Source organism: Marmota flaviventris, chromosome 5 (assembly GCF_047511675.1).
Source record: "Marmota flaviventris isolate mMarFla1 chromosome 5, mMarFla1.hap1, whole genome shotgun sequence".
NCBI lineage: Eukaryota > Metazoa > Chordata > Mammalia > Rodentia > Sciuridae > Marmota > Marmota flaviventris.
Genome location: NC_092502.1, coordinates 8,289,733 through 8,433,203, shown reverse-complemented (window position 1 = coordinate 8,433,203; position 143,471 = coordinate 8,289,733). Strand labels below are relative to the sequence as shown.

At 49.8% G+C, this 143,471-nt stretch overlaps 1 protein-coding gene across 1 annotated transcript in view; it reads left to right on the top strand.

Annotated features, from left to right (window-relative positions):
• Nucleotides 1–2,631, top strand: part of Msx2 (msh homeobox 2) — a 4,754-nt gene extending 2,123 nt beyond the window's left edge. Inside the window, exon 2 of the mRNA XM_027938765.2 lies at nucleotides 2,207–2,631. Coding sequence (XP_027794566.1) covers nucleotides 2,207–2,631 — 425 coding nt within the window. The remainder of the gene's footprint in view (nucleotides 1–2,206) is intronic.
• Nucleotides 2,632–143,471: the final 140,840 nt, after the last annotated feature.

Genomic DNA, 143,471 nt, shown 5'->3' with positions numbered 1-143,471 from the left:
AATTGGAATGCTACTCAGATGTCAGAAATCTCAGCATCCTTGCCCCATGAGGGCTTGGGAGGGCAGTTCCCCACTTGCCCCAAGGCGCTGTTTCCTGGCCCCGACAAGGCGACCTGTAGTCCAGTGAATGACCTTTCCACAGGAAGAGCTGGAGGGTCTCAGAAAAGATTTCAAATTTAAACCTGTGCCTGGTTGGACCAGGGTGGGCCAGGGAGCGCCTGGAGCAGAAGGGAGCCGCCCGCCTGGGCCTGGTTTTGTTATTTGGGGGAAGTAGGATAAATGCTGTTTTGCCTGGTATAATCGTATCTTTCCTCTGGCTGGTTTAAAATGGGGCGGGAGAAGGGGGGAGTGGTGCTTGGAGAGGGAGCCTCAGAACCTTATGGTTTTGATACACATGTGCCATCCCCATTACCGGATTTCACAATTAAATGCAGCCCACACAGCAGCTGGAGTGACCCCTCCCAGGCATTCAGATGGCTCAAAACCCCTGTGTTCAGCAACTGGGTGCACTGAATTTGTCCTCTGAACCACTCAGACACTGGGTCCTCCTGAGAGCCCAGCTAAGTTTGGGTAGGGAATTTTGTCTGTCTCCTGAGAGTCTTGACAGAAGTGTATTTAATGTGTAAATTCAGAAGGCTCCACACCTCATTCTCTGGCTTATTCAGGGATTAGCATATGCAAACGTCTATAGACTTATGAATATTTTATCCTTCTCCTGAATGTCTGTTCTTTGGTTACAGAACTTTCTACGTCCCCCCCCCCCCACCACCACCATCACCAGTAAACTGATGGTTAATCCTGTGACACTAGGAGAGACCCATCTCTTGTTGAAAATGGAGGCCGGGTTGGGACTTGTGCTGTGTCACTCTCAAGTATGAAGTGTCAACTCTTTCATGGGCCACCAAAGTAACTAAACTAGAAATGTGACATTCTCCCTGGAGTACACTGGAGTTGCTACTTTGGCTACATTTAGAAAATTAGCATAGCTCATAAAAGCCAAGTGCAGAAAATTAATTGTTTAGCATTCTGTTCCTTAAGCTGTGTTCTCCTCCCCCTGCCCTTGAGGAAAATAAGCCTCAAGTTAGTAGGTGTCCTAGCATCCTAGGAAGTGCCAGCCTGAGACTTCCTATAATTGAATCCAGTTTAAGAGTCGAGTCTGGATGCTGTTGCCATACCTTTATTTTGCTTGTTATTCTCCACTTTTAAACTCTGGTGACAAACTAATCATTTACACATTTCCCTTAAACCATGGAACGGGTAGGGATGACTAAGATGTCATCATGTGCTCTCAATTCGGAGGCAGTGTGATTTCCCCAGACATGTACATTTATGGGTGAGCTAATTTTCTCCTCTTAGTAAAGTTTATATTACTGAAGCACCCAGCCAAGAAACTTATCCCACTTCCAGATCTGTAAAGTGATGTTCATGTTCGGGTTTTATAATCTGAAGACTGGATGGAATGACAGCCTGTGGTTGCTTATGGCATGAGGCTGCCCCCACATCCACAGATCCTATTAATTGACCACAGACCTTATCTGTGTGATTATCCTCCGGAATATGCTGATGCAGTCCAATGTTCCTGGGTCAGAGGGGACCAGGGAAGGGCTAACCCAGTGTCTGGGGCCCCTTTCAAGTATTTACTATTCATGGGAGTTTAGGATAAACATAAACTCAGCCCCCCCCCAATCCATTTTAAAGACAGAGAAATTAAACTCAGAAAGTTTTATTTCTCAGAAGTCAGATCCCTTGACTTAGGAGAGCGCTCTGTTTCTGTGAGTTCTATTTCCATTAGCCTCAGTGCTATTTGTTTTCCAAACAGGAAGTTCCACAACATCATTCAATTCCCCAACTGATTTTTAAAAATAATGTTAAAGGGGCTGGAGATATAGCTCAATTGGTAGAGTGCTTGCCTCCCATTCACAAGGCCCTGGGTTCAATCCCCAGCACCATAATAATAATAATAATAATAATAATAATAATAATAATGCAACTTATCAACTTGAAATTCTGTCCTTCCCTATCTGTCTCTCCCCTCCCCCCGGAAAAGAAACCCACATGGTTTTGACAGAAGTACCTTTTTAGGATAGCTCAAACAGTGGGTGTGTGGGAGAGACAGTCAGGGCGAGCACAGGGTTTTCTGTTAGGCCTGCTGGCCGACTTGGAGAGAAGACGCATTTGCTAATCCAGTACCCTCTCTGTCCTCTAGGACACATGAGCCCCACCACCTGCACCCTGAGGAAACACAAGACCAATCGGAAGCCTCGCACGCCCTTCACCACGTCCCAGCTCCTTGCGCTGGAGCGCAAGTTCCGCCAGAAACAGTACCTCTCCATCGCCGAGCGCGCGGAGTTCTCTAGCTCTCTGAACCTCACAGAGACCCAGGTCAAAATCTGGTTCCAGAACCGAAGGGCCAAGGCCAAAAGACTGCAGGAGGCAGAACTGGAAAAGCTGAAGATGGCAGCTAAACCTATGCTGCCCTCCGGCTTCAGTCTCCCTTTTCCCATCAACTCGCCCCTGCAAGCAGCGTCCCTGTACGGAGCCTCCTACCCTTTCCATAGACCTGTGCTTCCCATCCCGCCCGTCGGACTCTATGCCACGCCAGTGGGATACGGCATGTACCATCTATCCTAAGGCCTTAAGACCGGATCCAGAGACTCCAGGACGGATATTCGTTTAAAAGGGTTCCCCTCTCTCAAAGAAGGCGACCAACCCAGTCCTCCTGCAGCGGAAATTTCAGGCACCATCTGAAGAAGCCGCTGGGCCCACAGGGCCCCAAGTCATAGTTTGAATTTCTTCTTTAGGTGGGAGGCACCAACGTCCTGTTTACACGGTGTCATATCCTAAATGCCCCCTTCTCCTTTCACGAAAATTGGCTCTGGCAGTTTCTATGTATAAATATATATATATAATAAAATATAAGACATTTTTATACAGCAAAAGTAAAAATTCAAATTATTTTGAAAGGCAAAATTTATATACATATGCATTTTTCTATATATCACCTTAAAGAGACTATAAGTCTATTTGTTGTTTTCTTAAAGGGGGGAGACAGGTTATTTGCAAATTGGCGCAAATTTGGTAGTCTTGATAGGCTGAGTTGACTTCTGCTTATGGAAATCAAATACTAGAATTAGACAGGATGCATATAGGAAGTAGGTAATGGGAAGCTTCTGGCGAATTCAGGAGATAATATAACAGGTTTGCATTTTATGTGCATAAGAAGAAGCTTGTGAGGTGCTACCAGATTGGACTCTGTTTCCCTCCTGCATATTGTTGGCTTTATCATTCTTTTTCCTAAGCTTGAAAAAAGGGGGATGAGAGTAATCCTGAGACCACCCCAGGGCAAGGTAGAAAATAGAAATACTGCCTAACTTCTCTCAGTGCTGTGCTCTTTAACTCCATTTCGGGTCATCAGAGAGCAAAAAAATAAAGCATATCAGAAGAAATTGATTTCTATGGAATAACTAGGTACATCAACTCACACTTTGCAAAGATGATTTTTTTTTTGGGGGGGAGCATAAAAGTGTAGTAATTTTCTGCTTAAAAAAGCAAGTATCCTGTAACCATTACCTATGCTAAATATTCTTGAACAGTTAGTAGAACCAGGAAGGGAAAAGAAAATCATGCTTTCTCTGTGTGTGTACCTATTGTATGTGCTAAACTTATTAGGAAAAATTTACATACTTTTTAACATGTTGGGAGCAGAGGGTAAAGCCACCCTTTAGCTTGCTAAAAATGGTGTTGTCAAACAGCCCAATTAGCGCCCTGGTGTGTCACCTTTGCGTCCATCTCCCTCCCCCAGTACACGTTCATCCCTTTGAAAGGGTACATTGTACAATTTTATATATTTTATTGAAGAGTTATTTCTTATCTCGTATTCTGAATTAAATTAAATGTTTGTTTTATTGCAGTAAAGTTTGTCCTAATTCACAATTATTTAAAAAGGAGCTATTTATTCTTAGCTGGGCTTAGCTCAAAAATGCTACCCATGAGGGAGGGGGGCTGGTACTTTTAATTATTGTTTAATTTGAATCAATCCAGTGTTGTAGCAGCATGAGGGGAGGAGTCAGTTGAAAACCTTGAGATGCTTTGAAATGTTTCCTCTGCAGCTTGTGTTATTCATGGAAAAGGAGGAATTGCTGTTTAGTATGTTTTCAGACTACAGTGAAAATGATCTTAAAAAGAAAGGGTGCAGCAGAGGTCAGAATCTGAGTAGTTTACAGGTGATCCAGGGAAAATCTTGAACTTGAAATCTTGGAGCTACCAAAACAATTGACCACAAAAAGTTGAAAGAAAGAGACCTATAGCTTTTCTCTGGAAAGGAACTAGGTGCATCTTTGGGTTGGAGGGAGGCACCTGGCTACCTTCAGGAGGGTGTCAGGTCGCATTCTATTTGTCCTTTCTATCTTACCCAAGGAGAGGGACCCCCAAACAAATGCTATTTCTCTTTGAAGGGTGAAGGTGGTTCCTTCCTGTTCCAGCATCCGGATCCCTGTGGAAACCGATGCAGCACAGCAGCACCAGTCTTGGGTTTTGAGGGATCCCCATTAAAACTAAATGGTGATAGGTGGGGGGAGACTGGGAAGGATCTTAAACTCAGTTTTCTGTTGCACAAATAAATCAGAAGTGGCTGCTGAAGATACCTCTCCGAGGGCTTCAGAGACCTTGGGGGCAGAGACAGAAGCCCAGCGAGAACTTTGTGTTGCCAGTTGGCACGGTGGGGAGAGGCACCCAGCATCGACTAGGATCCGCACTCTCCTCCCCAATTTCGGTCGTGCTGGACCCCCCTTTCGAAGTGGGCGCCGGAAGCCCCTATATTCGATGGGGCAGGGACTTTTAGGAGTCGGGCCACTAGTCTCAGGGGTTTCTCAGCTGCAGCGCGAAACCTGAGCCCAACCGAGGGGTCTGCTGGAAAATCGAGGCCGATTTCCTCCGGTTGGCTCGCTCCACTTGGAGCTGAGCTGCGGAAGCGCCCCCAACCCACCCAAACTTGTTCCTCTGCCTCCCTCTGGGCCTCTAAGGGCCCACGTCCGAGTCCCAGATCAGAATATAACCATTTTCATTTAAGGGATGCATTTTCCCAAAGCTAAAATCCTTCCCGGTTTCGTCATCAGCCGCCGAGTTGGGTCCCTAATTAGCCTGTCCTCGGAACTTCCTTCCCGGCGCCGGTGGGACCTGCAGCCCGGGGCGATGTTCCCCGGGAGGGGGATCCGGAGAGGCCAGCTCCGGGGAAGGCTCAGCTTGCCCCTTGGAGAGGTCCGTGATCCCCTGTCCTATTCGGAGAATCAGGGCTGCTTTTTGCATGACCAGCGGGGTAGGCGAATCAATCTGGTACATGGGCACCCCGCACCGCGCCCATCGCCTCAGATTAAAAGAAAACTGGGGCTCGGAGATGGGTTGTGGAAACAGGTTACACAAGAAGCACTTCAGCGCTCCTAGGTCGATGGGTTACAGCGTCCAGGACCAGGCCCATGGTCCGCCCATCAGGACCACGCGCCTTGCTCTGCGGCCCCTTTCCACCCTTCTGTCCCGCGTGGAGTTCCGCGTCACCAAGTTTCCCTGGCCTCAGGTTTGGTGCTGGCGTTTTAGAGGCCAGATTGACAACCAGCGCCTCTCGAAAGACCCACACTCAGCCAAGCCCCTTGCAGACCAGCATTGGAAGTGAACGCTGAAGAGGCCAGCGTGAGATCTTTGGACATTCTCAAGTGACTGCCAGGAGCCTGGCACGTAAATGCACCTGCCCTTCCACACTTAAAACGCTTTCTTCCAAAACTTTCCAAAGAAAACACTCTTCTTTTTTTAAAGCGGGAAAGAAAGCAGGGGACATCGCCTTCCAGAGCCCCTGCTAAGTGAGGAACTAGGCATTTTGGCACAGGTACTCTCATGTAATCGGTGCACCCCTTTTGGAGAGGTTTACAGTTGTTATTTTAAAGTCGAGGAAACTGAGGCTCTGGGAGGTGGCTCACTGAGGTCACAAGGCTGGCTGGCGGCAAGGGAATCTAGGCGGAAGGGTGAGCGGAGGAGTGTGGGTACCAGAGTTGGCAAGGCAGGCCTCCCAGAAATGACGCAGGGATCTGGAGAGCCCAGGCTTGGAGTGTCCTCTGGTCCCCATCCCTCATTGCTGTGAGGGGCTTCTGCCAGGGTCCCAGCTTGTCCACCACGTGGGACCTGGGGCTGAGCCCTCCCCCACCCCTCCCGGCAGGCCGCGCCTCGGCGGTGCGGGGGCAGGGCCGCAGGAGGTAGGCGAGGGCCTGGCTGAGAATGGCGCTGGCGGAGCGTCTGCCTGACCCGACTGAAAAGAGGATCCCTGCCTTTGAGCAGAACCTTGTCTGACCGAATGAAAACTCCCACGGCCATTCTTCGCTATAAAAGCCTCTCATTTGCCACGGGTTGGAGAGGCCATTCCCCCACCCCCATCCCCTTTCCACTGCTGGGTTTGAAATAAGCATAAACCTCATTTATAAAAGAACCCACGTCACAAACACACCCCCCTCCCCAAAATCACATGGCCTGGTTGGTGAAGTCAATTGTGCCGTTTGCCCCCTTCCATGTAAGGAAAAAAATGAATAAATGCTGGGATTGGTGATGCCCCAGGCCTCTTAATGAAATAAAGTAGTCACAGCGAGGAGGGAGAGAGCCTCCTGTCAACTCCTCTGTCCCCTCTTCCACCCCTGCCACCGTCTCACCTCCTCCCTCCTAGGAACTAAATAAAAAGCAGTAAAATTACTTTCAAAATAACCCGCTTCAAAGCAGAGCAGAGGACCAGGCTACGGGAATCCTGAATCTTGCCCTGATAAGGTTCCTAATAATCAAATCCAAACTTCATCCACCTCCTCTGACTCTTTCCAACCTCCTCCGGACCTCTCTGCATTTGTGGATGAAAACACTTTGATGTCCCAGTCCTCCAAACAATTATTATTATAATTTTAAACAACCTGGTATTTTCCATTACTAACGGCTCGGGCTTTGAAGTTACACCTCATAATTTCCTAAATTAAATAAATCATTTTAAGTTTGCACTGGGAGGCTTTTAATAGCAGAGAAAGGAATATCATTATCTTATTGAGACCCAATTGTGGTGGCTCCAGTTTGGCTGTAGCTAGGGGCAAAGTAGGCTCAGTCTAACAGACATACTTTATTAACCTCCCATAACTCTTGAAAGAACATTTTTATATTTTCTTTGATTTCCCCCCTCCCTCTCTTGTTTTAAAGCTGTCCCAACCTTTAATTAGTGCCTAATATGAAAAGCATTATTTTTTTAATGCTATGTAATTTACCAGCGGCAACAGGCCAACTTAACAATTGTTTATTAGACTTGGTTTTTCACACAGGGCAAAGAATGCCGCTCCAAACCCAACTTTTCATGGGTGGTTGCACTAATTAATACAGTGTCTGAGGCTCCTAGGGGGTTTTTTAATATTGAAGCCTATGGGGGCGGAAGGGGGTTTTAGAAGTCCAGCTCCTGCCGACCACGTTCTCTCTGATTTCTTTCATGCTGTTTTGATCCTGTCTGTGGAGTCAGCACTGTGTTCCCTGGCTCCAGAGACTCCAAGATCCCGAGGCAACCGCCCGGGAACCCCCAGCACCTCCACTTGTGATTTATGACTTGTGGGGCCCAGACTTGGGGTGCAGGGAGTCGCCCCTCACCCAGCCTGAAGGGGTAGGGAGCTGGTGGTGTTTGGGTTGGCCCCAGCCAGGCTCTCAGGGCAAATGTCTGCTCCCCGGGACACCAGGGGCGCTTGGCTCTGGGCGTTGCGTTTGGGGCTGCCTGAGGCAGGCTGCTTGTGGGTTGGGTGGGGGAGCCACGGAGGGATCCGGCCGGCTTCTTCGCTGCCTTTGCGTTCCTTCTCCGTCCTTCCCCTCCATTTTCCTCATTCTTTGTCGCCCATGTCCCTTTCTCATCTTTGTCCCCCGCCCCTGTGTGCCTCCTTTATTACCCTTTCCCCGCCTTTGGTCGTTTTCCACGCCGCCTGGCTCTCGGCTGCGACCCTCCCCGTGCTCCCATCTCCCTCCGTTCTTCGCCGGTCCCTTCGCTCGTTCTTGGTCCCTTCGCTAGTCCTTGCGCCTCTCGATCTTTTCCCATTTCTAATTTTCTCTCCCTCCACCCTCTGGGTCCCCGCTTCTTGTTTTCTTCCACTCGTCCTTTCCCGGTTGCAGCGATTTCGCCGCGGATCGCTGGCCTGGCCGGAGCAGACCCGGGCGCTCAGCGCGGGCTCGTCGCCGCGACCTCCCCTCCCCGCTGCACCTGGCAAGCGAGCGACGAGAGACCTTGGCGCCTGAAGGGGGCACGTCCCTGGCTTTCCCCCATGGAACCGGTGGGCGTCGCGAGCTGGAAGGACAGCGGCCCTGCGAGCCCCTTCCGCCCCGCCCGCCGCCGGCCGCCCGTTTGATGTCGCGGGCCCTGCAGGAATGCAGCCGGGTTATCAATCACCCAGCTGGACCCCGAAGGTCTCGGCCTAATCACATTTAATTGCTCGTGGAGGCCCACTCTCGCCCCGGGCCGGCCGCCGCGCTCAATTACTCCCCAAATACCTGCCATCAATAAATGCGCGCTGACACCGGCTCGGCCCGCTCCACCAGCCAGCGAGATCGCAGCCGACCAGGCGCCCGCGTCCACCTCCCACCCCCCATCATTAAACTTACACCTCCACGCCCAGAGGAGCAAGCCAAGCAGATAATAACGGCTTTTTAGGGAGCACTTCTCGGATGGCAGATGCTCGTGGGAATCTCACCGAGGCTGGACTTTTGGAGTTAAGGGGACCAGGTTCAGATCATTCATTCGCATGGATGAGGGGGCAGAGACAGGCCGTGACCCAGCTGGGGTGAGAGCTCAAGACCTGGAGGCCACAGTCCATGGGTAGCATGTGACAATGGTGCCTCCCAGAGGCAGGAGATTTACCTGGGGCCTGGGCGCCAAGGTGTGCTGACCAGCACCTTGAGCCAGGTAACTCCTTATTATTCATTTATCCCACTATCCTGGTGGAGTACACACTCAGCCCCATCTCCCCCAGGAGGACAATGAAGGCCCAGGACTCAGAGCTGCCCTCACCCCCTCCACAGCATTCTCCACCCCATTTTCTCTCTTCTCCTCCACAGCAATTCCAGAATTGGGAAGACTGGCTTCTCCCATTTCTGCAGAGGAGAGAAGTAAACTTCTGTCAGCAAACTACACAGAGAGGTGAGACAGCAAAGCTGAAATCACACAGCAGGTGGGTGCACAGTTCAGAAATCCATGCCAGGCCCAGGCCCAGGCCCAGCTACATGCATGACACCACATGTTTCTGCTGCTGGTCTTTAAAAGAAGGCACATAATGTTCACGAGGTTTACCATTAATGGGAGGTAATAATGGTACCACTGAACAAAGATGAAGGAGGTGTCACCCATAGTCAGCCTTTGAATTCTTTCGCTCTATACCCTTTCTTTCTTTTTTAAATTTTATTTATTTATTTATTTGTATGTGGTGCTAAGGATCGAACCCAGTGTCTCAAAGATGCTAGGTGAGTGCTCTACCTGGGAGCCACAACCCCGGCCCCCCTTTCTTAATCCTATCTTTTCTATCTGATTTGTATAAATGTGTGTGTGTATATATATTTTTTTTTTCAAAGTGCCTCCCGAGTGATGATGGATAAGGCAGTTATTGATTTCATATATGCATATATATGAACTATTATAGGAAACATATACACATATATATGAAATCCATTACAGTGCAGATACTCTCATATCAAGACTCTCATTAGGACCAGGTGCTGACGAAAACACCTGTAATCCCAGGTACTTGGGAGACTGAGGCAGGTGAATAGCAAGTTCAACGCCAGCTTCTGCAACTTAGCAAGACCCTGCATCAAAAAAAAAAAAAAAAAAAAAAAATGCTGGGGATGTAGCTCATTGATAGAACGTCCCTGGGTTTAATCCCCAATACAAAAAACAAAAAGAAAAAAAGAGTCTCAGTTAGGCTCTCATGGCAATATGAAGTATTATTATCATCATTTATAGAAAATAAAGAGTGTTCAGAGGGGTGAAGTAGCTTGTCTAAGGTCACACAGCAAGAAGAAGGGTTGAGCGTGGCAGCTGGTTGTGCAGTGTCCTGTCCACTTAGGTGAGGCGCAGTCCCAGCTGGACTTGAGATATGCCCAGCCTTTTGTCTTTAGTTTGTATGGATCCAAGAAAGGGTACAGTTCCCTGAAAGGGGTTTCTGGGTTGCAGGGCCTGACATAAAAAGAACTCTTTTGGAGAAGCTCTGCCTATTTTGATTTCAGTGTGGAGAATGCCTGATGATGGGAAAACTGACTGCAAAGAAATCGTGTATGAGATGTTATCGTGCCTCCCAAGTCCCCCCACAGAAAGTCACCTGAAAGGAGGTGGTGACTGACGAGGCAGTTACTGATGTGAAATTGGCCAATTTAGCGAAAGTCCAAAGACTGTGAAGCTCCCGTCCCTCTCTTCTCCCTTTGGTCCGCATTGTCGGCCTACCCGGCTAGTCTTTCCGGTTGGAGTGCTCTTTGTTTAGCCATGGGGACAGAGAAGAGCCACAGAGACAATGTAGGACATCCCGGGGGTGGGTGTGGGGAACATGATCTTGGGCTTCAGAATTCCAGGGAAGCAAGTGGGTGAAGTCATCGGGAACGCATGCAGAGTGGGGTGGGTCACTGGGCTGCCAGTCAGTGCCGTCCCTCCCTGTGCCCTGGCACAGGGCAGAGCCAGGGTTGCTGCCTTGGGGACTGGACATGCAGATCTAAATTATTCCTAGGCTAGCTAGGGGTATTCTTGCCCCACTAAGCCACAGCCCACTCTGATGAGACGGTATTTCTTGTTTTAGTTTTCCCCTTGCAGCTAGCAGGCAAGTGCCAAGGAAATTAGACCTGAGATGAAGATACAATTATAAGGGAGAGAGATTTCCAGAGCCTGGGGCTGGTGGAGGCTGAGACTGACTTAAATATCTTCTCTAAGGGAGATAATGCCCACTTTTTCCTCCATGCACAAGCCCTGGCCACATCTGGAATTAGAAAGGGAAGCCCGTGTGCTTTTTAGAAGAAGATACATGAAACAAATATGTGACACTCTTTGGGACACAAGAAATGACGCTCCATGGACCCCAAAGAGTGTATATATTTCAAGGAGTACAAAAGGACTACATATGGATTGTACATTTATTTTGTGGTGCTGGGCATTGAACCTTAGCCCCACACATGCTAAGCACTTGTTTTATCACAGAGCTACACCCTGGCCAAAATGGCAATACTCACAAATACAAACTCAGCCTCTGTCTTCTTCAATCATCAACAAGTTAACAGTTCTCTCAACTGGATGTGGTGGTGCACACGTGTAATGCCAGGTACTGAAGAAGCTGAGGATCGCAAGTTCAAGGCCAGCCTGGGCAACTTAGGCCCTGTCTCAAAATAAAATTAAAAGGACTTGGGGTGGGGGGTGTAGCTCAGTGGAAGAGCACTTGTGTGTGAAATACCAAAAAGAAAAAAAAGATCTTTTGCTGGGCCTCATCACATTCTGGGGATCCTGAGCATCTACTCTGGATGCCCCAAGACTCCCCTGAAGTTCTCCAAACACAATGATCAAAACTCAAAACAACTAGGAAAAAAATAATTTGCACTATATTCATTTCTTTGAATAATAACTGAATTAAATGAGAACTTCTTGTGTGTCCAGCCGTAAATAATTTCCTTCAGTGCATACAGCCACACAGTCATGTGTCATCCCCATTTTGTTGAGGGAGAAACTGAGACCCTAAGAGATTGTGGGCTCTGCCTAAGATCTCTGCTAGTGAGCAGCAGAGCAGGGTTTGAGCTGTTGGGCTCTGAAGGGGCACCTTCTCAAACCTGCCCTTGTGGGGCCAGGCGCGGCTAATGTCAGAGTGCTTGTCTAACACGTGGGAGGCCCCGGGGCTTGGTCCCCAGCACCCCAACAAATAAGCAAGCTGAACAAGAACAAAACGGCCTGTAGTAGGAAAACCACTCTTTTGGATTTGTGTCACCTAGGAGAGGAAGCCAGGTTGACATAGATGGTCTTCGGACACAACAGGTTAAGGAATCGATGCCAAGTATGAAGTTGTCACCTAAGGCGAAACAACATTTCAGGTCCATGCCCTGAGTTGGGAGCAGAGCACCACTGAAGGACAGCCCTGTAGAACCTTAAGGTAGCTGGGAATTTTATGACCAAGAGGGTCAGAGTGGGGATGACCTGCCAAAGTCACCTAGCAGCTGTGTAGAAGAGCAGCCTGGCAAAAGCAAAGGGGAAAAGCCACATGTCTAGTTCTGTTCAGCTGATCAAAGTCCAAACACAAGCTTTAGAAATTTGATTTCTGAACGACCTGAGATCCAGGTCTCTTGTACCTTAAATACCAAGAGCTCACCAAGTCAGACAGCAGGATTCCAGCCACCAGAACAGGGCTGAGTCCTCTATAATAAGCCCCCACCCCCACAGCCATGCCACCCTAAAAACACATGTCTCTTATTTGATCTAATCAGATAGTATTTTTCCAAGCTCAGAAAGTGTGCCTAAAAGCATTTTTCAGAAAATGTTGCTATTTTTATTCGCCTTTTAATGTGCTATCATGGTAAACAGAGAATGCTCGCTAAGCAACGAGACAAATCTCCAAGCCTGTCATGCTCTCTTCCAAATAGGTCGCTCTGGCTCTGAGGTTGGTGTTTCCAACAAAGAGCACCAGATGAGATAATTGAGTTACTGAATTCAAGTCCAGACGAGCCACGGATGGTTCTCTTCGGCTCATTTTACCACCTGTGAGCCAAGGCAGCGAGGGGCAGCAGGGTAAGAGCTAGGAAGCCCACCAGGGCAGGGTTTGGGGGACATCTGAGTGCACCCCAGCTTAGAATAGCATATGGCCTGTCAGGGGCTACGTATCCCTGCTGAGAACGATGCCCCCACCCCCACCCCGCCCCATGGAAAGTGCTTAGTGAGCATGGTTTATTGAATGAATGAAGTCAAATATTTTACCAGATGACAGGAAACTGTGGACTCTGACTTTGGCTGGTATGTTTAAGTTTTAGAAAACGTGTAGGTCTGCCACAAGTTCAAACTCTGAAAGATTGGTTCAGTTCACAAGACAGTAAAAAGGACTTGCACTTGGCAAGATGGACCAGGTAGTGCTATCAAGGCCGTTATAGAGAACATTCTTGATTCCGTTCGGTCTCTGATGACTAGTCACAGATGAATATTAAAGAAACGTTCACGACCCTGATGGCGGGTGAGCCAGACTGTGCAGAGCCAGTTCTACACGTCCTTGTGTTTCACAGGCGAAGGAGTCTTTAAAACGCGGCATTAAATGAAACCCTCCTGAGTTATTAAGTTGTCTCTGTGGACACAGAATCCTCCTGTCGGGTTCATTTTACACTGCGGTCCCAGCGGCTAATTAATTATCCCACTGACAGGAATGTAAGTGGGAAGCACTGAATCGGATTTGACCTGGGCAAGAAGGAGAGTCTTTCTTTTCTTTTTTTCTTTCCCTCCCTCCCTCCTTCTCTCCCTTTCTTTCTTCCATCTTTCTGTCTGTCCCCCTCTCTCTTTCTGTGCCCCCATCCTTCCCTCTCTTCCTTCCATCCTTTTTTCCGAGACAGTCTTGTTCTGTTGCCTAGCTGGCCTTGAACTCCGGGCCTTAAGTGACCCTCCTGCCTTCATCTCCCCAGTAGCTGGGGCTACAGCTGCACCCCCACGCCAGGCTCAAAACCATTCCCATTCTCAAGCTTTGATTTTTCTCTTTGGTGACACGGAAGTACCATCTCTGCTTTTGTTCCTTTCAGATGCATGTCCAGAGGCATAAGTAAGGTCTAGTCAACTCTGCCTGTCCCCTTGAGACCAGCCGTAGGGTCTGAAAGTTGGACACTTCCAGAAATTAGGTGTAATTTCAGAATAAAAGGTATCGGTACTACTAGACTGAACTGCACTGGACTCTTGAGTCTCCTTAGGGGTTGACAGGACCTGTCTTTTGGAGACACAATAATGAGGGTCACAGGGTCCAGATTTTGGGGCACAGTAAATCTTTGTGAAATCTGCCTTGACTTTCAAGGTCACAGTAAAGAAATCAGATTTCCATTTCACTTATTTTTAGTTCATACATTGTAAAAAATCTCCCCTGAAGTCTGTCAGTCTCCCTGCACTTATCAGAGACCAGTTTTCAAGACTCCGGGGCAGAACGGGGTCTCCCGTTACTAGGACTTCGACACTTCCAAATGTACAGCAGGCCATTTGCTGGTAGGTTATGAAATATGATCGTAAATTAAAGCAAAATGACTCACGTAAAATAAACGGACAAAGAGCACCTTGTGCTGCTGGGGACTCCAGTTTGGTTGTGTTGGTTCACTTATTTGGGTGTTTAGAGTGCTTCAGAGGGCCCGGGAAGTCTGGAAACGGTGTAGGCATGAGGTACGATGCCGACGGAGTCTTTGCCCAAAGCCCATTTCAGTGAGTTAGAAGTGACAGGCAGCTGCCTCTCCTGGTTTACACTGTGCGGGGGAGGAAGCAGCCACACTCGGGGCAGGGGCCAGAGGGTCTCAGGAGGGTGGACGCTTCTGCTACAAACAGAAAATTCAAGCTCAGGGGCACATGGCTTATTTTGGGAAGGAGTTAGGGGCTAAGAAAGTCACCACAGGTGGGAGAGGTGGGGGAGAGGATATGTGGTAATATCTGTGCAGCCAGGCCCTGACAACCATTTTCCTGCCGTGGGTCTCTGTGACGTCAGCTCTTCTAGGTGTCTCACGTCAGTGACCCTGCAGGCCTGTCCTTTGGCATCTGCTTATTGTGCTTGGTTAGCATCCTGTCTTCAAAGTTTACCCTGCTGCGGTTGGAGAACTTCGTTGCCTGTCTCCCCCATGTTTCATTTCTCCACTTGTCCATTGATGGACATTCATGCTGTGTCCCCGTTTGCTATTGGGATGATGCTGCAATTCAGATACAATGCATATTGAAGAGTAATATTTGTATGATTTCCCACTTTCCAACTCAGTGTTTAACAAGTATGTGTTTACTTGGGATCTTACGCCTGTCTCCTCCTACAGACTGTGCAAGCCCCTTGGGGTCAGACTGAAGAAGTTACCAGCTTGTGGGAGAAAGATCTAGGCGCCTCCCACAGGTGTATGCTGCAGTCAGGAGGCTCTGGGAGTCAGGAGGAAGGAGAAGCCAAGTTGTCCTTGCTGATAAGGGCCTGAATCTCTGACTTTGTCTTGAAGGACTAACATCCCTTCCTGGTAGAGGGAGATGGGGAGGAAGACAAGAGGGCAGCACCGAATGAAGCGACCACTAGATGCCCAGGAGGACCCTCAGGAAGTGCAAACTGGGGTGGTGTCATCCTATATTCAAGGGTCTGGGCTCCATGTCAGTGCTCCTAGGTTCAAATCCTCGCTCAATGGACCTTGACCTTGGATAAGTCACTCGATGTCCCTGGAAGCTGTCTTCTCCATACCCATCATGTGGCTGGTAACAACTCTCATCTTGCACGGTTGCTCTGAGGATAAAATGAGGGGGCGTCTGTCCAATACCACTCATGGTGCAGACTAGGAGAAACCCTCTTTGCACGGGGAGTGTGCACCTCACATCGAGGACTACAGACTTTGTCCTGCGGCCTCGAACAGCCTGCAGTCTCCAAGCAGCGGCAGGGCCTGATAGGATGTTCCTGTGGGAAGGACTGAGGCACCAACCAAGGGCCAACATCGTTTCCTGGATCCCCTTTGGGATAACATGGGAGGTAAAGCTGGATGGCCTGGTGTGGAGACAGACGTGACCCAGCCACATTTCCCGAGAATGTGTGAGCAGTGTGGTAGTTTAAAAAACGTATCTTGGGGCTGGGGATGTGGCTCAAGCGGTAGTGCGCTCACCTGGCATGCGCGGGGTACTAGGTTCGATCCTCAGCACCACATAAAAAAAATAAAATGAAGATGTTCTGTCCACCGAAAACTGAAAAATAAATATTAAAAATTATCTCTCTCTCTCTCTTCTCTTCTTCTTCTTCTTCTTCTTCTTCTTCTTCTTCTTCTTCTTCTTTTCTCTCTCTCTCTCTCTCTCTCTCTCTCTCTCTCTCTCTCTCTCTCTTAAAAGAGTGTATCTAGTGCTGGTCATCCCCGATTACCACCTGCCTCTCCCCAGTGCCCACCGTGGTGTTAGGCACCTATAAGCCCTTCCTCTGCCCGTCTGTGCTGCTATAACAAAATATGATAATCAATAAAAAATACAAAATCATGAGCCTGGGAAGGTCAAGATGGAGGCAGGCTGGGCTTTGGGCAAGGGTGGTTCTTGGGTGAGCTTGTGCCAGGGGGAATCATGGAGACAGAAGGCCTGTCCCAAGAATCCCAGAGCCTGGGGCTTTTAGGACTTCTGAAAGACAAGCCTCAGCCCCCGCCAAAGACTTCCACTCTGTGCCGGGCTTCAGAAGCAGCCTCATGAAAACCATTTCCAACAAGCATTTAAAAGCATCCATCCAAAAGATAACCAACTCATGGCCATTCATTCCTCTCAACGCATCATACTGTGATGAAAACTCTGAGCCCTCACTCTCTGGCCTCTGTCTCTTTTCTTCTTCCTTCCTTTGAGGGCTCAGAATGTTATGATTCATTTCAGCACTGCCAAGGGCCGCAGTGAATTACAGGCCCTGCGTTTTTCCAAACCCAGAGGAGTCCAGGGAGAGATGTCCCCCAGTTCATCCCAGCTCTCGCTCTCCAGCCAACTGTGTTTGTCTCTGCCTCCTTTTGATCATTGCTATGACAGTAGCCAAGCAGAGGAAATGAAGCTTTTGTAGTTAAACTAATCCATGACCCTGGATAATTTGTCAGAGACATCTATGTGGGGTTAGAAATGAGCCTCCGACCGCTTGATGTGGAGACACCAGACACACCACGGCTCCCTTGGCAGGATCCTAGCATTTCAGTATTGAATGGAAGCATTCCAGCCTATCCAGCACCCTTTGGGAACATCTATCTAGACTAGTCTAACTTTTTTGGTTTTAATGAAGAAACTGAGGGCCAGATAGAGGAAGGGACTTGTGCAGACCCGATAGGAAACTCCTAGCTGTGTAGGACTTAGCTGCAGAATCTGACAGCCAGTACTAAGAGGTTGAGAGTGATGCAACTCCGCAGTGCCTGCTACCCCACGCCTACTGGCAGGTGGACGTGCCCTGCCTGTGCTCAGAGTCCATGCTGCAGGCCAGACCTGCACTGCATCAGCAGGAGCCCGGCTCCAGCCAAACCCCGCATGCAGGTTTATTCCCATTGTCCTTTAATGCAGAGGGCAGGAGGCCTGATGCAGGGGTTAAGGGTTTGGGCTCTGAGATCAGAATGTCTGTATTTTTTGTGCCTCGGTGTAACAACAGAATCCACCCCACAGGGCTGGTCAAGCACTGGATGAGTTAACTGTGGTAACATTGGGCTCACAGCAGAGTCTGGCCCTCTAGAAATGTAAACTGTTAACTGCTTCCATCTCCTCCTTCCTCCATCCGCTCCACAGGAAACAGCAAAGAGCAACTTCTCCATGCTTAGAAATGTCCCGTTTCAGCTTCCTTATCAGGGTGGAGTGTTCTGACCAAAAGACAGCCAACAGAGGGCTTCAGAGATGCTGGAACCAGAGTCCCGCCCCTGCGCAGCCCGACCCGCGACTCCAGCAAGCGCATCAGCCTTGCCTCAGAGTTCCCGTCTATAAAACAGAGCAGCAGTCCTGGCTGCAGTGAGAGACGACATCCATTGGAAAAGCATTTGCAGATGGTGTACCATGCAGGAAAACCATTGAATGGAATCAAGAAGCTGTCTGTCTTGGTCTGTGGCTGTCTCTTTAACAGAATGGCACACTCTGGGTAGCTTGTAAGCAATGAGTTTCTTTGGCTCATGGTCCTGGAGTCTGGGAAGCCCAAGAACATGGCACCAGCATCTGGTGAGAGCCATCGTTCGGTCCTGATGTGGCAGGGGGCACATGAGCATATGCAAAGCAGAAACAGGAAACTGGGCCAAAGTCACCTTATGACACCCTCCCCCGTGGCAAGGGACTCCACCCACTCACGAGGACAGAGCAGCTGTGACTGGTCATCTCTCCCACCCCTAACACGACAGCAATGGCAATGGAATTTCAGTATGGGTTTGGGAAGAGGCATTTGAACTCTGGCACAGCCTCCATGGAGCTCAGGTGTTAGCAGAGAAAGGGACAAAAACATCCAAGCACACGCATCAAGACCACGCTCTTTATGCACAGTTAGCTGGAGGTTACATGGGAAATGTGGACATCCCCTTTTTAATGGTCCCTGACTCCCACATGGTGTCCCTTCTCACTGACATGAGTGGCACTGCCTGTCCCCCTTTCCCTTTTAATTTTGGGAAATTTCAAACATACTCAAAGAGAGAGAATCATGCCCAGAACCCCTACTTCCCAGCACATCATTCTGCTGCTTGTCGACCCCTGTCCCTCATTGCTTTGTCTAAACAAGTCCCATCCATTTTTCTCCTTTCCCAGGATTATTTTGAAGCACATCTTTTAGACATGATAATATTTAAGCCATACACATTTCAGCCTGAATCTCTAAAAGACAAATGCTTATTGCAAAATGTGTCAGCACATATAAAATTGAGAAACTATTGCTGACCTTTAGATGGGATGAGGACAAGGAGGAAGATCTATTCTGTCGGCCAGCTGGACCTAGGAGATGGGGGACTAGTGTCTGAAAAAGAGCATTAACTCAGCATAAGTTTAGGGTTCCTTTTATGTTTAGGTAAGGGGGTAAGAAGAGGCCTTTAGGTTAGGAGGCATCTGACCGTGGAGACTTGCTGCCGGGTTAGGGGTGGGAGAGGTGACAGTCCCATCTGTCAGGTGGTCTGGACTGAGGTGTGGTACAACCTGGTGGGTGGTTCTCTGTTGATCTCGATGCCCCTGTCAATCTTGAAAACATCTTGGTTCCTCCTATGTTGCTTTTTTTTTCAGGCTAGAAGGGGAAAGAGAGGGATTAGGGAATTTTCAGGCAACTTTAACCTGGGCTGCTAGTTTGGGACAAATATTCCCTAAATAACCAACAGGTCTACAGGGAAGAGTCGAGCAGAATCAATCTGACCCCAAGGTTTAGGTAGCAAAGGAGACAGGCACAATAGGAAGGCTCCGAGGCCAGGGTTTCCACCCTTCCCAGTACATACCTGCATTCTGAATGCAGTCAGTGTTTTTAACAAAAGCAGCCAAGTCACTGAAAAGTAGCCCAGGTGACCATAATAATCATCGTAGCCCACATATGTGACTGTTACCTCAGCCAAATGGGTAGGAGACTAGTAGTATCCTGCTGAGCTGCATGACCCCCAAATTAATGATTTTTAAAGCTAACTAAAAGCAAGAGAAGCTAGAGTTTTGTTTTTTTTTAAAATGTTCACTTCATTATTGTTTTCCTGTAAAAAGAAACTTTTCTCCACCAACACTTCGGATGTGAAAGACAGGAGAAGTAGTTGATCCTGTCTTTTCAGTGACTGTTTTTGGAAAGAATGAGTGCATTCTATAGCCCTCTCCAGAGATCCTTGGCTCATGGCCTTAAATGTATTTTATGTGTTTGAACCCATCCCAGTCACATTGATGAGCCACTGGTCCCCTCTTTAGCCAACATGAGCTTTTTCAAATTGGTTTTGTTCAGTTTCGAGAGGTTTGCATTCTAGTCAAAGATGGTTGAGACTCATCTTGGACATTCCCTGCTCTGGACTGGGATCAATCATTCCTCTAAGGGCCGCTGGTTCCTTTCATTGGAAATAGAAATCAGAGCTACAATCTGGGCACTGTTAAAATGAATGAACAAGTAGCCAACACAAACCGTATCTGATGATCACTGCCACGTGAGAGGTAGGGATTCCTCATCCCCACCTTACAGAGGAGGAAACCAAGACCTAGAAGGGAATTCTGGTGTTGAAACCCAGAGAGAACCCTGGGACTTGAGCCCCAGATTCTGCTGCCTTGTGCTGGGCTTGTCCAGCAGCATTGAGGCCTCTCTCCCACCTTGCTGAAAGGAAGAGGAGATTTGCCCAGAGATGGAGGCTTCTGCTTCTAGAAGCTGGCAGTGCAGTCCAACAGCTGACCTGCCTTCCAGGGAGCCTGCTGACCTCACTCTGGAGCCTCAGAGGCTGGGATGGCTATCTGGCTCAGTGTGACATTGACCCATGGGCATTGAGGGTACTTCCAAAGTTACTAGTCTAGTAAATTGTTTTCCTTCTTATAGAACACTTTAAAAAGTCAACTTTGCATTCAGAACTCTGTGTTAAGCCCTATCTTTTTAACACTGCAAGAGGGGAAAGGGAAGGGGGCTGTGTGGGTGTCCCCCACAAGCTGTGGCACCCCTATCACCCCCTCCCCCAGCACCATTTTTTTCAATCAAGCAGCCTTTATCAAGAACATAAGTTGCAGTCTACAGGAACCAATTCTTCTGGCTCTTCAAGGACCATCTCCGAAGGGGTTTTTATTAGGCCGCCTTTCTGTGTAAACGATACAACATGCTTACCAGCATGAATCACCCCACCAAGAGTGAAAAAAAAGAAGAAAGAAGAAAGAAGAAAGAAGAAAGAAGAAGGAGAAGGAGAAGGAGAAGGAGAAGGAGAAGGAGAAGAAGAAGAAGAAGAAGAAGAAGAAGAAGAAGAAGAAGAAGAAGAAGCTCACAAACTGAGCACAGCCAAAACATTGGCAGGCCCCAACCACTCGAGCTGGATTTCAGATTTCATCTTTTAAATTAAAAATAATAATACATTTTGGTCTCCGGTGACAATCCCACCTAGGAAGGGTGAAGTATTTTGTCTACGCCCCTCTGCCCCTTCGGAATCACAGACTCCAGGCAATCGCGGACCCGGGCGCCCCTGGGGTCCCCCCGCCAGGCCTCCCCGCTCCCGGGCTGCGTCCCCGCCGCCACCTCGCGGCCGCTGGGCTTTTCTGGGCGACCCACCCGGCCCCCCCGCGCTGAGTGGTTTCGCCGGCGTCCTCAGGGACGGCCCCGGGCTGCGGGCCCGGCTAGGGCGGCTCTCGGGTGCGCGGACCGGCCCGCGCGGTTCCCAGGCGCCGGGCCGGAGCGGGGCGTGTGAACGTTGGTGCGCGGCCGCCGCGGAGCGTGGTCGCCGAGGCCGGCGGCGGCGCACAAAGGCTCCATATATCCTGAATGAAGGCGCATCGCGGCCCCGGCGAGCTTGAAAAGAGCCGCAGAGCGGCTCATTCTCTCCCTTTCAGCGGTGCTCAGACTGTGAAATCCGCACAATCGGCCCTTCCCTCCCCAGCCGCCGCGCTCCTGGGCTGGGCGCAGAGCGCGAGAGTTCACGGCGGGGACAAGGCGCACGGCGCGCCCGGCGCAGCCCCTTCCCCGCGACCGCGCGGCTCCCCGCCGCCCTTCCCGGGCCTTTGTGGGGTTGCTCCCCGCAGGACCGCGCCGCTCATGGTTCTGCGCGCCCTGGATGCCCCGGGCTACGCGGGAACTGGGTGGATTCCCAGGGCAGCGGGCCACGGGTGGAGCTGACTCAGGGTGCGGGCGCCCCCGGGGCCAGACTGTGAGGTTCCCCCAAAGCTTAAACGAAGAAATGCAAAAAACAAATAAAAATATCTTACACTGTACTTAAACTTTGGAGTTGCCACTGTTGGTAGGACTATAAATTTGGACAACTCCTATGGAAATCAATAGAGAGCCTCCTCAAAAGACCAGGGCTAGGCATGGAACCGCGCTGGACCCCTTCTCTGAATTCATCCTGAAGAATTAAAATCAGCATATTCTAGTGAGGCATCCATACCCTGGTTTATGGCAGAACAATGCACAACAGCCAAAACATGGAACCAGCCTAGGTGACTGACTGTCCGTGGATGAATGGCTAAAGAAAATGTGGTATGTGGAGTTTTATTCAGCCGTAAAGAAAAAACGAAATTATGTCATTTGCAGGAAAATGGAGGGAACTTTACAATATTATGTTCAGTAGAATAAACCAAACTCAGAAGGTCAAGTGTCGAATTGTATACTTTCCTGTTTTATGTGGAAGCTAGAGAGAAAGGAGGGAAAGAAAGGTGTGGGGAATCTCATGAAAATCAAAAGGAGGTCAGTAGAATAGAGGAAGGGCGCCAGGGAATGGAGAAGGGGAGGGAGGGGAAGTGCTGGGGAGAGACACTGGACGAACTACATTGTTACACTGTGTACATGTGCGAATATGGAAGGCAAATCCCACCATTATATACAACGTGATGCACCACTAACAAAAAGGTGGGGGGAAACGTTGGTGTTGACAATTTGAAACCTTTTAACACACACACACACACACACACACACACTGGGTGGGTTCCCAACACACACACACACACACACACACACACACAGACCCCCAATGCAGGTGACTCGCAAGATGAAGGATTTAGGAAACATTTCATGATAGGATCCAGGTGTGTGTTCAGCAAACATCCTGAGCTTCAAGCTTGGCGATAAATGGAATGCTTTGTCAGTATCTCTGAAAGTGACTGTGCAGTGGGGACAATATCTCAAGAGTTAAGTGGGTCAAAGAACATGAACTCTGGGACAAATGTCTCCCCCATCCCTGCCTGTTCTTGGTAGCTTGAGTTCTGGCCACATTGAGGCATGGGTATTCTCTACGGCTGCTCCAACTCCTGGCTTTCACACTGTACAGCCTGGCGGGATGGTGGCAGTTACCCGGTTGCCTGCCTAGTGCTGACATTTCCTTGTCCCTTGTTTGCCTTTCTGTTGGCAAAAGTGAAGATAGGATAGGATGACCTGGAGACCCCTTGAAGCAGGGGATCCTTTCCACCTGAAGTGTGTGGAGTGTGTTACTGATAGCTTAACTCTAAGAAGTGAAGGGCACAGCGCACAGAGACCCCCCCACTCCCAAGCTATCCTCTTCCTTGGAAAGAGAAGGAAGCAAGTTTACCAATGTTATGCAGCTCTTCAGCATCTGTGATGGTGGTTGCATTCTCACGGGCCCTGCAGGAGTGGAGCTCTTGGACTGGAGGAAGTGAAGAGCTGGCTAAAACTGTCAACACATATCAGAGTGGGCTTGAACCCAAGTGGGAATGTCTACCAAGGGTCTTCCGGTTGTGTCAGAGCCTCGTCTGGATCCCCGCAAGCACCCAATTTCTGTCACACACTTTATAGCATCTGATTCCCGCAGAATGTTTAGAGGCAGACGGTTTTCTCTGTCCTCCTCTTGCCTTTTAACGTCCAGGGAAGCCAAAGGTCCCAGATGCTAATTACTCAGCATTATTGTATTCAGTAAATAACAGGGCCTGAGTTGGTGTTCTTTGTTCTAGTGTGTGTGTGTGCATGTGCATGCACGTTTGAGTGTGTGTGTGTGTGGGTGGGGGGGAAGTAGGGCCAGATAGGAGGGGCTTACTGGAATCGTGCAAGAAATTCCTTCATATGCAGAAGACTAGCCCTAACTCTAAAAATGCCAATTCTGTAGGTCTGACATGGGGTTGGAGAATCTTTTTGGGGGGGGGGGGAGGCTACTGGGGATCGAACGCAGGGGCATGTAACCACTGAGCCACATCCCCAGACCTTTTATATTTTTTTACTTTTATTTTGAATAGGGTGTTTCTGAGTTGCTTAGGGCCTTGCTAAGTGGCTGAGGCTAACTTTGAACTGTGATCCTCCTGCCTCAGCCTTCCCAGTCACTGGGATTACAGTTGTGTGCCATCTCACCTGGTTTGGGGCCGGGAAATATTTATTCAAACTCCCTAACAAACTTTGCAAACTAAAGTTGTTTTTTTTTCTTTCTTTTTTTTTGTAAAAATGCAAAATTTAGTCTTGTTGCTAATTTTGTCTTTTCCTATAATCAGAGCAGCAGATATGTATTTATTCTGCCACTTCATTGCAATTTATGAAAACTACATTTTTATTACTAAAGTTGTATACAAAAGATCAAAACAATACGCTAGTTCCCTGAGAGTATTATTAGACATGACCTTTTAAAACCACCCAAGTGGGATCTTGATGTACAGACTTTTAGGTTCCCTGTTGTTTTGTTTTCCTCCCAGGAGTCACTGGAGATGTTCCATCTCAAGTCTTGGGGAACTCTAATGTCTGATAAAGGCTGTGCAGATGTGCCTTGATGGATTTGTGTGTCCCCACTGCCTGACATTTAGGCTCTTCCCATAGTTTTATTGTTAAAAGTCATCACAGGGGTAAACATACTTGAATATGTGCCAAAATTGCAAATACCAGGCATCTATAGACTGAGTCCTGAGATTCCCAGGCACTGTGCCAGCTAAGAATAAGAACTACGCTCATAGGTCCACGAGGGTTCCTTCAGGAAGTCCTTCTTTGGAACCCCACTGGAGAGCCCTCTGGAATAAGCACCTATGTGTTCCCAAGGGGCTCCGAGCTATGAGGCTCTGCAACTCCCAACAGCTGAGTCTAAATCCTGATAGCTGTGGGGAAGGTTCTTTCCTTCTTTCTATTTTAATTGAGAAATTCACAAAAGATAGAATGATGTACTCAGTCACTGCCAAATGTGCAATCCAGGGGGCATTAGCGCACTCACAAGTCTATTTAGTTCCAACACATTTTCATGACCCAGAAAGGAAACCCTGTTACAAGGGAGCAGTCACTCCCCATCCCCACCACCACCACACTGGGCCACCACTCATGTTTTCTGTTTTCCGTGGATTTACCTACAGTGGGTATTTCATGAAAATTAAATCCCATAATGGGGGACATTATGATTTGAATATGTCCCCCAGATTTCATGTGGTGGAGACTTTATCCCCAGTGCAATGGTGCTGTGAGCAAGGGTCTCTTACTGTCATTATCCCATGGCTGGGTTTGTTACTGTGTGAGTGGCTTTGGTTATAAAAGCAAGCCCAGCCCTCTCTTGCTCTCTGTCTCTCACCATTTAGCATCCTCCCCCATGATGGTGCAGCAAGAATGCCCTCACCAGATGCAGTCCCTGGACTTTGGCCTTCCCAGAATCCCCAGCATTGAGCCAAGACAATTTCTATGGTCTGTAAATGACCCAGTCCAGGGCGTTCTGTTACAGCCACATAGAGCAGACTGAGACACCAAGCAGAGGTTTTGCATCTGGCTTCCTTCTCTTGGCAGACTGTCTTAGAGGCCATCGCTATCCTTGGGTGTATCAAGACGTTTCCCCTTTGTTTCTGCACTCATCAGTTGATGGATGTTATTCCCAGTTTGGGGCTGTTGTGAGTAGTGGGTGAAGAGCATTCTTGTGCGAGTTTTTGTTCAAGTGCCCTGTTTCCATATCTAGGGGCAGAATTGCTGGTCTCCTCTGTCTCTGTGTTGAGGACTCCAGCTGTTTCCCTTAGTAGGTGTGCTATTGCACCAGGAGCTTGCGGGGATCCCGACTCAACATTCTTACCCAAACTTACTATCCCCCCTTTTACTGGGGCCATCTTAGTGGGTGTCTCATTGTGGCTGAACATCTTTTCAGGGCATATTGGCCATGTGGATGTCTTCTTTGGAAAAAGATCTACTTCAGTAGTTCATATTTATACAAAATTGTCTTTGTCGTCGCTGCTGTTGATTTTGCTGAGCTGTAGAAGTCCTTACGTATTCTGGACCATAAGCTCTTAACCTTATGTGTGATCTAAAGGTGCCTCCTCATTTCTGGGCAGCTTCTTTTTTTGTTTGTTTGTTTGTTTGTTTTCTTTTTTAAAAAGATTTCTATTCCAATTTGTCATGTATGACAGCAGAATGCATTACAATTCGTATTACACATATAGAGCATATTTTTTCATATCTCTGGTTGTACACACAGTCTTCACACCATTCGTGTGCTTAGGGAAATGATGTCCATATCATTCCACCGTCTTTTTACCCCCATGCTCCTCTCCTTTCCCTCCCTTCCCTCTGCCCTGTCTAGAGTTTGTCTAATCCTCCCATCCTCCCCCTCCCCACCCCACTATGAATCAACCTCCTTATATCAGAGAAAACATTTGGCATTTGGTTTTTTTAAATTGGCTAACTTCACTTAGCATGATATTCTCCAACTCCATCCATTTACCTGCGAAGGCCATGATTTTATTCTCTTTTAATGCTGTGTAATATGCCATTGTATTTCACATTTTCTTTATCCATTCATCCGCTGAAGGGCACCTAGGTTGGCTCCACAGTTTAGCTATTGTGAATTGTGCTGCTATAAACATTGATGTGGCTGTGTCCCTGTAGTATGCTGTTTTGAAGTCCGAGGAGTGGGGTAGCTGGGTCAGATGGTGGCTCCATTCCCAGCTTTCCAGGGAATCTCCACACTGCTCTCCATGTTGGCTGCCCCATCTGCAGTCCCCCCCAGCAGTGTGTGTGAGCGCCTTTTCCCCACATCCTCTTCCTGGTGGCTTCTTAACCTTGCTGTGCTTCAGTTTCCTTGTGTAAGAAAAAGCCCTACGGACCTGGCAGGGCAGCCCTGGGGCTTGGAGAGGGGGAAAGTGCAGCCCTCGCGCTGAGCTGGCCATAGCCAGTGCTGGAGTGTGGCTGACCGTGGCTCTGGGTGCACAGGGTGGGGGGGGGGCGGGCGTTGGTACCGACCCTTGAGGTCGTCACGAATTTGAGCTGAGATGTGCGCCCGTCCTTGGCGCAGCCTCGAACTAGGACAACTCAGCAGATAATTGCTGTGCCCATCCGCACCTCGGGTCAGCCCGCAGGCAGCCCTGATGGTGGCCTTGGGGTTCATTGCTCTGCAGGGGTGGGGAGGTCTTCATCCTACTCAGGCCAGCATTCAGGTCGAGGAGCACAAAACTTGCTCTTCCCCCACGGTGGTTCCTGTGATTGTCCCACCGCCGCCTAAACCCACCTTGCCCTTGAGAGTTTTCTCAGCAGTACTTTAAAATCATGGCTTAGAGATTTAGGCTGGATTTAATGACTGTTTTAACTGTCAGGCTATTAGAAAGTCAGCCCCTTCTCCTCTCAAGGCTGGGATTTGTAATGGCTTAGCTTTAAATGGTCTCCATCAGGAATTTATTTTCAGTTTAATGGGCTAACCCAGGTCTGACTTTCCAAACGACTTCCTTGCCAGATCTAGAAGCAGTGTCAAAATGCAACCTGACCGAGCTAAGAGAAGCTGGGGTATGGATGATGGGCCTGGGACCAACGGGCGGGAGGGAGGCAAGCGGCCAGGGACAGCCCTGGTGGCAGGGGTGGTGCACTTGAGTCCCTGTGCACAGAAGGGAAATCTTGGTACCAAACCTTGCGAAAGTGGGTGTGGGACCGGGCTCAAGGCCTGGCTCCTCCTGCCAAGGAAGCATGGCAGAGACCACAACTGGCCTGAAGAACCAGGGCAGCCTCCAGTCCTTCCCTGGTGCCCTCAGCGCGCAAATGGCTCCACTGGGTGTCAGGAGGACAGGCTTGCAAAGTGCCGCCGACTCAGGCTTACAAGTGTTGAGGTATAGAGGACCCTGCTCAGCTGGTTACAGACAAGAAAATGAGCTGGGGGATTTGATTAGTTGAGGCAATTTTGCTTGCAATTGGCAAAAACCCAATTTATCATCATTTAAACAGAAAAGAAAAAGTATTAGAAATGAAGTTTAGTGTCGGACCCTGCCTTCAGGCATGGCTTGATCCAGGTCCTGAAACCGGGACATTATTTCCTCAATTCCCAGCCTCGCTTCTCTTGGCTTTGTTTTCCTTTCAGGCATGTTCTCCCCAGGTTGGAATAAAAATGGCCAGCAATGGTTCTATCATCTGAGCAAATCCAGGACAAAAGTGTAAACAGTAACAAACATTCTCCCAATGCCAACGAGAACCTGTGGGCTTGGCCCTGACTCTTCTCACAGGGGTCTTGTGCCATTGCTGGGCTGTGGCTGGTCCGGGTCCTGTGGGCAAGGAAGTGCTGCCCATTATTGTCTCCTGCCTTCGGGGGATGGCTGGGCCCCCTCAGGGGTTGGCAGCTGCAGTGCAGTAGGTGCTGACTGTCCCTGGGAGCTGCAGAGAGCTGGCTTTTGCTTATGGCAAAGGCTGGTGCAGATGGGCAGCCACGAGAGGTGGGCAGGGACTGCTGAGGAAGGGGAGGTTTTGAGTTTGGAAAGGAAATCACCACGTTGGCAAGTGGCTGCCTGTGCGCGCCTTTCCCCTCAGCATCTTCTCGGTGCCCAGACCTGCCTTATCCCAGGTTGCCTCCCGGAGTGTGTCTCGGTTCTGTTACTGAACCTCGTATGGGGCTGCAGTACGCGTTGCTCGCGTCACCCTGGCGTAGGGATCTTTTAAAAACAGCTACCTGCATATGCGAGTCTGTGAGTGCATAGAGACAGACACCCCGGGCCCTCAGGGCCCCCTATTTTTTGGGGGAAACCGGGTTCCTGGGACACAGGGTGGTTATTGAGTTGTTTGACTGACAGACAGTGATGAAGGACCTGTGTCCTTCCAGAGGCTGAGGAACATGGACGGACAACTCTGGTGGGATGTGTGACAACCTGCCTTTGAATTTCTCCGGAGGGACACAGGGCAGCTTGCTGAGTGTGACCTGAAAAAGCGGAAGTCCCACGCAGATACATTCAGATCTTCATGTTCAAATTCATTTTGGAATGGGACGTGAGCCTCCGTCCGTCCCTTTACTCCTTGTCTCTGGGTCTAAGATTCTTCCTCTGGAAAGGAGCCAGATGATAGCTGTGGCTGCAGGGCTGCTGTGTCACAGACAGGCTGATTAAAACACGGGCCTGGAGTGGTCTGGCAGGAGCTGGAGCCTGTTGCTGTGTACCCCAGGCAGGGACCGGTGGGACTCGCTGGCACTTGCTGGGCGCAGGGCAGTTGATGTCCAGGTGCAGCCGTAGACACCTGTGCAGAGTGCTCGGGGACAGCAGGGGGAAGCACAGTGCAGCCAGGACGGCAGTGTCTGGCTCAGAGGCCCCAGGACAGACGGAGGCACGGCTGCCCAGGACACCGGGCGCGCAGGATGGGCTCTCTGTCCTCTCTGTCCCTGGGATCCCTCATACCTCCTGGCATGTCTCCCAAGTGCCCGGGGAGGAGTAGAGGCTGGTATTTATTTTTGGAAATGACTCCTCTGGAGCTTACTGTGCCACACTCTGTTATCCCACCTCCTGAGCTCAGGGGTGGATCTTGCTCTCCGTCTGGGGTGGCAGAGAGGGAGGCCCCAGCTCCGCGGGGGGGTGGGTGGGGGGAACCAGGAGTTTCTGTTTCTAAACCTCCAATTTGGGTTCAAGGAGATCACTTCAGCCTCAGGGGGCATTGGGCTTGAGTTGGGTCTGGATGCCACCCACTGCGCTCGCCCAGCTCTTGACAAGACCTTCCAACCTTCTGGGTTGAGGTTTCCTCGTCTGCTACAGCGCAGTGGGACCTTGGCCACTGGCAGGAGTGGGCTCCGGTGAAGGAGGCGTGGGCACAGCCTTGCTGTGGTGGCTTGGGACTGGGGCGGGTGCTCTTCTGAGCCAGAGGGGCCGGTGGGAGGCAGGGCTGGCCCGGCTTCTCTGAGACCCTCACAGGCCTTATGGGGAGGGATCAGAGAAAAAGGTGCTGTAGGTGAGACAGACAGACTTGTTCCCAGCCCCCCCCCCCCTTCCTGCTGCCTGGTGACAGGTGCCCCCTGAGGCGCGGTTGTGGGTGGTGCGCAAAGGAGTTTCTCCTCCCCAGCCACCGGACACATCTTGAAGTGATTCCGGGCCTGGAGCGGGTGCCGGCTGTACCCAGCATGTCACTGTTTCTGGATGGTCACGTGGGCTTGCTGGGTTGGCAGTTCTCATAAATCTGAAGTGTCACACTGAGGACTTTGTGCTGCAGAGGATGGCTACTGACGTCACCTCCTGCGGCCTTTGCATTGGAGTCCTGCCCACACCCCCCTGCCCTCGGGACAGAGTGCTTATTTTGGAGTTTTGACAGTGTTTTGTTTTCCTCCATTTCAATTTTATGAAACTCATGCCCTAAGCCTGGATCCCACTGCTGATGGCCGAGTTCAGGGCGAGGGCTTCTAAAAGTTGCTCAAAAGTTGGGAACATGGAGATTCTTCTCGAACTTGATTCTAGCCCAGCAGGTGTTTGTGGAAAACCTCAGGCCAGGCGCCCTGAAAACTCATTAAACAGTCAGAGGCCATCGATCCTGCTTGCATGACATCTTGGGTCTGGAGTAAAGATAGGGCATTAAGTAGATCATTTCAAAAACTGCCCTAAGTGCTCTGGGGATCCACCCACTCATTCCACCCACCTTTCAACCATCAACCCATCCATCCATCCATCCACCCATCCATCCACCCATCCATCCATCAACCCATCCATCCACCCATCCATCTACCCATCCATCCACCCATATATGAACCCATTCATACATTCCTCTCTTTCCCTCCCTCCATCCATCGTCCATCCATCCATCCATCCACACATCCATCCATTCATCTATCCATCCATATATCAACCCATTCATCAACCCATCTATCCATCTATCCATCCTTCCACCCACTCACCCATCCATCCATCTACACTTACACACATACATGTATCCATTCGTCCGTTGATGCACCCACCTCACCCACTCACCCATCCACCCCACCTCACCCACCCATCCATCTGTCCATTCATCCCACAAATGCTTGAGAACCTCCTACACAACTATTGCTGGAGGCAAAATGGTGAGTTCGCAACAGCTGATAGACAATTGGAAAATGTGGTTGGGATGCCTGAAGGTGGTAAATGTTATGGACAGAAATAAAGCAGGTAAGGGGTGGCGAAGAGCAGAGGGGTGGGGAGAGTGTGTGTGCAGGTGTGTTGTGTTTCCCTGGGCACAGACATGATGGTGTGTTTGCGTGTGTGTGTGTGTGTGTGTGTGTGTGAAGCTGTGGTGGAGGGCTGTGCGGGTATGTGCAGGGGAGCACTGTGTGGGTGTGTGCGTGTCAGAGTGTGTGCAGGGGCTGTTTGGGCCTGGGGGTTCTGGGAGGACACTCTGAGAAGGCGACATGGCGCAGAGGCTCAGGAGGACTCTCGGGGGAGAGGCGCATGGGGGTCTGGAGGGAAGCAGTCCAGGTGCAGGAGGAGATTCTCATTTTTTCCAGGACACATTGCAGTAGGAAAAAGCCACTAGGCCCAGGCTGTAAAACAGGGAACTAGAATCTTGTCGCAAACAGTGAAAGATTGGGAAAGAGACTGTGTTGAAAAATGAAAGGGAAAAGTCATAGTGCACTACTTATTTTATCTCAGGTTTAACAAAACACAGTTGGCTTCATGTGTCTATCTGCTATGGCTTTCCTACACGGGGTCCCTCCAGAGTTCATGGCACACTGTAGTGACATGTGACATCCCGAGACAAATCGTCAGGTCAGGAGAGCTGTGCCCTAATCGAGGATCGACCCACTGGGTGCATTCCTGACTTGATGGGCTAGCTGGGTGGCCACTGCAGGCAGTGGGGCATGGTTGGAGGAGGTGGGTCACTGGGGCCAGCCTTTGGGGATTATATATCTGTGTCCTTGGCTCCTTGTACTCTCTCTGCCTCCTGACGGCCAGGAGCTGGGCAGCTTCCCTCTGCCACACCCTCACCATGGTGGGCTGCTCACCCAGGCCCAGAGCAGAGGAGTCGGCCAGCCATGGAATGAAACTCTTAAACCGTGAGCTCCAAATAAACTTCCTCCACTGAGTTGGTCTTGTTGGGTGTTTTGGTCACAGGGCAGTCAAGCTGACCAACACAGCATCTAAATGGAAAAAAAAAAAATCATGTTTATGATGTCAACTGTCAGAACATGTGTGGATTTTTTTCTTCCATCACTCCGTACGCTGCAGTGTGACAACTCTCCACACAGCGGTCTCATCGCACTAGGAACTGCCTGTCACCCAGGGATGGTTTAGCATGTAGGAGACCGTGGGTAGGTTCTATGCAAATACTGCGTTCTTTTGTGAAGGGACTTGACCATTCCCTGATTTGGGCGTCCATGGAGGTCCAGAACCAGTTCCTCAGGGACCTAAAGGAGTAGCTGCACCCGTTATAGATGCCTTTAGGGAGGGTCTTCCCCGGGAGCCGTGCAGGGTTTAGCCCACTCCGTGTGTTAGCTTCCTGTGGCAAAGCACCTTTGGCAGCAGCATGAGCTGTGGGAAGGTTTATCTTGGCTCCTGTCTTCAGAGGATTCAGACCCTTGTCACGTGGCTCTGTGGCTTTGGGCCTGTGGCAAGGCACGGCCTTGTGGTGGGAGCAGCTGGTGAAGCGCAGCTGCCCGCCTCATGGCAGCCAGGAATCCAAGAGAGGGAGGGAGAGAGAGAGAGAGAGAGAGAGAGAGGGAGGGAGAGAGAGGGGGAGGAGGAGCCTGCATCCGGCACCCCCTTGGGGGGCACACTCCAGTGACCCCATTCCTCCCTCCAGGCCCCAGCCCCAGAAGCTCGCCACCTCCCAAGGCAGGTGGCCTTTGGGGCCCCTCCAGAGGCACCACGTCTGCACCTTCAGAGGGCCTAGCTCTGCAGAGCGTCAGGGACTCTGTGAACTATTGAGAGTGTCACTGTTTCCCTGAGCTCGATCCTATATGGCTGTTATTTAAACTCACCCTCTTTTTTGGAAGGGAAGCTATTAGAGAGAGGAAGAGGTCGGTGGGGAGGGGCGGGAGGGTAAGGAAGGTGGCGGAGTGGCCGTGATCTAAGTGTGCGAGCGCATGTGCCAACTCACCACCGGGCAGCCATCGGTCTGTCTGATTCAAATGCCCCAACAAGGCGTGGACGCTCCTCGGAAGTGCTGTCACATATGATGCTCTTTCTGTCAGTCACAGACTGTTGTGCCCACCCCCCCCCCCCCACCCCCTGTCCAGCTGGCTGAGTGGAGCTGCTAGCCACCGTCACTGTCTCTGACTTCAGGGGACCCGTGTCTCAGCTGCACTGGCCTGTCCCATTTTTGGCTTTTGGTTTCTGGTCCTTTGTGGGTGGACACATCCATAAATGAGGTGGCCTTCAGGAGGAGGCTGCCTGGGAAGCTACCTGCAGAGAGCACGGTGGCTATGAGCAGCCTGTGGGGGACCGTCCTTCCAAGTCCCCGTGGAAGTGTTCGAGGAGAAAAAGAGACTGGGCAAGCTGGGGAGTGGGCAGGAGGGGAGTGGGCCAGGGTGTGGGAGAGGCAGCGAGGCCGGGCTCAGGGGCTACGGCAGAGGCTGGGGCAGGAAGGGTGTCTGCTAAGGGCTTGGAATTATTTTATTGCTGTTGTTATTATTATTTTTATTTTGCCACTGTGGGATGGAACCCAGGGCCTTGCACATGCTTGGCAAGTGCTGTCCCACTGAGTCACATCCTGGACCCCAGAGAGGCCCGGCTTCCAGAAGATGTGGCGCGGGCCGAGAGGAAGCCCTCGTCCCCCCAGACTTCAGTGAACACCGGGCCTGTTCTCCAGGGCCCTGGGGGCCCAGTGACAGCTCGCCGGCTCTCAGCACTGGGGCTGATGGGCACGGAGAGGTGGAGGAAGTGCAGGTTCCCGGTCGACCACCCATCTCCTGGTGCCCTCTGGGAGCAGGACGTCTCCCAGGTGGTTCACTGGGCGTGACGTGTAGATGGTGGTGCAGTTCATAAGAGTGTCACGGGACTAATGGTGATAACAACAATAAAAGGAGCCATTAACATCTATTATGCACCTAGTGTGAGCCAGGAGCTGCGCTGGGCATGTCGGGCACATTTATTACACAACGGTTTATGGAGGTGGGCGTGAAATCCCCGCTGTGATTACCAGGTGTATAATTTATTTTTAACTGTCAGAGGAAGGAGGAGAGGAACCAAAAATCAGGGAAGTAAAAGAGTTCTGAGAAATAAAGGTCTGAGCTGCAAAACAGGAGGGATGGAGGTGACGTTGGGGGTCAGCAGGGGGAAAGGGGGCTGGGATAACACAGTGAGCTGGCCATGCTGGCCAATGGCCACAAGCCCACCACCACCCTGAACCCTTGCCCTCTGCCACCATGCCCTTCTGCATTCTTTCTGAATTAACTTTTTATTACTGTAACAAAGCAACCAAAGAAGGCTACTTTATAAAGAAAAGAGGTTTACTTGGCTCACAGTTTTGGAGGCTGACAATCCACACAGCACGGCATAGGCTCTGACCAGGGTCCTCCTTGGCTGCATCAGCCCATGGCAGGAATGTGTGGGCTTCTGTGTTCCCATGGTCGCTCGCTCTCCTTAGAAAGCCAGCCGGAGTCGACCACTGGGGCTCTATCCTAATGACCTGACCTAACCTAATTACTCTCCCAAGTGGCTGGATTCAATACCACAGTTGGATAGGGCTTGCACCTTCCTAATGATATTTATGTAAGACTTTGGGGATCAAGGTCCTGCAGGAGTCGAGGGCTGGGCAAAGCATATTCAGGGCATAGCCCTTTCCGACTGGCCCCTGTGAGGGGCCCATGGAGCATGGCCCAAGTGATGGTGGGATTTGCGAGGCACCATCCTGGAGGGATCTGGAGTAAGCGCCATAGCGCAGGGTCCCCTGGGACAGGGCGTTGGGGACTGAGGCCTCTTAGCCTAGCTGGGAACCCCTCTCCCTGCACGTGCATCATCCAGCCGTCCTGCCTCCTGAGGACCTAGCCCTGTCACCCTCACGAGCATCCCTTCCCCAAGCCACAGCTGCCCAGCCAAGCTGCGTGGAATCCCACCCGCAGAACTGACGGGAGGTTCTAACAGACCAGACCGTGAAGTCCCCGAGCTTTGTGTAATGTGTTGTGTAACAGATAATTACGGGTTAGCCCCCAGGAGTCACAGGACCACCGTAGCCTGCTCCCTGGTTTCTCTGGTGCTCAGGGTGGGTCCCCGGGGAAGGAAGTTTTCTTTAAGGATCATGATTCCCACCGCCCTTGAAGCCCGGGTGCCTCTGCATGCTGGGCCTGACGGTGACTGGGTGCTTGGCTGGGTCGGCGGCAGGCACAAGTGCAGGGCCAGGTGACGCCGGGAACAGCAACGCTCGGGGATCCGAGGGAGAACTTCTGTGGCCTCCTTGGTGGTGCACGAGTTAGGAGCAGAACCAGAACCAGACCCAGTCTCCTCTGGATTGGGGGGGGCTGGGCAGCGCGCAGGGCGGAGCCGCCCTGGCTGTGGGGTTGGGGCCCGTGGAGGGCAGCGGTGGGGTCCTGGAGGCAGAGAGCACCTGGAGGTGGGGAGGACTGAGGCCCTCCTGGGTGGTGGCAGGAGAAAGGGGGCAAGAAGCCTGGAATCTGGGCTCAGAGGAGCCCAGTGGCCCGACTCTGAGCTTGCTGTGCTGGGCGGGAAAGTGGCCCAAGGGGAGTCCCCTGGATGCCATGTCCCTCTTCGACATGGGACTCCCTCTTCTGAGCTGGGTACTGCTGCAGCCTGAGCGCAGTGTGAGCATGTTCCCAGAGGCCCTCTTTGGAAGCTTGGTTCCTAACATGGTGACGTTGGGAGGTGGCGGGACCTTTAACAGTTGGAACCTAGTACGTTGGGGGCGCTGCCCTCAGAGGGGCTAATGCTGGCTCCTTTTTCTCTTCATAAAGTAACCAGACTCGGGTATTTTGTGATAGCAACACAAAAATGTACAAATTTAAGCGCAAATACCCATCAATTGCTCTCTAACCCACTCTTTCTTTTGCATCACATATAACAACATTTATTTTTTAAGAAGCTGCAGGTTCATTGTGTGACCCAAATAGAGCGGTGCAAGAGCTGTACAAGGAATTTGGCCTTTTAGGCCAGTAACTCATGGTCTCTTGTTGTGTGCGGGAGGTAACCCAGGCATCGGGAGAGCAGATGTGCTCCATGTGCCTCTGCTGCTCCCCCGCCTCTCACTCAGCGCTGGGCTGCTAGAAGGTGGCCAGTCACTGCACGGACTCCAGAGTGTCCAACATCGGGCCACGGAGGCGAGTCACTCACAAGAGTTTACGGGTGTAAATCACAGTTTTGCTCCACTGGAGCCGCAGCACAGAGAGGCTGGGCCCTGCTTCAGAGGCCTGAGTGGAAACAGCCTCCCTCGGTGTCAGAGGAAACGGCAGGACTGCGGGAGACAAGGTGGGCCCGGCCCTCTCCTGGGGACGGTGAGGAGCATGGACAGAGGGTCGCGGGGCTCCTGTTTGCCCTTCCTGGAGGACCCGGGCCACCAGTGGCCACAGTGGTCAGCAGGGCAGCTCTGCCTAGGTCTTCCCGGGGAAGCAGTCTACGTGCTCTCTGGCTCTCGTGGCACCCGGTCATTCTGTCCTCCACCCTGAGCTGTCCGTTCCCCTCCAGGATGCCGGAGCTCCCTGCGGCCACCTCTCCTCTCCGTGGGTTCTTGCCCCAGCCTCTGCGGGCCCCAGGGCCTTTGCTCTGCTGTGGTTTTGTCCACCCCTTTCCCTGGTGTCCCTTGCTACTCACCCTGTCCCCTAGAAGGTGAGCTCTGGAGCTCGAGGTCACCGTGCAACTCACAGCATGTCGGCCGTGGTGACCGAGCGTGGTCACTTGCTCTAGGATGTCACTGTGAGCCCAGGGAGCACATCACCCTTGCTCACTGTGTTTACCAGGGAAGCCGAGGGCAGTGTGGAGTGGGTGGTCCACACTCTGTCTTAGGAGTGGGGTCAGGAGCTGGGCGTGGCCCTTCCATCTTTAGAACTGAGATCTCACCCCGACACTGTGCTGCCCACCACCAGTGGCCTCAACCAGGAGTCTGGGAAGACTTCAGTGCCCCGAGGCTGCCTCTCTCTCCCCTGGGGATCCTGGGACCAAGGAGTCTTGAAGCTGAAGGAGCCGGAGAGGCTGTGAAAAGCTCTCAGGACAGGTAGTGTCCCCTTGAGAGGAGTCACACAGGACACCAGCCAACAACAAATACTAACACTACAAGTGACTGAGAGAGAAGAGCAGGTGACAGCATTTTCTCAAAAAGAAAAAACAATTAAAAAAAAATCCTTTTCTCATAATGAAATCCAACCACCATGGAACTTTCAGAAGCCCCAAATCCCCTTTATTAAAGTGTGCTATGTGGACTGTTACTCAGCCATAAACAATGACCTTATGACATTTGCTGGTAAATACATGGAACTGGAAGATACCATGCTGAGTGAAATAAGCCAATCCCAATGGGCAAGTCCGCCTCAGCTACACCCCAGCCCAGAATCTGCTCTAATGTGTGCGCTGGTTTGAAGTTAGAATCCCAAAGAAAATCGGATTTAAAGGACGAAGGACTCTGGCCACAGCTGGCCTCGGCGCTGTTCTAGTCGCAGCCCTTGCTGTTGAAACAGCTATTCAAGTGTGGTCACCTGGGAAGGGACGTTTGTCTTGCTCCATCTCCAGAGAGACAAAATACTATGATTGATTGTGTTCGATTTTGCTGAGTTGGGGCATAAATCCTGCACGCGTAGCCTCCGTGAATGGCCTCAGAGGCTGCCGCGCCGCCTGCTCTGTTGGGCAGCTACTGAAACGGCCCAGGAAGCCAGCAGCCTGCCCCTGGAGACGGTCGCACCCCCCCACCCCCATCAGCAGGTGCAAAAGCCGAGCAGGGTGGGGGTGAGCTCTCCGTGAATCCTGAGAAAATGTGTGGCAGCGCCCCTGGAGGGACTAGTGGTGGGTTTATTCACTTTTTTATACATAAGAAAAGTATTTCATTTGTTATGAAAGCATATGTTGCTTTTGTCCTTAAAACAGCAACAAAATACAAAGTTTTTGAGAATTCTCTTCTATCAAGCCTTTCACTGCAGGATAGCTCCTCTCTGGATCCATTCTCTGAAACTCATCTGACTGCTGAATAGAGTTGCCCCGCGCCGTGGGCTCTGCACCCTGCACTGTGTGCTCCCTCCCGTCGGCCCCCGGCCTCCCTGCACTGACGGGGCAGGGTCGGAGGCCACGGGCACCCTGCAGGATCTCAGAATATTTACATCTATCTCTCTTCATCTCACAGTAGTGAAGTGCCTGGTCCAGGGTCACAACCACTTTCAGTGACAAGCGGTCATTTGCTAATGTAATCAGCAAGCATTTACAGCCCTGGGAGAAGGGTGAGCAGGGCTTCTGCTGCGAGACATCTGGTCCCTGTGGGAAGGGACCTGGGACAGCAGGGCCCTGTTCCTGCAGTTAGCAGCTCTGGGACTCAATAGGCCCCAGGAGGCACGTGCTCTGGAAGTTCAGCAGGGACTCCTCAGCTTAGACCTCCTGACCTGGCCGTCCTCTCCTTCCCACTGAGGGCTGTGATGTCACCAACTCTGCCCAGTCTCAGCCCTTCCCTGTCTTGGAATCCCCCTCCCAGGATCTGAGGCCTGTGAGCACCCCTCTCTAAGCCCAGCTTTTCGGATGCTCCTGGGCTGTTCAGTCCCCTGCTGTCCCTTGCTGTGGGTCCTCTTCCTGATCCACTGAGCCCCGTGTGATCAGCGGGGTTTCCTGGCTGGTCTTCCAGGGCTCCCGCAGGTGACAGGGAGATGGCAATGTTTGAATAAATAGGAACAGGGTCACATCAGCAGTCATGGGGTGCCTCGAAGAAGGGAATGGACCCAGAGAGGGGCTGGGCTGGGGCAGGGTGCCTGGGGAAGTGTGGCCCTGGAGGCCAGGCACAGGGACAGGCAGGCTGGGTCTGCACCCGCGGTGGGATTTGGCGATCAACTGGGACTCAGTATTCCCCGTGGAGGGAGCAGCTTGTCCAGAGGGGCCACCGGAGGCCATCAGAGAGCCTGGCCTCAGGGAGGGTGTGACTTCATTCCGGAGCCCTGGAAGGCGACTGGTGACTGCAGCTGGCCTGGCTGTCAGAGGGTGATTTTAAAACGGAGTGTCTGGGGGGCAGGCCAAGGTCCCTTCACCCAGGGACAAGGGAACGAGTGGGGTGGAGGAGCGGGTTCCCAGGGCACCACAGGGGCAAGCGTGCTGGGACCAGCAGAGCCCGAGGCTGGCCCCCCGCAGGGCAGCAGGCCTCTGACCCCCTGGGCAGCTCTCCTCTTCCAGGCGGAACCCCTTCTGCAGGGGCTTCGTGGCTGGCTCGGGCCACCCGGCCTTTGGGCTCTGCTGCTTCTTCCTGTTCTCAGGTGACCCACCGGGGCTCCTGCAGCCACACCTTATCCCAGAATCAGGGTCCCAGGGACACATCTCTGTGGCTCAGAGCCCTACAGGTCAGTGCGCGACTCCACTGAGCTTTAGTGGACAGTACCGACCAGGCGGGACACGGGTGCCCCTGGACGACCACACATCCCGCCGTCCAGTGACAGTGAGCTCAGCAGACACTTTCTGCACTAGTTTTTCTTAACAAGGAAAAATGGCTTCCAGTCCTCATCTGTCAGATTCTGGAGCCCTTCCCTCATGTCTCCAGAGCCTGAGAAGCAAGGAAACGATGGGAGGAATCTCTTGCTGGACCCCAGAAATCAGGTTCAGACACCTGCCCCCAGGACCTGGGCACTTCCTCACTTCCTCCTTATACCCCAGACCCAGAGGAGGGGACCCAACGCTGGGGGACATGAGTTCTAACAGCTCATTAGATGGCACAGTCTGCTCCTGGGACCAGGAAGCCCGTGGGTTAGCGTCTGGGATTTTGGACTCCATGGGGTCTGGTTCCCTTTGGCTCCTTGTTCTCCTCCATCTCATCTCAACCACCATCTCTGAGGCTGGGCTCTTGCCTAGACAAACAGGAGGCAGAAGAGCCGAGACGTCTAAATACCAGCAAAGACAGGCACTGCTCAGGTACAGGGGGCTATGTCCCCCCAAACCCTTGGCAAGTTGGAAATTTTGCATTTCATGCATCTGACCCGTTATGCACCGTAGCATCATGGAGGCTGGAGGATGTTTCTCTGCCCTCATGATCTCGTGGCTGGCCAGGAGCCCAGCATCTCCAGAGAGGACAGCCCACACGTTGAGCCCAGGAAGCCTGCCGCAGTCTGGCTGCAGCAAAATAACCAGGGGGTGACGAGCAACTTGTGTAGATTGATACAGCAGGAGTAGGAGCTGTTTATTGTAGGACAGGAGTGGTATATATACATTCCACAGATTATCTAATTAGCATAAACTAGATACATCAGTCAACCAATAAGAAATCTCCACACTTAATGGCTCGCTGGTGTTACTTCACAAACCACTCCCTCTGGCATTTTGCCTAGGCGCCATCCAGACTTGTTTACAGACTCTAACAGAAGCCCAAACGTGGAGTGCAGTTTCCATCTAATGAATATTACCTCCCATCTCCTTAAGCTGAAAATCTAGGCTGACATCACAGTTGGAGTCTACGCATCAGGGCAGGAGGCAGTGAAAGCATCTCTCTGTTGACATTAAGAAGCGGGTTAAGGATTCTGTGAACCGAGTGGGCTCTTTCCAGGGCCTTGGTCACACAGCTTCGTGGGCAGGGCAATTCCCAGGCAGGCTGGTCAGTAAACCCCGCTGCTGTTGCAGTTTGGTGAATTGGAAACTGGAAGCTCTGGGTGGTGCCGGGCTCACACTTTGGAACACGGCAGCTCCCGAGTTCTGCCTTCTCTCCCACAGAGCCCGCCTTAGAGGACATCAGGTCTCTCCTTGCTGGAAAACCTATGTGCCACTGAGGTGGCAAGGAAAGGTGGCCCCTGCTTCTGCCAGGACCTCAGACAACTCCTTGACAGGCACCTTGTACAGAGCAGCAGCAACTCATGGCTGACTAGTGCACCCCACAGAGCTACCTCTTCAAGGTAGCTACCTCTTCACAGCCCAGAGATGCAGCTGCAGCATCTTAAGTGACACTGGGAAGATGCATCCGTTCTGTGTAGAGGACAATGGTCATAAATAGTGATGGGACCTCTATTCCACCAAACTTAAGCACTTATTGGAAGCGATGTAACACATGCCTCTGTGCGAGGAGGGAGAGAGCTCAGTGAGGCGGGTAAAGGAGAGGGAAGGCGTACGGCATGATTGGCATTCCTTTCAATAAAACCTCAACCTCTTCCTTAGAGTGTGTATGTGCGTGCCTGCATGACAGAGCGCCTGCATGCGCACGTGTTTGTGTGTGCACGTGTATGTTTGTGTGGGGTAGATGTAGAAAAAATCTGGAAGGGCCCACAGCAAATCATTAATGATGGTTAGTTCTGAGTAATGGAAAAAGACAAGGAGGTTCACTTTCAATTCTTATAGCTGAGCTAAAAACATTTTTCACAGGGATCCTGCGTAACTGCAATTCACCACTGTAGTCATTTTAAAGTGTGCAGAGCAGTGGTTCCAATGCAGGCCCAGAGTTCTGTGCTGTCCCCACTGTCGAATCTCCGAGTATTCTCATGGCCCTAAAAAGAAACCGCAGACCCCGTGAGCAGCCGCCTGGTCCTCTCTCCGGTGGTGAGGGCTCCTCTACTACCTGCTCGGCAGCCTTGCCTGCCCTGGGCCTTTCTCACGGTGGGAACATGCCGCTCACGGTCCTGGGCTCCTTCCCTTTAGCAGGACATCTGACAGGATGGTTTACGCTGTGGCGTGTGTGAGCACCCATTCCTTTTTGAACACTCCATGAGTGTTCCCCATTTTGTTCATCTATTCATCAATATCCTCCACTCAACACTGGGTGGGTTCCACATTTGGCTGCTGTGACTAAGGCTGCTGTGGACATTTGTATCTAATGTCCACGATTGGTTTGCTCCAGACACCTGATTTCAGTTTTGTTTGGTATACACTTCAGAGTGAAATCGCTGGGTCACACAATAAGTCTCATTGAGCTTTTCAAGGAGCAAACTCTTCCACTAGCTGCACTGTGTCCATTTCTACCAGTGAGGAACAAGGGGCCCAGTTTCTCCATGTCTTGTTAAGTTGGGGGTGTTAAGTGGCTTCTCGAGGTGTTTTGATGTTCATTTTCTTGATGATCAACAATGGTGAGCATCTCTCCATGTGCTTCTGGATCATTCGTTTCTCTTTGAGAAAGGTCTTCCTTTCTTCCTATCTGTCTGTCGATCTATCTTTGTAGTGCTAGGGATCAAATCCAGAACCTCACTCATGCCAGTTAAATGCTCTACCCCTGAGCCCTATGTCCCATTCATTTTTAAATCACGTTCTTGTCTAAGTTGTCGACTGAAAGTTTCTTCCTGTATTCTGTATTACCAGTCCCCTATCGAATGCATGATTTGAAAATGCCCTCTCCCATTCTGCGGGCTGTGTCTCATTTCTCCCGTGTCCTGGTGTCACCGATGTTCTTGGTTTTGATGAAATGCAATCCATCTACATTTTTCTTTTATTGATTGCATGCTTGGTGGTGTAACTCATGGTCAAATCCATGGCCACAAAAATGTATCTGTGTTTTCTTCTAAGAGTTTTTATGGTCTTAGCTTTTCGGATTAGCTCTCCGACCCACTTTGAGCAGTTTCTGGATGTGGTTCGAGGTAAGGGTCCGCCTGCTTCCTTTACTGTGGCCACACAGTGGTCCATCCCCATTTGTTGGAAAGACTATTCTTCCCTTTTGAATGGTCTTGGGCCTCATTGAAAATCAGTTGACCATAGAGATGAGGGCTTGTTTCAGGACCTTTATTCCATCCTGCTGATTTACGTCTTCTTAGGCCAGCACCCACCATCGCGGCCGTGGTTGCTCTGTGGTGCCTTCTGGAGCAGGGGAGTATGAGTCTTCCTACATTCCTCATCTTTCAGGTTGCTCTGGAGAGCCAAGGACTTTCGCAATTCCACACGAGTTTGAGGGTTGGCTTTTCCATTGTTCAGCAGAGCCCTTGAAATTCTGACGGGGACTGCATTGACCCTGTGGGCCATTTGGAGCGTTGCACTAGCTTACTATTAAACATCCTGTAAATGAACACGGAACATATGCAGTTATTGAGGTCTTTTTAAATGCTTACACAGTATTTTGTAAATTTTTATTCATTTGCTTGTTTGTTTTGAGGTGCTGGGAATCAAACTCAGGGCTTCACCTTTATAAGCCAGGGTCTAACACTGAACTACGTCCCAGCCTTAACACTTGAGGATACCTTCTACCTCCTTGGTTAAATTTCTTTCTAAATATTTTTATTCTTTTTGATTTTATCAAAAATGGAATTGTTTTCTTAACTTCATTTTCAGATTACTCATTGTTAGTGTGTAGAAATACCATCAATTTTCATATAATGGTCATGTATCCTGCAACTTTGCTGGATTCTTTGCTTATGGACTCTAAAACATTTATTTTATTTTAGTGTGTATATTATTTTGGATTTTCTATGTAAGATCATACTTGTTTTGTAAATAGAGAAAATTTTAATTTATCCTTTTCTGTATAGATGCCTTTTATTTCTTTTTTCTTTTTTTTGCCTAATATCCATGGCTAGACCCTCTGGTGCTGATTGAAATGGCAAGTGCGGACATCTTCTTCTTCTTTCCGACATTAGGGGGCGCACTTCTGGTCTTGCACCATGAAGTATAAAGTTCTCTGTGAGATTTTCATAGGTGTCCTTTATTAGGTGGAGGAAATTCCCTTCTATTCCTACTTTGTTGAGTGTTTTTATCATGAAAGGCTTTAGGATGTCATCAAATGGTTTTCATCAACTTAAATGATCTTATTTTTTTCTTCCTTCCATCAAGGAAGGAGCATTATAAGTACTGTCATGTTGAAGCCTCCTGAGACACTCCCTTCTTGGCCTTGGCGTATAACTGTTAGTATGCTGCTGGATCCAGTTTCCTAGTGGAGGATTTTTGTATCAACATTCTTTAGAGCTATGGGTCTGTAGCCCATTTGTGAGGTCTTGGTTTGACTTTGGTATCAGGATTATGCTTGCTTTGTAGAATGAATTAGAAAGCATTCCCTCTACCTCTAACTTCTAGAAGAGTTTAAGAAGTGTTGGTACCAACAATACTAAATAATGTTATAGTAGCAAACAAATGTTTATTCTTTAAATCTGTGATAGAATTCAGCAGTGAAGAAGTGTTTCCCTGGAATTTTGCTGTGGTAAGTCTTTTGCTTACTGATTTAAACTCTTTACTTTTTCTATGTCAAAAATCATTTTTTTTTTTTAAGGCAAGTCTGTGTCGCTAACCTCTAACTTGTGATGTTCCTGGGTCAGCTTCCCAAGTAGCAGGAACTACAGGTATGTGTCACTGTGCCTAGCTTTGTCATATCTGTTTATATTTCTATTTCTTACTGAATGAGTCTTAATATATTTCTAGAAATTTCTCCAATTGCTCTAGGTTCTCTATGTTGTCAGCATATAATTTTTAAGGGCGTTTTCGAATCATTCATTTTATATACATGTATACAGTTGGCCCTCCACTGCAATGTGCCCAACCTCAATTGAAAATATTCAGAAAACATTGTGTCTGTACTGAACAGGTACAGACCTTTTCTTTCCATTATTCCTTAAACAATACAGTATAACAATTTTTTATGTAGCATTAACACTGAGTAGGTATTATAGGCAGTGTAGAGACGACTTAAGGGGGAGATGGGGATTGGGGCTGGGGCTCAGGGGGTAGAGCACCTGTCTAGCATGTGTGAGGCACAGGTTTGATTCTCAGCACCACATATAAATAAATAAAATAAAGGTCCATTGACAAATAAAGAATATTTTTAAAAGTATAGGGAGATGTATGTGGGTTCTATGCAGATACAAGGGTGTTTTTCATAAGGGACTTGAGCACTTGTAGATTTGGGGACCATGGGGGTCCTGGAACCAGTGTCCTAAAGACACAGATGGATGAGTACATACCGCAGACCTTTTCTGCCTCTTTCATCATATTGAGATTCTTTCACTTCCATCCCTCTCGGTTGTTTTATTTTTCTCCAATGCATTTATTGCTGCCTTATATATCATATGATAGGCTTGTTCGTTGTCTATTTATTTTATCTCTAGTGTCCAGAATGAGCCTCTAAACTGCTCTCAGTTCTTTCCTTTCTTCATATCCATAAACGCAGCTTAAGTATTGAACTTGCAGTTTCCCCCAAGATATGCCACAGCATCAGTCAGTTTTATCTGACAGTGAAAACCAGCCTGGGCTGTCACTCCCACCCAGGCTACCCTGCATCCTGAGGCAGTCTGAATTTCCAGAGCTGGAGAAGGGAGTGGCTCCTTGTTGGCAAGTATCCTTGGGCTTCTCCCTCTGAGAGTATGGGAGCCCAGCCCTGGGGCGACAGCCTCCCCACCCAGCCCCCAGACTCCCCCTGCTCTGGAAACTGCCTCTAGCTTCTCACCTTCCAGCCCAGGCCCTTGGTCCCACACCCGCAGCCCAGCCCTTCACTCCTTCCTCCATTCAAGATGCCAAAATGATTTTCCAAAAATGCATCAATCTATCCCGGTCACTTCTGCATTGTGAGAACAGTCCCTTACAGACGAAGGTGGAACTTTCGACACCAAGGGCCACAACTGTAAAAAGGCCACCTTTGTCCTTTGGGACTTCAGCAGAGCTTTCTAGCCACCATAGAACTTCCTTGTGGCTCTGCTGCTGCTGATCATTCAGGGAAGGCACTAGGACCTGGCCATCCTGTGGACCCTTCTGCTTGGGGCCAGGCAGAGAATAAGGGAGGGGATGCAGGTCAACACAACAGAAATTAGCTCAGGTTTGCACCTGCCCTGTGTCCGGGAATGGCAGGAGATCAGGGCAACTCAGCTGGGGGCTTTGCAGAGGAAGGGAGACAGAGGGGGTGGCTGCACACCTAGATGGTGCCTGTCACTTTGGCCTAATGGTCAGTAGGCGCCCCCTTCACCGTACAAACAACACTGGCTAGCATGGAAGATTTGCTTTCACTCTAGAGGTGGCCATGGGTTCCCAGGTGGGCGGCCACAGGGAGCAGGAGGCCTAGAAAGGGGAAAAGAACTGACTGGAAGGAAACAGGTCCGCAGAAAGAGCTCTGGCCTGCAATGAAGACCAGCCTTTGGTTCCCAGCTGCGCAAGGCCAGAGGGAGCACATATTTCCATGTCATTTAAATGTGCAATTATTGAATTCACCACTCTCTGTTTCAACAGAGACTTCGTTAATTAAGTGGTTACGGCCATCTCCCTGATGGAATAATATTTGTCTCTGCAATGCAGAAAACCTGGGACGACGTGTTGAGCGAGCGAGGCCCCTCCTCCCCGGAAGTCCTCCCGCCCCGCGCGCCCCACCCCCAGGTTTCCCGGAGCGGCGCTGGGACCGCACCTCCTGGCCGTGCGCCGTTCGCCCGGCTCCAGCGCGCCCCCGCGTGGCCGTCTTGGAGAAGCGCAGCCTCTGCCAGGCAAGGTCTGGTTTTGATTGAACTCCATTAAGTTCAAGGGCTTAGCGAGTCTGGCTGGGTGTGGGGCTCGGTCCTGGGCCCTCTAGGGGCTATAAACAAGAACTCTTGGCACGTGGGGTGGGGATGGGAGCACGTGGAGACAGATGAATGCACAGATGAGGTTAAGAGTTAAGGTCGGAGCCAGACTGTCTAAGCTACCTCCCGGCCACTACTAGGGAACTGAAGGACCTAAATAAGTCCCTCTGACCCTCTGGGATGGGATGCTTCTAGGCTAAAGGAGGCAGGGTTTACAGCTGTCTCTGCCTCTGGCAGGTTTGCAATACATGATGTATTTAAAAACGTGTACCTTATTGATTTCATTATCATTGTGACTATTGCCCCAGGGGCCCTTGTTTACATTTTAAGAGATTCCAGAACACGTCCCCTTCCCTTCCTCTTCCTCGATCCCTATGACTGATATTAAAGTTAATATTTTTGTAAAGTGAGGGGGCAATGAAGAACATCCATTGTCACTTGCTCGGCCCCAAACCCAAGGCAGACCCAGCAAGAACTGAGGGCAGATGGCTTCGGCATCACAGGATTCATGTTTCAGTTAAGCATACAGAAAAGGGAAGCAGCGCTTGCCACACGCCTGGCCCTCTGAATCCCCCACTGGTGGGGCTGTGAAACAGGAGGCAGCCCTGGAGACCTGAGAGAAACCTGGAGGAAAGTTCACTGACTCCTTCTGCTTATAAAGGGAGATGCGGGCAGAAGCAGCATGAGACAAGTGGCGACTTGCTCTCGGGTTCAGCCTGGGTGGACACTTGGGACCAGACAGTTCTTTGCTGTGGTGGGGATTGTTCTGTGCTTTGTAGGATCCTGATTAGTCTCCCGGGGGCCTCCATCCCGGCTAGATGCCAGTAGCAGGCTCCCACCCCAATTGTGAAGACCAAAAATGTCTCCAGACATTGATAAATGTCCCCTGGGGTGGGGGCAAGATCGCCCCCAGTTGTGAACCTCTGACAGAGAGCGGTCTCTTTCTGTGAGATTGGCTTGTTATAGCCAACAAAAGGGCGTCTCCAGCCTGCACGACGGAAGGACCCTGCTCTGGATGCGGCCCCTCCTCCCCAGACGGCCCAGCCTATGATGTGGGAAAGGTCCCCAGGACCCCCGCCGAGTTGGAATTTGAAGCAAAGGAAGTGGGAATGGAAAGCTGTTCCCAGGATCCTCAATTCTCCTGCCTGTAGAAGTCCCATGACAATCCTTGGAATCTTATTAGAACATGGTTGGTTTATAAAAGATGCCTGTTGTGCTTACTGGAAAGGGAACATTACAATATTAAAGGAAAATTAGTTGTTTTTTTTAAAGTGCCACAAAAATCTCACCATCCTGGCACGCTTCAGCTTTTATTTTTTTTGCAAGTTTCTTGTAGTTGGTGAACTTTGGCTCCTGGGAGGGATCTGAGAGGCTGACAGTTTTTATAAATAAAGCTTTATTGGCACGCAGCCACATCCACCATTTACAATGGTATCTGTGGCTGCTTTTGCTTTGCAGCCCAGAGCTGTAAGGGAGCCTGAACTATTTACTACCTAGCCCTTAACGGAAAACGTGTGCCCACTTCTATTTCATGCGTACATTGCCCTCAGAAATTCAGTTGTATCATATTGTTTTGTTATGGCACAGAACCAGTTTAATATCGCCTGGGATAGGTTACAGCTCTGCTGTTGATGACATGTCCTCACAGCCGCCTCTCACCTGATTATTGCAGCGGCTGCAGGAGGGAGATATTGGTACTATTCCCAAGGATGAGAAGAGACCACTAGGGTCAAGAGGGGGGACTCAAATGGCCTGAGGTCACTATAAGTCAGCAACACTGAAACCACAGCTTACACTCATAATAGAGCGCCCAGCCACTCCTCCTGTGTCCACCTGCCCCAAGCTGTGAGGTCCTTGCTCGTGTGCTTCAGTGTGCAGATGCACTTAGGGCACTTTATGTAAATTAGCTTTTCCAAACGTTGGGCTCCTTGGCGACCAATGGAGATAAGAAGTGCTTTTTAAAAGTATATTTTCTATTTGATTGTTTGGATTCCTGGCATGGTGGCCTAACTTAGAAATGTCCTCAAACTAAGGTGACTTGAAATTTTTTTCCTGATAAATCAAGACAGAGATTTACCCATTGTGGTTGCCTCCTCGGTGGCCCCTCCCCCTCCCCCTCCCCCTCCCCCTTCTTCTTTTTCTCCTGCTTCTATGTCAATGCTAGATGAGTAACATGAACTCAGAGACACAAACAGGCTTGTAGCTTCTAAAAGTAAAATGGGATATCTGGTACTTGTGTGGCAGAGTTTTTGGTGAAATTATTTGACTTTGCCTTGGGGCAAAATTAGCTCCGATGGTGAACCTTTAGGCTGGTGTTAAAATGTTGCATTAGAAAAGAAAGAAAAGAAAAGATGCTCTTCTCTTTGGGAAATGTGGATTTAACCCAAGAGAGCAGTGCTTCTGCTGCAGGACTTCTCAGAGCCTTTGACACACTGAGTGCTTGAATTCCCGAGGTGCCCGGCACTTCACGGCTTCTCTGGGTGGTGGGTCTGTGAGGGTTGCTGGGCGCACCTGGAGGATGTGAGGCATGTTCTACCCACAGGCTTCCCCGTGTGACTCATGAGGACTCTGTCAAGCAGAGTGACAGATGGAAGGACAGCTCAGGCTCCTCCAGGGTCAGTGGCAGGCTGCCCGGTGGCCTTGCCATCCCACCTGTCGCTCACTCCCACGCTCGACAGCCGGTCAGCTTCATAAGGGACCAGTGGTGCAGTGGTTGGAACTTTGAGTATCCCCTCAAAGTTCACGTTGGTGTGTTGGTGAGGTTGGGCCTTTGGGAGTGGACTAGGGTAGACGAGGTCCTGAGGGAGGCCCATGAGGCCAAGAGTGGCTCAACAGGCCGAGGAGGGGAGACTGGGCTGCCCTCCCTACATTGTCACGCAGCTTGGAGGCCTCGGTAGATGCCAGCGCCATGCTCTCGACCCTCCAGCCTCCAGCACTGTGAGCGCCATAAACCTTTGTTCTTTATAAATCAGCCTGTCTGTGGTATTCAGTTATGGCAACAGGAAACAGACCAAGGCAGACCTTCTCGATGAATTTCTCAGGCTTTGCATGAGAGACTGACCTATTTGTGCCCCTGGGATTCTCAGGTGGGTGAGCTGGCTACAACACTCTGTCCTTCTGGCCCTGCAGGGGCTGGAGATGAAAACAGGGCCCAGGCTGGTGGCTCTCACTGTCTGTTCCCAGCCTTCTGTGGGCCTCCTGCACACACAGAGGCCTCAGGTATTGTCCCTCCACTTGGGGGCACCTGATTTTCAGTGGGACTGCCCCCCAGGGAATCCCTCTTGTGTATTTATTAGGACTCCAGGGGGCAGGTGTCAAAAGCCCAACTGGAGCTCTCCAAAGCACAAAGAGGACTTTACTGACCACGAGTCTGAAGATCCAGGCCTCAGAAAGGATGGAACCTGTTGAGAGCCACAGCTGAAGGGGCCCCAGAAAACTTCCAGCTGCCAGCTGATGATTGGCTCACAGCGGCCCAGCAAACTTCTAGCTGCCAACTGATTGGCTCCTCTGCGGTGATGCTCATTGGGCTGTTTCCCCGCCCTTTCAGACCACGGAGCTGCTCATTGGGGGACTTTTTTTTGGCTCCGCCCATGCGACCCAGCCAATCAGTCTCAAGAGCAGGAAGAGTGGGGGGAGGTTGAGAGGCTTGTGGGAAGCCCTTGGTGGCAGTTGGGCTCTGAGGGTTTTTCCTGAAGAGTTTGTGTGGTGCAGTGTGTGTGTTCTAAAAATAAAGTTTGTTTCTTTTGACAAGTGGCTCCTGAATTGTGCCCAGCCAGACTGCGGCAGGAACCATGGCTCTGCTGGGCTCAGGAATAACCAGAACCAGGACATAGAATGTTCCAGAACAGTTAGGCCTCATTTGTTGACTCTTCTCTATAAGCAGCTGTATTTTACTGCAGAGGGGTCTCCTGAGGTGACACAGAGTAAGCGGTCTCAGCTTTTAATGCCATTTTCTTCACCACCAGGGGGCAGTGGAGGTGGATGTTGTGAGATCCCAAATCTAGGGGTTGACCACCACCTGGCCCCTCAGGCGTGACCAGGTGGAAGCAGAAGAGTCACAGGTATTAATAGAGAGACTGCCAAATTGGCTGTGGGAGAGAGGAAAATTCTAGAAAGTCCCACATATCCCTGGGAGCAAAGGTCAGCCAGATACATCTCTCCATGAAATGCCAACCTGGTTCATACTTCACCTGTGAATGCTAATCAGGTCACATAATAACTTTCTATTTCACTGAAGTTAAAACTGGTCTTTTTCAAGGGGTGGTTGTAGTAGGGCACACCTGTAATCCCAGCAACTAGGTAGGCTGAGGCAGGAGGATCTCAAGTTCAAGACCAGCCTCAGCAATTTAGTGAGGCCCTAAGCAACTTAGAGATACTGTGTCTCAAAATTAAATTAAAAAAAAGAAAAAAAAGAAAAAGAAAAACGGGGTAGGGATGTGGCTCAGTGGTTGAGTACCCCTGGGTTCTATTCCTAGTACACACACCACACACACAAAATTGTCATTCTCATAAAAAGGCCAATAAAGGGTAGTGTTTAGGGGGACTAATAACAGTGTCACCTCATAGAACTCTTGCGGGGATTAAAGGGCTCAGGTGAGGCGTGCTCGCAGCGGGCCTGACTGGCGGCCTGTGGTGTGGACCTGCGTCCTGACCGCGTTCATGGGGGCCTCGCTGGAGCCTCCCCAGGCCCGAGGCCAGCCCGCAGGAGGCCGCCCCCATGGCCACGGGGGAGTGGGGTGTCTGTGGGGCCCAGATCTCTGCCTGCATGCGCATCTGGGGATGAGAGAGTGGACTCACAGTGACCGTCTGCCCTCCTGGAAACCTCCGCATTTAAAGCGAATTCCTGACACGACCCCATCTCCATAGAAAAAGCCTAATTTCCCCCGGAAGTGGCTCATTTCATCAAAGCCCCAAATGATTTCAGCCGTCTGGGGAAGAGGCTCCCGGCTGAGCCCCCGCCTGCGTCTCTGGCACTTCCCGGAAATGCAGGCGACCAGCTGCAGAGGCCCTGGGTCCTGTCCAGGGCTGTCCAGGCCCAGGGCGACTCACGTACACCAGGCTGCAGGAGATGGTCAGCACCTGGGCAACACCGAGCCCGCCTGGGACCACTGGTTTCCCAGGAAGGCGTGTGGGCAGGTGTGGCATCAGGACGTCCTGAGATGACCGGACCGTGCTAGAGACAGCTCCACAAGGCCACCAGCTGAAGGCACGGCAGGGCCACGCCAGCTCCGATGCCCGCAGCAGCCCCCCTGCCTCTAGGGCTTATTTCTCTCCCCGCTAACCTGGGAAATGAAGTGGATTTGGAGGCGCCAGAGGGGCCAGGGCTGTGGCTAGCGCGTTGCCTGCTGCAGGTCCTCCCGAGGACTGCGGAGCCGGAGGAGCCCCAGTCCTCCTGCATCTCGGCTTTCACCCATTACTCTCATTCCTTGGCGTTGCTACCCTCCTGGAAACTGACCTTGGAAAGTGATCTGTTTAAATCAGCATTCTGAGTCTAGTATCTTGAAGTGCGGTGCTGACCATCTCCTGCCCCTACTGCCAACCCTCTTGAGATCCAGGCTAAGAATGTGCAATTGCTTCAAACTACCTTCTTAAAAAAAAAAAAAGTCTCTCTCTCTCTCTCTCTCTCTCTCTCTCTCTCTCTCTCTCACACACACACACACACACACACACAGAGTCACTCATCACTTAACGGGGTCCATTCTGAGAAATGCGTCCTTTGCAATAGATGGTGTGAACATCACAGAGGATGCTCACCTGCCACACACCCAGCCCCCATGGCTTCCTGCAGCCAGATGTGCACGTTAGGGATGGTGGCACTCAAGGCAACAGGGAATTAAGCTGAGCACAAGGGGAAATGGTGCGGGTGTGGGCTAGAGCTGGGTGCCCGCGGCTGTGCAGGGTGCTGCCTCTGACGCAGGGTGCACTGTCCTGCAATGAACTTTCTGAATGAGTAGGAGTCACACCAGTGAGATAAAGGGCAGTGAGGAAGAACCTGTAGCAGTCATTTGTTTTCAGGTATTACGTGCTCGATGACTGTTTTGCTGTGTTTTTATGTTTCTGGAAGCAAAGAAAACTTGCTTTCATGAGTATCTGCACAAACACATGTGTCCTGTCTTGTGCCACATGTCAGGAGAGCTAGTGCCAATAGATGACAGGAATTTTTCAGCTGCAGTATGTGTGTTGACTCTTGTTGACTATATGTTCACACACACACACACACACACACACACACACTTTTTCTTTTCTTTTCTCTGGATTGGAGAAGGGACAGAGTGACAGCCTGTTGGCTGAGCTCAGCTTCTTCTAGATTGTCCCCAGTGGGGGCAGGCAGCCTTCTAGATTGCCAGATGGACCCATCGATCACTGTCACCTGCTGTTTACACCCTGTGTGATCTTCTCCCATTGAGTGTGGGCTGGACCTACTTGTTTGCTTCTCACCAATAGGATTCGGCAAAAATGATGTCATCTCCAAGGTTAGGTTATAAAAGGCTGCGGCTTCTGTCTTGCTGGTACTTTCTCTTCCCTCTTGGTGGGTGTAGAGAGATCCGCATGGGAAGGCACTGAGGAGGGCCTCAGCTCAGTGGTCACTCAAACACCCGTGAATGGGTCCTCTTGCAGTTAAGCTGGGAGATGTCTGCACCCCAAGTGGACACCTGAGAGCAGCCCAGTGAGACACCCTGGGTAGAGGACTAGGATAAGTGGCCTCCAGATTCTGACCCACAGAAGCCGTGAGATAGTGTGTATTGTGTTAAGATGCTAAGATTGTGGTAATTTGTTATGCAAAACCAGATAAGTAACTCTCAAGCAATTCAACTGGGTCCCAAAGTTAACAAATTTAACAGCACAAAAACTTAGAGAAAGTGTGGATTTTCTGTCTCTCCTTGAGTTAGAACATGTGTCTTCTGCTTTTAGACTTTGGAGCTCTTGGCTCTCAGACCTGTGGTCTCTGGCACCTAAACCCTCCCCATGCTCCCAAGTCTTTGGCCTTGGGCCGGGAGTCACACCTGGTTCTCAGGGCCTTTGGCCTTGGGCTGAACTACACCTAGTTCACTTGAGTCTCCTGCTTGCAGGTGGCATGTCATAGAACTTCTAAGCTTCCCTAGTCCCATGAGCCAATTTATATAATCAATATTTATATCTAAACACACTCAGACATACCCTTTTGGTTCTGTTTCTTTTGTGAACCATACATATATTATTTGAAGTTTTAAATAATCAGCCATTCATATGTATATGTGTGTGTGTGTGTGTGTGTGTTGCTGGGGATTGAACCCAGGGCCTTGTGCATGTGAGGCAAGCACTCTACAACTGAGCTAGATCCCCAGCACCAGCCATGTATATTTTTGAACACAGATAATTCATTGATAAATTTTAGTTGTTAAAATGCAGAAGGAATGAAATAAATAATCAGAAAAAGCATGAAAAAAATCACATTGGTGTGTGTGTAGTTCTCAGGGCTACCGTACCCGAGTGCCACACAGCACGGCTTGAACAGATACTTGCTCTCTGGCAGTTCTGGAACCTGGACGTCTGAACTCAATGCTTGCAAGGAGGCTGTGATCCTCCAGAAACCCACAGGGGAGTCTTTTCTCACTCCTTCCAGCATCTGTGTGTGCTGGCAATTGGGGCTCCCTGGGTTGTTGGCAGGGTGTAACTCTGCCCTCCCTGTCGGTGACATCCTCCCCACTTACCCAGGTCTGCAGGTGACTCTCTTCTTATAAGGACAGCAGACTCTGGACCAAGGCCCCTAATGGCTGCTTGTTAACTTGTATCAAGCCCAGAGAGGGACGGGCCACTTTCAGGCCCTCCAGGAACTGCTAAGCCAGGAACACCTTTCAACTTCCGGCATGTGCCAGCAGGAGGAGGTGGCCAGAGCTGCAATCTGGTAGTCACACGGGTGGGGTCGCAGCTGTGCCTCCACTCTGTGCCCACTGTACATTGGCTAGCTGTCCCCTGAGTGCTGGACTGCGTGTCTTTAAGGCAGACCTCCTCAAGGCTCAAGATCCACATTGCAGCTCAAGGTTGTGCGAAGCTGGCATGAGAGCGGGACTTGAAGGGCGACCGTTTCGCTCCTCATGTTGCTGTTACCCTCATTATCAGATGGTCTTAACCAGGGGCAAATTTTAACCGAGGACAGCACTTAGCTCCAGTGCTCTTCCCTGGGAATGTCGGGACTCAGGCCGTTATAATTGAAGTTTGGATGAAGTCAATTCTTCTTGACATTGATGAAAAATTCCTGCCTGTCTATGAAAGGCCGGGGCCGGTGTCTGTCTGGTGACCCGCAGGATGGAACCATGGGTGATAAATACCTCTTTACCAGAGAGAGCGCTCAGAAAGTTCAGGTCTGCGTGAAAAATAGAGACCTCCATGGGATCTGTGGGAAAAATACATTGCAGAGGGAGCACGTGCATTGGATCCCGGGGAAGGTGGCCACAGACAGGGATAGCAGGGACGGGAGAGCTGGTGCCTGCGTGCCTGGCCCCTGCCATGGTGCTGTGACGTTCTCTGATTCCATGGGACTCGAGGGAGTCCCTTGTAGCAGAACTACTTCTAAGGAAGCAGAAGTAATGTGACCCGAAGCCTCAAGCTCAGCCAAGGTATCCAGAGTACTCAGACCCTCACCAGTGCGACGTGTCCTAAAAACACTCATCTAAGCCTGCCAGGTCTGTCCTTCCCTTCTTACCAAACTGCAGTCTCTTGCTCCTCCTGGCCGTGAGGTGCTCCTGAGGCGCGTCCTGAGGGCATGTGTCAGGACAGGGTTAGATTTGGAGGTACAGGGAGGTGTGCTGTGTCAGGTTCGCAGCAACATGGGTGAGGTATCAACTTAGAAAAGGTGAATCACGTGCTCACTGGGCAGCTGCGACCTGCCTGCGTGTTCACACTGAGAGCCAGCTCCACCTGCTTCCTGTGCTGCTTGCTCAAGGGTGGCCGAGTGGCATGGCACAGTGGTCTCCTCCCCTGCACTATCTACTTCTGAGTTTCAGTTACCTGTAGCCAAGGCACAAAAAATGTCAAAGGCAAAATTCCAGAAATAAATAATCCCTCAGTTTTAACCTGAGCGCTCTTCCCGTTGCATGAGGCGTCTGTGCATCTGCTCCCCTGGCCATCCAGCTCATCCGTGATGCCCAGGACCAGCCTGTTAGTCACTCGGGGTCATTGGAGTGCCACAGTACTACAGGGCTGTATCCGGGTGACCTTCCCACAGCAGCCTGCAATGCCCACTGTGCTTATGTCCACCCCACCTTGTCCCCTCTGCAGGCCTCATGGCCTTTCAGCCTTCACTAGAGGGACTGAGAGACCATGAGGTCTTGGAACTGTTATGGCATCTAATTATTGTCTTTCACCTCTTGAGTGTGTCATTTAGACATTGAACTTCCCCATAGGTGTGTAGGTCTAGGAAAACAGCACACACAGCCGTCGCACTCTCTGGCTTCCCCATCCACACCGGCTCTTAGAATGCAGCCCTGGCTGAGGGGCCGCTCCAGCAGAAGTTATCGATTACCAACAACGAGCAGGCAAGGCCTTGCGGCTGCTTCTTTCCTGGGCCTCATGGGCTCTTAGCCCCAAGCCTTTGCAAACTATTGGGAATCTCTTGAGTTTTGAGAGTCCATGCCTTTGGGTGGCTTCTAGAGGTATTTCCTCAAATATCACCCCATCGCCTCTGTCCTTCCCATCCTGATTGCTAGAATTCATTGAGCATGTATTATTTCCAGGCATTCTGATGCTTGCATGACACTGAATACTTATCAGAAATCCTGTGTGAGAGGTCTTGTTTCTTTTCGTATTTTTGAAAATGGAAAGAAACCAAAGTTCAGTGACATTGTATGACATGTCCAAAGTCACACAGCAAGTGGGTGTTTAGAAAATAGCATTTTAAAAGTCAGGAGCAAGAAGTAAACAAACAAAGCTGAAGCCCCCAAATCCAGGCAGGGCTGCTCTTCTGTGAAAGGAAACCAGATGCTTTCACTGCTTTTGTGTTCTCCAAGAGGGAGGGGAGCGAGACTGGCTCAGAGTCTCTCTGTGGGGTCTGCAGATGGGGCTCGTGGTGCTATCGGCAGTTGGCATTCCCGGGTGCTTTGGGAAAAGTATTGAAGTGAATATCCAGTATGTGCTTTTAATATCAAAAATTGGAAATCTCTTCATATCCATAAATAAGAGACTAGATAAAGATCTAGTCACGCAGTCTAGCCATGATAGTCTAAATATGAGGTGTGTCCCCTGAGCTCCCGTGTGATTGCTGGCAGGCTCGAAGGAGAAGTGATCAGATTAAGTGAGCTATAATCTAAGTGGACCCATCCATTTGGTATATTAATAATCTGAAAGGACTGTTGTGCTGGGTGATTGCTGTGGGCAGGTGGGGTGTGGCTGCAGGAGGAGGGTCACTGGGATGTGCCCTTGGGAAAGGTCTTGTCCCCCAGTTCCTCCCTCTGTGCTCCTGGCTGTCATGTCCTGAACTGTTTTCCTCCACCACCTCCTTCCACCAATATGTGCTGCCTCGCCTCTGAACCCCGAGCAGTGGAGGTGGATGAGCATGGACTAACTCCTCCCACACTGTGAGCCAGGTACATCTTCCTTCCTTTAAGTTGTTCTGGTAGGTAACACACCAACCATTCAATTAAATGTATTGATGAAATACGATGAAATAGTGATCATGAACCAGAGCGACTCCTACTAATCCCAGCAAATCACACAAACGGAACTCTGGGGGAAGTTGCGTCTGTTCTGTGTCATGTGCGCATTTTACATACCTGTGTCGTTCTGTCCACAGTTTTAATTTGCAATAACAATATTGCTGGAGAATGCATAAATTGCAGAAAAATGTAGACATTGGAGATGTCCAGTGTGTCTGCTGCTGCTGACCCTGGTGACAGTGTTTCCCGGTGGGAGGTGAGGACGTGACATAATGGGAATGGCTATTCAGGGGGCTCCACTTTCTTGGTGGTATTTTCTTTATGAATTTCAGGCTACTCACCTGTCTGTTGTATCTTGTTAGCTTATGACATGTCTTATTAAATAGTTTGAATAATATTGAAAAGAAAACTTATCTGCTTCAGAATTTGAAGGCTCCTGTTTACTCATCTGAAGTTTCCACTGCTGGAAGGTAGGCTGGTGCCTCTTGCAGTTTTGATTATTTTATTCTTCAAACTTAATTATTTTGCAATGCTGGGGATGGGACTCAGGGCCGTGAGTGCTGGCGAAAACTCTGCCACTGAGCTGCCCTCAGCCCAGTTTGGGTTATTTTATGAGCTCTGTGGCTATTTTCCCTACTCTGGGGACTATCAGAAACACCATTGTTGTGAAATTCCACAATTTTAACAATTTTGGTATGGTTGTTTTTTTTTTTTTTTTTTTTCCTAGCTTCATTTTTGAGCCCTTTCAGCATGGAGTATGGAAACATGGACCCTAATTTCCGTTGAAATGGGAAATGTGAATGTGCTCTTTGTGTTCTTCCTTTTTTTCTCTGTTCTCTTTTTCTTGAATCATTGTTATTTGATGGACTTCCTGGGCTAATTCTTACATTTTATATAATTTCTCTCCATTTTTAAACTCATCTTGAAACTCTCTTAGTAAATGACAAAATGATTCCCCTTGATTTTCTCTCGTCAAGATGCCATCGTTCCAGCTTCCCGGGCAGCGTCTGTCCTCTCTGCTCCGAGTTAAGGTGGCTATGCGCATGTTCCCCTTCCCTCCCGCTCTGTCCATCGTAGCCGTTGTCTGTGTCGTCGTCGTCGTCGTCGTCCTCCTCCTCCTCCTCCTCCTCCTCCTCCTCCTCCTCCTCCTCCTCCTCCTCCCCCTCCCCCTCCCCCTCCCCGTCCCCCTCCCCCTCCCCCTCCTCTCGGCCTCCCCCTTCCCTTCTCTTTCTTCTCTTCCTTCTGGTCCTCATGCTCATCTTGTCTGCATAGCTCTCATCTGACATCTGGACATCCTTGGCAGGTGTTTGTACTGAGGAGGGTTCAAGAAGGCGCCTGGTGAAGGTCGCGGGAGTGAAAGGCCAGTGTCAGCATGAGCGACTCTTCTCACGGCCTCTGAACCCCGAGGGTCACCGAGACCCTTTCAGGGGCACCAGTGCCATCCTCATAATAACCCCAGGGATCAGTAGCCGTTTTCACTGTGCTGACTGCAAAACAGGGGAGGAACCATGGTTCACTTTTGTGTCACCTAGTCTGGGCCACAGGGTGCCCGGGTATTTGTTCAAATATCACTCTGGGTGTTTCTGTCAGGGTATTTTGGATGAGGTTAAGATTTAAATCTGTGTGTGTGTGTGTGTGTGTGTGTGTGTGTTGTGTGTGTGTGTGTGTGTGTGTTAAAAGGTAAACAGTATGAAACGGATCCTCTAAACCCATTTTTAAGCATCTCTCCGACCCCTCCGCCAGCTCTGGAACTGTCCCTCTAGCTCCACTCCTGGGAGTTTGGGTTAGGTGCCTCCTGTAGGTGGCGCTGTGCACTGCCGCCCTTCCATGAGGAACACCTTTCACTATGCACAATGTCCTTAAGGCTTCTCAGTGCTGTAGCAGGTGTCACAAGTTTCTTTTTTAAGGTCAAGTAACTTTCCATCATCTGCCGATTCTTCTTTATATATTTGTCCACGGGTGGGCTTTCATGTTGGTGGCACCCTTGGCTGTTGTGGGTGATGCTGCAGCATGAGAGGCAGAACACGTCTTTTGAGCTCTGTTTCTGACCACTCTGGCTGTGTGCCCAGAGATGGGGTCGCTGGGCCACATAAGAGTTCTAGGTTGTAGTGTTCTGAGCAGCTTCCACCTGTCTCCCGGTGGCCTCTGTGCCATTTTATCTTCCAGCAGCAGTGCACACGGGCTCTGGTTTCCCATGCCTTCACCCACATGTGCGTTTTCAGTTTCTGTTTGGTCAGGGCCATCCTCACAGTGCCACATGGCATCCCACGGCAGTTCTCATACGTTCTCCTGATGGTAAATAATGCTGAGCATCCTTTCATATACCTGCTGGTCCTGCTGGTCATTAGTGGATCTTCTTGGAAGAAATGTCTGTTCAAGTCCATATATATGTTTCTCTCTCTCTCTCTCTCACACACACACACGCACACACGGTTATTGAGTTGTAGGAGCTCCCTGCATGTTTTTGGATATTAACCCTTTGTTTGACATATGGTCTGAAAATATTTTCTCCCGTTCCACGATTGCAGTTTCCTCTGTTATGTTCTGTTTGCTTTTGTGCTTGATGTATTTCCACGCATGTGTTTTTGCATATGCTGTCTGTGCTTTTGGTGTCATATCCAAGAAATCTTTGACCAAACCAATGTTAGGAAGTCTTCTCCATGTTTTCTTCTAGGAGCTTCACAGCTTGGGGTCTTGTGTCTAAGTCTGGGTTCCTTTCGTGTTGAGTTTCATGTGCGGTCCAGGCCCCGTTGGATTTCCTTGCATGGGGGACACTCATGCATCACTCAATGAAGAGACCATCCTCTCCTCCTTGCCCGGTCTTGCCTCTCGCTGAAAGTAGTTAGCTGAGCACACATGGGCTTCTCTCGGTGCCCTCCATCTCTGCCCCCGCCATCTGGACATCCGTCATCACAGCACGGCCATGTTGCTTTGATCATGCCGTTTGGTAATAGGTCATGAAGTCGGGAAGCCAGGGCCTCCAGCCATGCTCTTCTTTTTCAAGATTGTTTGGGCTGCTCAGTTTTTTGTGGTTCCATGGAAACTTTAGGGCTGTTTCTTCTATTTTTGCAAAAATGCCTTTGGATGGGATTTTGACATGAATCACATCGGATCATAGTGTGCTCTGGGTGGAATATGGATACTTGAGGGTTTTGTCATATAAAATCATGTTGTTTACACACAGAACTAACTTTGCTTTTTCCTTTCCAACTCCACTTTCTTTTACTTCTGTTCCTTGCCTGACTGGTGTGGCCAAGATTCCCAGTACTGTGTGGGAGAGAACTGGCAAGAGTGTCTATCCAGGCCAGGTTGCTGATTTTAGAGAAGTTGGGTGTGATGCTGGTGTGGGCTGTTTGCACGTGCCCCCAAGCTGAGGCAGTTTCCTTCTACTGCTAATGTGCTGGGTGTCTCTATCACGAAGGCTACTAATTTTCTTCTCTTGTCTGATTGCTGTGGCTGGAGTCTCAAGGACTATGTTTTACATTCTCAAATGCTTTTTCTGTATGTATTCAGGTAATCATGTGATATTATCCTTCCTTTCACCCACATGGTCACATTGATTTGCCTGTGTCCAACTCTTTTTGCATCCCACCTGGTCAACTTGATCACATCTACAATTCTTTTTTTTTATTGCTGACATGTTAATTCAGTTTGCCAGGATTTTATTGAGGATTTTGCAGTTTTCTTTTCTGTGTCTTTGCCTGGCTCTGGTATCAAGGCAGTACGGAACTCTTACAATGAGTTTGGAAGTAGCCTGTCTCTTCATGCTCTTATTTCCTTTGCTGTGCAGAAGCTTTTTAATTTCATGCCATCCCATTTATTAATTTTTGATTTTATTTCTTATGCTTTAGGAGTCTGGTTAAGGAAGTTGGTTCCTGTGCCAACATACTGGAGGGTTGTGTCTACATTTTTTTTTCCTATCAGTTGCAGAGTTTCTAGTCTAATCCCTCGGTCTTTAATCCGCTTTGAGTTGATTTTTGTGCAGGGTGAGAAATGTGGGGCAATTTTCATTTTTCTACACATGGATTTCCAGTTTTTCCAGCAACATTTGTGAAAAAGCTATCTTTTCTCCAACATACGTTTTTGGCACGTTTGCTGAGTATCAAAGGACTATATATGTGGGTTTGTCTCTGTGTCTTCTATTCTACTCCATTGGTCTTCATGCCTGGTTTGGTACCATACTATTTTTGTTACTATAACTCTAGTATATTTGGAGTCTGGCATTGTCATGCCTTTAGCTTTGCTCTTCTTGCTGAGGACTGATTTGACTATTTTGGGTCTCTTACTTTTCCAAATGAAATTTCAGAACCGCTTTTTCTAGTACTGTGAAGAATGTCATGGGTGTTTTGAGGGGGATTGTGTTGTAACTGTATAGCACTTTTGATGGCATGGCCATTTTGACAATATTAATTCTCTCTATCCAAGAGCATGGGAGGTCTTTTCATCTTCTAGGGTCTTCTTCAACTTCTTTATTTAGCGTACGATAGTTTTCACTTTAGAGGTCTTTCACCTATTTTGTTAGATTGATTCCCAAGAATTTGATATTATTTTTTGAGATTATTGTGAGCGAGATAGTTTTCTTTCTTTTTCTTTTCCTTTCTTTCTTCTTCTTTTTTTTGTTTTTAGCAGATTTCTTATTGGAGTATAGAAACTTGATTGATTTATGAGTGTAGATATTGTATCCAGCTACTTTGCTGAATTAATTTATCAGCTCTAGAAGTCTTCTGGTGGAGGTTTTTTTTTTTTTGTCTTCTAACTATGATTGCTCTGGCCGGAGTTTCAAGGACTATGTCAGCAAACAGAGATATGTTGACTTCTTTTCTTATTTGTTTCCCTTTCATTTTCTTCTCTTGTCTGATTGCTCTGGGGAGTTTCAAGGACTATGTTCAACATGAGTGGTGAAAGAGGGAAGTCCTGTCTGTTCCTGTGTAGAGGGAATGCTTTGGTTGTTCTCCATTCCGAATAATGTTGGCCTTGGGTTTGTTAGATAAAGCCTTGATGATGTTGAGATAAGTTACTTCTATTCCCAGATTTTCTAGTCTTTTAAAACATGAATGGGTGCTGTATCCTTTCAAGTGCCATTTCCACACATCTATTGAGATAATCGTGTGATTCTTGTCCTTACGTTTCTTCATGCGGTTAATTGCATTAATTGATTTGTACACGTTGAACCAACCTTGCACCCTGGGATGAAACACACTTGATCATGGTGCACTATTTCACAGTGTGTTTTGCCAATATTTTATTAAGAATTTTTGCATCAATAACGTTGGCTTAAAATTTTCTCTCCTTGATGTGTCTTTGTCTGGTTTTGTGTCAGGACGATACTGGCTTCATAGAATGAATTTGACAGTGTTCCCTCCTTTACTACTTCATGGAATAATTTGAGGTGGATTGGTATTAGTTCTGCCTTAAAAGTCTGATGGAACTTGTCTGAGAACTGTCCAGTCCTGGGCTTTTCTTCGTTGGAAGGCTTTTCATAGCTGCCTCAATTTCATTACTTGGTATTGACCTGTTAAAGTTTTCTATATCCTCATGGTTCAAACTGGTTATGTCATATGTCTCTAGAAGTTTGTCAGTATCTTTGAGATTTTCTAGTTTATTGGGGGAAAAAAATTCAAAATGGTTTCTGAGGAATCTCTGGATTTTAGTAGTGTCTCTTTGTTATTTACTTTTTCAAGTCTAATTTTGTTAATTTGAATGTTTTGTCTTTATTTTTGTTAGTTTGGTTAAGGGTTTAACAATTTCATTTATCTTTTTGAAAAACAACTCTTTTTCTTTTCATTGATATTTTGTATGGGGTTTTGTTCTCAATTTCATTGATTTTGGCTCTGATTTTAATTATTTCCTATCTTCTACTGATTTTCCTTTTGATATGTTCTTCTTTTTATAGGGCCTTGAGATGTAATGTTAAATTATTTATTTGCTATCTTCCTATTCTTTTTCAGGGGAAGAAGATTGAACACAGGAGAACTGGACCCCTGAATCACATCCCCAGCCTTATTTTGTATTTTCTTTAGGACAGGGTCTCACTGAGTTGCTAAATGCCTTGCTTTTGCTGAGGCTGGCTTTGAACTTGCCATCCTCCTGCCTCAGTCTCCCCAAGCCGCTGGAATTACAGGTGTGTGACACCACACCTGGCTTCTATTAATTTATGAGATCAATGCTATAAATTTTTCTGTTAGAACTGCCTTCATACTATTCCAGAGATTTTGATATGTTGTATCACTATTCTCACTCACTTCTAAGAAGTTTTTCTTTCTTCCCTGATTCATTTCTTCTCTCTATTCATCATTCAAAAGCATATTATTTAATCTCTGTTTTGTCTTCTAAACCTGAAAGATCTGTCTTCAGAGTGGTCTAATCTATTGGTGATACTTTCCATTGAATTTTAAATTTGCTTTATCGATTGTTTCATTTCCAGGGTTTCCATTTTGGTTCTTTTTCAGAATCTCTCTCTCTCTAATGAAGTGATCTTTTACTTCCTGTATTTTTTCTCTAATTTCACTCATTATGTCTTCTTTTAGCTCAGGTAACATTTTAACTATGAACTTTCCAAATTCTTTCTCTGGCATTTTCTCCACTGTAGTGTTGATGGAGTTAGTTGTTGAAGGATCCAGGGCTGCTTGGGGGTGATTTGTTTTATTGCTTTTTCATATTGTTTGTATGTCTACTAATCTGTTGGGATGATTATCACTTCTTTTTTTTTTTTTTTTTTTTTTTTTTGCTTTTTAAGTAAGGGACTACTTTGTGAGCTTGTTTCTCTTAAGAGCCCTGGATGGGATGACTATCCAGATATTGATATTCTAAGTTGACGTGTGACCTCTGCTGATCCCAATATCAAAACCACTTTGAGAGATTCCACTGAACCCTATTGACTACAACATTTCAGAGCTAAGCCTCTTTCTCTTAAACTTCATGAAAACCAAAAAACCTTGTGGATATTGTTCTCCATGGTTCCCCAAATCCAGGTATGAACTTGTCATAAAGTACTGGAATGGGTTGAAAAATTAGTTATTAAATTTAGTAAAATTGCTCTAACATTAAGTGAAGGCAAAAAGTGGGGGGAGGAGAAATATTGGGCCAAAAAGAGAGGAAAAAAAAGAAAAGATGGGAAAGAATAATATGCACCAAGGTAGACATGAGAAATAGATGGATGGGGGTATTTGAGGGTGAATGGAGAGTAAGAGGAGTAAGTATAAACTAAAGCTAGAAAAATAGAAAGATTTATTCCAGTTAATGTTTCAAACCATTAGAAGAAATGCATTCAGATGGATTGAAGGTACAATGTTGGCTACTAGGTAACAACTCTCACATTAAAGAGTCATTTATATGATCAAAGTTGACGTTGTGGTTATTTATAGTAGGCCAACCCATGGTCTTTTAAGCTGTAATTTACTGGAAAAAATATTTTCCATTCCTTCACATTTATCATATGTATCTCCTTAAATCTAAGGTGAGTCTCTGGTTGATAGCATGTAGTATCCAGGATCTTGTTTTTATTTGTTCAGACACTTTTCATTGGCTTACACTCAAAGCAATTGCTGAAAAGGATGGCTTTACTGTTACTCTTTGGTGATTTTTCTGTTTTGTAGCTTTTGAGGTTCTGCTTGGTTCTCCGAGACTCCTAGTGTTCTGGAGTATGTTAGGTTCTTTCAGTGTTCCTAGCCAGGCCATAGGGCAGGTGGTCATTTGAACAGCACCCCCAAACACTATAATATTCAATGCATGAGACACTCACTCTTCTCTTTCTGTCCACCCCAAGAGAGAGGTCAGCAAGAAGTAGTGGCTTAGTCTTATCTACGGATGCTCCTCTGGACCAGGAGCAAGCTGCCCAGCTCTGTTTTGTGCTCAGTGCTTCCTGGGCACCTAGAAAATGCCAGCTCCTATCAGGACTTCATGACATGGAGACACAGACCAATTTCTTGAGCAGCTCTTTCAAAAGTTGGTATTTGACACATACTCTGACTCTTCCTCTCTGCAAGGAGAAACCAGGAATCGAGGATTTCTCCTTGCTTATTCTGCAACAAACTTCGGAAAGAGCCTGTGATTAGTTAGCATGTGCTTGCTCCAAACCTCACCCTTGTTTTTAGCAGTCTCCAACCTGTCAGCCTTTCCTGTCACTGCTTAGATTCAGACAAGATAGAATCTTGTCCCTGTAGCAGACCCTCTGGAAAAATCAGAGCACTGGACATAGGATCCATTCTTCCCTTTCTCTGTTCAGGGAGAAGTCTGGAGTTCAGAGTTCTCTCCCCATGCCTGATGAGCTGCGGGAGGGGCTCTCGCAGACAAGTGGTATGGATTTTTCTACCAGTTCCAATATGGTTGGTTTGGGGTTTTCTGGGGGCAGAGGCCTCTTAACTGGCTTCTGAATTTCTGCAAAAGGAGTTTGTGTATTTATTGTTGATCTGGTATCTCTGTCTGGGGCAGCAGAGTCTGAGGCATCTTATTCTGCTATCTTCTTGGCCTAAATTAGTAACTCTGAGCAAAGAAGTTTATTTTCAATAATGTGGCTGGCCCCATTCAGTCACTTGGGAGCCTGAATTGAGCACAAAGGTCCGTCTCCCCACATCTTCAGCAGACTGCCTTTGGGGCTTCATCTGCAATAGCTATTTTTTTTTCCTGGTTTGATGGCAGACTGCCCTGAGACAGGAACTGCAGCATTTGTCCCCTGGGGCTCCAGCCTGCTGGCTGACCCTGCAGATTTTAGACTTGCTATAAACATGTGAGCCAATTCCTCTCAATAAATCTCTTGATATATGCACACAGACACACATACACTTACACACACAGAGTTGCTAAGGTGAACCTGGAGTCATGCAGTGGGTAAAATCGGTGCAATTAAAGGCGGCAGCAGCACCAAATTGTACTAATGCTTTCAAATTCTTCACTGCCACACACTCAAAATAAAAATGAAATGACACTTTTACCTAAGAATGTTCTTCAGGAAAGAGAAAAAATATGGATTTTATCAAATCTTCACCTTTGTGCATTCATCTTCTTAATACTCTGAGTGGCCACAGCTTTTGCAAGTGTCTTGAGGAGAAGCACTTTGGGGATGAGCTGGATACTTTTTCTAGGAACACCATCTTTTTTTTTTTTTTTTTTTTTGCAAAGAATGACTGCAGACAAGCTATGTTCATCCAGACTTAGGTTTTGACAGACTTTATCTCAGAAATGAATGAAGTGAGCTTGTCTCTTGAAGCAAAATAACTGACAGCATTTTTTCCCAATGATGAAATTCAAAGATTTGAAGCAACAGTTAAAATTTTGTAACCTGTCTGTTGATGTGAATTTGTCATCTTCCTAGTTCTTAGACTTTTCAAATGAATCCAGCCATGATAATGATGGATGTGACACTCTGACATTGTAAAACCAAATGTGGAAGAATTTGATTTTTCTCAGAGGGGCTGTCAGAGGGACAAGATTCTGGAAGGGCCACATAATTCAGGGAGCCCACACAAGAGCAGGCTTTGGTAAGAAGACCCACTCAGGGTGCCACGGAAGATGATGGATTCTAACACAACAGAAGACAAAAGTCCCTGGAACATTATAGAATACGACTTGTATGATTAATGAAAATAAAATACCTCATAGCTCAATAAAAACAATCATGAATCTCAGCAATAGGATTTCAGATTTCTCACTGTCATGGCCACCAACCATTGAGAAACTATTACTTGTACACTTTCGGTTTTAGTACCAAAGAAGAACATCTGTAAGTCTTTGAAAGACCACTGAAGTCCTCCGTCCTTTTCCAGCTAATAGCTCTGTGGTCTCCACACCCCTCAACCCAACAACACAGCACAATACAACAAATGCAGAAGCAAATAGAAACATCTATTTTTATGTGTTAAGCCAAAACTTTAAGAGACTTGCAAATTTTAAGGCAATGCCACTCTTTCCACTGATTTTTTTCTTTCTTTTGGATAAATGTTATTTTTAATAGAAACAATATTTATGCACACAGTGGGCTTGTTATTTTAAATCAAGTTAACAAGTAAGACAATTTTGGCTTTAATTTATAAGTGTCGTGGATACAACCCATATAGACAAAAGCTCTTGGGGTCCTTAGAAGGAAAAATGGAGACCCAGTGTGCTGTAAGGTGACCCCCCCGCCCCGGGCTATTTCTTCAGGGGCCCAGCTGTCGTGTCCTGTGTCTTGTCCTGGGCAGTGTGGTATGGGATCACGTTTCCCCCCACATTTTCATTCTTTCCCTGCCTTTGCTGTGGCCTTTGGGAGAGGGCATATCCTTGCCTTTCTGAAGCTGTCCTTGGTCATAAGACTTGCACTGGCCCCTGGGGTTGATGCAGATGTGAGAAGAGCAGAGTTTTTAAACGTGCTTGTGTGTCACGCAGCTTGCCCTCTTGCCCTCTGTTACCCACCATAAGAGCCTGAGCCATGTAGCCATAGGCCTTGCAAGAGCAGCTCCTTGGAGAAGACCCTCTCTTGCCAGCTATCTGAAGCTGCGGGGAACCCAGTTGAGATGAGAAAACTTTACTTTCTAGAGAGGATTTTTCCCTCCTATTTTTGTCACTTTGTTGGCCCCAAATCTCTCTCAGTGGCCAGTCCAACTCCTAACGTACAGGGACCATTGACACCCCCCCCCCCCCCGTCTCCTGTGTTGCCCACCCTCCCATCACACCCATCATCTTCCCATCCCAGAGTGTTTCATGACCCTTCGTGCCTCTGAGCCCTACATGCTATTCCTCTGCCTTAACCCACCTTTCCTCCTTTACTTGGGCCCAGGACTCAGCTCTGAAGTTGGAGCCAATTGTGGCGAGGATTCTCTAAGGAGTTCTTTCTCTGTGACGTCATAGCTGTGCCCATAAAGCTCTGCTCTGTCACTTGCCACGATGGAGAGTGTACTTGTGCCTGGGTCCCTCCTCCACAGACAGCAAACTCCTTGAGAGCTGAGCTGGGCGCTGCTGCTTCTCTGATCTTCAGTACCCGCTGCAGTGCAATGACGAGGAAGACTGGTGGTGCCCTAGGTTGGAGCCAGCCATGGAACCCACCCCTCCTGTGCTCCAGGCCAACCTGCGAACAGGAAGACAGAATGGCGTTGGGGAAAAGATGGCCCAAGAGAGCCTGCAGCCCTGCAGGCAGTGAGCTCAGTGAAGTTCAGAAAGAGCTTCCTCGACTCCCAGAAGCAGCCGAGAGGGAGCAGCAGAAGCAGGAGTCCTCTTGGTTCCTGACAGATTTCATTTCTCAGGGCCTCTAGTGAACTTCCCCTCTTTTGAAAGTGGCCAGAGTTTTTCTTCTTTATAACCAGGGATAGTTGTAAACTAGTTTAAAAATGAAGTTTCTTCTTCCTTTTTATATTTTCCAAACATTCTTCAATGAGCATAGGTAGTTTTTAATCAAGAAATTTTAAAAAGTATGTTTGTAATCCCAGCTACTCATCAGCCCGAGACAGGAGGATTCCAAGTTCAAGGCCAGCCTGGGCAACTTAGTGAGACCCCGTCCCAAAATAAAATAGAAAGAGCTGTGGATGCTGCTCGGTGGTGGAGTATCCCTGGGTTCAATTCCCAGTACTATAAAAATAAGTAAATGAATAAATACGAAAAGAAAAGCAGAAGAAGGTCTACTTGGGTGCAAATAGCAGTCGAGGAGGTGAAGATGGGCTGGGAGTCCTCCGTGGGCTGGGTTCTGTGTGGACTTGGAACCCAAAGGGACAGCAATGGGAGGTGACAGCCACAGGACCCACTGAGGCCGGAGGGATGGGAGCAGCTGCAGGGACAGTCTCTGGGGCCAAGTCAGGCGGGGCCTTGGGAGCCTCTCAGGTCCTGTGGGCTAGAGGAGCACTGAGCTGCTTCTCCCTTTTCCAGGGCCTTGGAGGTGTGGTGACGAGATGACGGGGTGCTGGCAGTCACTGTGTGGGTGCAGGTGGGCATGTGGAGTCCAGAGAGTACCCTGTGGTGGTCAAGCCTGCAGGGGCTTGATTGTCCCCACCAAAGCTCACATGCAAATTTAGTCTTATTGAGAGGGAGTGAGAGGTGGCAGCTGCTTGGGGCTCTGCCCCTGGGGGAACGGGTCAGTCCTTAATGGATCAGGGATGTTATGGTTTGAATCTCAAGTGCCCCCCAGAAGGCTTGGTCCCCAGTGCTGCAGTGCTCAGGGTGGGGCTTTTGGGAAGTGACAGTGTCCTGAGGGTCTTGACATCCACAGTTGATTGATCCTCGGAGAGAGTCAAAGCTGAGTGGGTTATTTAGAGGTGGTGGAAACCACAGGAGGTTAAGCTAAGTCGGAGGAAATAGGCCACTGCCTGAGCCTGGGAGGATACCTTGTCCTGGCCCCTTCCTGGCTCTCTCCTCCCTCTGCTTCCCAGATGCCGTGAGCTGTTTGGTGACAGTGACGAAATGTTGACTGCACAGTGGGTGGACGGGTTATCTGGAGTGGTCTGTTAACAAAACACAGTTTGAATCTGTGTCGCCATGGGATGCCCTGGGCCACCTCTGCAGAGTCCCCACCAGCAAGAAGGCCCCCACACACCAAATGTGGCCCCTTAACCTCGGACCTTCAGAACTGTGAGCAGAATGAACCTTTATTCTTTATAAGTTTCCCAGTCTGCAGCATTCCGTTTTAATAACAGAAGATGGACTAAGATACCCTCCAAAATTCGTGGAGCCTCAGAATGTGGCCATATTTGAAAACAAGGTCTTTGCCGATGTGACAAAGGCAAGGATCCTGATGAGATCATCACACCCAAAGGGTAGCTCCTCTCCTGCAGTCAGCTGGGAATTTTTTTCTGTCCTGATACTAGAACAGAGATGCAGAGACGAGGCCATTTGCTGATGGGGACAGGGGCTGGGCTGGTGTCCCACAAAGCGAGGAGCTCCTGGCACCATCAGCGGTGGGAGGAGGCTGGGACTGGATTGTCCTCAGAGGTCTCAGAGGGAAATAGCCCTGTTGACGCCTCATTCTGGCCTTCTGGACTTCAAAGCTATGAGAAGATACATTTCTTATGGCAGCCCAAGGAAACCATTGTAGAGCCAAGAAGAATCCTCACTCCTCTTGTTTGTTCCTTTCTTTGAACCGTTTCGAGTTCTTCTTCCACCCCTTGCAGGACTCCTGACTCATGAAGCAGTGAAGCTCACAGTAATGGAGTCGGATACACAGAGCCAGAGATCCGAGTGGGCGACCTTAGCAGCAGGATGGTCAGGAGGACTCCTTGGGCCTCCGGGAACGAGAGGGGTCACCTGCAGCTCCTTCACATGGGAGGTGGAGAGGGAACGCCTGGGAGTGGGGGACACCGGGTGAATGTCCTCTTTCCAGTTCCCAAGAAATCCATTTCTTCTTCAGTACTGAGGATTGAACCCAGGGTGCTTTACCTCTGAGCTACACCCTCAGTCTGTTTTTTCTTTCTTTAGAAAGGGTCTCACTAAGTTGCTGAGGCCTTGAACTGTGATCCTCTGTGCTCACAGGTGTGTGCACCTCCACACCCACCCATGATCCATGCTCTCACGAAGCTGCATGAGTCTTCATGTCTGCCCCATGGACATCACCCTGAGGAGTGAGAGGCTGCGTCACCCTTGTGATGGTCCAAGTTTCCACGGGAAGAAACTCACAGGCGTGACTTGTCTGGGCACTGTCACTCTAAAGCCAGCTAGACCCCGGTGGGAAAGGGGACACAGTGGAATCCCTTTCTAATTGCTCCCATCTCCTAGGCCAGAAATGTAGCAGAAATGTCACATGAGCCACAGGTATTATTTCAAATCTTTTGGCAGCCACGTGGAAAAGAAAAAGAAATAGGCAAAATGAATTTTATAATATATGTATTATTATGAATCCACCATGTGCTCATCCCAATGCACAGTCAGTACAGAACTTATTGATGGATGTGGCCCATTGCTTCTTTGTCCGGGTCTCAATCCCCAGGGCTCAGTCCTGTGTGGCCTCTGCACCAGCCCTGGGTATGGGGTGGACTTAGGAGCCGTACGCGAAGCCCACACCCTCCCCTTCTGCAGCCGGGTTCCAGGAGCCCTCTCTCCACTCGGATCTGCCTGTCACCCACATTTCTCTGTCAAGCCTGAGCACCCCACCCTTTAAAAATAACATTTCAAATCATTCTCTTGATGTGGCATGAGATTTCTGAGCTATGATTCACTTTAGGTTTCAGTGAGGCTTAAGTGCTTTAATTTATTTTTAAATAGGCCTGGGAGAAAAGTCAAGCAGCTCAATAGAAAAATGTGCAAAGGATATTATCAAGCAATTTACAGGCAGGAGACACATCTAAGCCTCATCAAGAAAAAATGTCCAGACTCACTAATGGTCGGGGACATAAAAGTCAAGGCGGTGCCCCTGGAATGGACGGGTTGGGGGGGTATTGTGACAGCTCCTCTGGAGAGCATTTTGACAGTGTCACCTGTGGTCAGCAGGGGTCTAGGGGGTCTTCCCTGGACAGCCGCCTCCTGTGAGCACCAAGGAGGGGCATCATCTGGAGCAGAGGACGTCTGAAACTGCCTAAATGTCACGCAACAGGTCATCGTATAAGTCACACTAAGGACAACGACATGCCCGTTTAAAAGAATGAGATGGAGCCGTGTGGACGTGCACGAAGTCATGTGCTGAGAGTGGAAACAGGGGCTGGAGGACAACAGAGGGAGCTGGCACGCGGGGTCAATGCGTCTCACAGAACGCTAATGTGCCCACGGGTGCCCGCACGTGTGTCTGTGGTGATGCAAAGTTCATGGAAGGAACGTTCCAAATTGAGGACAGCAGGTACCTCTGGGGAAACTCAGAGGAGACAAGGTTTAATAAACATGGTGCTCAGAAATGACATCAGCACTTAAAATTATTGGGGGGGGGAGCAATAGACGTGTATTGTTGACTTGAAAATCAGTGGAGAAGATGGGCACAGGAGGATCCCTGCTCTTCCTGGTGGGGGATAGAGGCCATCTTTCTTCTCCTGGGGCCGTGGGCTCTCACTCCATCGCACCCTGCTTGCTGAGCCTGGGAAGGGTCCGGGCACTGGCTGACTCATGGAATGACATTGGACACGTTGCTTTTCCTCTCAGGCCTCCAAAATCTGTAAAATAAGATCGTCGAATGGTGAAGCACCCTACCGTTGGTGGAGAGAGCTCCCCTGCTCGAGACTCCCTGTCAGACACCAATCCAGGGACCATCTCTTCAAGACGAGCTTGGCCAAACTTTGCACAGCAGCTATTTCACCATTAAAGAGTGTCACGGAGGAGGAGACTCAAAACAGACAAGACGTAAGAGGCTCAGTGCTCCTTGGACATGCCATCAGCGTCCAATGTCACATTGTTGGCTCGTGACCGACTTTCCTGAGAGATCAAGGACGGCTGCTGGGACAGTTGAGCACGGATCTCAGAAGGAACAGTTGGAGGTGAGAGCAGGACCACGCATGCCAGCCACAGGCTTTTCTTTATAACCGGTTTAGAGTGTGTTCAAATTTGTGCATAAATTTATTCATTTGGCAAATACCAAGTGCCTACGAGTCAGCTGAAGTCCCTGTCCTCGTGTAGCTCAACGTCCACTCGTAGCATTTTTCTAAAGAACATCGAAGCTGCTGACATCTATTGAGCCACTCCTCATGGTTCTGGGCTGTCCAAGGGCTTCAGTGGCTCATCTCCTTGGACCCTCATGGCAACCCCATGACGAGGTGTGGTCTTGATCTCAGTTTAAGGACAAGGAAATGGAGGCTCGGAGATGTGCACTCGCTTCCCTAAGATGACAGGCCTGACTGGGGTGGGAGTTGGATTTTCTCCCCGTAATTTGATACCAAAGTCCACATCCTCAAGTAAATAAGCAAACAAGTCGAGCTGGCCCTTGGTATGTGTGAGGGGCTGGTTCCACTCTCAGCCATGGATACCCAAAGCAGCAGATGATCAAGCCCTTTGCAAAAAATGGTGTAGAATTTGCATAGCACCTTCACAGCATATGCTCCTGTATAGGTCCTGTATATCTGGACGACTTATCACATTTAACACAATATGTTTTAGTCGGCTTTCTGTCACCAGAACAAAATGTCTGACGTAATTTACTTAAAAAGAGAAAGGGTTTATTTTGGCTCATGGTTTTGGCTAATGATTTGAGTTCCCATTCCATGATCAGGCAGACCCATAGCTTTTAGCTGTCTGGCGGGAGTGACAGATGGCAAGGGTGGGCGGCACAAACTTCTCACCTCATGATCAGAAAGCAAAAGAAGAGGAAGGGGATGGGGTCCCTTAATCCCCTTTAAGGTCATGTCCCCAGTGACCTGAGGAGCTCCCAGCAGGCCCGTCTCTTAAAGTTTCCATCATCTCCCAGGAGCACCGCGCTTAGCTCACGGGCCTTTGGGGGTCACCACACATCAAAATTACGACACTATGTAAACAATGTTCATGCTGTATTTTTAGGAGATAGTGGCAAGAAAAAAGGGTGTATTGTCACAAGATGCAGCCCTGCACACCTGGTTGCACTTGGGTCTGTGGCTGGATCCTCAGGTGTCGAACCTGAGGGGTGCAGAGCCAGCTCTGGGATGGCGAATTCTGATAGGTGATGTAAGGAAAAAGAGCAGGTCGATGTGAGAAAAAAATAAAGGGTGGACTCAGGTGGCAGAATTGGATAGGGTGGTCAGGGGAAGAGCTCGCCAGAGATGCTCTCAAACTGGACACCTAGTCCTGGGGGAGCAGAAGCTTGGGCACGTGGGGGAGAGGAGCAAGACGATCGCTGTCACATGGCTGGGCTTCACATGTGGCCCCGGGTGATGCAGGGGGCTCAGCCTGTGGCTTCCCCAGGAGGGCTCCCCAGGCAGATGCTCCTGTGAGGCCCCGCAGCCCACCGCCATCCCTCTGTTCACGCCAGATCCCTGCACACAGCTGGCCCTGTGTCCTGCGCACAGCTGGCCCCGTGTCTGGCGCACTGCTTCCATCCCTCCAGTCCTGGGCTGCAGCAAGGTCACTGAACTAGGACCCCAGTGCCTATCTGCAATCCTCCCCACAGACGTCACATGATCTGTTATCCCACCATCGCCCCACCCATGGGATCCCCCTTCCCCGTGGAGTAAACTGAAGTTAGAGGAGTGAGGGGCCTTCCCAGGGTCACTCTGAGTCCAGGGGGGGCAGCACCCAGAGCAGGCGAGAGAGTCCGCATGTGTGAGGAAGGCCTTGCCCACAGTCCCACGCGGCCTTCTTTAGCCCTCCAGAGCCGCGATGACATTGGTCTGGTGAGTCACACAGTGGGGACCGCCCAGCCCGGCACTGGAAACCCAAATGGGGAAAAGCCCTTCCAGAGAGCTTCGCAGCCAGCCCAGGAGAGGGCACAGGAGCTCTCTGACTAGCGTCCAACGCCCACCTGCTTCGCTCAGAAGACCCCCCTGCGGGCCCAGCACGGGCACCTTCACGCCCTTCCCAACCCCGTTGGGCATGGTTTGGTGTATGCCCCGTGCGCCCCAGTGTGCTGGAAGCTCCCCAGAATGACCAGAAGGGGCCGTGCCAACTTACAGACCAAGAGTAAACCTTACAGTAATAATTCCCTCATTACTTAGACTCCAAGAACCATATTAATTATATAACATTATATTATATTAGGTGTTGTATTTTATGGTGTGAGCTTATGGCTCCAGGACAAATCCCATCAGGAAGCCCTTGCTTCTCTGTCCTGGCTTTAGATCCAGCCAGGGATTCAAATTTCTTGGCTCCATGGTTTCTTCCATCTTATTTCTTAACAAAGCAGAGAAATGAAGAAAGAAAACTTCTCTTACTCCATTTTCCCTGCTGGCTGCGACCCATTTCTTGGGTTCATTTGTAGCAAAACTTGTTGGAAGACTTCTCTGCCCACGGCTTCCTGTTTGTCCCCTATTTTCTCAGATACAGGCAACCAACCGGGTGTTTCTGGTGCGGTCATAGAGACTGTCTAGCCCAAGACCCTGCAGGTCACCAATTCCAACAGTCCAGCCCCACCCCTGTCTCTCCTGGACTCTCAGCAGCAAGTACTTGATCCCTCTTCCCACTGACTGCAGGTTCCCCACTTGGACTCCAGATGGTCCACTCTCCTGGTGCTCCTCTGTCACACTGGTCATGCCCTGTCCCAACGGCCAGTTCTTTCTTTTCTCTCTAACCACTCGATGTTGGATAGCTCCAGGCTGGGTCTCCATCTCCTCCTCTTCTCTGTCTGCACTAGTTCCCTCAAGGATACCTTTGGATACAGTGTCTACTCCGATGACCATCACACCTGTGTCTCCAGCCCTTCTTTGGAGTGCTCTTAAGCCTTGTCATGAATGACCCACGGTCCACTCAACACGTCCTCTTGGAAATATCTGAGAGATGCCGTGGACTCCTCTGTCCAAGAGGCACCCCACACCTTCTCTCTGCCCTTCCCTGGAAGCTTCTCACACCAGCTACTCCATCTTACCACAGAACTTCACCCTCCCAGTCGCTCAGTCTCCAGATATCAGACCCATCCTCAGTTCATCTCTGCCACACTCCAGTTCAACCTCAGCTAACCTCATTGAGTGGACCCTGCACCTTTTCCTACGCTCTGGCACATAAGCCACCACCCCTGTTGGCCAAAGGTCTTAATGAGCCTCCTTGAGTCCACTCTTCCCCACTAGGGCCTGCTCAACACAGCAGCCAGAGCGACTCTTTTACAATATGAATCAGGTCACTCGCTCTCTGGTGCTCAAAGCCATACAATAGTTCAGAGCTCCTGATCTAGTTCAGAATAAAGGCCAGAGTCCTAACCACACCCTGCGTCCTGCTAGCTGGAACCTACACACCATGAAGCCAGGTCACTGCTGATTCACGGGTGTCATAGAAACCAGCACAGAGTGTTCAGAGTTTTCAGTGAGTACTCCCGAGTAAACAAAGACCTAAAGACTCATTTCCACGATTCTACTAGACCTCTTACATCAGAGACAAAGATGGATACCTTGTGAGAAAGAAGCTTGTTTTTGTGCCACTGGGGATCGAGCCCAGGGGCACTCTACCACTGAGCTACACCTCAGCCATTTTTATTTTTCATTTTAAGACAGGATCTCATTAAGTTGCCCAGGCTGGCCTTGGACTTGAGATCCTCCTGCCTCAGCCTCCCGAGTCTCTGGGATTATGGTGTGTGCCACTCACTACACCTAGCAAACCGTTTTCTAGCATGATTGAACGCGTGGGTTTGGTTGCTTGGGTTTAGTTCTGGCTTCCCCACTTCTTACATGCATGACTTCGGCCAGGGTCCCTAAATCTGAGACTCCATTTCTTCATCTATAACCTGTGGCTCTCAGGAGTACTTTCCTCATAGGGTAAAGTGAGGAGCTGTGTGAGGTACTTAGCACAAAGGAAGGACTAGTGATGTTACTGCTGTCTGAGTCTGTTTTCTGTTGCTATCACAGAGTACTCAAGTTTGGATAATGTGGAAAGAAAGGAGGTTTATTTTGATTCTGGAAGTCCCAAGCATGGTGCTGGCGTTTTCTTGGGTTCTGGTGAGGTCCCTGGCCGCCATGTCAGGCTGGAGAAGCAGAAAGGGGAACTGGGAGCAGACGGAAATTCAGGAGAGAGAAAGTGGGAGTCCGGGTTGTCTGTCAAAGCCCATATCCGTGCCAGCCCAGGCAGAGTGAGGACTCTGTCCAGGGGACAAACATCCCTCCTTCTTAGTCAGGTCACTACCTGACTTCCCTCAAGGCCCCACTGCCCCTCACACCGCCTCGTGAGTTCAGTGACCAAGCCACACTGGAACCATAGCAGAGACTGTCCTTGGCCCCCCCAAGCTGTTCGAGAAGGTGCATGTTCTGACACAGCTACCCAGAGCTGGCCCAATGCACAGTTCTCCAAGAAGATCCTGGCTTCAGACACCAGCTCAGGTTCAGGTCCCCAAGCACTAGCACTCAGGACCCCTGGTTACAACCTGGGAGTTCCCCTTACTCCCTCAGGCTGAGCACTCATTAGAAATGCTCACAGAAGTGAAAGAAGCACAATATTTTCACTATAAAGTGCATACACTAGAGCCAGCTCCAGGGAGAGACACTGAGTGTGTCCCAGAGTCCCACACACGAGACTTCCCTGTCTTCTCCCGGTGAGCCGGGCCCTCCTGGCACATCGGCTCATGGAGGTCAGGCTACGACCAGCCAGGGAGCCTTGCCCACGCTCCACTGTCCAGAGTGCTCACGGGGCTTGCTCGTGTCAGCAGTCGGTGGGCTCACTGGCCATGAGACTCAGTGTCCAACCCCAGAGGTTGGCTGATATCAAGTGGGCGGCTCAAAGTCCTCTCTGACCACATGGTTGGTCTTTCTGGAATGACCAGTCCCCATCCTGAGGCACCAAAATCTCAGGTGTGGTCTAAGGGACCTCTGAGTAACATACCCCATGCTTGGGAGAGTCCCAGGATGCAGAGGCTGCCTCCCTGGAACTCATGCCCAAAGCCACCAAATCCCTACCACCTGGAGGGGAAGGGCACCTGGCAGCCTGCTCCTGTCATTGCAGTCTGCCCTCTGCTTTATCAGATTCACTGGGCCTTCTTGTCTCTGCTGTTTGTCTGTCCCCACTGGAAAGGGCAGGACCCACACATGAGCTCATTTCCTGCCTGTGGTCCTGTCCACCCACCTCCACGTGACCCTTTCCTGTTGGTGCTCCCAGGGCTCCTCACCAGGAACCATCTTCCTGCGTGGTCTCATTCATACTCAGGGCTCCCGTGTCCTCTCTAAGCTGACCACTCCCTTGTCTTCTCCAGCCTGGACCCCTCAACTGGTCACCAGCTAAGCATCTGCCCCTGGGGCACCTCCTTGTGTCCTCACGAGGTCCTGCTGCTCAGCAGGTTCCTCCGCGTGTCAAACCCACGTCTTGGCCGTGGCCTTTCTCTTAGTAATGGCGCCTCCTGCCACTGGCTGCCCGGCCCAGACCTGTGCGCCATGCTCACCAACACAGCCGTCTCCACTCTGTGGCCCTCTTCCCTCAGCACTCTGACTAGGTGCTACATTCTCTGTGCCCCAGAGCCCCATCCCTTGTTGTTGAGGGCCACAGCCGAGTTGGGATGACGCATGGCATTTTTGCCAGAAGTAGTGGTTGAGAGGTGACGCCAGCGAGCCATTAAGATGATGACTTTTGAGTTCTCGCAGAGTTCCCGTTGAGCTCTCGCGGGGATTCCTGAAGATTTCACGTTGGTTGGTGAAGTTCCGGTGGTGGGAGTTCCGGTTGGTGTGTGGTGTGTTCCTGGAGGAGCTGCGTGGGTGGCGTTCGGGAGAGTTCCGGGGGACTGTGCGTGGAATGCTGTGGGAGTTCCGAAATAAAGTTTGTTCCTGCTTGAGTGGCTCGTGATTTGTGCCCAGCCAGACTGCGGCACCTTGTCAACAAAGTCTCCCATGCCACATGGTGACTTCCTCTCCTTGACGGCCCTCCATTCCCGGTCAGAGCTCCTCTAGCACCTGGTGTGGGCCGCAGTGTGTCCGGCCAGCTCCATAGAACACAGGGGCACGAGGCAAAGAAGGAGAAGAGCTGAGAAGGGGAGGAAGACCCCAGGACGGGGGTCAAACTCTACCCCAGAATCTTCTGATCAGCTCTTCCAGCCACTGGGGAGTTAGTGACGGTTTCAGGTCCAGGGAGTGAAAATGATTTGGGGATGTTTCCCCAGGATCAGAGCACGAGGAGAGGCAGTCGGGTTCCACCGGCTTCCAGGACCTTTAGCAGCTTGGCTGAGGCCCTGCTGGTTATCTGGAAACTTGCCTTCAGCCGCCTCAAGGGCCCCGTGGTCCAATTTCAGGGCAGGAACGGAACATGCGAGAAGAACCCTGCAAAGACTTGTCGGGTGTGGAGAGGGGGATCAGCCGGATTAGCACAGCGAGCCGACCTCTCCCTGCAGCCTGGGGAGGCGATGAGCTCAACATCGGCATAAGTGCCTTCTGAAAACCCCTCCAAAGCAGCCGGGATAATTGGGGTTTAGCTTTCTCAACAACAATGAGAAAATATTTCATAATTGCCCTTTTAAGAAGCTTCATCCCTCTTTCCCTGGGATAAAATGATCCTGGTAACTTGGAGAGGGGAGCAGCGGCCCATTATGTCTCCTGATCCCTCAGCTCCCCACATGAAAGACTGACAGCGTCCCTCCCCACGCCCCTCTCAGGCCCTCCTCTCCCTGTTAAATCTTGTAGCAATTAGCAGGCATTTCACGGCCCATTTCTGTCAAATAATGTGACTTGGCAAAAACCGGTGCCCTTGTAACCATCTGAGCACTGAAAATCATTTTCTGCATTCCAGATGGGAGAGATTTTGAAATTCGTGGTGGGTGAGTTGCTGGGAACCAAAGACAACCTCCCTGCATCCCAAACCCCTCTTGACTTTAGACTCCAGGTCAGAGAGTGGCATGGATGTACTCTGTCCCCGGGTGTCCCGACTCTTCTGGGGCACTTGCTCCAACTCTTGTGTTGAAAGCACGATTCTACAGCTCCCAGCGCCTCTGGCTCCCTGGTGTCCTCAGCAGTGACCTGCTCCCCTGCCACCTGCCTGGTCCTTCTCCCCAGGGATTCTCTCAGTTTTCCTGGGGCCATCTCACTCACAGCCTGAGCCTGCACGTACATTCTGACCACTCCCTGGTCTTGTGACCAGCCCCAAGTCCCTTCTGTACCTTGGACTCACACACACATGGCCTGACTTCCTGCCCCCTTGAGGGTACCATTGGCTTCTCCATGCCCCGTGTGGACCCCTGTTCTCTGCATGCTCTGGGGACTGGGAGTGGGAGCAGCCCGCTTCCTGTATGTCCCTTTCTTCAGGAAGCCTTTCCAGTCAATCTTCATAAAATGACATCTGACAGTTTCTTACTCCAAATCTCTCAGTGTCTCCACAAAGATACTCAGATCCAGGTCCGAATCTTTATGAAGTTCAAGGATTCCATGGCCAATTCCCTTTGCCACCTTCTGGGCTCCATCCAGAGTCCAGGGGCTAAAATCCTGGCTTTGCAGCAAGTAAAACTTTAATTCAAAGTTCGGCTTCCCCACAAACAAGCCAGATATCCCCGGGAAAGTTGCTTTACCTCTTCATTCGTGATGCCCCTCACCTGGGAACCCTGGGATCCTAACAGCCCTCCCCGGGGGTTCGCTGGAGATGGAACAGTGCAGAGTGTGGGGCACTGAGCCTGGCAGACACGCCATCTCCAGAAGTGCCTCTTCTTAGTCCTGTCTCCAGCTCGAAGCCACCTTAGAGCGAGGCTCACCTCTCACCCTCCTCCTGGCCTGTGACTTCAGACTCAGAAGCCCTACCCTTGTGTGGACGAGCTCTCGTCCTGGGTCAGCACTTCGGCCTGTGGGAGGCGTGGCTGGACTGGCTCCCACTCGCATCTCTCGAGCCTTGAGATAAGAAAGTAGGTCTCCCCCAGGGCTTGCTGGGGGCCTCCCTAGCACCTCAAATCTGGGGCACTTTGTGGATGTCAATTGGATATTTGCTGAGCAAGTGAATGTGTGGATAAGTGGAAGGACAGGGGATGCTGTGAAGAGGGAGCGGCCAGGAGGAGCTAACGCAGTGCCTGGTGCCCAGCTGGGCTCACGAGATTTCCCCTCCGTCTCCCTTAGCAACCCTAGCAAGGCAGACACCTTAGGGACAAACTCTTATACTTATGGAGGAGAAAGCTATTACTCTTTCAAAAGACTGTTCACTCAAAGTTGTATTTCTTTTTATTTTAGCTGAACTCAAAAGTCACTGTGACTCATTCTTTGAGGCAGCATGAAGTTGGCTCACAAGAGAACGGAAGTGAGCGCGACCAGAGGTGTTGGTGTCCGCCATCTTTCCTTTCTGAACATGTGATCTGTGACCTTGAGCCTCTGAGCATGCTCAGAACGTGCCCACCTGGCCCACGCTCTCCTACATAACTGTGTGTAGACTCCCCAGTAAAATGCCCGTGCTTCCTTTGTTCAGGGGTGCACTGCTTTGCATTAACCCAGGCTCCCTGGCCTGCTGCAGTGACCTCTCCCCGTTCTTTCACCTTTAGTTGTACTCATTGGCTCTGCGCTCACCAGGGTCAGTTGCAAAAAGATCCTGAAATGCTTGGGTGAAAAGATTCCGGAGGGCAGCGGGTTCGGATGGTTTTGCTGTTGTTTTTCTTGGTGCAGCCTGAAGAGAGCTGTTGAATCTCACTGAGTTCCTGTTCACTCCTCTGTGAGGCCGGGGGGCGGGGGGGGTGTCGATCCCCTGACACTGTGATGAGTCAACAGTGCCTATAAGGGGCCTGGCATATGGCCACTCTTCTTTGATGGAGGTCCCTGTCACTGCAGAGCCCTGGAAGGCCTTTGTGCAGTGACCATCAGATAGGAGTGTGAGCAGCATGGAGCATTCAGGAAATGACGGTTTGGTGACAAGCGCTGAGGACATACTGAGAAGACCACGAGGGCTGGGCCGAGTGGGCGTCGTCACTCCCAGAGGCTCCCCAGCCCTGCAGCAGGAAGGAGGGACTTCTAAATGCAGGCTGGTGCTGCCGTGGGCCACCAGAGGGCGCCACCAAAGTGCAGCGTGAAGCTGGGGCTTGGACTGAAGACCCCAGGAAGACTATATTTCTCCTCCAAGTCCCCGGGGGCGCTGAGCAGCTCAGGAGGACGCCTGTTAAAATCCGAGGCAGCAGCGACACAGATCCGTTTGTGGAAATGAGCTAAATCAGAATGAAATTCTGGTGCATCTTCTGATCACTGCTGCTGCGGCCTGTTCACCAAACACCCCAACCCGGGTCCTGTGTGTTCTACTGTGGGGTGGGGCTGAACCGCGGGGATATTTTTATCGTTTACATTCAACAAATGGTCAGTTTTGACCCACATATGCTCTAAGTTCTCTGGGTGTCAAAGGTCTAAATTCGACGTCTCAGCTTGAGCCAAATGTCCCTCTGTCCTTCCCTCGGACAGACCTGGGTACGGGGCACACCGGGGGTCTGTGGGTGCTTTAATCCAAACAAATGATCCCACTGATGAAGAAGAAAAGAAGAAAGGAAGAAGAGATGAAGATATGAGGAAGGAAGGAAGAAGGGGTGGAGGAGAGAAGAGAAGAGAAAGCAAGAGGCAGAGGGAAACTGGAGAACTTCCTGTCAGGAGGCCTCCCGATGATTTGGGGGTCTCAGCCTCCCAGTTCTGCGGGAAGGAAAACGGGCGGGCTCTGGCTTGACCTGGGCAACCCCGTTTTCCCTCCCTGCCTGGCCGTCCTGAAGGACCAGCCTGCCTCGGAATCCTGCTCCAGACCGTCCCCGAGCCTCCCCCACTCAATGAGGCCGGCGCTAGCGCGAGCCTCCAGCCACAGCCTTCTTCAGCTGCACCAAGCCTAAGTGTTGCGGGGTGGGAGGGGGAGCTGGCCCTGGGCTCACTAGGGACCCAGGCATAAAAAGGTCCACTGTCTCCCATCGCTCCCTGGGTTTTGGCCATTTCTAGCCATCCACCTGTGGAGATAAGAGCTGGAAAGAAGACCCAAACAGCATCTTGCATGCCTTTTGGGGGGCCCCCCCCTTGACGGCGCCACACCTTGGTGAAACCCTGTGTATCTGTGTGGCCTCTCCCAGCTCCTTAAAAAGCCATCAGGATTCAGTCACGGAGGCTTCATGCCGTGACCCCCTCTGATACCATCTCTACTGCAGTCCCATTGCTTGGCAGCCTCCGGAGGCCATTAGTGGAGACATTTGGTGATCACACTCCTGTTTGAGTTTGGCGTACCAACCACGTTCAGACCACACCAGCCTGGCTCATATGTGACTATGGACAGACAGGGACCAGGACAGAAGCTGAGGTCATTTCCATTGCCCAGGTGGGAGAGGACGATGGCCTGCACTGGGTGCTGGCCGTGACGGGGGACTTGGGGACTGTTCAGAGATGGAGGCAATGGGGTCTCGGTGGGAGGGTCATGGAGCATAAAGACAGAGACACGGTCACCTGGGGGGTGAGGGTCCAGGCCCTGGCCTAGAGTGTGCCTTCAAGAGTGTGGCTTTCTTGGTGGGAGGGAGGAGGCTGGGTCTCGAGACCCACAACGGTGACAGAAAAGCACATCTCTCCAGTCGCCGCGCTGACCACCAGTACCCACAACTGGAATCATAATGATAATGGACATGAACACAAGCCCGAGTCCCTGTGTTCCCGGCGCTCCCCAGGGCCATCTTGGGTTAGGATGGCTGGGATTCAGGGATAGGAGGCCAAGGCCCTCCCTGCAGCTCCCAGGGGTGAGAAGAGCCTCAGAGGATGTCATTAATGAGAGGTTTCCTCCTGCGGCCACAGGGACTGGGGTGTTGACAACTTACCCTGGCATTTGAGGATGTCCCACTGGTCAGGGCTGAACATCCCTCTCCCTGGGGCAGGGGCTCTGAGACAACAAAAGAAACAAGTCCTCAAACGGAAAGCAACGTGACCACCTGTGAGCTTTGTCTCCAAACAGGACGTGAGCCCGACAGGGAGAGCGCAGTGGACAGAGCTGTCCGTCAGTGGAGGGGCATCGTGTGGCTTTGAGGGACGACGGGCTGCAAACACAGTCTCTGGGGTATCACACTTGGGGGCATGTGCTGGCCTCCTGGATCTGGCCCTCCTGCTGTGGTGGGGCTGGGGCCTGGTCAGCTAGGGACCTGCCTCCCCAACCCATCCCCTGCTAGGACAAATAAACAAGCCGGAAGGGACACAGGCCAAGGGCATTAAATCCCAATTACCCACTCGTCCTAAACACTTCCTGGAGGACAATTTGTCACTGACATTCTTAATTAGACTCTTGACCAATATCTTCCAGATGTGGGGATTTTTGCTAAAACATCCCAACACAGATGTTTTCCATATTTAATAAGACAGCTGAGGCGAACCCTTGAGAGAGAGCCACAGGCTCTGAACTCCCAGCTTAGGGAATCAAGAAGCCATTGGCCTTGGGTCTTTCGAGAGAACCAGACCCCCGTGTCAATGACAAAGGTCACTCAGGGGCCAGCTGCGTGGCGAAGGCCTGGCTTCTCCTCCTCTAAACCTGTAGACTCAGGGTTGGCGGACCTGCAGTCCGCGGGTTTGCCTCCTCCTGGCCTCAGCCTCTGCCCAGTGGTCCCCTCCGCCTGGGGACTCGGTGCCTCCTCCTCCCTCTCTGCCCCACCATGCCTGGGAGGAGGGTCTCTGAAAGCCCTGCTTCCTGCAGGCTCTGCCCTCCCAGCGTTTGCGCTGGACCCCACACCAGGGCTGCTCCAGCGCCCAGAGTGCCTGACTTCCCACGGGCCGTCAGGACCCGACCCCGGGCTACACGCTGAGGACTGACCCAGTCCCCACCTTTTCAGTTTTATTTTCATTGATACATAACAGTGGCACAGACTTAGGGAGTGCCACGTGCCCCTCAGTACACACACACTATGCAGTGACGGAACCCACCCCCACCTCCACCATTTCTTTGTGGTAAGACAGTTTGGAATCCTGCTTTCCACCTAGTCTGACAAATACCTTACAAACATGGAAAAACGCTGAATACCATTGGCCACCTCCAAACTGTCCTGAGCCATCTCACCCTGCTTGGAATGGCTCTTGTTAAAAAAAACATAGCAAAACAAGACAAAACATAACTAATGTCAGCAAGGAACTCTGGGGAGTGGACTCCTGCAAGGGCTGGAGGGTGCAAGGCGTCCAGCATCATGGAGGACGGGAGGGAGGCTCCTCAGGGTCACCACACGCCGGCCACCCCACAGCTGGGGATGGATCTGGAGGAGGGGACGTCAACGTGTGGGAGAGGCCCCTGCACCCGTGGGCACTGCAGCCGGCTCAGGTGGCCAGGGTGGGGAGTTTGCCAACTGTCCTCTTATTGGTCATCTGATCTGATGAGACATTTGGGCGGGCACTCACCACCCTGTGCAGGTGAGGACACAAGCTGTTAGTGGGGTTGGCAGGCTCCAGGGCCCCCTGGGAGCAGGGGTAGCTGTCAGTGAGTGGGGGCCTAGGACATCGTGGGCCCGGAATGCTCATGTGCAGATGGGGGCACAGTTGCCCCCTCTGAGCGCCTCCCGTCTGGATGCTTCGTGAGACAAGACAGGCAGGTCACGTTTGCCAACCAGTGAGGTGACTGAAGGCTTGGTGTGAGCCAGGTGAAGCAAGCCCTCCTGCAGGGGAGCAGCCTCTGCCCGAGGTATCCAGGGAGGGGGCCACAGGCCCCCCTCCCGCCTTCTTCCCAGCGCTGCCTGCGCCTTGTGGCCCCACAACAGTGGGCAGGAGGAGGCCTGGGCCAGACAGGTGTCAGGCCTCTGTGCTTCTCAGCCTCCCAGTTTCTGTGTTCTCTCCCTTGCTGCACCCCCTGGCCTCCTGACTGGCGGCTCTTCCAGTGCTCGGGGATTGAACGTCACATCGCACAAAGAGGTCGGGATGGGAAGAGCAGAAAGTCCTCCTTGGGCCACATTTTCTTGGACTTGTAAAATGATCTGCGTAGCCTGGGGTGGTTCCCATCTCTAGTACCTTCTGCTTGTTTGAGATTCTCTAATTGCCAACACTCTGGCTTGGTCCTGTGCCTGGCTGGGACAACACGGCAGGTGGGTGACATGGTAGTCTTGCCTTGCGTGAGCCCCATCAGTTACGCAGAGAAGGGGCAAGCCCTGTTTGATTTGTTGGAACGAAGAGCGGACGGCTGGAATCACACCTGCATTCTAAACTCGACACCCCCATACCTGCCTTGGCCCTTGTCAAAGCCTCCTCTTGTGTAAAATGCTGTAAGAATCAGCCTCTGCTCTTTTCTCAAATGCCAAGGGGCCCGATTTGGGGGCAGCACTCATTTGAAAGGGTGCCTCGCACAGTGGCCCCTCTGGTTTGACCACATCCATGGGGACTGGTCCCTGGGCCCAGCAGACATTGAACCTCAGGGTGCTCAAGTCCCCGTATACAACGGCATGGGGTCTGCACCTACCCGACCCCACTGTGCCATTTACTTTAAGTCTTCTCTAGGTTGCTTTTCACACCCAACAGTGGCACGCTGTGTGCACAGAGGGTGGTCCCTGCTGTGGAGGGGACATAACAGGAAAGTCTGCACACAGTGAGGATGGAAGGTGGTACAGACGGACGCTTCTGAGCATCTTGATCCAAGGTTGGCCAGTCCCCGGATGTGGAGGGCCAGCGGCACAGAGGACATGGTGTGCGTTCCCAGCGCGTGTGCTGCCCCCTGCTCTGTGGCCCACCATGCGCCCTCCCTTCTCTCTGTGGGACCCTGAGCTGTAGCTGCTGTGCACTGCTCTGCTCTGGGCGTCCTGGGCACGTCCCAGGCTGTTTCCTGTGGCTTATTTCTGTAGTTCCCTGTGACACAACCACACGCATGCACACGTGAGCCGTCACATCTCAGTCAGTGCAGACCACACACGACGGGGTCCCCTGAGGTCATAATGGAGCTGAGACCCTGCTACCCAGGGACACTGTCGCAGTCGTGACGCCTGGTGCAGCCCGTGCGGGGTGCAGGCAGAGCGCATGGGTGGACGAGCCCCAATGCCTGGTAGTGGTGAGCAGCTGTGCTCTCGGCTTCCTGCATTAGCCTTTCCCTTTCCAGCCTTGTTTGAGAGCTGCTCCTTCTACTTCCCCAGATCAGAGCTGCCCCCTTGTTGAGCTGCCCCTTGGCAGCCTCGGGACCTCCCGTCCTGCACATCTCTTGACTGCACATTCCCCCAGTGCCTGACCTAATCCTATGTGCGACAGCCCTAGGAGCAATAGGCCGTACCACGTACCTCCGTGGGCCCCAGTCCACCACCGTGGTTTGTGTGAATGCACCCTATGATGTTCACATGGTGACCAAATCACCCGATGACGCATTGCTCAGAACCTCTCTGGGTTTGAGCTATGTGTGACTGTTGCAAAGACGTTCAAGATATTAATGCCCGATGTGCCGAGCCGCTTTCCGGCACTATGACAAAGTACCTGAGATAGTCAACTTTGAGGGAGGAAGGGTTTGTGTCGGCTCACAGTTACAGTCCCGGGCCCCTTGGCCCTGCTGTGGGCCTGTGGAGACCACAGCATGGCGAGAGCTGGAGGCAGAGCTGCTCACACATGGTGGCTGAGAAGCAGAGAGAGGCAGGACGTTGTTGTCCCAATACCCCTTCAAGGGTGCACCCCGGGACCCTGCTTCCTCCCGCTGGGTCACCTACTGAAGGCTCCAGAACCTTCTAGTACTGCTATGGGCCCCGTGGCACATTCCAGATCTGGACCACAGCTGGTTTGACCAGACAGAGGACCCATGCAGGTTCTAGAGGGGAACAGGGCCCTAGGGTCCTTGCTGTCCCAGGCATTAAGTCTTTGATTACTGGATCATGCTGGGGGGTCACAAGGGAGGGGCTTGGGGTGGTGGGTATTGACCAATGGCCCAGAAATACTTCAATATTTTAACAGTTGGTACAATTCAGTTGCTGGGAGAGGAAGCTTGTGTGTTTTCTACTTGACCAGAGTTTCCCCAAGAGGAAGTGTCAGTTTACGCTCCCACTAGCAAGCAGAAGATGTCTCGGCCCTGGATGCACTCCCACACCTGGGCCACCAGCTCCTTGAGTGGCAGCAAAACACTCTTGTGCTTTTTCTGTCAGGTTCCCTGCATCCCAGTCAGGTTGAGCATCTTCAGCTAAATATACGTACTAGTCTTTGGTGTTGCATAGTTTTTGAAAAAATCTTTCTGTTGGAGATTTTTCTCTATTGGGTTGTTTTTCTTTTTCTCATTGACATGTAGGTACATATAGTTATTACATGCCATATGTAATTATAATAATATATAGTTTAATTAATGCTATACATGTCATAAACAGATAGTCCCTCACTTAGTGACAGTTCATCTTATGATTTGTTAGTTTTGCAACGGTGTGAAAGGGTATGCATTCAGCAGAAACTGCTTGCAATCTTCAACTTTTATCTCTTCTCCATCTACTGGTGTGCTGTAGGCCACGAACTCAAGAGGCCAGGTGGTGGCAGTGAGGTGCAGACCCCAGTCAACCCCAAGATCACGATGCTCCAAACCCAACGGGCTATGGCGAGCTGTGTTGCTAGGGCTTTGTGGATACAGGTGTTCAACGAACTGCATGTGACGCTGAGCACTTTGGTATAAACCAGGCGTTGGGCTGGGTCTGCCTCCTGTGGGCAAGGTAAGTGTCCTGAGCGTGTTTAAGGTGGGCTGGGCTAAGCCCTGGTGCTTGGCAGATTAGGGGCACCAAATGCATTTTCAACTTGCTTATTTTCAGTTTTTGAGACAAGCCCAGTGTAGTTGAGGGGCATCTGCATGTGCAGTGATCATTTAATACTAATCTTTTGCTATGTTGTCCCCAGTGTGTAGAGTCCCTTTCTCAAAGGTGCCTTCACTTGTAATGAGGCTGAATGTGTCCTCTTTATTTTTTGTGGAAGGGGGTTGTGGCATTTCTCCTGTAGGCCATCTAAGGCCCCTCCTGAGCCGAGCTCTCGCATAGCCCCAGATCCTGCTTCTTCCTCTCTTACCGTCCCACCCCAGCCATGCTGTCCCTCTGTCCTTGCTTTGACCTCTGCTCTGCATGTTCCATGCCAAACCAGGGCCTTTGCAAAGCAGCCTTCTGCTCTGAGCGCCCTCCTGGCACTCCAGTGATTTACCAGTCACTTGTCCCTTGGGTCCCAGCTCAGTATCACTCCCTCCAGGAAGCATCCTGACCATCTCCATCTCTCCAACCAGGGGGCCTCTGCCACGTGCTCTCCTGGCTCTTGGACTTTAATTTCTAATAGTTTTCACAGTCTATGGTCACCGTTGTTTGTATGGTTATTTGATTAATATCTCTTTTCTACCTAACAACAAGCTGACCTTTGCTCACGACGGGGTTCAGGAAGTGCTGCCCCCAAATCGGGCCCCTTGGCATTTGAGAAAAGAGCAGAGGCAGGAGGCCAGTGGCACGTCACCCTGTCCTTCCCCGAGGCAGGCCAAGAGCCCAGGAAGTCAGTCTCTGACCTTCTCCCTCCCTCTGCCTGTGGCTCATGTGAGAGGGACCTGTCAGTACCGGAGGGAAGCTGGGTCACACGGGGACTCCAGGAAGGAGCTGAGCAAAACGGGGCTTGCCAAGTGCCCACTTGTTACCAGCAGGTCAGCCTCTTGTCCTCCTGCACAACTGTCCATAGGACACATGCCCCAGGTCCTCTGGTCTCACTTTCTCTTTCCTCTGCCCCACTCTCCCCAGATTGGGGGTTGAACCGGGCCATCTATCACCCAGCTGCATTCCCAGCCCTTTTTATTTTTGTTTTGAGACAGGGTCTCTCTAAGTTGTTGAGGCTGGCCTTGAACCTCCCCGCAGCTGGGGCCCACAGGTGTGCACCACTGCCCCCGGTTAGGCCGTCATTTCTGAAGGCACCACATCATGTCAAACTTATATTAAACACGTGTGTGCTTTTCTCTTGCTCACCTGTCCTTTCTTATGGGTGTCAGCCATGTACCCTGGATGGGTGAGGGGGTTTTAGTCCTCGCTCCTCCCCAGGTATCACAGCCCCCATCAGAGCCCACCACAGTGTGTGGCACCTCAGCAAATCTCAAATAGAGCCAACCAGCCATTTAGCCACTTTGTTAATTTCAACAGTTGTAACAGTTTCAGGGGTAACAGCAAAACTAGCATGGATCCCTTTTTTTTCCTGGTGTACAATTCCATGCACAGAAAATTCATTCTTACAGTAGATCATAGCAACCTCAGCACCTACCTGCTATTTTCTTTTCTAAGTAGATGACTTTCACCTTTTAACTTAAAAGAAGCACTTCACAGATTCTTTTTCAGTGTATTTGAATCACAAGTGTTACTTATCTCATGATCTGGGTCCAAAATTAAATAAATAGGTTACTTAACACGAGGACTACGATACTCTTGACAGTTGATCTGATAACCCAGAAGGTTACTGAATGACTAACGGGTGGGTAGTGTATACAGTGTGGGTACACTGGATGTTTTAGTCAGCTATTTCACGGCTGTGACTTAAAGACCATCCAGAACAACTATAGATGAGGAAAAGTTTGTTTGAGGGCTCACGGTTTCAGAGGTCTTAGTCCATAGAAGGCTGGCTCCATTGGTCTGGGCTTGAGTGAGGCAGAACATCATGGTGGAAGAGCGAGGCAGAGGTAAGCAGCTCACAATATGGTGATCAAGAAGCAGAGAGAGAGAAAGAGAGAGACTCCACTCACTAGATACAAGCATATACTCAAAGCCACACCCCAATTCCCACCTCCTCCAGCCACACCCCACCACTTCAGTTGCCACTCAGTTAAGCCCTATCAGGGGATTAAATCACGGATTGGGTTAAGACTCCACAACCCAATCATTTTTCCTCTGAACTTTCTTGCACTGAGGTTTTTGGGGACATCTCACATACAAACCATCACACTGGACAAAGGCATGGTGCACGTCCTGAGCAGGACAGAGCAGGACAGCTCAAGATTTCATCACGCTACTCAAAAAAAAAAAAAAAAATGCAGTTTAAAATTCACAAACTCTTCATTTCTGGCATTTTCCACTTACTATTTTAGACCAAGTTTCACCGTGGGTAACTGAAACTGGAAAACAAAACCTTGTTTGACTTTTGGCCTCTGCAGTCTCTCAGAGCGACCTGGAGGGGTGGGGGAAGAGTCCTCTTCCTTTCTGGCTTGAGCTGCTCTCCTGTAGGGGGTTATTTTCCTTCTTACCTGGAAATCGCCCTCTACCATTCCAAGACGGGTGGAAGGAGGAGTTAAGATGAGCTCCACCCGCTCCTGCCTCACCCACAAGCAACAGATGAAAATCCTTAGTCCTAAGAGCACCAGAGCCAGAAGAAAAATAATTTTATCAAAACAAAAAATTTGTTAAATAAAATAAAATAAAAGCAAATGAACTACGCAGGACTGCTGGTTTTCCATCAGTGGGTGCCCTCCCTGCTCAGGTATCCTGCAGCCATGGGGCTGCCGATTGTAATTCTCATTTCTCAGGAACCAGACCAGTAGGCAGAGCAGCCAGATAAGGTGGGGAACCTCTCTGGATGAGCCGGCTCCAGGGTGCTCTTCTGACATCTGCCATAGGAGGCGGGTCCCACAGAAGCTGCCACCTGTACTCAGTCTTAGATCCGCTCCCCTCCGCCATCCTCTCCTCTGTGACCACCTCTGCACCTCTGCAGCTCTGGGCACCTGCAGGTGGCCTGGAGGTGCAAGGTGCATGGGAGACAGGGAAGAAGAAGAGCTCACCACCCAAGTTTGCACCCCGGTGGGGGGGCCCTATCAGGGCGGGATGTTGGTGTCCCCTCAAGAGTCACAAGCAGATGCCCTAACCCTAACCCTTGGAGGCTCTTGCAGGTAGGACCTTTGGGAACGAATCAGGTGCAGGTGAGGCCCGTGCAGGTGCAGCCCCATGGGACTCATGTCCTTATAAGAAGAGGAAGAGAGCTCCCTCCTTTCCCCGCCCTGGGGTAAGGCCATCTGCATGCATAGAAAAAGAGGCTTCTGAGAGCCCAGGGGCAGGTGCTCCTCAGACACAAACCCTGTGGAACTGCACCCTGGGCCTCCCGGCCTCCAGAACCACAGGAAACAAAGGTCTATCATTTGAGACACCCTCTCCGTAATATTTTGCTACAACAGCCCAAACTTACAAGCTCTAGGCCCTGACAACTGACTTTGTTGCCCTAACAAATACTTTCATTGAGTTAAAATTTTTAATTGATTTAGGCCTAAGTGTATAATTATCATGTGGCAAACACAATAGATATTTGTATGTCATACTCTTGCAGAATAAAATGCTGTTTTAGTGAGTTGCAAAAGAGTAGAACTGCTGGGAATTTGGCTCTCAATAGGGGAGCTCTTGTTTGTGAACGAGTGCATGGGAGATCAGAGAGGTTGAAGGTCTTGGTTCAGGTCACACAGCTCAGTGAGAAGAACTAGAAGTGGAGTCTGCTCCCCAGTGCCACCCATTACACTTCACAGACTAAGCCTTGCTGGTTAACGCTGTCCCCCCCCTCTGCCAACCTCAACAGAAGAGCAAAGTAGCATAAGGTGCATATAATCTCATAAGAGAAAACGCACATGTCTCCTTGCAGTGGGACTGCATCTATGGGTGCTGTGGGTTCCACCCGGCCCTCCTTCAAGGCCTCTGCACCCTGCTGACGCTGCCTGATGTTGCAGGTCCAGCTGCGGAGGGCCCACAGCTCCTCTGACACTGGGAAAGGTGCTGGACTGCAACGCACTTCTCCTCCTGGGACCCTCAGGGCCACACCGGGCTGACTGTGGATAGAAATGGAGACTCTTTCCCATTTGCCTTAGTGTGAAGGGCTCTGCGGGTCCTGATGTGCCCCAGGGTGACCAGCTTTGGATGTGGTGGCAGTTACATCTCAGTCCCATCTCCCTAGGCCTCCTGTCCACACGCAAGCCTTCCTCCCCTCCTGACCTGGGGCCTCCTCCAGCCTTGGGGTGTCCTGTTAGAGGTGGTTTGTGTGTCTTCAAGGTGACATGTGTGCATTCTGTGTGCATCCGTATAGTCACATTTTAGAAGTCTAAAGACACAACACAGTCGTGGTAGTCTTCTTTTACCTTTTCTTTTTCTTTCATAAAACAAGATGTTTTGGAGATCACATTCCATTTCACACAGATAAATTGATTTTTCTATAGCTCGCCCTTCCTGTTGAACACTGAGGTACCGACGTCTAGTATTTCAATCAAAGCCGTAATGTCTGCCTGTCTGCCTGCATGCTGTCAACCTATGAGAGTATACATTAAGGATAAGTTCCTAAAAATGGGATGGCTTTGCTCAGAAGTGTGAGCTTTAACCCTGTTACAGTGTGACAAGTTGCTGTCAAAGAAATGATGTAAATTTGTAACCAAAGAAAGTGTCTGTTGACCCGTAGAAAAACAGTCGGGGCTCCACATGTGTGAGTTTCACATGCACAGGCTCAAACCAGTCATGGATCAAAAACACTCAGAAAAAAACATTGAGTGTACTGAGCATGAGGACTTTCCCCCGCCACACGTCACGTCCTGAGCGATAGGTCTGCCACCTCCTAATCCTGCGCTCACCGTGCTTTAGCCACTGTGAGTCATGCAGAGATGACGGAGGGTTGGTGGAGGATGCACAGCTGTATATGCAAATAGGATCCCTTTGCATAAGGGACGTGAGCATCATAGGGTCTGATATCCACGGGGTCCTGAAGCCAGCTTCCAGGACCACCGCACACACCTGATGAGTGCGGCCATCTCCATGGAGAGCACAAACCGCCATCCAACCTGTGGTCAGCGGGACTCTGGGAGGTTGGAGCCGCTTACCTCTGCACCCAACAGCAGGAAGGGCAGGGAGAAAGCATGCTCTCCTCGGCTGCTGTTAGCCATCCTGTCACCAGGAGAACTCCCCTCTCCTCCTGGAGCGGATTTTGTGCAGACAGAGCAAACGAGTCCCCATGGAAACCCCAGCCCGGCTGACCCCGGAGGAAAGCGCTATTACCCATGGATTAATGCAGAACAACGGCAATGAAAGGCATTATCAGTGTAATTGTGGGTCCTTGGGGTTCAGCTCACATTTTTTTCCTGCTCCATCTCCGTAATTTGCACGTTTTCATCTTCTGAATGGGGCTGTCAGTGGAGACGCTGTGACATCAAAGGATCTTGTTGTCCTTTCTGGCATAGATAGGTCTGCACTGTGGAGATGGTTGCCACCCCCAACCTGGAGAGTTCTGGGTGAATGTTTATCTCATATTCTCTTCTCACTCAACACCCGACAGGTTGTGTGGCAATCAAACCAAACTGTCTTCAAAGGAGCAGCTCTCAGCTCCTGTCTCATCCGGACCCATTCAGTGCCAAATGCCTGGTAAAAAGGGAGAGACCTGCCTCGTCAGGAGCATTGAGGGGCCTCCTGCCTCATCAGGAGCGTTGGGGGGCCTCTGCCAGACCGACTCTTCAGGCGTTGCCAAGGCCCAGATGTTGGGAAGGGTTTAGACGCGGTGTCGAACCCACAGCCGTCTTTAACATGCAGGCATCTTATTTATGGAGATATCCTTGACATTCTCAATTCTTGCTTTTTCCTCAGCTGTGAAATCTCCCAGGGATGTATGCATCTTAAAAAAAAAATTGCTCTGCTTTAACTTGTATCCAACTAGAGATTCTCAACAGCTTATGGTGGGATGTTCTAAGGGTATTCTTATTTCCAAAATTTATATGCAGCCATATCTTTCAGAGACTGGTGGGTCTGGTTAAGACAGAGGGGTTGGGGGATGCAGAGGGGGTAACTGTGAAATGTATTTGGAAAAGTGTGGGCTTCAGCACTGGGGGCCGGACTAAGTCCCACCAGTTCCTGAGCCCACTGCATTTCCTGTGAATCCTCACAAGGGGATTCTGCAAAAGGTAGACTCCAGGAAGCCAGCTCTCTCACGTCCTTTGGTAGGGGCATCGACCCATTGCTAAGGATGCCCACCTTCACAAGCGAATTACTGCCCATGCCCCACCTCCTCACACAGCACGCTGGGGGTCAGTGTTGCTTCCCTTGCTGTAGTGTGGAGAAAATGACCCAGAAGCTCGGGGAGAATGGGTGTCAGAGTGAGCTGATCATGTGGGACTCACTCAGGCTCCCCATGGGGTGCTGAGCACATGCCCCTTGCCACAGTTGCAAGAAATTATTGTGTGTGTGGGGGGGAAGCAATTCATGTGGAGCTCTCTACAGGGGCTCAGTCATGGCTACGGGACTTTCACAACTGGGCCAGCACCTCTAGCACCTCTAGTGCAGCGAGCATAATGGGATCCAGGGTGACAGGAAACCAGAGGTGGCACTTAATCACCAGAGACAAGGGGAGCAGGCAGGTGAGGCAGGAGAGCCAGAGCAGGCATCGGAGCACCCTAGAGTGCAGAGGGATGGCCTCAGCCACTGACCATGGCACCCCTGAAACTGGACTAGGTAATGCACCGTGGAGGTGGAAAGGCTGTAGACCTAATGACCGGCACTCTGGATGGGAGTTCCAAAACAGAATCACAACCCTTAATCAACCCCCAGGTGTGAGCTAATTCAGAGACCTAGAACATGTGGAATGAAGGGAGGCTGGGTCCCCTGGGAGAAGGGCCTGCTGTGCTCCTGGAAATGCATACTGTTGATCTCCCTCCCTGATCTCCCTAAAGGAACCTGTGGCTATTGACCAGTGTGACTCTACATTGGGGAAGAGCAGGTAAGACCTCCGAGGGACTGAGGCTAATTCCTAAGGACCCAAACACTACTGTGGCCCACCTGTGCAGGTCAGGGATTGTGGAGGTCAGATGATCTCTGGAAGTTTGGCTCAGGTCTATCCCTCAGTGTGCCCAGTGGGTCTCAGAACCCACCCTCTTGTTCTGTCTCAGTTCGTTACATAGTTGCAACACACATACTCAGCACCTGGTGGGATCCAGGCATGGGTGCCATGACCCACAGAATGGGGACTTTGATGATAGGAAAGATCAAGTGGAAAATACTAGAATTGTGTCCACTGATGAAAATAGCCAACTACATTCTTAGATGGAGAGCAGAACTTAGTATCACCATCAGGGACTTGAAAGATGCAGGGGTTGTGATTCCTACTACCTCCCCGTTTAACTCAACTTGAACTTGTGTGGAAGGCAGATCTTCGAGAACAGAGATTTATCGCAGAGTTAATCAGGTGGTGACTCCAGTTGCAGCTGCTGTAGCTTCATTACTGAAGCAGAACTTGACATCATCTGGTACCTACCTGGTGGACAGCTCTTGATGGGCAATTTTTTCCCCATCTATATCTATTGGCCAAGACCAGCAGAGACAACTTACTTTCAGCTAGCAAAGCCATGCCTTTGCTGCCCTCCCTTGGGGGTGTATCTCCCTAGCTGTAGGTTATGATGGAGTTCCCAGAGGGCTTGATTGCCTTTCCTTTCTACAAGACATCCTGCTGGCCCACTGATGATGTTGGCTAATTGGACCTGGTGAGCAGGACATAGCAACTGCTTTCAGACATTTTAACAAGACACAGGAGTTCATGAGAGTGAAACATAGGTACCAGAAATGTACCTAGGGGGCTCTTGCCACCTTGGTGATATTTACAGAGGCTCAGCAGTCCAGGATCTCTCGATATCTCTCCAAGGTATAGAACAAGTTTCTGCATCTGGCCCTTCCCATCACTAAGAGAAACAATGCATAGTGGGACACTTTGGATTTTGGAAGCATTGTATGCTTCATCTGGGTCCATATGTTGAGTGACCTGGAAAGCTACCAGTTTGGAATGGGTTTTAGAACAGAAGAGGGTCTGCAGCAGATGTAGCCTTCTGTATCTGCTGCTCTGTCACTGGGGCCACATGACCCTGCACTGCTGTGGTCCTTCAAGGGTCTAGATCAGATGCTGTTTGAAGCCTTTGGGAGGCTGATGGGTGACAGACACAGTGCAGGTCCTTAGTGTTTCTGAGAAAGACAGGCTGTCCCCTCTGAATAATGACTTTCTTTTCTAGAAACAGCTTGGCCCGTACAAGGCCTTAGCACAGACAGCAGTTCTGTGTTAACATGTGATCTGCACTGCCCATTGTGACTCTCCAAGACATGCATTTGGGAGTACAGAGTGTGATACCAGCATCAGATGGAAGCAGTTCACAGGAGATCAAGAAGCTTAGTCAGGAAATAAGGTACCAAGAAGCAGCATGGGGAAGTGGCTGGATGCCCATGGCCCTGCTTCTGCTCCATGACTTCTCTCCACCTGCACGTGCATCCTCATGGTGAATTTCTTGTGCCCATTTGATTGAAAAAGAAAAAAAAAAAAGCCTGTGTTCCCGTGGGTTCAGTTCAATTTGGTCGCTGTCACCCTTTATGAACCAGACAACCGCCAGGACCTAAGACACCAGCAAAGATCTGCTTATAGGGGGCGGTGCTGCTCCCTGCATCTCTAAGGTCACTTGGTGCCATTTTGTGGTCTTGGCAGGCATCGAGTCCATCTTGACCCTCACTTTCAGATCAAGAAACAGGAGATTGTCACTCAGTCCCCATAGACAGCCGGAATGGTCCGCATGCTGGTCATCGTCCTCACTGCTACTGTCTGGCTTCGTTGCTATTTATGGAGTCCTCTCTGCCATGCCTCTGACCTGCTCCTATGGATAGGGACATGAGACACAAGGAGCAGGAATGACCAGCCCAGGACGTTCTGCCGGTAACGTGGTGAGCAGGAGACCTGAGACCCAGGCCCTGCTCTTCTCTGTCCAACAGCACATCTTTTCCCTGACACCACGTGGGACAGCAGGAGTGGTGGAGGGTACGGGGGCCTGAGTGACACTCTCGCCAGCAGGTCGAGGGTCATTATCTCCTTCGGTCCCCAGCACACCTACCAGGTGGGCATCTTATGATTCTCCATTCCTCTTCTAGTGATTGAAACCCTCACTCCAGACTATTTTAAGTCTGGGTCCTTCTCACTGTTTAGGTCTTACTTCTCAATTCCTCCAAAAGAGAACTTTCCAGAAATTCTAGCTGAAGTTGAAGTAGGAACTCTGTGCCAGCCTCTATCTATCCCTGTTTATTTCCTCTGTAGAATTTGCCACCAGCAAACCATTTGACCACAAGTTCCTGGAGAGAAGGGACTACTCTGCTCTTATCTTCATCTGTCCTGGGTTCCTATCGTAGTGTCTGCCATGTAATAGAAACCTGATGACCACAGAGAAAGGTGAGGTCCAGAGCAGCCAAGTGACTCTGCAAAGGCCACACAGCTGCAAAGAGGCAGACCCAGAGTCAAGGCCCGGCCCAGGATTCCAGGTCCCAGGTGTTCCCTCCCTACGCTGATGGCTTAGCGCAGCTGGGAAAGCACAAGGAGATCATAATCCTTGCTGAACTCGTCTATTTTATTTCTCCAACCCCATTTCTCCTGCTCCTTGTCTGGCTAGGATCAAAATATCAGGGATTAGGTTTACAACCCTCTCTCTTAGAGAATCACTTTGACTTAGGGCAAGGATGAGTCACTATGCCACTGGGCTCTGCTAAAGCCACTGCCACAGCCCCGTCTCCAGTGGTGCCGCCCTGCAGGGTCAGGACCCGTGCCAGTGCACGCAGGGGGAGAGGGCAAGGCTGCCCCAGAGGCTGTGCCTCTCACTGGGAGAGACTGACTGTTCCAGCCCACAAGATGCCCTTGGCCAGGAGGAAGGAGCTACGCCATCTCAGCTTTAGTACCTACGAGTGCAACAACCTTTCAATTCGTATTATAAACTATGAACATATCAAAGGCTATTTGACTTTAATGATGTCTAGGGCTGAGGATATGGCTCAGTGGTACAGCAGACTCTCAGGAAATGCAGGCTCCTGGGTCTCAGGCTGCCAAATGTCAAAGTTCCTGCGTCCCTTGCCGGGAATCCCTCCTGAACTCCTGGGTGAATGGGCAAGGAAGGCAACCAGAATGAGCATTCCACAGTCTATTCCATTCTCATTCAGCGTCTTCTCATAAACCGACTTCCTTGTTGCTCAGTCCTTCTGAGTATGGTTCGTATGGACGACACAATGTCGTTGCCTCCTACAGTCATCGGGCCAGCCTCTGTGGAGGGACATTTTGGCTTTTGCCGCAGTCTGGCTGGGCACAAAATCACGAGCCACTCAAGCAGGAACAAACTTTAGTTCCAAAACTCCCGTGAACGCCATGCACTCGGCCTTCTCCTGGGACACACCACCAACCGGAAATCCCTCCTCCAGCACTTCCCCAACCAATGGGAACTCTCCGGGAATCCCTGCGGAGAGCTCCAAAGTAGCAGGCCCAGGCGGACAGCAGGGGTCTAATATCCAATTGAATACACATCTTAACATAACCATTATCATCTCAATAGCTTGCTGGTGTCACCTCTCAACCAAAAATGCCATGCGTCATTCCTACTGGGCTATGGCTCTCAGCAGGCTTTCAGTAGTAAATCCATTTTATTTACTTTATTTTTATTGTGATCAGTGACACATACTAATTGTGCATATCAGCAGGGTTCCCTGTGACACTTCCACTCGTGCTGTGCGCAAGCTGTGGAGCCACTTCCCCCCTCTCTTGTCTGTTCTCCCTGCCTCTTCCCTGCTCCCTCCTTCTCCTTTCAGGTCATCCTTGATTTTAGTTTCCACATATGAGATAAAACATGCAATGCTTGTCCTGTTGACTCTTTATTTTTTCCAGGTGCTGGGGATGGAACCCGGGGCCTTGCACTTGCTAGAGCAGTACTCCACCCCTGAGCTGCCCTCTTATCTCTCTCTGTCTTATTTTGGTTACTGTGATGTCCTCCATATCCATCCATTTTCCTGCAAATGAGAGGATTCCATTCTTCTTTATGGCTGAATAATATTCCATCACATATATGCACCACTTTTCTTTATCTATTGATCTGTAGACAGGGGCCTGGGCTGATTCCATATCTTGGCTCTACCAAGTAGAGCTGATGTGCAGGAGTCTCTGAAGTATGCTACCTTTATTTCATTTGGACATCTACCCAGGAAAGGGATAGCTGGATCATATGCTACTTCTATTTTTCGTTTTTTTAAGGAACTCCGTGCTGTTTCCATAATGACTGTACCAGCTGACAGCCCGACCAACAGTGTCTGAGTGTTCCTATTTCTCCAGGTTCTCATAAAAGCATTTGCTATTTTTTGTTTTCATAATAACGGATGTTCTGTGGGTGAGGTGGACTCTCCATTAGTTTTGATTTACATTTCCTTGATGACTAAAGACGCTGAACATGTGTCCATATACTTATTGCCTTGGTAGGTTTCCTTTTGAGAAGTGTCCAGATCATGTGCCCATTCTTTGACTGGATTATTCATTCTTTTTTTTTTTTAGGTTGTTAAGTGTTTTGAGCCTTTATATATTCTGGATATCAACCCTCAGTTGGCAAGACTTCTCTCCCATTCTGTAGGCTGTCTCTTCACTCTGTGGATTGTTTCCTTACTGTGCAAAAAGCTTTTTAGTTTGATGTCATCCCCTTTGTCAATTCTTGCTTTTATTTCCTGAGCCACTTGAGCTCCATCCAGGAGATCATTGCTCGTGCCAGTATCTTGAAGGGTTTTCTATGTTTTCCTCCAGGAGTTTCAAACTTTTGGGTCTTACACAAAGATCTTTGATCTTTGATTTTTGGACAGGGTGAGAAATAGCAGAGGTACCTTCATTCTGGATTAATGCTAACTTTTAGTTAATTAGCATTAACTAATTAATGCTAACTTAGATATTTAGCATTTTATTTAGGAACGTTTTTTTGGGGGGGAAAGCCCCGACATTTTTATTAACAAACAAAAGGATAGAGACATTTTATGCTCTGGGTTTGGGGTTTGAATTATTTCCCAAAAGTCTTGCACTCTTTGGCCATGAACTATCAGGCAGGAGTGAGCCACTTTGACCTGAACGTTGACATTATTGAATATCATTTAATAAAAGCTAGGTAAATGGAAAGGAGTGAAATGGTAACTCAACATTTCTAGCTGCATTTCTATGGATACTGTTGCTATTAGATTGCTTTCACATATTTGTTTTTGAGCTGTGTTACATGTTTTCGGTGCCAAGTGCATTGCCAGGAATTTTTTTTTTTTTAATTATAAATTCTGTACCCATTCAACGATGCTCTTTTAATAGGTATGGCAGCAACCTGGGCTAGCTGTGGGGTTCTGGGAATCATGTCAGCCAGAGGAGCTAATCTGCTTACACATAACTGGGCAGATGAGGCCCAGGAACCTGCGCTTCCAGAATTCACTGAGCAGAACCTGGGGAAGGAGGGCGGCACCTGGAACGGGAGGGCGGAGCTCCTCAAGTGCAGCTGCCCTGCTGGGCCGCCTCGCAGTGGCACTTTCTGAGCTGACCGTTAGCTCCTGCGATGGACAGGCTGATGGCTTTGAGCAGACGCCCTGCCTGCACCTCCCAGCGCCTCCTCGTGCCTTCTCGGGCAGACCCCTCCCCATGGGCTGCAGTTTCCACCTTCCTCCCAGCAGCAGCACCTGGGCTGACTGATGACCCAGGGCAGTCAGATGTGGGTTTCTTGAACTTCCAAAGGTGGATCCCAAGGAGGCTGAGACCCAATCTGGAAGCAGAATCCCCGTGAGAATCTGAGGAATGGGTGGGTTGGAGGCAGGGAGCCAGGAATCCAGTCGTGTGCAGGGAGATGGTGAGGCTGGTGAGGTGGGAGTGCCGGCAGGGACAGAGGGCAGGGCCGGGGCTGGGGGTCTTTAGGGGATAGTGGCCTACAATAGCGGGAAAGGCAGCCCCTGAGACTCGGGACACTCGCAACCTGTCTTCAGCAGGAGTTAAAAGCACATGTCCCCCAGTCAGCGTGCCTGGCTGGAGTCCTGGCCCACTGCTGGCTGGCCGTGGACCCTTAGGTATGAGTGCTGGGCATGGGCTCTGACATGGCGATGGCTCGGTGCATGTCACCAAGGGGCACCGATGTGAGCACGATCCCTGCTATTTCCTGGTGAACTGTTTACGATGCCCACGCTGTCCTAGGCTCCGCCAGGGGATTCTAGAAAGCACACGTGTTGGCCAAATGAAGACTTTACATGCAGCCAGTGTGAAGTGTTCCACGGAAATAACTGTCCTTGGAATTCAGAAGAGGGGGTTGGCAGCTGGGAAGGCGGCTTGAAGTCTGGAACTTGTCTTTCTAGACCTTTCTAAAAAGTCAAGGCATGGAGGAAGGGGGTCAGGGAGCTTCAGATGAGGGCTCAGGGAGGGCGAATGTGTGCATCAAGAATGGGAATGTTGTGCCTGGGTAACCGGACCCCAACGCCCACCCCTCATCTGTATCAAACCGTCCCCGTGTGTGGGCACATGTGCATTTGCAGGCAGTTAAACAAACACAGCCACACAGACAGATGCTCACCAAACCCTTGGCAGAGGTTGTGTTGGGACCACTGAGTGAAAATTCAGAGGGACTTTGATGTTTTGCTCTCTATAAAATTTACTTTACAAGAAGAAAACATTCATTGACTATTAGTGGAAAGTTTTTAAAAGAATTTTAAAAAATGGGATTTCCGTTCTAGGTCAGCGAACCTCCAAGCAGCAGAGGGCAGCGGACAGGTGTGGATGAAAGAAGAGGGAAAACTGAGAGCAGAAGGTGGTTCTTGCTGGATGGCCAGGTGAGGACACTGTCCTGGCACCTGAACAAGGCTGTGAAAGATCTTCCCAACTACCCTGCAGAGTGGGGGTAACCACTCCCATCTATTGATGGGGAAACTGAGACTCAGGGAACCCCAACCCTCTCCTTAGTATATCCAGCTTGAGGAGCTAAGGACAAGCCTAGGAGGTCCTGAATCCTCACTCTGCAGGATTCCACAGGGGCCAGGAGCCACCTCTTCTTGGCCTCCTGCTGTCTGGCCTCTCATCTGTCACAGGGCCTTGGCACCTGCTGCTCCTCTTCCCCGGAGCTCTGTCCCTCTGCTGTCCCCACAGCTCTCTCCTCCTTATCCCTGATATATGGATCCCTCTTTTTTTGTAGCTTCACCCTCTGTGGTTTCAATTTCCCAAGGCGACCACAGTCCAAGAGTATCAAGGGAAAGATCCCAGAAAGAAACAATGTATGTGTTGTAAATCATACGTCCTTCTGGGTGGCCTGAAATCCCAGGCCATTGGCTCTGTCCCTTGGTCCAGCGTGTACACCCAGTGAACACTACCAGCCCATTAGCTAGTGGTCATTTTGGTTACTAGATCAACTCTCACATTATCATGGAGCATGTGCTCAAGTAGTTCTCATTTGACTTAATAATGGTCTCAATGTACAGGAGTAGTAACGCTGCCAACTTTATATTGTTGTAATTGTTCTATTTCACTATGTCCTTCCTCTCTCACTGGGCCTAATGTATAAACTAAACTGTACTGTAAGCATGTATATGTAAGGAAAAATGTGGTATCTATGGGGCTGGGTACTCTTCTTGGTTTCAGGCATCTGCTGGGGTCTTGGAAGGTGACCCCTGAGGATAAGGCGGGAAACCGTGTGTCCTCAGAGCCCCTCCTGCCTTCCTCCACTCCTCCCACCTTATGACCCCATTTTAATGGCTTCATTGTCCACAGTTGCTACCTGCAGTTACTTGGTTTTCGAGGGTCTGCTGTGTTTCCTACCATCATCCCAATTACATATTTCTAGGTGCTCAGATACTTGTAAGCGCACGGATTTAGGAGAATTTCAAAGGGAAAATGCTTCTGTAGACTTGGGGCTCGTAACATCACCAGAGTTTGAGCTCTCTCTGCACACCTGCTGTCCTTCAGGGCTTCGGCCGGGCTCCCCACCCGTGTCCAGGCTGAGGGTAGATCCTGTCTCTGATTCAATGAGAGGAGGACCCTCCTTTGTGCAGGCATCTCTTGCTGGAGCCCCGGAGTCCCATTTATCGTGTTTCTCCACAGCTGAGGAGGTGCCCCTGCTCATCAAGCTGGACCGGGTGCCATGCTGCCAGATGGAGCCAGGCTCTGGGTCTCACAGACAGCAAGTGGCAGTGGTGTCTCTGCTCAGGAAATATCACTGGCCTGCAATGCCACACTTTAGCTCTGACCTTAACATCAGAGCTCACCCTTGACCTTACAGCTCTTGGCTCCCCTGACCTGGTGTGGCTCTGACTGGCTGATCACTGGCTTTAGAGAGCGCTAGGGTCAAGCAGGCACCTAGGAGCCTCCATATCCAGCCACAGGCTGGGAGCTGGTTACTGTTTGTTTTATGAGAAAAACAAACTGGGGTCTGTGTTGACACGGTCAGGTGCTGGGGGAACTGGAATTCAGTGACTTTGTCGCTCTGATCAAGCTTTTAAGTGTGGCAGAAAAGTGGGAGTAGGCTGATTCTGATTCAAACAACACTGTACTTGGTAGGCAGGATAATCTCTTTTCCACTGTGTCCATGTTCTAATCCTCAGAATCTGTGAATATGTTTGGTGGCATGGCTATGGGAATTAAGGTTGCAGATGTCATTGAGGTTGTTGTAGAATCCAGAGAGCATCCTGGGTCATCCAGATGTGCCCAGTGGAACAGAATTATTCTTGGGGGTCGGAAGATGTCAAGCTCAGATGTTGGGACCAGAAATATGAGCCCTACCTCGGAACTTGTTGGAACCTCAGGCCCCACCACAGAGCTTCAGAGTTCGACTCCGCCTTAAAGCAGGACCCAAGGGACTTAGGGGATGCAGGGGTGGGGCACATAACCTACCAGCAGAGGAAGCTGCCCCTAGCTCAGGCCCATAGTGTCAGGCAGGGATGTGGCTATTGTTACCAGGTCTCATTTTCCAAAAGACTTTAAAGCGAAATACTTGAAATTTTAAATATTTTGTAGAAGGATCATGAAGTTTTGTCCGTGAGTTATGAGCTTGCAACTCTGGAGACTTGGGATTCTGGTCCTGGTTGGAACAATGGGGGAGATGCATGAGGTTGAGCAATCGGGATGCCTCCATCAATTCTCCAGTTGCAAAGCAAAAGTAGATGATGATACCTGTCATTCTATTTCACATGCATGTTGGAGCAGCAGGTTTCATGCTCCCACCACACACCCCAGGCATCCATTTAAATAATTTTTATTATAGGGTAAAGTAAAAATGAACATCAAACACCTTATGCCTATAGTATCATAAACTAAAAATTGCACGTGCCATATAATGACATTTCAGCCCACAACAGACTACACATTCCAGAGCAGGCCTGGGAGATTATGATAATGCTGAAAAGCTCCCAGTGACCTCATAACTTTCCTAAAGGCAGAGGGGCATGCATGACCTGTGTGTTGTGGGGATACTGGTGTAATCAACCCGATTGGATAGGCTGAATGCACCAGTACTCACCATTGTGTCACGGTCTCCTACAGTGCTCAGGATGGTCACGCGCTATGCAGGTCTGGGACCTGTAATGGGCTCCACTGTAAAACCGAGGGGTGCAGTAGCTTATGGCCTGGATTTGTGCAGGTCCCACGTTGCCCAGTGAGGTGCCGAGTGATCTCTCAGGCTGGGTCCTGCTGTTCAGCAAGGCACCACTGTACAAATACCGCCATGGATGAAGCCCAGTGCCACTTAACTAGTGTGATTGAATGTTACAGTCGCTGCCGATGTCCTGCAATGATGGTGACGCTCTGGAGGAGAACAGGGCTCTGAGTGCTGCGGCTCCTGGTCTCTCGAGCTCAACACGCAGGCTACCTGCGTTATCGTACCTGTCTCTACCCACATCACTGTGATTCTGTTCCCAGGGGACAGGTGGCATTGTCTGGCCTCACGTGGCACAAGTGCACGTCTGAGATGTGGTGTCTGCCTTCAAGCCAGACACTTGATGTTCTGTGGCAGGCCAGGCACGGAGCCCCGCAGCTCGGCTCCCCTTGACCCTGTTCACCCCAGTGGCCCTGAACAAACTCCGAGGCTTGTGCAAATTTTATCATGATGATCAACAGAATGAAGACATAAATTTAAAACTTATTGTAGGTGTCTTGGATCCCTCAGAAGATGACTGCAGAGCCTCAGGGGCTTGGAGCCCCAGTTTGAGAGACAGCAGGAATGAGAGAGAAGCAGGGGCTGACCTGTACCTAGGCTCCCGGCCCCCGCTGGGTCACGGCAGGCGAGGGTCCCACCACTCTGCCTCGATCTCCATGCTTAGAGAAGGGGATGGCATAGGTGTTTTGGGGACCAGGTGTAATATTATGAGAAGCACCTGGACTCGGACCATAGTAGAATTTTTATGGTGAATATCAAATGCAAAAATGGAGGTGGAAGTATTTTCTCCACCCCCTGCCTTATTTTAGCATAATTAATAAATAAAAATTGTCTATACTTAAGGCCACAACTTGAAGTTTTGATATGTCTATGCTGGAAACAATGGCCAGAGTTGAGCTAATTAACTTATCTGTCACCTCACATAATCATTTTTTTGTGTGAGAACATTTAAAGTCTACTCTTACAAATTTTAAATATAGAGTAATATTAATGGTAGTCACTGTCAGTCTCCATGTCTGACCTATTTTGCATTCTTGAAACTTGGTATCCCTGGACCAACGTCTCCCCAGGTCCCCACCCCAGCCCCGGGAACCACCATACTCTATTAGAACCTCCACTTTTATGAGTCAAAACATTTTGAGATCTCACAGCACTGTGTTTTTTTAAGTGGATCTTCTAGGATTTGCAGTACATGTCTTTAACTTTTCCCAGTATACCTTTTGGGTAGCACTATATCACTGTAGTGTTGTACTAGAATCTTATAAGATTGCACTTTGGTCCCATTCCATGTTATCATTTGCATTGTGTCACTTCTAATGTGGTATAAATTCACAGTAGATTGCTGCTAATTTTATTTCACATGATTAAATCTTAGATTCAGAAATGAGAAAAGACATTTTTATTTATCTGCTACTTATCATCTCTAGGGCTCTTCCGTTCCTTTTAATTTCACTTTTCTTTTTCCTGAAGAACTTCCTGTAATGTTTATTGTTGAGAAAACATGCTGGTGAAGGTTTTGTGAAGAGTCTGATTTTATATTCAGTTTTGTAAACTGCTTTGAGTGAGTGCAGTTCTCTAGGTTAACAGGTTTTTTTTTTTTTTTTTCCTTTCCCAGTCCATAAAAATGGCACTGATTGTTTCCTGGCTTGCATAGTTTCTAATGAGAAGTAGGCTGTGATTCTTACCCTTGGTCCTGAGTATGTCATGTCTGTAATATTGTGTATGCAATGTTCTGGTTTCTTTAAAGATTTTATATCTATGGTTAGCTTTCAGCAATATGGTTATGCTGTTTTTCTTTGTTCATGCTGCTTGGAGTTCTGTTAATTTTTTTAAAATATTTTTATTTGTACATGGACAGAATATCTTTGTTTGTTTATTTATCTATTTATTTATTTATGTGGTGCCAGGATTGAACCCAGGGCCTCCTACATGCTAGGCAAATGCTCTACCACTGAGCCACAACCCCAGCCCAGCTCATTCTTGCATTTAGGAGTTTTCAGATTGGAAGACATTTTCCCACTCATTCTTTAAGTATACGCTTGGTCCCTTCTACACCCCTCCTGACTCCCACCTGAGGAATCCTAGCTACGTGTATATTAAACTCCTTGATATTGTGCCACAATTAATATGGCATAAAACACTTCATTTCTCATTTTTTCCTTGCTTCATTTTGGATAATGCTTATTTCTACTTCTATCTGCATATTGATCTTTTCCTCCTACAATGATAGTTTTGTTTTAATCTCATTTTATATTCTTTTTGAACTGAAATTATCAGATTAAACCAATACAATTTATCATGGTCACTCAATGTTCTTTTCAACTCAGATTTTGTAGATTTGACTTTCAGGTTTTCAATTTGGGTCTTTAATAGTCTTCCAGTTCTTTCCTTGTTATGCTCATGTCATCTTTTACCATCTTGAACATATGCAGCATATTTATCATGGCTACTTTAATGTCCTTCCCTGGTGACTCTGTCAACTGTGCCATCTCTGATTCTATTGATTTTTCTCCTGGTCACTGATCAGACTTTCCTGCTTTTTTGCAAACTTAGTAGCTTTGGATTGAATGTCAAATATTGGAAAGTTCTTTTTTTTATGGTGAATTTTCTTTTATTCCTTTATACAGTATATGTCTTTGTCCTGACATTTGTTAAGATACTTGAAATTAGTTGAATCCTTTTGAAGATTACTTTTAAGCTCTTTTTAAAGAAAGTTCCAAGGTGTCTTTAGTCTAGAGCTAATTTAGTCTCATTAATAAGACAAAGCTCTTCTGAGAACCTCATGGAATGTCTTTTATATTATAAAGTCTTTTCACTTTGGCTTCTAGGAAGATGCATTCTTCCAATTTTGTGTGACAGCCCGGGATATTTCAGCCTGTTGTTTTGTGATGGTTAATTCCCCATCTTGGCTGGCTTTCTCTCATACCTTAGCAGAAAACGCTTGGTTAATACATTGAGAGACTTCTCTGCAGACATCCTGAGCTCTCTCTCTGCCATGCCAAATCCAGCTGCCTTGCTTTTTCCAACTCTGCACTTACTCTTCTTAACTCTGAAAAATTTCCAGGCTTTCTTTGAATTCTCTCTCCCAGTTGTGCAGCCTGGAAACCACTTCCCAGCAGTGGGCTGGAGGAGCCGTGAGGGTCCCTCATTTCCCTGTCCTCAAGAACTGCTGCTTCTTTTGCTGCATGTTGTCAATTTCTGAAAACAAAACAGTTTTTAAATATGTATTTCCATGTTCATCTACTTGTTTAGGTGGGAACATACTCTCTCTATACACACACACACACACACACACACACACGCGTGCGCGCGCAGGTTGCCTGGTCTGTCATTTTTGAAAGAATACTTTCTTTAGGAGTGAAATTCTGGGTTGAGAGATTTTTCTTTGGTCATGTTAAAAATGTCATCCCATGTCTTCAAGTTTGCATACTTTCCAGTTAAAATTTGCTTTATTTCTTCCCTCTGATACTTTGAACGTAGTACTGTCCGTACCCCCTCCCAAATATTATTGCCTTCAATATTTTCTTTTGATCTTGGTTTTTAAAGAAGTTTGAATATGATGTGTTTAGGTAGGGTCTTTTTCTTGGACAGAAAGACAAAAAGGAGAATTTCTCCATTTTTTTTTTCCCTCCAGACTCTTGATATATAGCTTGGTTCATTTTATTTTATTTTTTCATTTTTTGGAAAATTCTCAGCCATTATCTCTTCCATATTTTTTCGACTCTATTTTCTCTCCCTTCTTTTGAGATTCCAACTACACCCAGGGTTATGCAGGCACAGCTGGACTGCGGATACTTTAGGAAGGGATTAAAAAGAGGACGCCAGTGCTCAGGACATGCTACTACAGCAGTAGAGAAAGAGCAGGGAGCACCCAGGTGACCGTGTCTGAATGGAATGGCCCTGTGGGAGCAGTGACCTTGTTGGAAGGGAGGACCCTCTTTGGCCCAGCAGTTGCAATCAGCCTGTTCTTTGGTTAAGAACAGGTTGGCTGGGCTGGTCTCTGGAAGGAGGGGAACGCGGGTGCTGGGCTGCCTGGGTTAGTGTCTTGTAGTACCCAGCACTTAACAACTTGACTGCATCCCACTGAGTTCAGGTGAAGTTGTCTCATTGTTTATCAAGGTTCCATCGTATGCTGTGGACTACATATACCTAAGTTAATTCTTAAAGATTAATGAATAGTCTACATATCCATGAACGTTAAAAATACTTCTGATTTATTTCTGTTCCTACCAACACCAGTGGACTTTCTTGAGCCTGTTAGTGTGTGCTTAGGCAGGAGTGGAGGGGCCTTTGCTGCTGTGGCCATTTTCTTTTTCCAGGCCTCAGTTGTCCTTGAAGGAGTCCCTCCTCCCCTATCAGTCCCAGCAGGCATTGTATTGCCCATGTAATGCCTCCACTGATGGTTCCTGTCTTCCTAGGGCTTCTTACACTCCTCCCTCACCACCTTCCTACCACAGCCCCCAGTTCTCTGGTGTGTGGACTGCCTGTCCATCTTTGCCGACGTCCAGTATGTGTGCGTGTCCAGACATTTAACATTGGAACACTTTTACACTTACCATTAGATCATGCTGTAGATTGTTTTTCAAAACTGTTTTCCTGTGCATGATATTTCTGAAGTCATTCTACGCTGCTGTGCGTAGATCCAGCTCACTTATTCTGACCATTTCAGACAATTCAAATATCTGTAGGTATAGTCCTAGGAAGATCCCTGATTGTACAAAACCTGGGAAAAAGAGCACATACTTTTATGATTTGAATAGATCATGCCAAGGGGGTCAACGGAAGTGTGCCAGGTACCCCTGTTTCCCTTCAAAATGGCTGTAGTAACTTGCATTCATAATACCCAGTGTTTGAGGGTTTCTATTTTTTTCATGTTTTTCCCAAGTAAGAATTATTGAATATTTTGCTGGATGAAAACATTATTTTGTTGTCTTTTTGGCTCAAACTTATTTAACTGCCAATGTCTGAGGACACACTTTTGATGGCCATCCATTTATATTTTCTTTTTTTCTTTAAAGAGAGAGAGAGAGAGAGAATTTTTAATATTTATTTTTTAGTTGTTGGCGGACACAACATCTTTGTTTGTATGTGGTGCTGAGGATTGAACCCGGGCCGAACGCATGCCAGGCGAGCGTGCTACTGCTTGAGCCACATCCCCAGCCCTATATTTTCTTTCTTTATTGGAACTTTCTGGTTCCAACATATATTCTTCCAGTGTTCTGGGCCTTGCAGTATTTTTAGAATCTCAAACTTGAAACTTGAGAGATGATGAAATTGGAGGTCATCAGTGGGCATCAGTGATTTATCTCTTAGAAAGTCTGCAACCATAGTGAGCAAATTAAAAGCTTATGTGCATTATGTTTCTTGGAGTCAATAAAATAATTGTTGAATGTCTGAGTTACAGAATCAGAGGCCGTGGGCATGAAATTGAGTTAACCAACATGTTGGACCAGAAGTCATTTGGGGACCACTTTAGTTTCATTATGACACAGACTGGCAGTTCCTGCTGGTCTCACAGCCGTGCCCACTTCCTGATCACCAGGCACTTTTACTTGGTCTCGGAACTCCGTGCCGGAGCTGCAGCACGGCGTGTCCAGGCGCATCGGGCGCCTCAGGAGGATTTCTCGAGCTTCGCCCAGATCCTGCCCTTACAGGAGGCAGAGCTGCTCCCTGGGAGAACAGGCCCGGGCCCTCCCCCTTGTCAGTCCCTGTCCATTAGTCTTCATGTCCCACAGAGGCTCTAGGCCCCACCTCCTCTGCTGACAGCCTGGCATTGCACTGATGTGACATCTTTGAGAGTCCTTAAGACCAGCAGGGAGGTGAAAGAGAGGGCAGTGCTGGGGGAGGGACAGGGAGGCAGCCCGTCAGCATCACAGGCATCACACCGGAGAGACTGAATTAGCCCGGGCCTGGGTGGAAGCTGGTGTTCAGTGCCGCAGGCCTCCTGCCAGGGCTGGAGTCCAGCCACTTCCTGTGGCCAAGCTCCCTGGGTCTCTAGAGCTGGCTCCGCGCCTGCCCCAATCTGGTTGCCATATTCGGGTCACCAGGAGCAATCCTGTCCATGTGTCCAGCCGTGTCACAGGAGGGCCCTTGATCTGCCGAGCACCTGGATTCAAGTTTCAGGAGAAGTTGGGAATCCTAGAGGGAGAGGAAAGGCCATGAGCTGGGACCTGGTCAGAGAAGGCAAAGCGGAAATGAGCTTTAGACTTGGGGCAGGAAAAGGTTTTTTGAAAAGAGGATGTGTGTGTGTGTGTGGGGGGCAGGGGCCACGCCTGTAATCCCAGCTACTCGGGAGGCTGAGGCAGGAAGATCTCGAGTTCAAAGCCAGCCTCAGCAACTTAGCAAGGCCCTGTCTCGAAATAATAAACAAATAGGGCTGGTGGTTCAGTGGTTAAGCACCCCTGGGTTCAATCCACAGTACTGAGAGAGTCGGTCCTCACTGAATTCCACTGTGAGGAGAAGCGAGCTTTCCTCATTCTCCTTGTTATCTGCTACTGCATGACCGACCACCTCAAGACTTAGTTTCCTGAGGCTTTAAAATTTTAAATTGTACACCATTCTGCACAAGGGCTGGGCTTAGCTGGGCGGTTCCTCTGCCGGTCTTGCTCATTAGCTGGTGTCTGGCTGAAGGCTGGATTGACTGGGGACATGAAATGCTGGACTTGCTAGGTGGTCATGGACCTTTCCCTGTGATACTTCCACTTGGTCCACTTTGGTTTCTCAAACAGCATAACCATATTTTTACAGAGCCATATTTTTATAGAGGTTCCCGAGTACAAAAGGAGAACCTGCCAATCCTCCCTGAGGCTTAGGCTTAGGAGGGAGGCAGCATGGTCCCCACTGTGTCGAGGGCACAGCAGGCGAGGGCGAGTCCTAGGCAGCCCCCCCACAGGGAGAAGACTGTGAATACTGAGAAGGGGTGGTCTCTCCAGGTCACTAACGTAACAGACTGCCACAGCCACCGAAGCCAGGGGCTTGCTTGTCCAGTAGCCGCCTTCACTGACGAGTACACACCGATGTCCAGTGTTTCCCACACTTCATCCGTCTCTTCCTGTCTCACGATTTTCACTCCTTTCTGGTATCATTTTAAATATTAGACTTTTTTTTTTCTTTCATTTTTTCTTTCTTCCTATTTTTTTCCATCAACACATAATAATTGTACACATTTATGGGGTATAATTTGAAATTTTAATATGTGTATACAGTGTATTATAGTCAAATCAGCATGTTTCTTTAAATAAAGTAAGTTAAATAGAGACAGACTTATTGAAAAATAAAACTTTGTGTTACTACTGAAAATAAAGGGTTGGAAGTACAATTGTATTTTTCTTTCATCTCATTAAAATAAACATATAACTATCCAAACAACTCACCCCCACAGCCCCTAAAGACATTTTATAATGACCAGGTAGGGGCACAGCCCCCGGTTAGGAGGTTACAGAGATACGTGATAATTTGGGCTAAATTGGATTTCACCGACCTTGAATCTGCTTCTCTATAATTCGTACCCACTGGACTCCACTTAAATACTGCCTTTGATACTGGACAAGTTCTCAAGGGAGTTTCCACCACCGGACACTCCCAGTTCCTTCAACCTTTCCCATTGCCTTGAAGTAATGGGCAAAACTAACCCAGTGAACAGACCCTTGGAACTCCGAAGGCCCGGTCACCTCCAGGTGGCAGGTGGGCAGATGTGGGCCTTTCTTCAGTGGCACTAGCAAACAGTGTGCTCCTCTCCAGGACATCCTGTTTCCCTGACAACCACTGTTGTGACCTCATCTCTCCATGTCACAAGTGCCCATATGTCCAGAGAGAGCTTAGGGGACAAAGTTCAGAAGGTCTCTGCAGGGGTCGGATTCCAGACGGTTCCCACCCTGTGGACTTGCTGCAATCCTCCTTCCGACTTCGGCTCATGGGTCTCCATCTCCTCCCTCTCTTTCCCTGTCTCCTCCTTTCTCATGACAGAGGGTCTGCTTTTTCTTAGCTCCTCTCCTGAATATTCACAGTAACTTCAGAACGTGGAACATGCTTATGCACAGTTTTCTGGTGGGTGAAGAGATCTGCGTGTCTGTTCTCTTAACATTGCAATGATAGAAGGGGCTCCAGTGGAATGTTATGGACAGGAAAGCCCTGGACGCTGGGCAGCCAGTAACCAAGAAGTGGGGATAGTTTCTAAGTAAGAAGGTGTTGTCTTGGTTCTTTCCTCATTTATATGACAAAATACCCCAAACCAGGTAATTTATAAAGAATGGAAGTTAATTTGGCTCATGTTCTGGAGACTGGAAAGTCCGAGAACACGGCTCTGGTGTCTGGTAGGTGCCGGCAACATGGGACAGGTGTCACATGGTGAGACAGAGCAAGCTGCCAGCTCAGGTCTCTGCCTTTGCCTAGGAAGACCCTGACATCTTGGAGTGAGTCTCCCCCCACCCATGACTTCACTCAATCTGAATCACTCCCCAAAGGTCTCTTCTGAAAATCCCATTAACGTGGATTTGAGAGTAAGTTTCCACCACATGAACTTTTGGGGACACATTCAGACCCCATCAGGCAGCCTTGAACAGCTTCCAATTTGCCTGTTTCTGATTCTAAATAGAATCTAATTTGATTTCTAACCTTCAGCTCAGGAGCCTTAGAAAGTCTGGCTAGGAAAGGTGCCAAGGAGAACCCTTCCCAAAGTTATCTCATTCCTTGTATCTTGTGGCCATGGCTCTGTGAAGGTCTTGACACCAAAAGAAGAGGCCCTGTTCTTCAGGGGGTGCTATGACAGACTTGGCCCCAGCTGCAGGAGCCAGAGGGGCCTAGGGCGTTCCCAGCCCACCACTCAAGGACAGGTAGTTTTGGGTAAGTGGCTTCTCCTGGAGCTTACAGCCACCAGGTAAGGTGGACTCCAGGTGTCCCCTGCTTAGAGTGGTCAAGTGCAGCAGGTGCCAATGCCCACTTGGCATCAGATCCTTAGCTCTTGGCATCAGTGCAGATTCCCTGGATCCCCAGGCTGTGCTCCTTGCTCGTACACCTACTGTATGGTGGGCCATGATCTGGGGGCTGGAGAAAACCGTAGCTCTCGGGTGCAGCCCAGAACTGGTCTGTGGGCCTGTGGGATGCTGCTGCCCTCTAGTGGTCGCACAGAGCGCTACCTGCACGTTGCTCCTCAGGGCCAGACGCACTTGGATCACCCTTGGGCCTCTCTGTCTATGGGCAGGAATGGATTTGATCTGTGCCACCTCTTGATGGCTGTAGCCAACCTCAGGAACTCTGGGCCAAAGCTCTCTGTGTCCTGTGTCCCCATCAATAGCTGTCTGGCCTCGCACAAGACATTTAAGTTTTCTGAGACTCCTTGGTCTGCAAAATGGGCCTGCGGTAGGTAGGGTCCCTTCCACCACCCTGGGATTCTGAGCGCTGGGACACCTCTTCACTATTCAAAGCCTGCCCTTTGCCATGAAGGGCTTAGAGGGAGGGGGGTCTCCCCAGACAGCTGAGAAGAATAGGGGTCCTGGGGAAAAGCTCGACTTGGCTCCACGAGGCTCCTGTCCTAATGGGGGGGTCCTCCTCCAGCAGCAGCCCCTCCCCCTTCACACGCCTCTTCCTTCCTCCAGCTCTGGCAGTGCCTTGTGTAGTCTAGGCAGCTGGGAAATCTGATTTCCAAGGCGGTCCCCACTCTGCTGTGCTGGTCACTGGCTTTGAATTTAAACGACATACATGTGGGGCTTTGGTTTTCTGATTCCGCAGTGACCCCCACAACCCCAGGAAGGGGTGACTCACTCACAGCTGTCAGCCTGAGGGTAGGTGGCATAGTCCTCGGGGCTCAGGTAGGACCTGCCATGAGTGCCCAGCTACCTGAAGGCACCCAGCCCCTACTGTGAAGCATCATCTCGGGGAGCTGATGGAGCACCCCTCGAAGCCAGGTTCTGAGGGCAGGTGGGACTTTGGAAGGGGCTGACACAAGTTGAGCACTCCATTTCTTTTTAAAAAACAGGAGTTCTCGGTTTAGGTGTGGGAGATGGACAGCAAACGCGTCCTCCAACACACCTTCCGAAGCCGGTGGTGGAAGTGCTGTGGAGGACAATCAGAGGCCACACAGGGGAGGCAGGGAGCCGGCCCAGCCAAGTGACATGTGAACCAAAGCCATGGGGTTAGAGGCTAAGCTTCTGGGGCTTTCCAGAGCTGCCCAGGTCTGCATTTATGCTGTCCTCCCATCCCAAAGCCCAGCCAGGTTATTCATCCCCAGTGACTGGCCATCAATAAGCTCAGTGAGGCGTGGCCACAAACCCAGTCACTGGGTAAAACTCCCACAAGACCCCAGCACGGAGGGTGAGATCCCACCATTCCCGTGAGGACTTCTGCTTTTCCCCTGGACGCTGGACTAGGTGGGGGCCTTGGACACACACAAGAAGAGCAGCCCAAAGTCCATCAGCAGCGTGGCCCTTGCTGTGCAGGCCCCAGGTGCAGCGCTCCTGCTGGAGCGTCACAGGGGTAGTCCGAGTGCCTTCCGCCCCTTCCTGCCCTGGGGAGCGGCTGCTCACTGCTTTCCTGCCTGCAGTTTTCTGTCCCCGAATTTCCGTAGCTGACTCCTTTGCCTGGTTCAGATCTCAGCCCAAATGTCACCTCCCAGGATATCTCATATAGCCTGCTCCCCTGGGATAGAGGACAGTTCAGAGAAGGCTTATGCAAAGGGATGCTTAGCAGGGTCTTGCAGAATGAGCAGCAGAGTGAGCAGCAGGGACCAGATGAACAAGGGACATGATGGTGGACACACGCAGAGACCAAGGAGACCCAGGAGGGTCTTGGAGCTACACCCGTTTCCCGCTGTGGCATTGTGGTCCGTGAGCGAATCGTCCTCAGGAGGTGACTTTGGAGAAGCAGGCAGGGCCCAGGTCACAAGGACTCTCAGTGTCATAGGCCTTGACTATTGCTCTGATGGCCACAGCAAGCCACTGGAAGGATTGGAGTAGCAAAGCAGCCATTTAGGTGCAGGCGGCTTTTAGAGTGGCCTGGAGAAGGAGAGAAGGGGATCTTGCATAAGCACAGGAGCCCATGGAGGAACGGGAGCCAGGCAGGAGCAGGGGAACGGGAGGAAAGCTAAAGGTCTCAGGAGGTGGGACCTCGTGGCTTATCAGAATCCTGAAAGCAGGAGGCCCCAGGTAACCGTAGAGGCCCGACTTGGGGGACACTAGTGCCGTTCACCTAGGTGAGCACCCAGAGAAGGAGCCGGTTTTTAGGAAGTGTCATCAAATCTAGAAAGAGGAACCCCAATGTCAGCCTGAGCAGAGTGTATGACCCCCTTCTAGTTCAGGGGCTCACGGGGCCCCCTGCTGGGCAGAGGCAGGAGCCCAGAGACAACTCCCAGGGGTGCTGTGCAGAGGGCCCACGTTGCTTCAGGCTTCAGGGCCCTTCCAGCCGGGCTGGCCCAATTCCAAGTTCTCTCACACCTTCCCCAGCACAAGAAAAAGTGCTCCTGTTTTCTTGCTGAGAAAGGAAAGGTTGGGGCCATGCACATAATCTGAAGGTCGCGGCAGCCCCACCTTGGCTTCCCTGGGACTCAGATCTCTTCTGAGCAACCATCCATCCAGGGGCCCCTTTCCTGGGCTTGCCATTGTCACTCGGTCCTGCTGGCCTGTCTTCCCACAGCTGCTGTCTTGTTCCACAGCTAGACCTCCTGCAGCTCCCACGCAGCCTTCCACTGCCATTGCCCAAGGTGCCCGTGGCGCTCTGAGCAGGGCTGGTTCCAGGAGAGGGGAAGGACAGGGCTGGTCAGGAGGGCGGTGGGTCATCCGAGGGAAGGCTGCAGAGGAGGGGGCTCCAGATCATGATCACAAGGAGGGCTGAAGGCATCTGGACTCAACCCCAACGATATGGGGCCGGTGAGTCGCTTTTTCTTCTGTGAACTTGAGCAAGTTGTGTCATTTCTCTGAGCCTCAGTTTCCCCATTGATAAAATTGAATGAGGGTCATCCTATGTCACATGACAACGCTTTGGCCAATGATGGAAGACAGGAGGCAGCGGGCCCCTTGAGACAATGATGAAGCTGAAACACTGGTTACCGGGCCCTGGGAGCAGCAGGCTGCACTGCACCCGGGCACCCTACGCCCTGGGTGGAGGCTGGCCAGGTGCCCTAGGCATGCCGGAGCACTGTGAGGTCCTCACCACCAAACGGCAAACGATGGGTTTCCAGGGCACTTTCCCAACAGCCAGCAACGTAGGACCGTACCCCTCAGGGGTGCCCAGGGAGGAGGAAGAAAGGTCCGCACAGGTTTAAGCCACAGCCTGGCGCACCCTGAGCTCCTGCAGGTGACATGGAGGCTCAGGAGAAGAGCCACACAGGCAGGTGGCTCTGGGGTTCAGCGTGGTGAGCACCCACAGGATGAGCACCCACAGTAGCCCCGGAGCACTGGCAGTATAGCTGAGTGCCAGTCCTGGCCCCAGGCGTCCCTGGGTGCAGAGGGACCCAGGCTGTCGTCACACACAGGTACAGGAGGGAGGGCCTCCAGGCTTGCTGCCCGTTCCTGGGGGCAGCAGAGGTGGCCCTTGGTAAATGGAAACTGTTGTTATTTTTAAAGTATTTTATATTTTTCTGCTTACAAAACTGAAGGTGTCAAAATCAGGACAAATACTAAGGGAATAAAACAAAAATGACCTTCAATCCCGAAGACACAGAGGAAAAACAGCATGTGGGCTTGTTACATGTGGCACACACGGTAGAGTTCCTGGGTGTTGGGGGGGTTACCAGGGACTGTACCAAGGGGTGCTTAACCACTGAGCCACATCCCCAGTCCCTTTTCTTTTCTATTCAGAGAGGGGGTCTTGCTAATTCCTTAGGGCCTCGCTAAGTTGTGATCCTCCTGCCACAGCCCCCCTAGTTGCTGGGATGACAGGTCCGCAGTTCCTGGCTTTTCAAAAATTTAACATCACATAATGAACTCTTGTTTATGTCATTATAAAGGTGTGGTGTTTTTTTAATCTTTTTTTTTTCTTAAAACACGAATAAAGAATATTCTCTCCTAAAACACTATGGTTTGAGTCCTAGTTTTTGGATAGTTTCCCTTTCCCTACACATTTGAAACTCAGTCTTTAGGAGAATCACACTCTCAGAGACTTTGCCCCCAGCAGAGATTATCTCCGTAAGCTGCAGTCGGCTCTATATCCCCACAGGCTCTCATCTTTGGATGACAGCGATTTCAAATTGGAAATATTCGGAAAAAAATTATGTTTGGTTAGAACTGCACAAACATTTCTTGTCATGATTTCCTAAACATTTCAATGTGGCAACTATTTATATAACAAATTGTATGAGGTGCTCTAACTCATCTAGGGATGATTTAAAGTCTCTGGGAGGATGTGTGCAGGTTATAGGCAAATACTACGCCATCTCGCACAAGGGCGTGAGCAGCCTAGGCGTTTGGTGTCCATGGTGTCCCGGAGCCAGTCCCCTGCAGATAACTTAGTGTGCATGTACAGCAGGAGTCTGTGGACCCCACTAGGCCTGGGGTCTTTAAAGTCAGGCTGTGCCGAAGCTGGGCAGCTTGCATTGCTTCGTGTAACTTGGACACCCACTGCTCCTTCCGCATGAGGTACAGATTACTTTTAAGTGCACCAGCGATCAATTTCTGTTCTGCAGATGAGGAAATCAAGTCAAGTAACTTGCCAGGGTCACACAGCTGGAAAAATGGCAAAACCCAGATGGAGAACCTACATTTGTCTAATTCCAAACTCATCCTCTCTGTGTTGCCTCTAACTCATCTGGGGAGTCCCCAAGGTCTGTTCCATGGACAATCACATAATAGGTTGTCATAAATGTTTAATGAATGAATGAAATAATAGATGAATGCACGGCAAGTGAGCAAGCCCAGGAACACTGAAGGCAGAAAGAGTTTTATTTGGAAGGTGCACCAGGAAAAGCACGTTTATTGCTTGTGTGCAGCAAGCAGGGCATGTTAATTTGCACGTTATTTCTCCTTCCATCCTAATGGGTTTACAAAAAAGGGCACCTGGGATGGAAAATAGTGCGTTCCTCACATTTCATTGTTGATTAAAATGATTTAAAATGTACTACGAATGACTTCCAATAAGCAAGCAGAGGGAGAGCAACAGAGCAGGAAGTGGAACACAGAAATGGAGGTAAGATAAATAGGATCTGAAATATCTGGGTCTTTTGAATGAGAAATCAAAGCACAGGGCTGCTTGTGTGAGCTTTGTTTAGCTAGCAGGTTAAAAAGGAAAAGAATCCAAAATCCATGTGCAGATTCTTAACCAAGCGTGCACAGCATTTTAAGCAGTCCTTGCATCTGAAGAGTCAAAGTATTTAGCAGTATTTTTTGTCTAATTGGAAAAGAAAAGGAGAGATTCTGTCACCTTCGTGCTGAACTGATGCCGACGAAAGGAAAAAACCCCAAACAACCCTGAGCCACCAGCCGGTCCTCCAAAGTGGAGGGGCAGAGGGGCCGCAGGAATCCGGATGGGATAAGGCTGACATTTAAACAGGTGAGAAAACATGTGGCATTTTAGAAAGAACGTGCGAGCCATTTGCTCTTGGGCTGTATGTGCTTATCCACTGAAGTGGCCTTGGCCAGGGCCACTGGGAGACCAGGGTGTGAGCACGGGCTCTGGCTCCTCCCATGTCCAGCTCCAGGCCGGGCTGACTTCTGACGTTCTGTCACTCCCTTGTCTGTAAAATGGGGATGACAATACCCTCATATTTGATGTCATTAGTCTTCATGTTGTCGATGAAAACGTGAGTCTCATAGAAGTTACTTGACAGGTTGGGGGCGTAGCTCAACAGTAGAGTGCCACCTAGGGCCACCTGTTCCAGGTCAGGGGTAGGAAGTGAGGTGCTGGGGTGCAAACCTGGTCCTGTCCGACTCTGAGTCCCGTGTGGTTCTCTGGCTCCTCTGTGGTGTCTCCCTGCCTCCTTCTGCCCCAGATCGTCATAGCCTAGCACTTCTTTCTCCAGAAGAAACCATGGAGACTGTGAAGATGGGAGGAGAGGGCAGGGGCAGGGTCCCCACCAGGCCAGCTCAGAAGCCAGCAAGGCAGGGGGAGTGTGTCTGCATATTTAAAAACTGCTGAACACGCCCATTTAACTACCGAGTTTGGCTCAAAGGTGATATATTCAGTGCTTACTCTGACTTGCCATTTGGACATGCTGTTCATGGCCTTTAAGGCAAACACCCCAATTATAGTCCTATGTTAATCATTAGTAATTTAGAAGATGATGGTTTCCTAAATCCTGCTGGCTGTTTTAGAGGAATGTAAGTCCATTGTAATAAGCACTTTCTAACAAGACTTGATAATGGACAGCATTAAAGCCCTTGGTGCCCCAGGCTTGTGGGGGGGCGGCGGGGTCCGGCAGCAGGAAGGGCTCTCAAAGCAGGGTGCCCTAGTTCCTGAAGCCGCACTCCTGCTCGGGCTCTTCTCCTGCAGAAGACACCGAGGCCACTAGAGGGGGCAGTTGTACAGACAGAGATGCAGCTTCAGCCAGGCCCTGGGCAGCCAGAGGGCTTTAGCTGGAGAGAGGCTGCAGGCCAGCGACCCTTCCTAAGGCTTTCAAGTTTGAATGCTAAAGACCTTCACCCTCTCTAAACCTGTGCCCTTGATCGCAACCAGGGGTTTATCCTTCAGTAAAATCCTGGTATTTTCATGCCATGAGTAAATACCTCTGGTCTCCATCCGTCTGTCCATCCATCCACACATCCTTCTTTCCATCCATCTTCCAAATAGTTCTGGGCATTTACTGTGTACCAGGCACCAAACCTACGCTTTATCTTCTTGGAAAGCCTACATCCTAAAGGAGGGAGACTAGCATCCAACAGTAATGAGACAGACCCCTGCAGCCCGGCTCGGGGTGTGGGAGAAGAAGAGGCTCCCCTGCAGCACGGGCTTCCCCTCTCAGGGCCCTGGCCTTTTAGATAAATGCAGTTAACCCGGTGAGTGTATTCTGAGCTGAGAGGAGAGATTAGAAAAGGCTTTGAAGATGAACGGCCTGTGGTGGTCCACAGGCAGGGGCAGCAGGAAGGGAGGTGGGAGCCCAGGCAGGGCCAGGCTGCTGGGCTCTTGCAGAGCAGGGTTCTGTGTGCAGTGCAGACCTTGGGGTCCCCGTTATCTGCCCACAGGACATATCTGCTCCTGGCAGCTTCACTTAGCATGTGCAGCCACACCCCATGACGTCACAGCAAGCCCACCTGGGGACACGTTTCTCAGACAGTGTCCTCCTTGTGAAGCGGCACGTGACTGTACAGTAGAAGTGCAGAGTTGCACCTGGGAAGACAGGTGACCACTGCCAGAGGGTGGTTCTCCCTGGGAAAGGACGGGCTTGGGACACAGGCGGTTTGGCTGTGTCTGTGGACGGCGAAGCACTCCGAAGCCTGTGTGGTCAGCGTGGAGGTGTGTTCTTGCCAGCCGAGGAGACAGGCACGATCCACAGGATCTTCTACAACTTCTTCTCAGCTCACATATTCATGGTAGAAAAGATCAAAACAGAACCCTCAGTGTGTATTGTCCCTCTCCAGCCACCAACCCCACAGAGTGGGTACTTTTGGTGCCGGATGTCTTGGCCACATGCATTTAATGGAGATGCATATCCAGTAGTGTTCTCCATAAGAAAGGACGGCTCAGTTAACTTCGTGGGTTTTAGACGTTGTGTAAAGAAGGCCAAGATAAGTTTTCTCCCAAGCTTCGATACTGGCTCCCCCTTTACCTTTGGTAGACATATCACCATGGTAACAGTCACGGTTTGGTTTTCATAGTTGACAGCCACACTTTGTGATTCGAATGTGGGGCTGAAACTGTTTTCTGACAAAGATAGATTGGAAAAGATGACGATTGTACAGAAATCATTCAGCCTCAGTTCAGGTCATGAAAGTAGTGCCAGCCAGGCCAGCCGCCGCCTGCCACAGGTCCCACCGACCACTGCCGTGACTGAGCTGTGCGACCAGCCCAGGGTCACGTTGGAGTTCAGTGTGGACAAAGTCAAGACCTGGGCCTCTGCACTTGACTCTAAAGTGGTGGGTTGCCTGCCTGTCCCACGACCTGTAGAACCTTTGTCAGTTAGCCCCGGGGATTCAGGACATGGTCACCAGGAAGCAGACAGCGCCCATTCACCAAGGACAAAGGTACACTCCCAGGGACACACCTCCTCTAGCCATACCCTACCTGCCTATCACCTACACTCCCCTATCAGGGGAGTAATGCACTGATTATGTTAAGGCTCTCCTAATCCAAGCGTTTCACCTCTGAACTTTGTTGAATTGTCTCACACATGAGCTTTGGGGGCAGGGGGACACCTCACATCCAAACCATAACAGAGAACAGCAGAGTGATGGAATTCTGTTGGTATTTCAAAATGGGGAAAAGAGGGAAAGATGGTTGTAGCTTTCAGGGCCTGACCTGAGCAGTCTTAGGTGAGTTTGCAAAGCCGGAGGCTCTGGACGGATGGGTCAGGCAAGGGTCATCAAGTGAGCTATTTATTAGTCATGATAAACCAAGCTAGTTTAGTTGGTACCAAGTCTTACCTTCTAGAAGTAGGTATATCTTCTTATTTTTCTTTCTATTGTGCTAAAACCATGTAACATAAAATTTGGCTTTTTTACCATTTTTAAGTGACCAGTTCGTGGCACTGAGAACATTCAAATTTTTGTACAACCCTCATCACTCTCCATTTCCAGACTATTTTATCTTGCAAAACTCCAGTTCTGTACCTGTTAGTCACTGATTCGTCCTTCCCTTCTCCCCCAGCCCCTGGTAACCACTCTTTCTTCCCTGTCCATGAACTGGCCATTCATGGTTAGATCATGAAGGAGACCAGCAGACTTCCCTGTCTTCATGCCAAGCCAGGATGAGCTTATTCTCTTAATGCCACGTGCAGCCTTCGTGCCAAGCCAGAGAGCCCATGAGACTGTGCTCCCAGAGCTCTCTCCCGGCTGCAATGCAAGGACAGATGGCCTTTTGTACAGTTCTACTGCAAACTCACTTTAAAAGCAAGGACTGGCTTAGCCCTTCCCTTCCCCTCCAGAGTTCAAGAAAAATGTGCCATCTCTAATTACTGAAAGGCCACCCAAGAGCGCTGGTGGGAGCTGGAGCAGCTCACTTTGCCAGGTCATTAGGAACTCCGGAAATAAGCCCCTTGACATTGCCCCCAGGTCCTGGTAGTGGGGCATCACTGGCCATAGCTGCCCAAGGTGGCCTCTTTTAGATGATTTCTGTTGGAAACTCAGGTTCTCTTGGCCCTTGGCCCTTGCCAATCATTTGCAGTCATTCTGCATTTTTTGGAACACATCTGAGGCCTAGAGGCAGAAAACGTGGGGTCAAGAACTATCTTCCAATCTAACGTCTGATTAAACTCATCTCTGAAATGACGTAACGCTGACCTTTCTCTTTCCCAAGAACCACGCATGGTTCAGTGGCCACAGCCTTCTCCCCTCCCAGAAGCACCTGCTGAATGCCTTCCACCGCACATGTTGATCTGCCACTGGCTGTCGGCAGAGCATGGTACGCAGGTCAGGAGAAGCGAGCCTCCGGAGGGCTGGCCTTTCAGCTGGGCAGACAGGGCAATCGCCCCAGCAGAAAGGAGAGATGGCAGTGCAACTGTGCAGTGACATTTCTGTTAGGCTAGTTCCCTGTCCAAATCTCTGTCTGCCTTGGAACCACACAAAGGTTCCTCCAGGTCAGCAGTTCATGCAGAGGACATTGGAAAATGTCTGGAATTTTGTTTGTTTGTTTCATTTTATTTGGTTTGGTCCTAGGGACTAAACCCATGGGCACTTGACCACTGAGCCACATCCCTGGCCTTTTTTTATATTTTATTTAGAGATAGGTTCTTGCTGAGTTGCTGGGGCTGGCTTTGAACCCACAATCTTCCTGCCTCAGCTACCCCAGCCACTGGGATTACAGCCACCCCCAGCCACTGTGCCCTGCTGGGAGGTATTTTTGATCATCACAATTCTGGGGCTTATGGTGGGGAGACGGTAGGGATGCTGCAAAGCGTCCCATGATGACAGCCCAGCTACCACCACAAAGCACTATCTGACCCTGATGTCCACAGTGAGGAGCTGAGGAGCCCCATCCTGCCCTCTGCAAATGCCTCCCTTTGGGGAGGTGACAAAAGCTTCTGACACCCGGCAGCTCTGCTTCTCCCAGGGCTGGAGCCCTGTTGAATCCTTACACCCCTGCCCAGAGTTGTTGCCGTTATCAACCTTTATTTCCAGAAGAAATTTTAACTTTAAATAAATTGCCCCAATTCATACAGCTTGAAGATGGTGGGGTTGGGGTCTGGACAAAGATTTTAGATTTCTGTGCCTTCAAAACTTAGCTGCAGGCAGGGTAATGGGCAGGTCTGTGTCAACATGACAACTTTTGCCTGAGAGGGAACTAAACCTAGGAAGAACTTCATTATTTGCTGCAGGAATTTCCACAGATCCATTTACAGAAGACGTCGTTGCGTGACTCACCAAACAAGTGCCCCCATCATGCCCCACTTGGTCACTCCCACCCTGCAATGCCCGCCCACTCCAAATTATTGGGTCATGAACTTTGCTCCATCCAGATCATCCTGGCTTTGAAATACGCCCCAGCTCCTTGGAGCCCACACCAGGGTCCTGCGCCATCTTTCTTCCGACTTCCTTCTCTGAGTATCCCGAGGGCTGTCGGAAGGACTCTTTCTTCCTGCAGGGGGTTCTAGTAAATTCATCTTTGCCCTGTGATATTTTGGAAAGCTCAACAGTACGAAGTTGTCTAAGCCCAAAGCCTTCCATTTTTTTGCCCTTGGTGATACTATTTCTTAGTGCACTTTTGAATTTAATTTAAATGAAATACTGTGCCCATTATTTTATCATTTGCTTCTTTAAAACATTTAATGTAGTTTAGGCCTCACTCATTGTCATTTCCACACCCCCCCCCCCCCATGGCTACTTAATACTTAATGTTATGGATGTATGTGTCCTGATCCATTTAGCCAACTCCTTGGAGATGGAAAGAGAGGTGGTTTTCAATTTTCAAGATTACCGATAACACCACACTGTAACCTAATTCTGTGCTCACAATTGCATGACCACAGCTTTGATTTTTAGCCGTTCAATGGCCAGGTCGATGTCAATGTTAAGTGGACTTTACCGTCTCTGTGGATTTGGCAGTGGGGGAGAAGGATGCTCCCCCACATCCTCCCCAATCCTTGGCAAGTGGGAGGCACAGCCTCAGCTTAGCACCTGTTGGCTGTTGCCCTGTGGGACTCGATGATAGGCGGTAAATGATGTGATTTTTTTTCAAAAGAAGATGAAATTCAGACATTATCAATTAAAGGTTCTGTTTTTTTTTTTTTAAGGTTGTGAACTAATTCCACCTTTAGATCAACAAGCCAGTGTTGTGTGCCTTTAGTTTGCAAGCCCTGGAAGAGTTGATCTCAAAGGCTCCTTACTTCTCTGACCCAAAAGAGGCCAAGGCAGTAGACTAGATGCCCCACTGAAAAGGTGGTGCCAACTGTTTCCCTGGAAACGAACCTATATAGCCTCTCCAGGTAGAATGTGTTTCTCAGACTGAGTCTTCCAGGTGGGCCTGGGAGTCACACTAAGTCTAACTTCTCGATTATTTACTCACAACACGGACCACAACTGCTGGCACAGCTGGGGATGGGCACCCGAAGCAGCCCAGCAGAAGGCAGGCCAGCTCGCAGCGGCTGTGCCCCTCCAGCAGCCGTAAAGCCCACCTAGTTAGGTTTGCATCACCACAACAAACACCTGAGACCGCTCACTTACTGGGATAAGAGGACAGTGAGGCTCAAGTTTGGAGGTGCTGGTCCAGGCTTCAGTGGCCCCTTTGCTTGGGCCTGTGGCAAGGCAGCACATCCGGGTGGAGAGGGCCTGGTGGAGCAAGGCCACCCACCTCCTGGCCTGGAAGCAAAAAGAGAGGAAGAAGATGGGACCAGGAGTCCACAATGCCCTTAAGGACCCTGCTGAAGGACCCAAGGGCTGCCACAAGCGCCATCTCCTCCAGGCTCCCCCACCTCCAGTAGTGGCACCCTGGGGACTAAGATTTAGCCCGCTGGTCTTTGGGGGACATTCAAGTTCCACACTGAAGCAGAGCCTGTGGAGGAAGAGTGGAAAGAGAGCCCATAGCAGGTTGTTTGTTAGGAACCTCGGGGATCCCTTGATCTCCTCACCTCCGTGTATCTTATGAGCATCTAAAGAGGTCAACAAGTCCCAAACTGGCTTGTCACACGTTCTCCTGCATTTCTTATCTAGTGAACCTCACTGCATTCAGCCAGGAGGAGGAGACCTAGGGGAGCCCAGGCCTCCCCACAGTGCTCTTCTCCACACGGCTGAGGGACTCTGTTGAGAGCCACAGCCCAAGGGGCCCCAGCACACTTCCAGCTGCCAGCTGATGATTGGCTCACAGCGGCCCCAGCAAACTTCTAGCTGCCAACTGATTGGCTCCTTTGTGTGATGCTCATTGGGTTGTTTCCCCCGCCCTTTCAGACCACTGAGCTGCTCATTGGGGGACTTTTTTTGGCTCCGCCCACACAACCCAGCCAATTGGCCTCAAGAGCAGGAGGAGTGGGGGGGTTGAGAGGCTTGTGGGAAGCCGGTGGTGGCAGTTGGGCTCTGAGGGTTTTTTCTGGAGAGCTGTGTGGTGTGGTGTGTGTGTTCTAAAAATAAAGTTCGATTCTCTTGACAAGTGGCTCCTGAATTGTGCCCAGCCAGACTGTGGCAGGACTCTGCTTGCCTTTCGGGGCCCAGCTGAGCGCTGCCTCTGAGAGGCGCCTCCCCAGACTATGCAGTGTTCTTCTCCCTCCCCTGCTGTCCGTCAGCAGCCCCCAGTTCTATTGGAGCACCCCCGGCCCCGTTCTGCTCGCCTCTGCCCTCTACTGAGCCGCGCAAGGAGACTTAGATCTAGTTCCCCTGTGATGTTTCGCCCAGAGCTTGAGGCCTGACCCCCAGCAGAGGCTTGAAAAGGCTGATTGAAGAAATTAATCTGCTGTCATGTTTAAAATTGATCCACAAATCATTCCATGTGGATGTGGAGACGGCCTCCCTTTCCTGAAACTGGAGAGCCTTTTGTGATTTTTTTTTTTTTTTTTTTTTAGTCAATGATGCATAATGCATTTAATCATGTGACCTCCACCACTGGCTTATATCTGGTGTGGCCCCCACTCCATGAAGTTGTACGCTACTGTGTAAGCAATGCAGGGACCACCACGCTGCAAAGAGGCCTAAACCAACCTACGCAGACAGCACTCTGAGCAGGGGCGAGACTGAGAGAGGAGGGAGGTACAGAGAGGTCCGCCTGCCCCAGCTCCTTCATCCCACTGAGGTTCCAAGGTAGCCCCACTGGGCAGTGCTCAGCGGGCAGTGCTCAGCTGAAACCACCCACGGGGCTTATTCTGAGAGTGACCAGTCATGGCAGATAGGAAGATGGATGTCGCTGTCACTGGCTTCCATGGGATTTATCATACATCATAAGGCAGCAGGAGCAGAACCCCATGCTGGAAGCAGGGCGCTGCTCTGGCATTACTGTGTGTGTGGTGGAGAGAGGTTGGAAGGCCCCCAGGAGGCTCTCAGCAGGAGCCTGTGGACTCTCGGATGTCACTTGGGGCACACATGAAGGCAAGGAAAGCAGTGCTAGACACTGGGGTAAGGAGACCCTGTCATCAGCAAAGAGAAGTTTAGCAACACGGTCACCTGACGTAATTGGGAATCAGAAAACGTTCTTCATAAACTTTGTGAGTAGCTAAGGAGATTTCTGGGCAGGGTCAAGGGGATGCCTGGCTTCTAGCTCCCTGTAGTAAAATATCAGAGAGAAATGCACCGGAGAACAAACTATTCAGTTCTAGAGTGGATTTCAGAAGGAATATAAGTGCTTTCCAGTTGGGAAAGCATTCTCAAAGGAACAAAGGGCCAAGGAAGCCCTCAGACCCTGGGTGATGCCAGAAACCGTGGAGCTGGTGGTATCACTATAACCTTTGGTTAGGGCTCCAGGGAAGGTAAGGTGGCGCTTTACAGACTTTTAAAGAGATAGAAATGTCCTTCTCAGGACCTCATGGGTATGTCTTGCAAACCCCCTTTTTATTTCGGGCAAAGGGAGAAAGAAGTTTTATTGCTTTGCTAGCAAAGGAGAAACACAGGGCTCCTGTCCCGGAGGCTGTGACTTACTGTCTTACAGTTCTGGAGGTCAGAAGTCCAAAGTGATTCTCATGGGGTTGGATCATGGTGTGGATGGCCCGCAGTCCTTCTGAAGGGTCCAGGGGGAGTGCCCATCGCTCTGCTTCTTCAAGCCCCCAGAGGCCACCTGCAACTGTAGCTCACACCCCCTACTCCATTTTCCAAATAGGCGGAGTACTCTCCTTTGTCCCTGGACCTGTGTTCATCCTTAGGTCTCCCCTCTGTATCTCTGACCCTCCTATCTCTCTCCTACAAGATAATATTGGACCCACCCATGGGACAACCTCCCCAGCTCAGGATGCCCTTTTTACTGTGTGTGGCCACATAGTAAAGGGGATGAGATCCTGGCCTCAAGCCCAGACCCAATGCCACAATGGGGTGAAACATCTGGGTCAGGCCTGGGGCTGGGAGAGTCCTGGAGAGAGGAGATTGCATTCTGCCTATGGGGAGAACGTGAATCACTTCTGGTTAGTGGTCAGGCTTTGGTGGTTTCAAAATATATCCTCAAATTCTTTCCTACGTGGGCCCTTGAAATTGAACAGTTTATTAGTAAAAGTGATGTGCTGTGACTTCTGAAGCTGGAGGATTAGAGGAATGTAAACTTCTACCTGGTGGCTGGATCTTCACCCTTAAAACTTTTAGCCACCATACAAAAGCCCTGGCTGCTCAGAGACCACTACACAGTGAGAGAGTCTGAACCAGCTCACCCAGGGACCACACGGGAAGCCCTGGGAATACAGAGGCGAGAGATCTGGTGAGCTCTCAGCTGCTCACACCCACTTATCCACTCATGCATCTACCTGCAGCAGCAGGAGAGACCCTGAGCCAGAACATTCCACTGAGCTCTTCTGAACTCCTGACTCACAGAAGCCATGAGCATTAGCCACACAGCTGTTGTCTAAAATCCCTACATGTTGGGGTGATCTGTTCATAGCAGGAGATATGGGGACACTTGCCCTTGGATATGCCTCTGAGGACTGGCCTTTGCAGGCTGGGTCCAGGGGCCAGTAGTCATGATGCTTACACTTTTCTTCAAAAGCAAAGAGAAACACTTCCCCTGTTGTAAACAGATGCTAGCAAGCTTACTCTTGGAGGACTGTGTGGGTGCTGGGCAGGCTTGCTTGTCCCTGCAGGGTGCATGCAGGGTGACTTTTGTTTCCTGATGCCTCCAGGCCACCATCAACATCTGACTTTCCCCGCCTGACTCACCTTTGATTCAAACATTTCTGCTTCCTGCCAAAAGCATGGGCCGTGCTTCAGTGCCAAGTCAAAGTTAGTTGCTCTGAGACAACACAAGAAGGGAGATCAGCTCCAGTTCTGGAAATACGAGGCTCACACAGCAGGTACCATTGAGCATTTCTATGATAGAAAAATTTCTATGGTGAAAAATTTGGCAGGAGAGTCTTAGAAGTATCTTCATGCACATCCTGGATGTTTTTCATGAGATGTACTTGGGTACCACATTGAATTTTTTAATGTGAATTTAGGACTTGGAAAAATCATGCCTGTTGTTTTTTCTGATAATGGAACTGTAGTTCACTTTTATTTTTATCTTTTGCTTATCTCTATGTTTTTATATCTTGCACATTAAATGTACACTTGTTATTAGAAAGAAACACATCTTGACCTTGGAATTAATATGGCATTTTTTAAATAATACACTAAAATCACAGCCAAAGAAAGAAAAGATTGATAAACTTTATTGTATTGAAGAAAGATTATCAAAAACTGAAGTCAATTGAAAATGGAAGCCACAAATGGACAGAAATCTTCAAATAATAAAGCAAGAACTGGTACCAAAAATGCACAAGGAATGCACACGGGTCAGTAATGAAAGCACAGAAAAGCCAATAGAAAGATCCGCGAGACGCGTGAGCAGATGCTTCATTACGGAGGAGGATGGGGTGGCCAATGCGTGGGGAAGAGGCGCTGAGTTCAGAGAGATGCAAAGGAAGTGTCTATCTTACTCCTCCTGGCTGCGTTTCCCACCTGCCTCTCCAGACCCTCTCCACTCTCCTCCCTGTGCTGGGCCCAGAGGCCAACACGGGTGTGGGGGTGGGGGTGCATTTGGATCTCTTCTTGCTGACATTCAGGGTTGGCTGACATTAGCAGCAGGTCTGCAGGTGCAGGGAGAGGGAGGGCAAGTCCCTTTCTCTGCTCCCAGACTTCCCTTTGCTGGGTGGGGTTTGGTGGCTGCTGTGTTCTTCTACTGAATGTCTTGATCTCTAAATTTGGGGGTGGAGCTTGGGTCACGCGCCCTTCCCCTGCGCCCCCACCCCAGGGATCCTTGTGTCTGCTCTGTCCTGCCTTCTCCCCATCCCTTACAGCCTCTTTTCATTAGACCTTTCTGCTGTTTCTAGTCGTCTTCCCACTCTCCTCATTTCTCCCTTGGCACCCTATGCTGGCATATTCCTCCGGATGATGATGATTTTCAGTCCTTCGGTGCCTGAGCATCTATAGATGCTGACTTTCATGCGCCAGGAGTGTCTGACGATGGCGGGAGCAGGAAGGCAGAGCTCTGGTGTCGGTGGAAGATGAGCTCCGACCCCTTCCTTCCAAGAGTTCCCATTGTCAAGAATGCACCCTGCATGTCTTTGACCTACTCCTTTTGCTCGTGTTTCAGGAAATGAGCCCCTGATACCAGCAGCCAACTTGGAAGTCTTGCCGAATTTCCTGTCTGGGAGTTCAAAGATCCACCTAAAGTAAAACAGACAACAACAACAAAGTGAAAATAGGAAGGAACTACGAAAGAATGGATTTTAAAGAGAGCTTTATAAGCTTCATTTTGGGTGAAGCGTCTAGCCACAGGGGACGGTAATTGAGTAGATATTAACATGCAAAGTGCTGTCTAAATAATTATGGCTGGCAATGGTATTCAATTGTAATTGTTGAAGAAGAAAAACATGTGAAGAGGTGGTAAGGTTGAGAGGTTGCTAATTCTGGAAGGCTGACGTTTTAGTGTTGATGGGGAGTTGCCACATTAGAGACTAATTTCTTTTAGGCAAAAATCAATAGATAATTTGCAGGGTAACGTGAAATAATTTTGCAAACTGTAAAAGGCAGTCTTCTGGTCAGAGATGAGCTCTTTTTTTTCCCTCTCTTTTCCTTCCTATTCCGCCTGTCACCAGTGTGGGGCTGGCCTCTGGAGGGCCAATCAGTTGGCGTCTCTCCAATGAGGCACAGGTAGAGGAGGGACTCGGGTCCTTTCACCCCAGCAGCTCCTCTTCCCTGTGCCCTGTTGCCAGCCCACTCCCCTATGGCTTATTATCAGCAGTCCTTCTCCCCCGCCCTTAAGCGTTACAAGGGAGGATGGCTTTCTAAAATATTTATTTATTTATGAAAAGAGGAAAAAAGGAAGATGGAGAGAATGTGGGAAATCTGTCGGCTTTCAACATGCAGTATAGCTCCTCTTATTTTGCTGTTGTTATTTCTATGCGTTATTGTGTTTGGGGAAAAAAAAAACACCACAGAAAACAGGCATGCAGAACGCACCAGCCAACAGGTGCCCTCTGCACCCCATCAACCTGCCTTGTTCTCCAACCCCGAGGAGTCAGGCTGCTACCTGAGGCTGCCGGGCAGGACGAGGCCTTCAGGCTCAGGGAAGGTGTCCCAGGAGAGGAAGGGCACTGGTCCAGGTGTCTGGGGCTGGGGGTTCCACTGTGAGAGCTGCTTCCCAGTGAGGTGGCAGGGGGCAGAATTCACTGGATCTCAAAATCAGAATCTCAGAGACCGAAGTTTGGGCACTTTGAATATCAGTAAAGAATGAATTCTTTGGGAATCTAGGTGCTAAGGGCTTGGTCCTGATCCCGCATGGAGGAGAGGGGCCACTTGAGCAGAAGGAAAGTCTGAACCGAAAAGCTGGCACTGGGGAGTGGGTGGAACAGAGGGGGGTGAGAACGTGAGTGCACCCTCGGGTGTGTGAGGGGTGCTCCCGCCCATGACACGGGACCCCATCCTGGGCTATGGAGCAGCTTTCTGCTGCAGAGAGCTCACAAGGGGCACTACTAGCCTGCCATCCCTGTGTGCACCTGCCGTGCACGCTGGAGTCCTCCTGATGGGCACAATGGAGGCTGGAAGAGGGATGGCCCCGTGGATGCAGTCCTGGTAGATGGAGGGCTTCCTGCTTTCCCCCTCTCTGAGGCAGGACAGGAAGCACGTGTGTGCTGGGGTGTGATCCTGGGAAGTGCTGCCACCAGTGTGGCCAATTTAGCAGGAGAGGGGCAGAAGGGATAAGGGAAATAAAGACGCACAGACTCAGATCTTGAAGATAATAGCTGGGTCGGTGGAGCGCTTCTCTCTGATGGAGAAGCAGGTCTAAAGAATTACTCCAGCGATCTTTATTTATATATGTCTCATTATCAGATTAAAGACTATGCAAGCATTATTCTTTGTATTCATGGAGGTTACAGAGCTGCAACATGATGCAGCTGATTCCCCAGTTACATTCTACAGTTGCAATGTGCAATGTTAGGAGCTTTGTGCACCTCTCAAGAAAGTCCATTGTTTAAAGTTACTGCTAGGTGGGCAGGTTCAGGAGCAGCAGAGCTGGTGAAACATTGTGGTTGTCTAGCAAGAAAGTTCTTCTATTCCTAGGAGCTGTATGTCTGAGGTCAAGGTCAAGGCTGATAGGACTGCAGCACAGAGCCTCCTCAGGGAGGGCATTACCATGGCAGCTAGACATCCTGCGCCTGTGCAAAGAAACTTTCCCAGGCACCAAGCATGTCACAGCCATGACATCATCAGAGACCCCGATCTCAGACACTGCTCTCCCATTCCTTGTCACTGCTCTCCACAGGGAAGCCTACACTTGTGGACGGTGGAGAGTAGAAGAGAAGGCACCTGCCGCACAGTTTAGCCAGATGCCCCTCGACAGAGCACCAAAGGCCTCTTTGGAATGAGCGAGACTCTGAACGCAGCAAAGGCCCCGCCCAGGTCAGGCCTCCACCTAGTCTGCACAGATGAAACTCCAGTCACCAACATGTCTCTCTGCCCCCACTCTCACTGGGAGCGGGGAGGCTGAGAACTAGTGCAGCCAGCCTCGCTCTAGGTGAGCCATGGGAAGAACGTGGGTAAACACCGCCCAGCCCAGCGCTCCCTAGGGTGGAGAAGAAACAAAGTATTTTCTTTCTTGCTGCCTACAGAGTGGGAGAAAACGTTGCCAGCTACTTTTCTACTTTTCTAATGAGATTATAAATAAATAAATAACTCAAAAGCTTAACTCCCAAAACTAATAACCCTTCAATAAATGAGCAAGAGATATAAATTAAGACATGTCTCAAAACAAGAAATACAAATGGCCAACGAATATACGAAGAAATGTTCAACATCCTTAGCAATCAGCAAAATGCAAATAAAAACTATGCTGAGATTTCATCTTACCCATTAGAATGGCAATTATCAAGAATACAGATAATGATAATTGCGGGTGAGGATGTGGGGAAAAAGTACACTCCTACGTTGTTGGTGGGACAGCAAATTAGTACAACCACTTTGGAAAGCAGTTTAGAGATTCCTCAAAAGGTAGGGAATGGAACCACAGATGACCCAGCTATCCCACCCCGTGCTAGTCATCCCAAACAACAAGTGTTTACCAATTTTACTGCACCTAAAATAGGTTATATGCAAAAAGTCCATTTTATGTAAAGGATCGAGCATCAGTGGATTTGGGTTGGATTTGGGGTGGCAGTGGTCCTGGAACCCACCCCCTGAACATTTGAAGGGATAACTCTACTTGCTATAAGTCTAACTGCCCTTTTTCTTCTTTTTAAGAAATAAATAAGTTGATCCTAAAATTCACACATAAATGCAAGAACCAATATGATCCTTAAAAGGAAAAATGATGTTCTTCCTGATTTCTTCCTGACTTCCAAATTTAATTACAATGTTACAACAATCCAGCATGTGGTGCTGGCAAGAGGGTGGTCATATAGACAAATGTAAAAGAATTGAACATTTAGGAATCAGCCCATATATATATGGCCAATTGATTTTCAACAAGGGTACCAAGACCGTTCAATGAGGAAAAATATTCTTTTCAGAGTAATGGAAAAACTATATCCACATGCAAAAGGAGTGGAATGCCAGGTTTCTGTTCTCGGGACCAAAAGGCTCAGGGGTCACTCCAGTTAAACTGGACTAACTGGGCTGTGCAAAATAACCACACAAGAGACACAAATACCTTTTTCTTTGTGGTTGCTATGACGGCTCCTCTGACCTTAAGGGTCCGCAGAAAGAGAGAGAGCAAGAGCACGCGCTGACCCCTTTTATTGAGGAGAAGCTATTCAAATGAGGCAAGGGGTCAGGTTTCAGGGGGCTGAGTATCTTCATCTTCATGATGTCCACTGTCAGCGGGTTGACTGACATCTGGGTAGGCCACACCCAAGGGTACAGTAAGAGAAGGGGACACACACAAGGCACTTCCATGGAAGATTCTATCCTAAACAGGGCAAGGGGTTATATTACAAGGAACAGGTGAGCATAGCTTCACCCATGGGGCTGTAGCAAGACACACCCATGCACGAGACACCAACCCTCGGACCCAAGAAGGGTGGGGAAAGCTCTGCCACATTTCTGTGGCTGAACGCCTCAGCACCCAGCTGGGGAGTGTGAGGTTGGTCTCTCACAGTGGAACCCCTACCTCACACCATATAAAAATTAACTCAAAATGCATCAAGGCCTAAATGTAATATCTATATCCACACATCTCTTCAAGAAAACATAGGTAAAAATTGTGTGAGCTTCAACTAGGTAATGTTTTCTTACATATGACAACCAAAGCAAAATCAACAAAAGAAAAAAAAAAATAGATACTTGGGACCTTATCAAAATGGAAGACTTTTGTGTGTCAAAGCATACTGTCAACAAAGTGAAAAGGCAGCCCACAGGAAGAAAACATACCCAATATGAGTCTAGCATTCACAATATATAAAGAACTCTTAAAACTCAACATGCAAAAGTAGACTAAGAATTTGAATAGACATTTCTTTAAAAAATATAAAAAGGTGTGCAAACAGCCAGTAATCACATAGAGAGATGCACAGACCATTACTCACTAGGGAAATGCAAATGAAAACTGGACACTGTTTCAGCCTCACCAGGATGGTTATTACGACAGTCAGTCATAATAGTAATGCATGTGTGGGAACTTGAAGCACTCATGTATCACCAGAGGAGATGCCAAAGGCACAGCTGCTTTGCAAACAGACTGCCACGGCCTCAGAAAGTGGACCCCAGAGTTACCCTAGGACCCAACAGTTCTACTCCCAGGTACACATCAAAGAGAATTAAAAGCATATGCTCACATAAAAATTTGATCTTGAATGTTCACAGTAGCATTATTTACAATAGCCCCAAACTGGAAATAATCCACTGCCTATCAACTGAAGAATGGATCAACAAAACGGGGCATATGCAAACAAGGAAACACAATTTGGCAAAAGAAAGTCATGAAGTTCTGCCACCTGCCTCAGCATAGGTGAGCCCTGAAAATCATACGCTGTGTGGAAGAGCCAGCCATGCTAGCCATGTGTGGCTCACTTCCATTTATCAGAAGTCCAGAACATGCAAATACACAGGAAAATAAATAGGTCAGTGGTTGTAGGTGCTGGGAGGAAGGGAAATGGGGGTGAGGGATAGGAACAGGGTTTCTTTCTGGGGTGATGAAAGTGTTATGGAATTAGTGGTCCACTGGATAATATGTCCTCAAAGGCAATTTTTGTGATATGTGAATATCAATTAAAATATTTTTAAAGAAATAGACAAAGGCACATTTAGTCAACTGGTTCGGCATGTAAGTTACTCATGGAACAAGTGTTTATCAGGTGCCACCCATGTGTTGACATGAATGTCCTCTGTGAAGGACAGAAAAGCATGGGTCCTGCTTCCTGAGAGCCACTCCCCTCAGCTCTGCAAGTGAAGGGAGGGCCAGCAGGAGGGATGCAGGAGCCAGAGACGGCACTTGAAGAGGAAAGCCCAGGAAAGTCACCTTGATGGGGAGCACTCAGGCTTGGGGCTCACCTGCTCTTACTAGGAGCCGGTAGTGGGTAAGTAACTTAGTATCTTCCATTATCTGTTCATCTATTTTTGGGTTTCGGTTTCCATTTTTATTGCTAATGGGAATATGAGTCTCTACCTTGTCAAGAATTGGCACGGGAAGACACCTGGGGCCACTGAGCACATGCTGCTGCATGTTAGGTCCTGTAGGTATTCATGAAATCTGACCTGAGGCCAAGAAGCTCATGGGAAACCTGGGTCTTTGTGAGCCAAGGTCGTAGGTGGTCAGAACTCTCCCTTCCAACTGTGCTTTTGATCTAAATTCAAAATTCATGCAGGTGAGCCCTCAGCTAGCTGAGCTTTCTTAGGTCTAGGGCCATCAATGCCGCAGTCTGGCTGGGCACAATTCATGAGCCACTTATCAAGCACAAACAAACTTTATTTTTAGAACACACACAGCACCACACGAGCTCCTCAGGAATTCCCTCAGAGCCCAACTGCCACCACCGGCTTCCAGCGAGCCTCTCAACCCCCTCTCCTCCCGCTCTTGAGGCCGATTGGCTGGGTCGTGTGGGCGGAGCCAAGAGTCCCCCAATGAGCAGCTGGGTGATCTGAAAGGGCGGGGAAACAGCCCAATGAGCATCACGCAGAGGAGCCAATCAGCTGGTAGCTGAAAGTTTGCTGGGGCCACGGTGAGCCAATCAGCTGGAAGTTTTCTGATTGTCTTTGTCCAGCAAGGTGAAGATCCTTGTTAACAATTCCAGTGAATCCCCAGGTCATATCCATTGCGGGACACCAGACATTGTGAGGAAGACAGAGCTGTTAGCTAAAGAAGGAGATGTGGCTACTGGGTGGACAGAAAAGATAACATTCCTCATGACCGTCAGCCACACGCTCCCTGGGGGCCTCCACCACCCTGCCTCAGAATCTCATGGTCAGGGTCCTTTCTGTGCTCCCCTAATACAGCATGGCTCTGAAATCCACCACGAGCCTCCACGCCTGCATCCCCCTTGCCCCACGTTGATAGGATGTAAGAACAGATGTGAAAGCCCTTTGCCAATGACAAATTATCAGTGTGAGTCCCACGCTGCGTGGGGCTTGGCTGCCTGCCCAGAATTGACAGGGGGAAAGGCCCTCACCCCCAGAGCAGCTTCCTTTGTCCTGCTTATTGAACCTGGATGGGAAAGACACAGTCTCTTTGGGCTGTTAGCCGTAAACAGCTGTCCCCTGCTGTTACATGGACAACCTTCTAAGAGCCGCTCAGCTGGAATTACCCTGGAGTGGGAGCCCTACGCTGAATGGCAGGGCAAGTAGGAGGGCCAGGGCACCTCCTGACTCCAGGGGGTTCTGGAGGATTCTATTTACAGCCCTTTCCTTCCCCATGATCCCGCCCCTTCTTCAGGAGAGGACCCTTATTGGCAATCTTCTTCATCAAGTGATTGGCTGACAGATGGCAGGAACCCAGCCTGAGCCAACCAGGCAAAGCTTCTCCTCAGCAGCAGTGGTTGTGTCCGGTGGGACAGGGACCCAGACCACCCCATCATAGAGAAATCTGGAGGGGACTGGGTGTAGCTCAGTGGCAGGGTACTTGCCCAGCAGGCACGAAGCCCTGGGCATCATGTTTGGGGTGAGCACGTGTGGCCTGGAACACTAGCTATGGGTAAGTCTCCTCTTATGAAGGACTGTCAATAAAGGAGGGACACAAAATGGCTCTACTGTAACTATGCTCTGTCCAGCTTCTCTTTCTGATGGGCAGCTTGCTGCTCCTTTGAGATGACTTTGGATAGAGCACATCATTTTTCTGTGACCTGCAGTTACTAAATCAAAGTTTTGTCCACTGAGGATTCCAATACAGCACCCGATTGAAGTGATCTTGTCCTAGATGAGTGACGTGAGGACGAGGTGGGGCAGGGTCTGTTCTTTTCTTGTGGGGTGGACATCTGGTCTGCTTTTGGGGTGTCTCACCTGCTTCCTTCTATGGGTCTGGGCTAAGGGGCAGTAGGATAGAGGAGGATGGTGAGTTCCTGTTCTTACTCTCTAACTCTCTACCCAGGGCCACCCTGGTCTGTTGTTTCCTGTGTGCATGGAGAGGGCTGCTGACATGTGGAGACCTGGGTATAAGGGGGTGTGATTTCCTTGGCAGGATTCAGTGAACCTCAGGTTCCTCCACCTCTGATGAACTGAAGCATTAAAAGCAAACATGACATCTTGAACATCACCTGCACACACATCCCCGCCCAGTTCATGTTGAAATTTGATCTCCACGGTGGCCGGGTCATGCACAGGGATAAGCGTGGAGGGATGGGCAGGAGTTATGTTCCGAGTGTGGCCACCCCTTGGAGGGTCAGGCTCTGGCTTTAACCTATAGGACATGGAGAGTCAGGAAGGGGGCTGTGTCCAGGGAAAGACATCTGAGCAAGTGAGGGACCCTCTGAAGAGCTGCTGCGTGGAGGGTGGTCTGCAGCCACTGACCCTTGCTGGTTTCTGTCCTCCTTCTGCACTAGCTCCTCACAGACCAGCAAAGCCCGGGATCAGCCAGGCTGCGGAGGCACACAGAAGCCACGGCACACGACTGAAAAGAAACCCCGCTGGGGGGCGACGGGGAGATTGCGATGCCTAATGGGACTAGACATTTTTATTTCCTGTTACAAGGTGGTTTGGAGAATCAGGATCAATGGAAGGCATTTTATCCTCTCAGAACGGCTAGAAACCATTTGGAATGTTTCCTAAATATTCTCCAGGGGCCAGGAGAGAACTCACTTAAAGGCATGAATATAAAGGGATGCCACAGTTAAAAATAAACTTCCAGTCTGCTGCTATCCTTGAGACTTGCTTGTTTCACAAGTCGTTGTGAAACCAGGCCCAGGTGTCTACTGTGTTGAGACATCCGTCCCCAAGTGCTAGTGCACTCTCAGCCTGCCCTGCGAAGTGCAGTAGATCCTCATTTTGCAGATAAGTTGACCAGGTTCAGAGGCACTGAGGACCAAGCCCGCTCTCATCTGCAGATGGTGGATTGAAATCCGGATCATGCTGACTGTACTTCTGCGGTTCCTCTTATTGACACAGCCTTGCTCACAGCATGGCCTGAGTGGCCACGTTCCCAGCAGCAGGACAGAAATGAGGAGCATGCAATATTGTCAGTGTCTCCTCGTCCTCCAGCCACCAGGAGGCAGCGTGTCCTCCCCTCTCCCAACACCTGTGGTTGTTTAATTTCAGCACACTTGTATTTTGGAACAACATCAACAATGTTTTTATCCTCGACTCTGACACCACATGCAACTTGGAAGACTTTAGTGACCTGAAAGGGTCTCCTACTGCTGGCAAGCTGCTCTGAGGTGGACACCACCCGGCTTATTTATTTGGGTGCTGGGGATTGATTCAGGGGCAATAGTCACATCCCAGACCCCTTTATTTCTATTTTGTGACAGTCTTCCTAAGTTGCCCAGCTGACCTCAGATGTGTGGTCTTCCTGCCTCAGCCTCCCAAGTGGCTGGAATTAGGGCCTGTACCACTGCACTTGGGTTGGTGTCCTCGAATTCCAGCTCTTATACTCTGTCTCGAGATGAGGGCTCAGTCCTCAAGGCCTCTTCAGCCCCAGTTGCAAGTCCAGGCCTCTAGAACTTTCGACCAACCAGCTACAAGTTGACCCTCCTTGGATTTGGCTAAATAGCTAGAGTGGCTGGCAGAACTCGGGGAAGCATTATACTTAGATAGACTGGTTTATTATAGAGGATATTTTACAGGATTCAAATAACCAGCCAGATGAAGAGATGTCTAGCGTGGAGTCTGGAAGGAACCTGGGCTCAGGAGGCCCATCCCCGAGGAGTTGGGGTCCCCCCACCGCGTGTGCGTGAGTTCTTGTCTCTGAGCTGCACCCGCTCAGCCATCCGGAACAACACCCGTGGATTTTCCTGCGATGGGGTGTGGGGTGGGGTGGGGTCCATAGAACAGTGTAAGAAATAGCTGCTGTGCAGCTCCCTCGTGTGGGGTGTCACTTCACCCCCAGACCCAGAAACTGCCCAGAGGAAACACTGCTCTTCACCCACTTTATAGATGGGCACAGTGAACTCCAAGGTGGCCAGTGTACCTGTGTCTCGGGCTGCCATACAAAGTGCCACAGGCTGTGTGGTTTAGCCGTGGAAATGCACCGTGTCACCGTTGTGGAGGTCAGAAGTCCCGGTCAGGCTGGGGTAGTGTTGGCGCCTTCTGAGGACCACAGGGAGGATCTGCTGCAGGCCCCTCCCAGCCTCCGCAGCCCCAGCCTTCCAGCCTCCCCGGGCCTTATGGATGCCATCTTCTCCCTCTGCCTGTGTCTGGGTCCAAACTCCTTTACCCCAGTCACGTGGCATCAGGGCCCAGCCTAACGACCTCATCTTGATTATCCACAAAGACCCTATTTCCCAATATGCTCTCATCCATAGGCACTCGGGTTAGAATGGAAACATCTTTTGGAGGGATGCCTTTCAACCCAAGACAGGGAGGAGCTAACTGCATCAAGACAGCACAGTCCGAGGGAAACGCCCCACGTTGGGATCAGACTGTGGCTCCTGTGCCATATTGGCCGAGTGACTTTTTTAGCCTGATTTCAGCTGCCTATTTCTGCCTCAGTTTTCCTGTCTTTTAAATGAGAATAAGGATAATATCTACCCAGAGGGCTGTTGCCAGAATCAAACGTGATCAGGAGTGTGAAGTGCCTACCAAAAGTTGGTGCCACTGTTTGTCTCCCAGCTCTACTCTTTCCCTTGGGACTTTCTGGGCTGTGAAGTGCCTCAGTTCCCCTTCCTCCTAGGAAAAGGCAGGCAAGCGAAGGCTCAGCTAGCCAGGCCAGAGAAACAGCCCGCCTCCCACGCCCTGGCCCCTGCTGTTGCATCTCTGCAATGCTGGGTTCCTCCCAAAGCTGCTTACTTGTCCACGGGGCTGAAATTGCAAAGCCGTTTTCCACTTTGACTCCACGTTGACTCAGGAGATGAGACGGAGCCTGGGAGAGGAGCTGCAGAAGGCAGCTTAATCATAACCACCGAATTATGAGAGGTAATTTTATGCAGGCAGGAGGCCAACACTTTTCATTTTTATTGGGGACAGGATAAAGGGAAAAGGCTCATATTTCTGTAGGAGAAATTTAAATAAGACAGGCCCTGCTTAAAAGGCTTACAGCAGGGTTGGCCCTGGGTAACCCTGAGAATGAAATTTATTTCACTTTATTTCACTTCTCCCTTCTGTTCTGGCCAGGAACCACTATTTTCAGGTTTCCCTGCTAGCATTGCCAGCTCTGAGCAGAGCAAAATAGGTAAATCCTTACCCAAATATTTACTAAGCATGCGCTGTATTAAGGGTAGGCTAGCTGCTATAACAAACAGTTCCCAAAGTTCCATGGTCTAACCCAGTAAAGTTTATTTCATTTTCAATAAACGCCCAATACAAGTGTTCCCAATGAAGGTATTTTCCAAGGCACATCTCCAAGTGGCAAAAGAAGAGACCTGATTGGGACTCCAGGTTCTGAGGTTCCGTGCTCTCTCCCTTTGGTCAGAAGATCAGAAGTCACAGGCATCTTGTTCTGGATGGCTTAGTGTACAAGGTCTGGAAGAGGTGGCATCCCTTTGAACCACATTTCCTCACTACCTGTAAAGGAGGCTGGGAAATCTGCTCTGTGTGGGGAGAAAAGGACACTGACCAGTCTCTAAGGCAAAGGTGTTATAGGAAACGGCTTCACTATACTGTAGCTCCTTCGCAATGTGTCATTCATTCAACAAGTGCCCATTTGCATCTAGACTGGTCCAAGTCATGTGTTGGACACTGAGGCTAACTCAGTATGGCCCTTATTGAGCCAGACGTGGTGGCCAGCATTCACACTACATGGTGGACATCATTAAGACTTCCAAAACCTCATGAAGCATTTGTAAGCTCCCAGGATGGTGGCCACCAAATGCATTGTTCTTTGAGTTGACAATGTGCTGCATAATACTTCATGTTTTTTTCCATATTTGAGAACTTCAAAGTTGGGAAAATTTCTTAGTGTTCAGCAGCCTTTTCAATTGGATTCATTGGTTTATTTTTAGAGCTAGTTCAGTGAGTGGTTGGAAGTTTTCACTGTGGGTTGAGAAAGCCAACCGCTGGCTGGTTTTGTGGTCTTGGGCGAGCTGTGGAGCTCCCGGTGTTCTGGTCCATATAATGGGAATAATAAGTACCTATGGTCTTGGTAGGGACTTGGTGTGACAGTGGGCGTGGCACACCACCCAGAACCCAGCGTGCCCTGGGAAGGCTTAACTGCCATCACCACTGTCTCTAACAGCTGTTCAGCCAGTTCTTGTTATGAAAGATGGTAAAAGTCACAGTAAGAGTGCTGGGAACAAGGACACTCATGTGATCACTTCTATCTCTGGCAATCCTAAAAGGAGATGTCGACCTACCAGCCCAGAAACAGGGAGAAGGTGTTTCCAATCAGTAGCAATCGCATGGTCAACACCTCAAATCCATGCTTAATGTTGGTCTCGTGGAGTGGGCCGGCTCATGGGGGCCTCTGGGGACACCCGTGGGAAGATGCCCGCAAGCTGCTCCGCCTGCTCCTGAAGCTGCTCGTGGGCACAAGACGTTAGGTTCAAATAATTCCATCCACAATTAACCAGAAAAGCACTCCGGGCGCTCAAAGCTTCAAATCCCATGTTTCTAGGACCTCCCTTTCTCTCAGAATTATCGCTGTCAGTTGTCAGTTTACACCCAGAAGCTTGTGCCGTGTTAGTGGGGCTGAAGGCCTCCGTAGCCCAGTGACTGATCTCAGTGACTGCTGTGCCAGCGGCAGGCTCAGAGGACACAGGGTCCGGGCTTGGTCCTCCATTTACTTTCTTGACAAACGTTAACCCAGAGCCTCATCTGCTCGGGGACCCATAGAAAGTGCCCAGCACTCAGGAGTTTGCAGAAAGATCTGGAAGCTCCTCATGCGCATGGGGAACTCACAGCCCCTCTCCACGGCCCAAGCCCGAGAAGTCCAGTCCCCTGTCTCTGAGATCTGACTTCCCAACGTCCTCCTGCAGCACCTCTCTGTTTGTAAGCCCCCTGGGACTCTGTTCTGATGGCACAATTGATTGTCCCCAGATTGTCCTTCCTTGACATTTGAGGCTCAGCTCAAAGGCCCCCAGCTGAGCGCCCACTCCCTCCCTGCTCTGCTGCACAGGGGTGCGTCTCTTCTGGCCACTCCTCTCCCTGAAACCATCTTATTTTATTTATTTATCAACTTCTTCATCATCTCCCCTGCTGGAACATGAGCACCCAGGCGAGCAGGGTGTCTGTGCACTGCTGAGACCAATGCTTCCAACAGGGCCGTGGACATGGTGGACCCCAGAGTGCATCATGCTCCCTCATTGTATAAAGAGGTGCACGTGAGACCTGCTCAGGCGAGCCAGGCGCAGATGAGGGTTTGGTGGGTGCTGGTGATTCCAGGAGGGAGAACTGGGCGGCGGGGTTTGGGGCACTGTTTATACTGAAGGATGGCATGTGCTGTCGTTAGTAATAAAAGAGATAGACATCATGACCCCTGGGGCCTGCTGGGTAAGCAAATATAAGAGCGCATTTTTCATGATACAAACCACTCGTACTTCCTGCTGAGAGTGGTTTGATTCAGAATTTCTGCATGTGTATCAAAAGTCCTAATAATGTAAGGAAATCAGAACAGATGTTTGCAAACCTGAAGTTATAGGGAAGTTTGGGAAAAAAAATGGCAACAACTGCAAGGTCCAGGCCCCTTCAGTTGCAGGTTTGGTGAAGCAGCTGGTGGTGCATCTCCGGGGTAGGATGCAGAGCCTTCCCTAAATCCAGAGCCTAAGAACAGTAAATGCCAACACCGGAAGCAGCTCAGCCCAACATTGCTAAGTTTTAAAAAAAAGCAGCTGCGAAGCCACGTGCCACAGAGGCCACTTTTACGGGAAGGGAAAAAGGTGAACAGCAGTGGCCAGAGAAAGCCCCAGATGGTGCATATTGGGGTTGCAATGTCGGGGGCCTCTGTGGCTGCAATACGGGTGAGGGAGCCCGGTGCTGCTGCCCGCCTGCG